At 39.8% G+C, this 144,179-nt stretch overlaps 1 protein-coding gene across 4 annotated transcripts; it reads left to right on the forward strand.

Moving 5' to 3' along the window:
- The first annotated feature begins 32,108 nt into the window (after positions 1 to 32,108).
- Positions 32,109 to 95,051, forward strand: kdr (kinase insert domain receptor (a type III receptor tyrosine kinase)). 4 transcript variants are annotated; one of them, XM_073064642.1, is made up of 30 exons: positions 32,109 to 32,429; positions 37,037 to 37,118; positions 39,757 to 39,962; positions 43,152 to 43,273; positions 43,629 to 43,797; positions 48,247 to 48,386; positions 50,513 to 50,684; positions 51,384 to 51,501; positions 52,147 to 52,316; positions 53,893 to 54,049; positions 57,980 to 58,112; positions 58,387 to 58,495; positions 64,176 to 64,526; positions 66,165 to 66,311; positions 68,214 to 68,345; positions 69,577 to 69,683; positions 70,137 to 70,272; positions 70,769 to 70,873; positions 75,319 to 75,432; positions 77,666 to 77,754; positions 81,344 to 81,500; positions 81,771 to 81,868; positions 82,516 to 82,638; positions 84,918 to 85,029; positions 85,154 to 85,253; positions 86,177 to 86,282; positions 86,378 to 86,523; positions 88,093 to 88,186; positions 89,727 to 89,812; positions 92,383 to 95,051. In XM_073064642.1, exons 1-30 carry the CDS (start codon positions 32,369 to 32,371, stop codon positions 92,579 to 92,581), a joined length of 4,041 nt encoding a protein of 1,346 aa, XP_072920743.1. In that variant the 5' UTR covers positions 32,109 to 32,368; the 3' UTR covers positions 92,582 to 95,051. The 4 variants fall into 4 exon arrangements, with proteins under 4 accessions (XP_072920743.1, XP_072920744.1, XP_072920745.1 ...); XM_073064643.1 differs by having other exon boundaries at positions 50,516 to 50,684; XM_073064644.1 differs by having other exon boundaries at positions 32,109 to 32,276.
- The last annotated feature ends 49,128 nt before the right edge of the window (positions 95,052 to 144,179 follow it).

A 144,179-nucleotide genomic window follows, 5' to 3' on the forward strand; every position in this document is an offset into this window, starting at 1 on the left:
GGAGAGGACAGAGGATAGACAGGGGTAGAGTCCCCTCGGAATAATCATCTTCGTCTATGCCTTCTCCCTTCCATTAATTGGTTATCGAGTCGTATTGCCAGTTCCTTAAGACTCTCTAGATCTTCAGCTGGTTCTTGGGCAGCAAGGACATCCTTTAGCCTGTCACTCCATCTCTTACGGAATAGAACGGTTAGTACTTCCATTTTCCAATTGCAAGGTACAAAATTCTATGAAATAATCAGCCACAGACCAATTCCCCGGCACAAGTTGAGGAACTTTATCACAGACCTGTGTCCTCTGGGGTGATAGAGCACCCTCCTCAAAGCCTCTGAAAAGAGATCAGCACAGGTTCAAATGGATGACTCCTCTCCCAGAGTATGGTGGCTCAGACAAGGACTCTTCCAGTATGGAGTAAGATGATTTACTGTGTTCTGATGGGAACATGGATGGCTGTAACTTTAAGGCCAAGGAGCACTGTATCAGAAATCCTTGGCGTGCTTCTGCATTACCATTGTACTACTTAGGAGCTGATAGATGTGGCGATCCCTCATGAGCATTGATGGATTCTCCTGCTTGAACATGCCCAAAAGTTACATCCATTCCGGCTGATCCTGGATCCTGCCTCCTGGAGTTGGAGAGCATCTGAAGAGTGGAGAGAATCTCCTGAAGCACGTTATCGTGTCTGCCTACAGTTGCTCCCTAGTAGGCCAATGCGGTTTGCATACATTCATACTCATGATGGCTCATTTGTGCTATGACTAGAGAGCTATGGATGGTGGTGAACCCAAGTGCAGAGTAAGGACACAGACACAGACACAAACACAGTACTAGTAATCAAAGTCATACAATTGACTACCGAGTGCTTCGGATGATGCTTTTAAGTACAGGCTTTCCATGAAGGAATGTGGCAGGCAGCAATTGGTAGTCTAAGTCTTAAAAGGAGAGTGGCAGCTAACCATACTCCAGGGAATTAAAGCACTGAAACTTGGATGCCTGTCACTGTTCAGTCAGGACCATGACAGCAGCAAAGTTATGTCAATTAAGTCCCACATTCATAAGAAATTTGGAATATATGAAGCTAGATTTATATGTAAAATATCCAAAAATTGTACACAACATGGGTAAACAAAGTTTTGAAGTATGCAAATAGATTAATGTCATGTAAGCATTCCTTAGATTACAAAGGCTGGTCAAACACTATACTAATAATCAGGAATAAACTTTTACATAATAATGATACAAAATCTGGCTCAGATAACATTCTCTTTTATGAACTGAAGCAACACTTTCAGATGATGATTTTGATGGCGCAAACAAAAGGAAGATCACACAGAATTGTGTATATGCTCTTGAGTCTGACTGAAAACTCTACTAAAAACAAAATGTCTGTCCTCCTGTTGAGGTCCAACTCAATTTCAAAATAAAAGTCAGTGGAGCTATAGTTAACAAATAAAAGTCTGAACGAGTGGAGTGGCCATTGTTGAAGTGGACCTATGTTAGAGTGAGGAATTGAGGCATTGGCTCTGAAGTCTTCGGCAAGAAGAAGTGGAGGAAATGCAAGAAGACACAGGTGAAGTCCTGATTCTTATCCTATTGCACATTTAGAGCAGTGGGAGTAGCATTCAGAACAGTGGTGTACTCCTCTTGCAGGAAATGGGTAGTCAGGGAGTTCTCCAGTGCACCTGATAGCTATATTCGCTGCAGCCCCTTACAGACTGTGTTAGAGAACTGATGCTAGAGCTGAATGACCTACAGATCATTTGAGAAACTGAATGGTTAATAAACAGGAGTTACAGGGAGACAATCATAACTAGATAACTGGGCAACTGTCAGGACAGGGAAAGGGTTTAACCCGTCAGTCCTGTGACAATTCTCCTTTGTATACTGCTTTGGATTTTGTTGGGTGGTGGGGGGGGGGGGGGAAGCAATCTACCAGTGGAAAGCCACAGGTGGCAGTCTCTGGCAATAAGACTGAATCTATGTCTCAGAAGGTTAGAGGGAAGTGGAAAATGTGGTAGTGACAAGAGATTTGTTGACTAGGGAAACATGCAGGCGATTCTGTGTGCAAGAATAAAACTCCCACATGGTAGGTTGACTTCCAAGTGCCAGTGTCTTACAAACGTTTGTAGATCAAGAGCACAGAGTTCTTCAGGGGAAGAATGAGAGGCCATAAGACATGGTCCACATCAGTACCAGGTAATGAGGTCCTACAAAGTGAGTTCAGGAGTTAGGTGCTAAGTTAAACGACAGGACATCCAGGGTGGTGATCTCAGGATTGCTACCTGTGCCATGTGCAACTGAGGCCAGAAATATAATTTACATGTGGCTAAGGAGATGGTGCAGTGGGGAGGGCTTCAGATTTTTGGATCATTGGGCTTTCTTCCAGGGCAGTTGAGATCTGTAGAAATGAATAATTTGCTTCTAAAGGGGGAGCATTATCCTTGCAGAAAGGTCAGTTCTCCTTGGGGGGGGAAGGGATGTCTGAACTACAGCTGCAGGGAGAGGGTGTAGTCAAAAGTGTGGCAGACTAGTAAGTTGGATGGCTGTGGGGAAAGTAGATGTTAAGCATATCAAGCAGTAGTAAATCAAGACAACTGGACTTGCCGTGTTGTCTAGATGTTTTGCCACTCATCTGAGAAGCTTATTCAGATCTGATCCATGGTGGGCAGTTTTCCACCATGGATCAGAACTGAAGAAGCCTCTCGGATGAGTGGCGAAACATCCTTTAGACAACACGGCAAGTCCAGTTGCCTTGATTTACTACTGCTTGATATACAATGATCTGGATGACTGAGAACCTTCATAGACATAGATGTTCAAAAGGCAGAAGCCGACTCTTTGATGAGCATTGTGGGGTTACTGGTCTGAGGGTCATCTATTTCTGTGCAAGGAGTTTTGTAGATAAGGCATATGGAATTATGATATTGTGGCCGTTATTGAGACTTGCTTTCAGGAGGGAAGGTCAGGAGGCTCACTCTCCTGAGGCTCTGATTTTTTAGACATGATAGAGAGGGAGATATTAAAGGGGGAGGGGTGCTATTACTTGTCAGGGAAAATGTCACAGCATTGTTCAAACAGGACAGACTGGAGGGCTTGTCTACTGAGAGAATATGGGTGGAATTGAATAAAAATTAGGGATAGCCATGTTAATGGGACTATATTATAGTCCTCCCAAAAGTTAATGGAGATTAGAGGAAAAGATTTAGAGAGGGATAGCAGACAGTTGCAAGAAATATAAGATTTTGACAGTAGGTGATTTTAACTTTCCACACATTGAGTGGGATTCCCACACTCCAAAGAGATTAGATGGGATAGAGTTTGTCAAATGTGTTCAGGAAAGTTTCCTTATTCATTATGTAGAGACCTCTTTAGAGAGAGTGCAGTACTAGTGGTAGTAGAGGGTTGCCTTTCTGAATAAAGGTCTATGGTTACTGGTGTGCCATACTAATCAGTGTGTTTTATGATCTACAGTATATTAATGATTTAGATGATAATGTGTTAAATTGGATCAGCAAATTTGCAGATTACATCAAGATTGGGGGTATAGTGGACAGCGCAGAAGGTTAGCAAAGCTTGCAGTGGGATTTGAACCAGCTGGAAAAATGAGCTGAAAAATGACAGTAGGATTTTAATGGAGACAAGTGTGTGGTATTGTACTTCGTGTGACAAACTGGCCTGAAGCTTATATAGTGACTGATTGTGGTCTGAAATGTGTGGTAGAACAAAGGGATCTCAGTACACAGATTCATAATTCCTTCAAAGTGGTATCACAGGTCAATAGGGCCATTAAATGAGCTTTTGGTACAACAACAGCCTTCACATCTTAATGTCTTTAAAAATTAAAATTTAATTTTAACTTGCCTATATTTTAAATGTATAGTCTTGTTACTTGTTACTTAAAGAAGCACATATATTACTAAATCACAAATTTGTTTATTTTAAAAATATTTTGATAACTGTATTTCAATATAATTAGTTTATTTTGTATATTTAAATGCATTATTCTGAGAAGGAGTTCAGATTTCTCTGGTTTGCCAAAGGGAACCATGGCATAAAAAAAGGTTAAGAACTCCCAGTCTGGAGGCTTACTTTTCATTATCTTATTTCTCTCCCTCTGTCAAATATTTTCCCAACAACCTGTATCTCATTTGACAGTAAATTTACCTCCCCTCCCCTTTTTTATTTACTCTTCTTCTCAATTATTCATCTCATTACCTGAAAGAAAATTCTTGGTTCAGGAGCTGATTTCTTTGCTCACTCAAGTCCTGAAGTCAAATGGCCCTTACAGTGCTGTTGTCAGCTTGCTCTTTCGTAAGCGTGAAGAGGAGAATGTATTGATACAGAATCAAATTTAACCGATCAGACATGCTGTGAGATACCCCACTGTAGCGAAGCCTGGCCAATTTTACACTGCAGCTCAGACCAATGCTTCCTACATTCTGATATTTCTACACTTCACAAAAGCTGTTTGTAGTCATAACTAATTAGACAGTTTAGTAATTACTACTTCCTTGATACATAGGATGTTATTACTTTCATGCTTAATGAGGAACTGTGCTTTTCCAGTGAATATTTGACTGTTAAAAGAGTCTGCTGGGGTAACCAGCAGGATGTCATAATATTAATGGGACTAACTTGCAGGTGGCAATTCCTCTCTTAGGAGGATTCCAAGGTCAGGAAACATGTGGAGAGGGGAACTGTGATTATGCCATTCTTCCTGAAATTAGGAGCAGCCAAAGGAAAACTAAAACTGTCTAAACTTATTTCCATCGAGTTTTGATCCTAGAACAAACCTGCACTATTTTATCTGCATTCTGCAGTGATGAAAACCACAATAATAGGGCATGAGTTCAGTGCGCAGTTTGATGTAGAATAAAAAGAACAAAGTACTAAATGGAATAGAAGTCGACTAAGTTAAGAAAAAGTAATTCTGTTCATGATCTAAGAGCATGTAATTCCTGAAATTGTAAACTAGATCTTACTTAACTCGTTTTTACTATGGTGAGATCAGTTGCAAAAGCAAAAAACATGTATGTTTCTTGTTTTCCAATATTAACCCCAGGAAGCGATTAAACATGGAATATATTACAGATTTTCAAAGATGTGTTCATCTGCGTGCTTAAGCACCAGGTAAGTGATTTGTCTGGATCATAACTGTTTCTGTCTTAGAAAAATGCTAAATCTCAATTTTTGTGAATTGAAAACTTGAAGAGAAATTAAAGAAAAGGCATCGATATGAATTAGATCACAGCTCATCTGTGATAGCAAATAATGGAATAACACTAAGGGTTTAAAAGGCTTCCACTTCTGTGAATGTAACAAGAAAATGTTGCAAGAAATCAGAGCAATAAGATACATCTTATTCCAAAGGTCTGCAATATTTTCTTGAATATATCCACCCAGTAAGCACAAGCATCATTAGAGCTTTCTGAATACTGATGAATTCAAAGTTTCTTCATACTTACAGCCAAGGCCAATGTGCTAAATGCCTTTTTCACCATCATATCCACTTGTGATGCCACTTTCAGCAACGACCATAAGACCAGAAGACACCAGAGCAGAATTAGTCCACCTGGCCCATCGAGACTGCTCCGCCACGGCTGATCCATTTTTAAAAATCTCCTCCTCAACCCCACTTCCTGACCTTCTCTGCGTAACCTTTGATGCCATGTCCAAACAAGAACCTATCAATCTCTGCCTTAAATACACCCAATGACCTGGACTCCACAGCTGCATGTGGCAACAAATTCCACAAATTCATCACCCTTTAGCTAAAGAAATTTCTCCGTATCTCTGTTTTGAAAGGGCACCCCTCTATCCTGAGGCTGTTCCCTCTTGTCCTAGACTCTCCCACCATGGGAAACATCCTTTCCACATCTACTCTGTCTAGGCCTTTCAGCATTCGAAAGGTTTCTATGAGATTCCCCCTCATCCTTCTGAATTCCAGTGAGTACAGATCCAGAGCCATCAAACGTTCCTCGTATGATAACCCTTTCATTCCTGGAATCATCCTTGTGAACCTCCTCTGGACCTTCTCCAATGCCAGCACATCTTTTCTAAGATGAGGGGCCCAAACCAGTTCACAATACTCAAGGTGAGGCCTCACCATTGCCTTATAAAGCCTCAGCATCACATCCTTGCTCTTGTATTCTAGACGTCTTGAAATGATGCTAACATGGCATTTGCCTTCCTCACCACCGACTCAACCTACAAGTTAAGCTTTAGGGTGTTCTGCACAAGGACTCCCAAGTCCCTCTGCATCTAAAATTCCTGGATTTTCTCCCCCATTTAGAAAATATTCTGCACATTTATTTCTACTGCCGAAGTGCATGACCATGCAAGAAATGAAAATCTCTTGCCCATTCTCCTAGCTTGTCTAAGTCCTTCTGCATCCTACCTGTTCCTCAACACTACCTGCCCCTCCACCAATCTTCGTATTAACTGCAAACTTCACAACAAAGCCACCTCTTCCATTATCTAAATCATTGATATACAGCATAAAAGAAATGGTCCCAACACCAACCCCTGTGAAACATCACTAGTCATGGGATCCAACCAGAAAAAGATCCTTTTATTCCTACTCGCTGCCTCCTACCAATCAGCCAATGCTCTAATCATATTGGTAACTTTCCTGTAATACCATGGGCTCTTAACTTGGTAGGCAGCCTCATGTGTGGCACCTTGTCAAAGGCCTTCTGAAAGTCCAAATATAAAACATCGACTGCATCCCCTTTATCTATCCTACTTGTAAGCTCCTCAAAGAATTCCAATATGTTTGTCAGGCAGGATTTTCCCAGAAAGAAACCATACTGACTTTGTATTATCTTGTCCTGTGACACCAAGTACTCCATCACCTCATCCTTAACAATTGACTCTAACAGCTTTCCAACCACTGAGGTCAGGCTAACTGGTCTATAATTTCCTTTCTGCTGCCTTCCTCCTTTCTTAAAGAGTGGAGTAAAATTTAGAATTTTCCAGTCCTCTGGCACCATGCCAGAGTCCAATGATTTTTGAAAGCTCATTTCTAATGCCACCACAATCTCTAATGCTGCCTCTTTCAGAACCCTAGGGTGCAGTTCCTCTGGCCTGGGTGACTTATGTACCTTTTTGAGCACCTTCTCTCTTGTAACAGTAACTGCACCCACTTCTTTTCCTTCTTTCTCTACAACATTGGGCATACTGATAGTGTCTTTCACAGTGAAAACTGACGCAAAATACTTATTGAGTTCATCAGCCATTACCTTGTCCCCCATTATTATTTCTCCTGCCTCATTTTTTAGTGGTCCTATAACCACACTTATTTCTCTTTTATTTTTAACATACTTGAAAAAACTTTACTATCCACTTTGATATTATTTGCTAGCTTGCTTTCATATTTCATCTTTTCCCTTCTAATGATTTTTTTTAGTTGCTCTCTGTTGGTTTTTAAAAACTTCCCAATCCTCTATCTTCCTGCTAATTTTTGCTTTGTTCTATGCCCTTTCTTTTATTTTTTATAATAGCTTTGACTTCCCTTGTCAGCCATGGTTGTACTATTTTACCATTTGAGTATTTCTTCATTTTGTAATACCCAACTACAACTGTCCTTCAGCACAATTCAGTGATGGCCACAACATCATACCTGGCAATCTGTAATATATACTTGCACTCCTAAGACCTTCTGTTCCATAAAATTCGCAGAGCACTAACATTCATTGTATAAGTCCAATGCTGGATGATCTTCCAAAATACAATTTCTCATTTATCTGGATTGAAAACCACTTGCTCACAAACCTAGCTGATCAAGAACCCCAGTAACTTTTCATAACCTTCTACAGTATCTACCACACTGGCTATTGTTTTAGAATGTAATCAATTAATATTCTAAATCTGGTTTAAGCTTTTGTTTTTATTCATTTTTAATGTGTTTACGTCTGGCATCCATTGTTCGGTTAGACCATAGCCTTTGGCACACAGTGTGTTAGGGTCAGCTAAAAGCTTTTTTCTCCAGAACCTTCTTCAAGGCAGAAAACAATCCTTAGTGTCAACATGCCAATGAAATGAAGCTGGATATGCTCACTGTTGCCTTGGTTCTTGACAATGTCAATATTTATTTATTTCTTAAGAGATACAGTGTGGAACAGTGTCTTTGGGTCAGCAACCCACATTGCTTAACCCTAGCCAAATCATGAGACAATTTAACCTACTAACAGGTACATATTTAGATTGTGAAAGAAAACCAGAGAAGCCAGAGGAAACCCATGTATTCCATGGGGTGGACCTGCAAACTCCTTACAGAGGATGCTGGGATTGAATTCTGAACTCTGACATGCTGAGCTGTAATAGTGCCACTCTAATTGCAATGTTACCATAGTGCCCATATTGGGGTCTAGCAGGGCCCACTTTGCACATTCATCTCCATAGTAGGCTTCCTTCTTGCTATGTATATTTGACCTTTGTTATATGCTGTGACTACTTCCATTGGGACATAAGCCAACTCTGCCCTAGAAATGTGCCAAAACTTGGTCTATCAACATAAATAAGTAGAACAGTTGCAGAACAAAACAAGACAATTTGTTTTCTGCATTGTATCATTTTGTAACAGGAACTCCTTTCAGTTCCATTCTCTGATTACTTCACTGTAACCCAACAATTTATTTCCCTTGACGAATTTATCTATCTCCTTTTTTAAAGCCATAATCAAATTTGTTTCCACCACCTTCTCAGGCAATGCATTATAATTATACTTTATTTCTGAGTAAAGAAATATTTGCTTCTGTCAACTTCAATTCTTTTTCCTATCATATTAGATCTGCTTCCAAACCTTCCTGCCCAAGGGATTAGCACCTCGTTGAGATTTGCTTTACCTAAGACCTTTATGGCCTTTAATCAAATCCCCTTTCAGGCTTTCTATTCTAATGAAAACCACCACCAGCTCTTTCAATTTATACACATGACTGAAGCGCCTCATCCTTGAAACCATTCTAGTTAATCTTTATTCCTCCATCTATGAGACCTTTGTATTCTTCCTAACATATGGTGCCCACAATTAGAAAAAACAATGCTATATAATGGGCAGCACAAGAGAGACTCCAGATGCTGGAAACCTGGATTAACGCATGCAGAATACTTGAGGAACGCAGCAGGTCAGGCCTCATCTATGGAAGGAAATGAACAGTCAGCCTTTTGGGTTGAAGTGGTTTATCAGGACTGGAAAGGAAGAGGGTAAAGCCAGAACAAAGGGAGAGGAGGAGTGGGAGGAGAACATGCTGGCAAGTGATATGTGAATCCAGATGTGGAATGAGGAGGCACTGCAGATACCCACCGGCATTTTGTGTGTCTTGGGCAAACCAGGTTCAACAAAACACCCTTGTGCTGCAATCTGTGTCTCTGTTTTGAAGCTGAAGATTACAAAGCTTTATTAGCTCAGCCTGCCAACCAAATCCAAAGATTTATGTACGTATACTTACATAAACAAATGAGTAAAAACAAAAACTTAAATCACATTTAGAACAATAATTCATTAAGTACTTAAATAATAGGTAGTGTTGTAGATACTGTAGAAGGTAATGGACAATTACAGGGTGTAATTCTGGCAAACACCCCTCAGATTATATTGTTTCTCCTCATTCTTCCCACCAATATGCATCATTTCTCATTCTCTACATTAAATATCATCATTGAATGTCTACCCATTCTACCGTACGATCTACATACCCTTAAAATCTTTCACCATCCACCTCTCTGCTTACCACACATCCAAGCATAGTGTCATTTACCAAGTTTGAAGTTATACCTTACAAGCTCTGGTCCATTAGTATACCTCTAACTGCAGAGAAACCAGAACATGAGCAGTGCATCACAGTACAAGCCCTTCAGCTCACAGTGTTACGCTGACCTTTTAACCTACTCGAATATCAATCTAACCCTTTCCTTCCACATAGTCCTCCATTTTTCTTTTATCCACTGCATATCGAAGAGTCTCTTAAATGCCCCTAATGTATCCACCTCTACCACCATACATGGCAGAACATTCCACACGCCCACCACTCTGTGTATATTTTTTTTAAAAATTCCTCTCTCAGTCCTGACGAAGGGTCTTGGCCATGAAACGTCGACGGTGCTTCTCCCTATATATGCTGCCTGGCCTGCTGTGTTCCACCAGCATTTTGTGTGTGTTGTCTGATATCCTGGCTTTTCTTTCCTCTAATCACATTAAAACTATGTCTTCTCCCATCAGCCATTTCTGCTCTGGGAGAAAAATGCTGGCTGTCCACTCTGTCTATGTCTCTTATCATCTTACGCACTTCCATCAAGTCACCTCTGATCCTCCTTTGCTCCAAAGAGAAAAGACGTAGCTCAGTCAACCTTTCCTCATAAGACATGCTCTCTAATCTAGACAATGTTTAGTAAATCCCCTCTGCACCCTCTCTAAAGCTTCCACATACTTCCTATAATGAAGTGACCAGAAATGAACACAATACTCCAAGTGTGATTTGACCAGAGTTTTAGAGAGCTGCAATCTTACCTCACAGCCTTTGAGCTTAATCTCCAAACTAATGAATCCTAACACACCATACACCCTCTTAACAATCAACTTGCATGGCAACTTTGGCAGATCTATGGATGTGGACCCCAAGATCCCTCTGTTCCTCCACACTAAGAATCCTGTCATTAACCTTGCACTCTGCCTTCAAGTTCATCATTCCGATGTGTATCACTTTTCCAGTCACACTTGAACTCGATCTGCCACCTCCCAGCCAGCTCTGTATCCTATTCATGTCCTGTTATAATCTTCTACAACTTTCAACACAGTCCACAATACCACCAACCTTTGTGTCATCTGCAAACTTGCGAACCCTCCCCTTCACTTCCTCATCCAAATCATTAATAAAAATTACAAAGAACTGGATTCTCTGCAAAACAGCATTTGTCACCAACCTCCAGACAGAATATGCTCCATCTACAACCATTCTCTGCCTTCCGTGGGTAAGCCAATCCTGAATCCATGCACAAACAAGGGAAAATCTGCAGATCCTGGAAATCCAAGCAATACACACTAAATGCTGGAGGAACTCAGCAGGCAAGGCAACATCTATGGAAAAAAGTACAGTCAACTGTACATTTTTCTAGAGATACTGCCTAGCCTGCTGAGTTCCTTCAGCATTTTGTGTATGCTGCCTGAATCCATGCAGCCAAAGTTTCTTTGCATGCGATGCCCCCTGACTTTCTGTATGAGCCCACCATGGAGAACCTTGTCGAATTCCTTACTAATATCCATATAGAGCACATTTACTGCTCTACCTCCATCAATTTGATCTGTCACATCCTTGAAGAATCCAATCAGGCTTGTGAGACATGACCCGCCCCTCAAAAAGCCATGTTGACGAATCTTAGACTATACTTTCTTCCGTCTTGGAAAGTAGGCATTCAACAACACTTCCTGTTAAAATAAGGGTCACAAAAATTTACATCACAGGGAATGGAAAGAGGCCAGTGCTTTTTGAGATTTTGTCTTAAAATCACAGCTGTGAGAAACAAAACAGAAAATGCCAGAAAGATTTAGCCAGTCAACCAACATCCGTGGAAGAGAAATCGAGTTAATACTTCAGGTGTGATAGATAGATAGATAGATAGATAGATAGATAGATACTTTATTCATGTGTTTACTTCATCTGCAGTTTTTGATTTTCACACGCTGCGAGAATGAACATGAGCTCACACAGAGGCCGTGAATAAGCTCCAGATATACTCATAGATTGTGGATTAATGAACTCTGTGCCCAAAAATCACAAAGATCTCGGGTCTTCGGGCCCACGGCGAATGACCACTGGAGGCATTCTCTGTCAAAGCTATAGGACATGAAAAATGAAATAATAACATTGGTAGCAGTGAGGACTCTTCCCAAAAGCACACATTAAGGAATACCTTTGCCGGCAGTATAAAAAAAAGAAAACTTCTTCAGTCGCTGCAAATGTCAAATATATCATGAAAATTCTCAACAAGAGAAAATCTGCAGATGCTGAAAATCCAAGCAACGCACACAAAATACTACAGGAACTCAGCAGGCCAGGCAGGGTCTATGAAAAAGAGTAAACAGCTGACATTGAGGGCCGAGATGCTTCATTGGGGCAGGAGAAAAAGGGTGAGAAGTCAGAATAAGAATGTGGGGGGAAGAGATGAAGAAATACAAAGAAACGGGAATGGGGAATGCTGAGGAGGGAGTGGACAAAGGAATTGAGAGAAGGGGATGGCATTTTTACAAGTAACAGGGTGGGAAGAGATATAGTCCAGGTAGCTGTGAGAATCAGTAGGTTTATAAAAGATGTCAGTAGATCAGCTATCTCCAGAGATAGAGACAGAGATCAAGAAAGGGTTCAAAAAGGTTCAAAGGTTCAATTTAATGTCAGACAAATGTATACAATATAAATCCTGAAATGCTTTTTTTTTGCATAAAACATCCACGAAAACAGAGATTTGCCTCAAAGAATGAACGACAGTTAAACGTGAGAACCCCAAAGTCCCCCCTCAGCTCCCCCCTCCCGTGCGTAACTGGCAGCGAGCAGCAAACCCCTCCTCCCCCCACTGGCAAAACAAAAAGTGCACCCGCTACTGAGCACAAGTGTGGGCTAAGTGATAGCAAAGACACAGACCTTCCAAAGACTATCGCAATTCATCCGGCATTCAGCAACCCACAAGTTCTCCCTCTCCCTAGTAAGGAAGAGGAAGCTGTCCCCCATTTTCACAGTGAGCGGGAGACATAACAACAACCCGCTGGTTTACAATGTTAAAAAAGTCCGTTTCGTCACTTTTAATGAGCTCTGTGCCCAAAGATCGCAAAGATCTCGGGTCTTCAGGCCCACAGTGAAAGATTTTCTGGCCTCCCCCGACACAGGAGTCTCCTGTTGTGACACCGACCCTCAATCCGTCCACCTCCAGAGCCCCGAGATCTCAGGCTTCCAAACACTAGGATGCCTCTCAGGCTGGCCCCTTCACGTGCCAAACATCGGCTGGTCCTGAAACCCCTAGAACGGGTCCCATTCCTGCAAAGAACCAAAGGCAGCGTGTAACTCCATGTCAGGGTCTTCAAAAGAACCCTGAAAGGGAAAAATAAAGATATTGAAGATGGAGATAGAGCTGTTTCCAAAGATGCAAGCAAAGGAATCTCCGTTTAGCACCATTTTAACTCTGCCTCCGTCTCTGGGAGGGGGGGGGGTGGTTTGTTGGAAATGGACCAGGTAAATTTGAGGGCATGGTGGAAGCTGGAGGCAAAGTGGATAAAGCGGTCACAAAGGTAGCATAGGAAAAGTTGGGGAGTGATATCAGTGTTGGCTTGGAACATAGACTGTTGCACATAGCTGACAAAAAGGTAGGCATAGCTGGAACCCATGTGAGAGTGCATGTCTACATCTTTTGTTCGAAAGAAGTGGGAGGAGCTGAAGGAGAAATTATTGAGAGTGAGAACCAGTTCCACCAGAGGGAGAAGTGTGGTGGTCGAGGAAACTTGTTGGTTCTGGTGTCCAGAAAGAAACGGAGAGCTTTGAGGCCTTCCTGGTGGGGGATGGAGGTGTATAGGGACTGGTCATCTATTGTGAAAGTAAGTTGGAAACTTTAAATCATTGAAAAGATCAAGAGCGTGTGAAGTGTCATGAATGTTGTAGGTAGAAGGAGACAGCTTTTTTACTGATATCTTTTATAAACCCACTGATTTTCACAGCTACCTGGATTATACCTCTTCCCACCCTGTTACTTGTAAAAATGCCATCCCCTTCTCTCAATTCCTCTGTCTCCACTGCCTCTGCCTTCAGGATGAGGCTTTTCATTTCAGAACTAAGGAGATGTCCTCCTTCTTCAAAGAAAGGGCTTCCCTTTCTCCACCATTAACACTGCCCCAAACAATCCTTCCAGGTGAGGTGACTTCACCTGTGAGTCTGTTGGGGTCATCTATTGTATCCGATACTCCAGGTGTGGCCTCCTGTATATCGGTGAGAACAAAGGTAGATGGAGAAACCGCTTCACTGAGCACCTACACTCCACCAGAAAAAGACAGAATCTCTCAGTGGCCACTCATTTTAATTCTTCTTCCCATTCCCATTCCAACATGTCAATACTGCTGCAATGAGATCACACTCAGTCTGAAGGAGCAACACCTTATATTCCATTTGTGTAGCCACCAACCTGATGACATGAACATCAATTTCTGAAACTTCATGTATTGCCCTGCCCTCCTCTCCCTCACCATCCCCCATTCCCATTTCCCTCTCTCACCTTATCTCCTTACCTGCCCATCACCTCCCTCTGGTGTTCCTCCCCCATCCCTTTTTTCCATGGCCTACTGTCCTCTCCTATCAGATTCTTCCTTCTCCAGCCATTTATCTCTTTCACCAATAGACTTCCCAGCTCTTTACTTCACCCCTCCCCCTCTCCTGGCTTCACCTATCACCTGCCACCTTGTGCTTCTTCCTTCCCCCCCCCCCCCCCCACCTTCTGACTTCTCATCTTTTTTCTCCAGTCCTGATGAAGGGAACATGGACTGTTTACTCTTTTCCATTGATGCTGCCTGGCCTACTGAGTTCCTCCAGAATTTTGAGTGTGTTGGTAAAAATTCTCAGTAGGTATTAGGGATCACCAATGAAGACAGAAACTGTTAATGTTTTGGTTGATGACTGTTCAAGTTAAGCTAGAGGAAAGCAAATAGGGAATGGAGAAGAAAACAAATCAGAAGGCCTGTGTAAAGTGGAAAGCAATAGAGATTAAATAACAACAAAGGTTAATGGTGAAAGGCAATTGAGTTGTTATTGACAAGTCTGGATTCCTTTATATTCATTCTTGATCATCACATGGAAATAGCAGGACACGTGTAATGGGTCCAGTGAGATAACATCACCAACATCTCTTCATTTTCTCTGCGTCAGGCCTTTCTGCAGCATCTCCAGAGCTTGATGAATTGCTTCTCCCAGGCCTGCAAGGAATTTAGTCTATCAGCCTGAAAAAGACAAATGTCTAGGGACAAGATATGGAGGCATCTCCATTCATTAAAATTAATAACTACAAACTTGATGTTGTTAATCAGTTCACATATCTTGGATTCATCATCAGTGACAACCTCTTCTTTCCTGCAGAAATTGACAAGCGCATTGGGAAGTCTGCAACAACTCTAGCCAGCCTCACCACATGAGTCCGGGAGAACTCCAAACTCGCAGTCAAAACAAAGATGGCAGTGTACAAGCTTGTTTCACCAGTACACTGCTGTACAGCAGCGAGACCTGTACAACGTACCATAACCTGGAGAGAAGGCTCAACACCTTCCACTTAAGGTGCCTTCACACACCTTGGGCATCTCCTGGAGAGACAGATGCTGAGGTTCCCTTTCAAGCCACCCTCCTTAGCATTTAGACCCTGCTCAGGCTGCGTAGGCCAGGCTCACTGGACTATGCCTGCCACATGCAGGATGGCCACATCCCAAAAGGCATCCATGGTGAGGTGGCTTTGGGCAAGAGAAGCAATGGCTACCAGCAACTGTGCTACAAGGATGTTGGCAAGCAGGACATGAAGGCACGGTGGACATTAACATTGAGTCCTGAGAGGAACCTGTAGCCGACCACACCAGATGGAGAAGCACCCTGAAAGAGCACCTTCTGTCAGTCAAGGAAATATTCCTGAGAGCAGCAGAAGACAAAAAGGCCCCATAAAAAGGCATGCTGAATCTCCAGCAGAGCTGAGGCCACTTAAAGATGCGACTTTTGCAATAGAAAATGCCACTCTCATTGATCTCATCCCCCACGGACAGCATTGCAGCAACAACATAGATAGCTAGGATGCAACGTCCATGTCGACCTCAATCAACAGGGTGACACACAGGGCCTGTGTCCTTCACAACTCATATGAGGGCAGTTTTGTTCTTACTCTAAGGGTTCTGTCTGAGTGAGCTCCGGATCTTTTGAATATAGCCTTCTTCAGCTAGTCCTGTTTTAACCTGTACGCTTTCCCTAAGAAATGCTTTTTTTTCCTTAAGCCCATCAGCAACTCCCTGGTACTAAATGCCATTCCTTCCCTAACACAAGCACAGTGCATACCCTCCCAACATCAATAATGAGCTTGAGTCTTGCACCCACCCTTGCCGTTTCCTTTGTATTTCCTGCAGTATTACGGCATGCACAGAGAAACTTTTCAGTGCAGTGCACAGGGGAAAATGTTTCTTTTGCTGAGACAGCTCTCGGATTTCGAAACTCTGATGCAGTACTTTGAACCACTGGAAGGGTGAAAATGAGATCTGACTAGGAGTGGAACAGAAAAGCCATGCAACTGAGAGCTCAGAGATATACTGGAGACGGGAAGTTTGTCTTCTAACCAATCTGCACTGAGAACTATATTGAAATGAAGACTGCATTATCAGCGGAAAGACTGTCTCCAGAAACAGTCCAATCAATCTGTCCCAAAAAGCATGATAAACAGACCTTGTCCCAATACAACAAGTCCATCCCTATATTCAGTGTAAATGCACATTCACTAGTGGCAGCAATGTTATTAATTTTTTGGAAGATCAATCCATTTGTAAATCTGCAATTTGCTAAGCTGAAGGGCCTGTGACTCCCACATTGTTCCTATCAACCACCACAGAGCAACAAAATTGGAAGAGAAACAAGTCATTCTCATTCCCAAGAGACAGCTTCAGAATGTAGGAATTTCATATTTCTGTGAAGAGTGATCTTTCTGCAGAATGGCTATCCACACAAACTTAGCAATATTTTCAATGCTCAGAACATTGTCCCCGGACTAAGAATGGTCTAATGATTGTATTACAGCTTTGCTAATCCAGAAGCGTGGATAAGACTTCAGTTTGTAGTCTGTAAATTTTCCTATAAAAATAGCCAAGGCAGTGAGAACACCCAAGAGCAGACTGCAGCATTTTAAAGAGGCAACTCATCTTTTCCAAGACAATTAGGGATATACAATAAATCTGACACTGCTGATAATGCTGGAACATTCAGCTAAACCAAAGTTATTGGCAAACAAATTACCAGTAAAATACTGAATATTTTCAAAACAGTATAAAACATTTGGCTGGGATCTTTTAGGAACTTAATTCAACAAAATATAATTAGGACTGGGGACACAATGGTGTTACAGTTGGAGTTGTGCTGTTGTCTTTCAGCTCCAAGGATCCAGGCTCAGTCCTGATAAGGACTGCTGAATACGTGGAGGTTTTATGTGAACATCTGGGCTTCCCCATGTGCTCTAGTTTCCTCCCACACCCCAAAGGCATGCTGGAAAGTGGTTATATTGGCTATTGTAGATACCAGTATAAAGATTTGTATCAGAGCATCAATGTAAAGGAGATGTAAGGGAGAATAAGTTACAGGGACATTGGGGGAAATTGTATGGAGAACAGCATAGGCTTGATGGGCCAAGCAACCTCCATTGTCATGATTAAGTGTTAAGCATTCTCTGTTATTGAAAACAAATTTGACTTCTCTTGAAACATCAACAGTTTACTCTTTTCCATAGATGCTGCCTGGCCTACTGAGTTCCACCAACATTTTGTGTGTTTGCCTTGACTTCTCTTTCTCATTTCTGACAAAGGATCTCAGACATGAATGAGCCATTAACCATTTCTGTTCCCACCAACGCTAACTAACCCGATGTGTCCTTCCAGCATTTTCTCCTCTTATTTTAGATTTCCAGCATCTGCAGATTTTTATTACTCTCTCTTTGTGAAGTTAAGAAATTGTATAACTTTTCATGAAAAGTCAGTATTGTAGCTACTGAATTAAGGTTAATTAGGGTGAACAATCTTTCATCTATTGATTTCCTTGGAGACACAGCACACTGCAGATGCTGAAGTCAAGAGCACACAACATGCTGGATCTATGGATGGCAGTGGTCAGCCAACATTCCTGTCCAGACAAAGGGTCCTAGACTAATGAGTTGAATAAAATTTTACAGATTTGAACTAAAAATGTATACTTCCCCAGTATGAAATATGCTAATTTTTTTGTTTCCAGATTTGATATTCAGAGTATTTCTATTTACAAGATAACTGGCAGGATACACAAAACAAGTAAAACTTTCAGAAGGTGGTCCTATCAGTGAATTCCACCATTGCAGAGAACCATTAAGGCTAGAGTTTTGTATTTGAATTGGAGTTTTGTATTTGAAAGAGAAATGTTAAGTTTGTGTGTATGAAGTAACATGGCAGCAAAACACTGAATTAATCTTGGTGAGATAACAACTTATATATTCCACAGCAGATTTCAGGATTTACTAATTTTATCTCTTCATTAGTCCTTTAGGATTTTCCTATTTGAAATTATATTTTCAAATTACAGTGCAGGATGAAAGAAACTAAACAATATTAACACTTATCATTGTAATATTAGGAGTAGTGCTAAATTCAATTTCCTCCGTTGCATTGCACAGTGTTTTTAACAAATGATTAGAACTTTGCATAACCACGAATTAAGAATTTAATTCCAGCAATTTTCAAGATATCTATTCATAAATTCATCCCCTGTCAATGCTATTTCCATCACCTGACATAATGGAGAGAGTGCTTTGAAAGGAAGGTGAGAGAAAAGTTGACAGTGCAAGGAAGAGAAAAGTTATTCAAAGAGGAAGGGATAAAGTGGAGTGGTGAGTAGAGAAAACCTGGTAGGATAAGGGTAAGGAACCATGGCATCAGTGGGAAGGACAGTAAGGATAGAATGTGAGAGGGAATGAACAGGGATTGTGATGTATTGGACTAACAATATCAAAGGCTGATGTACCAGATTGACATTAATTGCAAAGGTTGAAAAATGATTGATTGACATCAGGGAGGAGAGGGTCAAAGCCTGTTTGTTGTGATTGGGAAGGCTCTGAGACCAAATGTTTGTGCATTCCAAGGAGCTAGCTGAAAAGTGGAGAAAGTAGAGAGAAAGTTGCTGAGAAGACTCTATAGTTTTGGCCAGACAGTATTTTTTTTGGTTAAAGTTGTAAATCTGCCCGTTATTTTTCTCCAGTGTTTGTTTGTTTGTTGAGATCTATTCCTTCCAGCAAAAGTCAGCAAATTTTTCATCCATCCTGGATTTTGTCTTGTTCATTCTAAATTATTAAATACTGGAAATGTACAAACCAAAATGTGTAAACTTTGGTGCACTTCATGTTTGAAACCAATATTTTGCTTTAATGTACGCTTTTGGTTATATAACAAATAAAGGGAAATTTATTTTCTGTTCTGGCATGAAGTTTTCTTCACTGAAGTCATCAGGCAGATGTATTTCCTAAAGTCCATGCTTCTATTGTGATCCAAAACTTCCTGAGAACACCTCCAGGAAAAACTGCGGTCGCAATAGGGTGGTGATGGGGGTAGGTGCGAAGACAAACTAATAGTGGTCTAATGACTTGATCCAATGTGATCAAATCAGGCCAGGTTATTTCAGAATGTGTGCAAGCTTCAGCGACGGATTCTGAAAGAGTAAGTTTACCTAGTTCTGCTTCCCTGAGTATCATCTCTAAAGGAAGCAAGTACTGAAACAGGAACACATTGCCACAGTGGTTGACAAAGGAAGTCAGAGATTGCATAGCATTAAAAAAAAAGGAAGTATGACAGAGCTAAGGTGAGTGGGAAGACAGATGATTGGGAAGTTTTTAAGGAACAACAGAACTTAACTAAAAAGGCAATACGGGGAGAAAAAAATGAGGTACGAACGCAAGCTAGCCAGGAATATAAAGCAAGATAGCAAAAGCTTTTTTTAGGTATGTGAAGAGAAAGAAGATAGTTAAGATTACTGTTGGGCCCTTGAAGAAAGAATTGGGTGAAATTGTTATGGGAAACAGAGAAATGGCAGAAGAATTTAATGAGTACTTTAGATCTGTTTTCACTAAGGAAGACACAAGCAATCTCCCAGATGTATGGATGGGCCAAGGACATACGGTAACAGAGGAAATGAAACAGATTGACATTAGGAAGGAAATGGTGATGAGTAGACTGATGGGACTGAAGGCTGACAAATCCCCAGGTCTTGATGGTCTGCATCCTAGGGTACTAAAGGAGGTGGCCCTGGAAATTGCGGATGCATTGGTAATCATTTTCCAATGTCCTTAGATTCAGGATCAGTCCCAGAGGATTGGAGAATGACTAATGTTATCCCACTTTTTAAGAAAGGAGGGAGGGAGAAAACAGAGAGCTATCGACCTGTCAGCCTGACATCGGTGGTGGGGAAGATGCTAGAGTCCATTATTAAGGATGAAATAGTGGCATATCTAGATAGCAGTGATATGATTGGGCTGAGCCAGCATGGATTTACCAAGGGTAAATCATGCTTGACTAATCTGTTGGAGTTTTTCGAGGATGTAACCAGGAAGTTAGATGGGGGAGATCCAGTGGATGTAGTACCTTGATTTTCAGAAGGCATTTGATAAGGTCCCACATAGGAGATTGGTGGGTAAAATCAAAGCTCAGGGCATTGGGGGGAAGACATTCACATGGATAGAAAACTGGTTGGCAGATAGAAAGCAAAGGATAGCAGTGAATGGGTGTTTCTCGGAATGGCAGGTGGTGACTAGTGGGGTGCCACAGGGCTCGGTATTGGGACCACAGCTGTTCCCAATTTATGTCAACGATTTAGATGAAGGCATTGAGAATAACAACAGCAAATTTGCTGATGATACTAAGCTGGGTGGCAGTGTGACATGTGATGAGGATGTTAGGAGAATTCAGGGTGACTTGGATAGTCTGGGTGAGTGGGCAGATACTTAGCAGATTACGTTTAATGTGAATAAGTGTGAGGTTATCCACTTTGGGAGTAAGAACAGGAAGGCAGATTATTATCTGAATGGTGTAGAGTTGGGTAAGGGAGAAATACAAAGAGATCTAGGAGTCCTTGTTCATCAGTCACTGAAGGTGAATGAGCAAGTGCAGCAGGCAGTGAAGAAGGCTAATGGAATGTTAGCCTTTATTACAAAGGGAATTGAGTACAAGAGCAAGGAAATCCTCTTGCATTTGTACAGAGCCCTGGTGAGACCACACCTGGAGTATTGTGTACAGTTTTGGTCTCCAGGGTTAAGGAAGGACATCCTGGCTGTAGAGGAAGTGCAGGTTCACGAGGTTAATTCCTGGGATGTCTGGACTGTCTTACGCAGAGAGGTTAGAGAGACTGGGCTTGTACATGCTGGAATTAAGGAGATTGAGAGGGGATCTGATTGAAACATATAAGATTATTAAGGGATTGGACAAGATAGAGGCAGGAAATATGTTCCAGATGCTGGGAGAGTCCAGTACCAGAGGGCATGGTTTGAGGATAAGGGGTAGGTCATTTAGGACAGAGTTAAGGAAAAACTTCTTCTCCCAGAGAGTTGTGGGGGTCTGGAATGCACTGCCTCGGAAGGTAGTGGAGGCCAATTCTCTGGATGCTTTCAAGAAGGAGCTAGATAGGTATCTTATGGATAGGGGAATCAAGGGATATGGGGACAAGGCAGGAACCGGGTATTGATAGTAGATGATCAGCCATGATCTCAAAATGGTGGTGCAGGTTCGAAGGGCCAAATGGTCTACTTCTGCACCTATTGTCTATTGTCTATTGTCACGTATTCCACAGTTTACCACAGAGCCCACCATTGGCTTCAGAGTCCCATCTCCATGACTGCTATTTCAATAACACTATTTCAGTGCATCATTGTTATTTGCTGTTTGCCACATTGTTGAGCAAACAGCCAACTCAGGAATACGAGAAAATCTGCAGATGCTGGAAATCCAAAGCAACACGCACAAAATACTGGAGGAACTCACTTAGCAGGTCAGGCAGCATCTATGGAAAAGAGTAAACAGTCAATGTTTTGGTCTGGGACCCTTCATCAGGACTGGGGAAAGGATGAGAAGTCCTAATCAAGACTAGCAGGTGTCTATCCTTTGGTTCAGCCAGGGAACCGGAGGCTGCTCACTCAGCCAGGGTTCTAAACCAGCCATTTGCAAACAGAGCCAACAGGAAAACTCAGGACACCCAGACATCTGATATGAATTTTAACTCTTCAGCCTTTCAGCTGATACTACTGTACATGTGATTTTTCAAATCGTTTAAGTGAATGGTCAATTAAAATAAAATGAGATCTGTTCTGCTTTCCAAGATAACTTCCACTGGGGACTGGACAAGGCCATTCACCGTCGAAGGCAGAACATCATCCCCTGTGAGAGTTTGGGCAAACACTTGACGGAGCTGACCGAGTGCCTACACCGTTGCAATACTGCCACCTTGGCCTTCAAGTGAACTAGAAGTTTATTTTCTTTAGGCTGACATAAGACAGGCAAAAAGCGCGAAGGGTGCCCAGACGAAACGCAGCACCCTTCGTGTTATCTACTGGAGAGCCAGAAACCCAAAGGCTTTGTTTCTAAACTGGAAATCGTGACAGCGACTCGGCAGGCGTGACTGCAGGAGATCGTCTGTAAGGAAAACAAAACATTCCATCCAGCAGGAAATCTTGGTCCATTGTGGAAAGAAAGCACTTTAAGAGAAGGGAGCTTTTCCGATGTGCTGCAGCAGCTTGTTTTATCAATTGGCATGAAGCAGGATCTGTGTAAATCGGTGAGGCATATGCTTCTCGCGGTTACATAAAGATCTGCTATTTTTACTGTAGTTCTTAAATGCTGTTGCTGAATCTAAAAAGCTAATTCGCAAACCAGCAATGCGTGACTGACAAACATCAATGGGGAAATTGGTGACTGATCTTGTTTTTTGATATTTTATAATAAGAGTATTAATCGGAGAAACGTTTCGTAACAGTATTTATATCTTTTGGGGGAAATCCTAAGTATTTCAAATCGTCCAAAATGCCCGCCAATTTGAGTTCAGCTTGCTTTACGTCTTCAGAATGAAGAGGCAAAGAACACATTTGTTTTTGGAATTAATCCTTCGTGTTTGCCCATATCAACCGGGAACGACTTCCGCTGCTTTAGTTGTTGATTGCCGATACTGGTGTGTTGCATAGATAAGGGCCGCACAAATACTGTCTCAACCCATGACTTCGCCGATTTACCAGATAATGTATAAAGAAGGTTCGATAATTTCCGTCATCAAGGTCTGTAAAAAAGCATGGTTACTGCTGCCACTTCAAACAGATTTCACTACGTGCATAAACCATCACAGAATCTAGATACATACAAAACAGAAACCGGTCCTTCGGCCCATCAAGTCCAGGCCAACCTGATCTTCTGTCTAGTCATGTTACCTAAACCCCTCCCATCCATGTATCTATCTAAATTTCTCTTTAATATTACAATTGAACGCCCATCTACCAGTTTCCCTGGCGGCTAATTCCACTCTTTTCTCACCCACTGGTCTCCCTTCAGATTCTCTGAAATATTCCACTTTTCACCATAAACTTCTGACCTTGAGTTCTAGTCCCATCCAACCTGAGGGGGGAAAGACTGCATGTGTTCACTTCCTCTATACCACTCATAACTTTGTAGACTTCACTCGCCTGCACTCCAGGGAATAAAGTCCTAACCTATTCAAACTTTCTGTATAACTCAGACATTAAGGTCCCAGTAAAGTCCTTGCAGTTTTCTCTGCACTCTTTCAATCTTGATACCTTTCTTGTAGATAGGTGACTAGAAATGCACACAATATTCTAATATCGGCCTCACCTATATCTTGTATAACTTCAACATAACATCCCAACTCCTGTACTCAATACCCTAATATATGAAGGCCACTGTTTTAAAAGCTCTCTTTAGAACATAGAACATAGAAATCTACAGCACATTACAGGCCCTTCAGCCCACAATGTTGTGCCGACCATGTAACCTACTCTAGAAACTGCCTAGAATACAATCCTATTTACTTGTAATGACACTTTCAAGGAATTAATGATCTGTATTCCTAGATCATTTTATTCTACAGTACGCCTTAGAGCCCTACCATTCATTGTATGCCTTAAGCTGGCTTGTCCTCCCAAAGTGTAACACCTCACTATCTGCATTAAATTCCATTTGCAATTTTACAGGTCATTTTCCCAGGTGGTCAAGATCAGAATGTGGTAGCCTTCCTCATTGTCCACAACACCCCACTCATGTTATCATCATCTACAAATGTATTGATCCACTTACTGCATAAATCATATGAATATTACTATATATATATAGCAGCAATGGACTCAGCACTAATCCTTGCCGCATACCACTAGCCACAGGACTCTACTCAGAGAGATAACCATCTATTACCACTCTCTGGCTTCTCCTACTAAGCCAATGTTGAATCCAATGAGCTACTTTAACTAAGTCTTCTGGACCAGCCTCCTATGTGAGACATTGTCAAAGACCTTCCTTAAAGTCCATGTAGATAACATCAACTACATTTCCTTCATCAACCTTCTTAATGACCTCCATGAGAAACTCTAATACTGGTTACACATGGCCTACCATGCCCTAGTCAAAGTTCAAAATAAATTTATAACCAAAGTACATATATATCATCATATGCAACCCTGAGATTCATGTTTCTGTGAGCATGTGCAATAAATCTAGGGAGTAATAACCACAACTGAATCAATGAAAGACTACACCAACTTGGGCATTCAACCAGTGTGCAAAAGACAGCAAGATGTCCAAATTCAAAAATAAATAGATAATAATAATAAATAAGCAAGCAATAAATATCAAGAACATAAGATGAAGAGTCCTTCAACATGAGTCTACTAGTTGTGGAAACATTTCAATGATGGGGCAAATGAAGTTGAGTGAAATTATTTTCATTGGTTCAAGAGTCTGATGATTGAGGAATTGTAACTGTTCCTGAGCCTGGTGGTGTGAGCTCTGAGGCCTCTGTACCTTCTTCCTGATGGTAGCAGTGAGAAGGGAACATGTTGTGGGTGGTGAGGGTCCTTGATGATGCGTGCTGCTTTCCAAGAACAGCAATTCTTGTAAATGTGTTCAATGGTGCAGTGGGCTTTAACCATGGTGGACTAAGCTGTATTTACTACTTTTTGTAGGACTTTTCATGCAAGGACAGTGATGTTTCCATACCAGGCTCTGATGCAGCCACAAAAAATATTCTTTCCACTACACATTTATACAAGTTTGTCAATGTTTTAGATGTCATGACGAAAGAAGTAAAGGTGCTGCCGTGCTTTCTCCATAATTACACTTTCATGCTAGGCCCAGGACAGGTTGTCTAAATAATAACACTGAGGAATTTAAAATTGCTGACACTCTCCACCACCGATCCTCCATTGAGGTCTGGCTCATTGTCCTCTGGTTTCCTTCTTCTGAAGTGTATAATTAGCTCCTTGGTCTTGCTGATATTGAGTAAGAGGTTGTTGTTATGGCACCAGTCAGCCAGATTTTCATTTTCATCCTGTATGCTGATTCAACACCACCTTTGATTTAGCCTATGACACCATCAGCAAACTTGAGTTTGGTATTGGAGCTATGTATGCTTAGCCGTACAGTCATATGTGTAAACTGAGTAGAACAGGGGGCTAAGTACACAGCCTTGTGATGTACTATGCTGATGGATATTGTGGAGGAGATATTGTTGCCAATCTGAACTGACTGGGGTCTGCAAGTGAGGAAATCAAGGATCCAATTGCACAATGAGGTACTGATGCCAATACTACTGATTAGTAACTACTGACCCTACTGATTAGTCTTGAGGGGATGATAGTGTTGAATGTTGAGCTGTAGTTGATGTATGCATCTTTGCTGTCTAGATGTTCCAGGGTTGAGTGAAGAGCGAATGAGATGGCATCTATTATGGACCTGTTGCTCTGTTAGGCAAATTAAAGAAGCTCTGAGTCACTTCTCAGGCAGTAGTTGATAGGTTTCATCACCAACTTCTCAAAACACTTCATCACTGTGGATGTAAGTACTACTGGTTTCAGGTCCTGTCTATCCAATTACTCATATGTCCTGACCCATAGAATGCCTTTCAATAACTTGTGCATGACTGACATTAGGCTCACTGGCTGATAATTTTCCAACTTTTTCTTACAGCTTTTCTTGAACAATGGAACAACATTTGTCATTCTCCAGCTAAGGACATTTTAATTATCTCGGTCAGGGCCCCTGCAATTTTTGTACTAGCCGCTCACAAGGTCTGAGGAGACACATTATTAGGCCCTGTTGATTAATCCACCCTCATTTGCCTTAAGACATCCAGCATCTCCTTTTCCATAATCTGGATATAGTCCATAACTTCACTACACTTTTGCCTCAGTTCTATAGTCTGTTTATATCTCCTGAGGAAATGTGGATGCAAAAAATTCACATAAGATCTTCCCCATCCCATTCGGCTCCATGCATGGATGACCGTGCTGATCTTTAAGAAGGACCAAATTTGTCCCTTGCTGTCTTTCTTCTCTTAATTAAGCGATGACAACTCCTATGATTCTCTTTTACCTTGTCTGCCAGAGCAATTTTGGCTTATTTTTGGCCCTTCTGATTTCTCACAAGAGTTTTCATGCAATTCTTATACACCTCAAGTGCTTCCTGTCTGCCTATACCTGATATGCACCACTTTTCTCTTTAGCAGGGTCTCAATACTCTCCGATAGCTAAGGTTCCCTAATCCTGTTAGCATTTTTTTTATTACAGGAACATTCAGATTTCACTTTTGAAGGCTTCCCTCCTACCAAGCATCTCTCTGCCAGAGAACAGTCTATCCCAATCCACATCTGCCTGATCCCTTCTGATGCCATCAGAATTGGCTATATTCTAGTTTAGAATCTCAAACTGAGGACCAATCCTATCTTTCTCAATAATTATCTTGAAAATAATGGAATCATGATCACTAGGTCCAAAGTGTTCCACTATAGACACTAATCACCTACCCTGTCTCATTCCTTAAGAGGAGGTACATTTGACAAACTCTATCCCATTCAATCCATATATGGTATGGGAAACCCAGTCAATATTTGGAAAGCTGAAATCAGCTACTATCACATCTTTATATTTCTTACACAAACACGAGGAAATCTGCAGATGCTGGAAATTCAAGCAACACACACAAAATGCCGGTGGAATGCAGCAGGCCAGGCAGCATCTATAGGAAGAAGTAGAGTCGACATGATCCTCTCCCTTCTTTGTGTCCCTTTTGCCAATCAACTTTCCATCTCTTAGCTTCATCCCTCCCCCTCCTCTCTTCTCCTATCATTTCAGATCTCCCCTTCCCCTCCCCCTTTCAAATCTTTTACTATCTCTTCTTTCAGTTAGTCCTGACAAAGGGTCTCAGCCCAAAACGTCAACTGTACTTCTTCCTATAGATGCTGCCTGGCCTGCTGCGTTCCACCAGCATTTTGTGTGTTGCTTTATATTTCTTACAACTGCCTGCTGTCTCTCTAAATCCCACTATTGGGAGATCTAGAATAAAGTCCCATTAACATGGCCATAATTTTTTATTACTCAATTCTACTGATACTGCTTCACTAGAGAAGCCCTCCAATGTCCTCTGAGCATTGCCATGAGATTTTCTGTGATGAGTATTTCCACCCCTCTCCTATTAATACCTTTCTCTCTATCATGCTACCAGTCCTGCCTCTTCTGTAACCAAGGCTTGCTAATGATAACAACATCTGATCCATGCTGCAAGTTCATCTGCCTTACCTACATCTTGCCGTGAAATAGACTGATTTTAGAACATTAACCACAACATGCTCATACACCAGTCAATTTCTGCCTTTGCTTGTAGGCTGAACATTTACTTTCCCCACAGCCATTCCACTTGCTGCCCTCCCACTTAAGTTCGCACACCCCAGCCACACTAGTTTAGAACACCTCCCACCAATAAGCAGCACTGGCAAAATTTCCCACATGGATATTGGTCCTTCATCCAGATCTGGTGCAAACTATCTTGTTTGTACAAGTCCGGTGGCCTGAGAGAGAGCCAAATAATCCAAGAATATGAAGCCCTACCTCATGTACCTCATGTACCTTAGCCAAGTGTTAAACTGCACTGTCTTCCTACTCCTTGCCTCACTAGCACAAGGCAGGGGTAGCAGTCCTGGGATCACTACCCTGGAGGTCCTGTCTTAACTGCCCGAATTCACTCTGTAGTCCTCCAAGCCTATTCCATTGGGATCAATGCTGTCAATGAAATCTGTATGAGGTATTCGTTTGGCCACTTCAAAAACAACTTAAAAATATGAATGGAAATCAACCATAAAATGACAGGTGCAAGAAATCTGCAATTAAAACAGAAAATACTGGAGGGGGTGTGGTGATGATTCAACAAATCAAAGATAATCCATGGAAAAAGAAACGGTTAGTATTTTGAATCTGCAATCTTTTTTAATGGTTTCTATTTCCATGGATGCTGCCTGATGCTTCAGCATTTCTGTTTTGGTTAAAAAATAAATAATTCAAAGGCCTTTATTCATTTTGGAGCAACAAACAGCAGATGCTAAAAATCCAAATGAAATACAGAACTCAGTAGGTCAGGCAGTATCTGTGGAGTGAGAAAATAAGTCAGTGTTTCAGACCATTCATCTCAAAATGCTTTCCAGGCAATATAATGGGTATTAAATTAATCATTTCAAGGTGGGATAGGAAACACCCATAAACGGCAAAGTAATTTTAGTAATAGTAATTTTTTTCCGTATTGTTGAATGGCGAATACATTCTGCCCACTACTAGGGAATAATTTGGCCAAAAAAAGCCATAAAATATTTCACTGCTATCCTCCCCCCCCAAAAGAAAGAGGATCTCATCCAAAGCAAAGCATGACAAGTAGTACTGCAGCCTCTCGATGTTGCACTACAACGTTAGCAAAGACTTAGCAATGTTGACTGAAACTGGTAGCTTCTGAAAGAAGGATGTTATTCACTGGGGCATAGCTGTCATAACCAAAGCCCAAACAAATGTTATATTTCGCAATGTCCAAGCAAATTAAGAAAAATATTCAGATATAAGAAAGTGCTGATGTTGGAATCTGAAGCAACAGACAATCTGCTGGATGAACTGTTGAGCAGCATCTGTGGGATGAAGGGAATTGTTGACATTACCGTCCAAACCCTGTATCAGGTCTGGCCTGGTGCGGGGTTTCAAACTGCAACATCGATAATTCCTTTCCTCACACACATGCTGATCAACAAACCCAGTTCATCCAGATTTTTGCTGTTAAAGAAAATCTAAATAACTGGGTTGAAAAGCCCATTTTTGTTGGGAATAAGTTAGGGCTTTCTGATTTTGCAGTGGAAAGTTGTAGGAATGCTTTCAAAGTCCAAAGTAAACTTATTATCAAAGTTAGCACATACAACCCTGAGATTCAATTTCTTGCAGGCATATTCAATAAATCCATAATACAATAATAACCACAATAGAATCAATGCAAGACTGCACCAGCCTGGGTGTTCAACCAGTATGCTAAAGACAACTCTCTGCATATACACAGAAAGAAGAAATAATAATAGTAAATAAATAAGCCATAAATATTGAGAACATGAAGAGTCTGTGAAAGTGAGTCCATGGATTGTGGGAACATTTCAATGATGGGGCAAGTGAAGTTGAATGAAAATATCCCATTTGGTTCAGGAGCTAAATGGTTGAGGGGTACTAACGGTTCCTGAACCTGGTGGTGTGAGTCCTGAGGCTCCTGTACCTTCCACCTGATGGCATCAGCGAGAAGAGATAATGACCTGGGTGGTGAGTTCCGTGATGATTGATGCTGCTTTCCTGTGACAGCACTTTGTGTATTAGTGCTGAATGGTAGGGAGGGCTTTACCCATGATGGATTGGTCCATTTTTTGTAGGATCTTTCATTCAAGGGCATTGATGTTTCTATACCAGGCAGTGATGCAGCCAGTGAATATACTCTCCACTACACATTTATGGAAGTTTGTCAAAGATTTGGATGTCATACTGAATCTTTGGAAATTCCTAAGGAAGTAGATGTGCTTCCATACTTTCTTTGTATTGTCCTTATGTGTGGGGCTAGGGTGGATCCTCTGAAATAATAACACCAAGGAATTTGAAGTTGCTGACCCTCTCTACCTCTGATCCTCTGATGAGGACTGGTTTCCTCCTCCTTAAGTCAATAATCAGTTGATTAGTTGGTGAGGCATTGATTTGTTGATGTGGAATGGATCAAGGGCAAATTTAAGGCACTCAGTATCAGCATTAATGCCCCATGTTAGGTAAACAGCACAATTTTTCTGTCTTGCCACTCCACACCAATATTCTTCTCCTATTTTGTTTTCCTCTGGCTAGAATGAATGTGTTCACCAATTAGTGTTAAAGCTTACTTGAGGTAAGCTCTTTGTCAACACAGAAGACCTTGCCCTACTCACGTGACATCTTAGCAGTCAGTGGCATTTGATTCAGCAGTGAAATATTGAAAATAATAAGTTTCTCATAATCTTAGCCATAATCATCAAATATAACTTGAAAGTACAATAGATTCAGATGAATTCAATGTTATTCACAATGGGAAGTCAGAATGGAGGAAACAAGTCATCAACGTGGGGAAAAATATGAAATATAAATACAAAAGATTCTGCAAAAGCTGGAAATCTTGAACAACACCCACAATACAGGAGAAACTCAGCATTTAGGGAGAGAAATAAACAGTTGATGTTTCAGGAGACTCTTATCCTCTCTGTGCTTCTTACTTCATGCCCCCACCCCACCTAAGCATCCACCCTTACCTGCTCTCACCTATCACCTGCCACCTTTTACTCTGTCTCCTCCTCCCATCATTTTATTCTGGTCTCTGATCTCTTCCTTTCCAGTTTCAGTGAAGGATCTCCACCCAAGACTTTGACTGTTTATTCCCCTCCATAGATCATGCTTGACTTGCTGAACTCCTCCTACATTTTGTGTGTATTTTTCTCAAAAACTGCAAAATGTTGATGAACCATGCACACTCATCAATATTTCTGAACTGAAGACACGGAGCAACTAATATTTAACACTGAAAAGATAACTTTTGTTGAAAGCAGATGGATATAATGTTTGTAGCAGAATTTGTCTTATTTGTTTGATGGCTCCTTTGCTAGTAAATACCAAACTGTTTCTGCCAATGATTAAAGAATGGAAGGACATATTTAAATTACATCTTTTGCACCCTCAAGTTGTCCTGATTCATTTCACAGGCAAGGATGTTCTTTTGAAATGTAATAATTTTCTAATGAGGAAACACTGCAGCCACTTTGTGTTAGCAAGCTCCACCGTTCACCAATGCGTTAAGGACAGGGTAGTCTATTTTTGTCATGTCACTTCAGGGATCAGCTTTGGAGAAGGTACCAGGGATAACCCCGATGTACTTCATAAAGAATACTCCAGGTACTCCCGCGTCTGTAACTGGTGAATCTACCAGCACGGGAAATGCGAAGCGAGCGCCTTTCCTCAGCAAAGCTGAACCTAAATGACACCCAACTGCAGTCATAACAATGCCGTTCTGTGGACTTTGAGAAATCCATCATAATGCCAATTTATTGTCGCTTACTACTGTCGATTAACATCCACGTGGAAACAGGCTGTGACTAAGACTGGGCAGATTTATATCCAACTGGCCATTGGAAACTGCTTGGCAGAGAGCCAAATAAATCGTCAACCCACTTTATGAAGAAACTCAACAACCAGATTTAATATCACACTGTTATTGATAAAGAAAAGACTCACAATAAAGGCTCACTGTGACACCAGACTGAAATCCTTTGATAGCATTTCTTTTGTAGCAAACATTAAGTAATTTCTAGATATCGGCACTTTCAGATAAAAAGTAAAATATGCTGTTCGATATTTAATTTATGTTTATGCTGTACTTGTACTATTGTTTCAGATAACCAAACTCGTAAAAAGATAGTAAGATTAAACAGATGCCTTCCCGTATATTTACATCTCTTAGAAAGTTTGACTTTCGTGTCTTATAATGGTTGTGTTTATATGTGAAACTGTGTTTATATCTGGAACTATTGAGAGTACTGATCTTGTTTCTGTAATTTTTTTCAATAAGCAATTTCTATGATATTTTGTAGACACGGTCAGTATAGATTTATTCCACTTTTTGTGGTTAAACTCGTAACAAAGTTCTTTCTAGTTTCAATTATTGTTGATGGAATTAGCAGCATCCTCATGGCACGTGACGCATAGTTAAATTTTCGAGGCTTGGGACCTCCTCCCGCATATAACCAGCAAATTGCTATGTCCATTCAAACCAAAGTTGATCTTCGTCCAGCCAAGCCTAATCTTCTCCTACAGGACGATCTAGAAAAAAAAACGATACAAGATTATAATCCCTGGATTGTTTTGAAGACTTCATTCAACCTTTAATGAATCAAATGTGACTTTAATGTTGTTCGATTGTATTGGGAACAAGGGAAAGTGGTAGGGTGAGGCTGTGAATCATTCGACATTTATCGAGAAAACTGCTGGATTAGACCAGAGATCGCGTTGTTCTGGGTTCGGGGATACCCACTGTGACATGTCGGAGAATCCGGTTTTCGCGCTGCTGTGGCTATGGTTTGGGATTTCTGATTCAGCCGGTGAGGGTATCTCCAAGTAAATGTTCTTGTTATGCAGTATTTAAGAAGGCTCCACTATAAATTATAGCAATTAAGCGCGCGAATCCAACAGAATTGCAGAAAGGTCACATGCATAGTTTAAAACATTAATTCATAGTGAAAATTTAAGTTTGTTCTAAACGAGTGAACATGGTTTGCAATTGATTTTTATTTAATTTCTGCTTTGTAATATAATGTAAATCCATCCCGTGTTTACTTTTATTTGATGCCGTACATTGACCGTGCGCTTTGTAAAACCTGAAACCGATTTTTGATTATATAAACCGATTGTGGAAATTGTTTCATTTCGTACAGTTGAAGAGAATTCGACCTCTTCGAAATCGCGCTGAACAGTGCAGCACTTGCTTAGCCGAGTAGTCCATCTTCTGGCTGCCCGAGGCAGGCTGAAAGCCGACCTGTTGTCGCTTCTGAAAGTGATTTGTAATGATCTGATTAGTTCGGTTTAATGAAGCATTGCCACGTTCTTTGAAATCATACGAAAACAAGCATCATAGTTAAAACGTGGGGTCTTAGAAAGAAATCAAGTCTTTTATCTGTGATGGCGGAAACTGTAATAGTTCGATTACATTCACAGGGAATCCCTAACATTAATATATTGTTTATGGAGAACTGACGTTTACAACCGAGAGTTTAAAATGCTACTTTGCAACTTTGCATGTCTCCCTCCTGGTTCCGCTGTTCACTCTCCAGTGCAATAGGGAAGTCTGAATAGGACCAGATAACGCTGGAAACATTCAGCAGGTCAGAGAACATCTGCCTGATGCTGAGCACTTCCACCCTTCTCTGCTTCAGATTTCCAGCATCTGCATTTCTTTTCTTTACGTTCCTCTAATACGGTAAATCGACCAAGAAAGCGGTTTCACGCTGTGGATTTTCTAGACCGAATTGATAGCCGTTCCCCGCAGAAATTAATTGGGAGAACGTTCAGAGGGGCAATGAAGGTAACTCAGGGGGTGTGAATCCGGACTGAGTGGCTGGCGTTCACTGCTGCGGGGTACATGCCCGAGGGGAGGGCGCACTGACGGGGGAGAGAGAGGATGCTGGCCATTCCAGATCACCGCGGTTCGGAACTGGAAGTGAAGTCCTTTCTCCATCATCTGTTCACACCTGCCATATTTTCAGAAGCGGAACTGAGACACTCATCAGGTCCTGAAGAGATGATAGAGCTTTTGCACTTAATTGTACTTTATTTAATCGTTGTACTTTACCCTATGATATCTCAACACAGCCTATCCGGGAATCAAGGTTCAATGTTTCGAGCTAAAGCAATCAATGGAAAGGAGGTGGGGTGGGAGTTATCAATACTAAGGGACTCACATTCCTTCAAAACACAAATTACGCCATCCTGCATCACTGGACTGACATTGTGCCATGTGTATGCTAGAAGCACAACTGTTTTCTGAATGTCGCTCCTACATTTCGATTCTGTCAGGTCATTCGGCTTCTCTCGTGTTTTAGACTCACACAACACCAAAACGGATAACCCCCATCCTGCTCGACCCGCCGAGTGCCCCAGCAGATTGTTTGTTACTCGCAATCTTCCCCGTTGCCGGAGGGGAATAGGGCAAAACAAAATAACTTAATAAAATCACTGGTCTGCTCTCAAAAAACTTAAAAGTAAAACCTGTCGTGCGCCAAAAGGCGTTGGAGCAGTCTGCGGAATCATTCACTTTAACGCACTGCTGTTATCCAGTAGCTGATTAAAGGCGAGCGGATAATCATTTGGGGGCAATGAAGTTGTTGAAGTCTGCTGTCAACGCGGATTGTCTGGCTGAAGGAGCTCCTGACGGACAGACAGGAGGCGTGAGACCTGCTGATCAGAGGAAACCTGCGGCACAATTAGCGCCAGTAACCCGAAATCAGTCAGACTGCAACAGAAAAATAAGTGAAAGATTTCACTCTGTGTCCGTGTGTTACCAGCGTAATGAAGGCTCGTTACCAGGCGATGCTGTGAAAGTAAGCAAATATTAAGCGTGCTTACTCGGGCAGTCTTTAAGGGAGCAACAAGCTGCCTCTTCACTTACACTCAGCATCCCGTTTAATAGCTGTTCTTGCTTTGTGATGCTTCCAATGTGTCAGCTCCCTGCATCTTCCAGAGAACGTGCAGTGTTCACAAAGAAAAGAATTGCCCATCTTCCTATCATCACAGCAGTAGGCTTCACCCACCCATTCTCAATGTGTGGTATTCAGAATCTTCAACCTCATTTAGGGTATCCCTTTGTTTAGCGGGGTATGATTTAGATAAGGATCTGACCACCATATTACCTCATAAGGGCACCACTGCTCAATACAAGAGGACATGGCTTTAAGGTAAGGGGTGGAAAGTTCAAGGGGGATATTAGAGGAAGGTTTTCTTTTACTCAGAGAGTGGTTGGTGTGTGGAATGCACTGCCTGAGTCAGTGGTGGAGGCAGATACACTAGTGAAATTTAAGAGACTTCTAGACAGGTATATGGAGGAATTTAAGGTGAGGGGGGGTTATATGGGAGGCAGGGTTAAGGGTCAGTGCAACATTGTGGGCTGAAGGGCCTGTGCTGTGTTGTATTGTTCTATGTTCTATGTCCTATAAGCTTACCACATAGAATTCAAAGTGCTGGCAATGTTAGTTGAATGTAAGTCCCACTGACAGTGCTATCTGCAATTATGTCAATGAAGAATTCATGAATATTTTGATATACATATGACAAATAAAGCTAATCTTTAAATGAAATATAGTCAATTTATGAATGCAGTAACTAATTACAGTGAATATAGCCATATTCAGCAAGCCCAATTCGTCATGAAATGAGAAGCATTTTCTGAAAATATTCTTTCTGTTAGCATTCCAATAGTTCATTCAATAAGTATGTTGCTAAAATATGTTAAAATCCTTTCAGCACTAGTAATGCTCAAAATGAGTCACCATGGTTTTCTGTAATTAAATTGACAAATTGCTTTACCTTCTTATTACTTTTAACTTGTGTATAGTCAGATTTTTATTGAGCCTAAAGTTAAAACTTCAAAATATTACAGCAGACAAAATAAACAAATATATATATTCTAAAGTACAAGGTTACAGTCATTAGAAGAAACTGTCCTTGGACCCACCCAAACAGAATTTCCTTCCTATCTCTGTAAAAGTGTTGCTGTACTTTTTCTAGAACTAGCTACGCCCATATGTATTACATATAAATTGATGTAGATAGTTATACACAATCTATGCCTAAGAATTTGGGCCGGTCTGATGAGGTGAATCGGTATGCATGATTGAACTCAGCTTTTGACTCTAAATTACATTGAGGAATAGCTTCTTCCATACCTTTCCAAAACACTGCGAGATGATATGAATAGAATATTTATATTATGTTCTATTGTATTATGTTGTCAATATTTTCATGCTTATTGATGAAACAGTCATTAAGAAATGGCTTAATATGCTTGTGTAAGCAGTTAGAAACGGATTGCAAACTAAACTATAAGGAATCAAGTAAAGACAATCTCTTAAATTGCATTAGGTTGCAAGTCACTTTCTAATGGACTTAGTTATCCCAAAGATTGTTGACATTTTTAATGTTCTATGTTGTAATTTAAGAGAAATAGAGGAAAGAAACATGAAATTCTCCAAAGGATGAGATGGTTTGCTGATTGTTCTAATATTCCAATCCTTATGGAAATCATGAGGAAATCAGAATCATTCCCAGAGTTTGGGAGGTCCTAACCAGCTATCTCATGCTGAGCAATCTGCCCTTCATCCTGTAGCAACAGAGTGCTGAACAAACCACTGCCTTTTCATGAGGCAACATTCCTTTATTTTGTTTGGGGAATTATTTCAAAGTGACAGCATAACAAAATAAAAACAAATTCTGCATGTCCATTGGTACTTGAACATTGACAAACCCATCTTCCTGTTATTCAAGCATTTGAATGCAGTGTTCCTGTGGAGTGGATGAAGAACATACACACTTTGTTGTATGTTCTTGAGAAAGCTGAGTACAGAACTGGTGAATTTTGTACATTTTTTTCTGATACATGCATTTGAAATAGTTGTGGAGCAGAAAAGATACTTGATATACATTAATTCATTTTTACAGAAAAACCTGCCATAACCTATGTCTGAATATTTCTTTACTGGAGCTTAATGTTCTAAAAATAAATTATACCAGTTCTTGAATGGTGCCTAAAGTCAGAACCAGTCTGAATATGGTACTTCATAAGATTTCAGAAGAAACTGTCCTGGCACCCACCCAAACAAAATTTCCTTCCTATCTCTGTAAACCAGTTGCTATACTTTTTCTAGACCTAACTACACCCATGTATGTTACACATAAACTGATGTAGATTGTTATACCCAAGCTATTCTTGAGAATCTTGTTTTAGTTACACAAATAAAACTGTGAGGTGGCAAACATGGATTACAAATCAACTACAATGTATTTTTCAAAAACCTATTGTATCATTTCCTTGTAATTTTGAATCTTTCAGTGCTGACATTCAATATGACAAATCTATAATTATTAAATGACTAGACACAGATATATTCAATCTATCAATGATTTTTCCTTACTATTTATTTCATGTTTTCATTTATAGGTTTCTTCTCTTTGCCACACCTTAGCATCCAGAATAAAGAGCATGTAATTAATGCTAATGACACTTTAATAATTAATTGCAGGTAAGAGATTGCAAGAATTATTACCTTTAAATGCATTAAACATCAGTTAACCTTGACCTTGCTTTACAGGTTTGAAAATATATATGGTTTAATGAATTTTCCTTTGTAAATCTGTTTATAGTAAATATATTTCTATTAGCTTTTGACAGTATTATCCAGATGATGTGATTAATGAGATTGTATGGTATTCCATTTTGTTGTTGAAGCTCATGCCATAAACATAAATTTAAACTGGAATCTAATCCTGGTATCCCAAATGAGGGAAAGATGGTCAGCATGAATGGGAATGTTGAGGGACAAAGGGAAGTTGATGTATAAGTCCAAAGATACTTGAAGAGAGCAGCACAAGTAAATAGAGTGATGCTGAAGCCTTCTTTCATTAGCTGAGGCAGAGAAAATAAGAGCAGGGAGGCCCTGATACAAGTTTATAAAATGTTCAAGTCAAGTCAAGTCACTTTTTATTGTCATTTCGATCATAACTGCTGGTACAGTACACAATAAAAACGAGACAACATTTTTCAGGACCATGGTGCTACATGAAACAGTACAAAAACTATACTGAACTACATAAAACAACAACATAGAAAGATCAACTACGCTAGACTACAGACCTACCCAGGAATGCATAAAGTGCCCAAAACAGTGCAGGCATTACAATAAATAATAAACAAGACAATAGGGCAGTAAGGTGTCAGTCCAGGCTCTGGGTATTGAGGAGTCTGATAGCTTGGGGGAAGAAACTGTTACATAGTCTGGTCGGGAGAGCTCGAATGCTTTGGTGCCTTTTCCCAGAGAGCAGGAGGGATAAGAGTTTGTATGAGGGGTGCGTGGGGTCCTTCATAACGCTGTTTGTTTTGCAGATGCAGCGTGTAGTGTAAATGTCCGTGATGGCGGGAAGAGAGACCCTGATGATCTTCTCATATTGGTTTGGCCACAGCTGGATAATTGTGTACAGTTCTGGTGATTAAACTGGAAAGGTTGCAGGCAAGATTTGCCAGGGTGTTGCCTGGTATGGAGATTTCAGTTATGAGTTCAAAGTTCAAAGGAGAGATGGGATGAACTCTGTGCTGGTGGAGGCAGGTGCCTCCATAAAATTTAAGAAGCATCTAAAAGAGCATTTGATTCTGCTGACATAGAGGACTCTGGGTTGTGCTGGTAAATGGTATCAGTAGAAATAGATATTTGATGGACCAAAGAGCCTGATTCTGCACTATTTGACTCTATGAATTTAAATTAACACATATTAAGTGTACACCTGCAAAAATGGTGACAACTTTTATACATCTGAGAAATTCCCAGGGTTATGTATCTATGCAGTATTTACATCCACAATTATCCATAAGTCTGTTGAAGTCCATATTTATCCATAATCTAAAGTTGTATTAAAATCAATTGATCAGCTACAATATTTAAAACATAGAATTCAACAAACGCAAAGTTACAATTTATAATAACTAGTCATCTTTCACTTTAATGAAATAAAAATACGTAATTTCAAATGCATGGATTTTTGGTAACAGAGGTGACATCACATTTTATGCATACATATTATTTCTGCTTAAATTGTCACCAGGACCTTTTGCAAACAATCTCAAAATTCACTCTTAATGTAGTGATAGAATTTTACTTCCATTTCGCCTTCATACTAGCTTCAAAAAATTTACCTCACATAAATGAATATCCTAGTATCATCATTATGTCCTGAGTTGTATTGACATGGGTGATCATGCTGTTACCTATGACCTTGTATATATTAGTATATCCTGATGTATATTAACATTTATCTAGCAAAGATAGATCACATGCAATAAACATCCTGAAGTACCAGATGAACACATACTTCCTTGATATAGGAAACCTCCTAAACAACTTGTTTTAATCCGTACCTCATTCTCAGCTCTTAGCCATCATGTATTGGAATCTCCCTGAAGAAGAGCAAGGATGGTAGGTGCCTGAAGCAGATACTAAAGAGGTGTTCAAGTTGCTTTTAGATAGACACATGAATCTGCAGCGAATGGAGAGAAATGGATCATGTGCAGTCAAAAGGGGTATATTCTTGGCCATCAAAGCCCTGGGCTCTGCAGTTCTCTCCCATAATCCCTGTCTCTCTTCTTAAAATCTACTCTGTGCAATGGTGTAACGTTTTGAATACTTACTTCTGCGAAGGATTAAGGTAACCGAAGCATATAAATACAAAGTGTTGACTTTTAGTTTTCTCACTGAGAGTAAATACCAACTTCAATGTTTCACAAATTCAAATCAGCCATATAAAACAATATGTTTTAGGCCCTCTTTATTGGAATGCATGTTTTTAAAAGGAGTGTAAATGTGATTGCATAAATGATGCCTCTTTTACATTAAACACTTAGAGCTCAAAATATATTCTATTCATTTTTTATTTATAATTTAAATGATCATTACCTTCCAGAGGAGAAGAATATCTGTCAATGCTTAATAACTCTGATTAAATAATGTTTGAATTTTGTTTTCATTGCTTTTAGGAAATGTAATTATAAAAATAATGCTCTTTACATTTAAAAATATTTTATTGTTATTTCTGGTTGTGGCTTTTTAAAAAAATAGATTGTTTTAACTAGTTCTACATTTCTAACATGTTACTTTTGAATATTTGCTATAGTGGACATGGACCGGTGGAATGGTCATGGCCCAGAAACCACAGCAGCATGGAACACAGGATATCACTGACTAACTGCAGCAAAGGGAACTGGTTTTGCAAAACTCTCATTCTGACAAAGACCAATGCAAATGATACTGGAATGTACCGGTGTTACCACACACAATCACCAATCCACGTAGCTGCAAGCATCTATGTTTTCGTTCAGGGTAAGAAAACCTTTTTAAAGTTGTTTGATATCTGGTCTTTAGGATGATTTCTAATGATATTTAGAACAGCGCCAAATATTTTGATTGCACTACTGTTTGTCAATATTTCCCTTGTGGCTCATTCTTCTCTGTCTGTTCAGTGCATTTTAAATATGTCAACGGAAGTATTTGAAAGAATTAAAGAAATGAAGAAAAAATTTCGCCATTGACATTTTTTATCTGAACATACTTGATTTTTATCATATTCAGAAAAGAACAACCAGAGCTCGATTTTAACTTGTTATATTTCATGGAGTGAACAAGATTTCAATTTAAGCCTGTATTTCCTGCATGGTGTGTCTCAATCTCTTTTAGTCTTTGATCTAACAGCAATGCCTGTTTTGTGGTAGTAGATACTGATTCTTATCAGAGACCATACAAATGATCACCTTGGCTTCAGCAGCAGTAGTAGTGTAGCACATTAAAGTCCACCACATGCTGAGGTTAACCTCCATAGGGTTCCTGTTTACTGACTTCCATAGCAATGCGGTTAAATGCAGATTGCCTGCAGCACTTCCTTCTGTCTTACTGATCAGAAGGGATTATAATAAGACAACAAACCAATTTCCTGATTGGCATTCATGACTCCATGCATTTAGTGTGTTTTTTCTCTCTGCAATTACACTTGGGAGAAATGCAAATCAACATGAAAAACATAACATTCTTAATCAATGATTATGAGTCACCTAGAATTGTATTATTTAACAAATTTACATGCCCACAAGGAATTTATCAGAAAATAGCTGTGCATGTCGTTTGCAGCCAGCTACATAGAGGTTCATATTCATTCCTGCTGCAACTGTCATTGCAATTTTTTTGCCAGTTCACTTATTTTAAAAACATATAGGTAACAAACATTGATGAAAACCTTTGTGCACTCTAATAGTCATTAAATATAGAGAGTCGGAAAGAATGCTTTAACAATGATCTTCAGCTTGAATTGATAGGCTTTTAGTTTATACCTTTGGTTTGTGGCCATTTGCTCTAATGCAACTGATAAGTTGGCAAAGATACTGATGGGAGAATGGCCCACATTTTGCCATTTCGGAATAGCCCATGCCTCATGAATTATTTTCCAAGAATAGCAATAAAATGGGGTTGTTGGTGTTCGGTTGACACTGACATATGCCAGATATTTTTCACAAATTTGCCTTGCCACTGAATCACTTCAGGCTTTTAAGATCCAGTGGCTTGCAGAACTTTGAGAATGCTTACTCCACTGTATGTGTGCAATGTATATTAAATCTTTTTCAATATTGGAACAAGACAAGAAAACATTCATCAAACAAAAGGAAAAACATACTGAGCTCAGAGTTCAAATAGCCTCATTACTACCCCAGGTTTATGTGGAAATTGTTCTGTAACAGAAAAATGCAACCAATCAAAAAATTGTCCATCGTCCCTCCTCACTGATCTCCCTCCTGGTACTTATCCTTGCAAGTGGAACATTGGGCCCTGCACCTCCTCCTTTACTACCATTTAGGGCCTCAAACAATCCTTCCAGATGAGGTGACACTTCACCTGCGATTTTGTTGAGGTCATCTACTGTACCTGATGATCCCGGCGTGGCCTCCTGTATATCAGTGAGACCCGACGTAGATTGGGAGACCGCTTCGCTGAGCACCTGTGCTCTGTCTACCAGAAAAAGCAGGGTCTCCCAGTTTCCACCCATCCCAATTCTACTTCCCATTCCCATTCTGACATGTCAGTCTTTGGCCTTCTCTATTGTTGCAATGAGGCCACACTTAGTCTGAAAGAGGAACACCTTACATTCAATCTGGGTAGCCTCCAATCTGATGGCATGAACATCGATTTCTCAAACTTCCAGTAATTACCCCCCCCCCCCCCATTTCACCATTCCCTATTCCCATTTCCCTCTCTCACCTTCTCTCCTTAACTGCTCATCATCTCCCTTTGGTGCTGTTCCCCCTTCCCTTTCTTCCATGACCTTCCGTACTCTCCTCTCAGATACCCCCTTCTCCAGACCTTTATCTCTTTCTTCAATTCACTTCCCAGCTCTTCACTTCACCCTTCCCACCTCCCAGTTGCATCTATCACCTTCTTCCTTGCATATCTTCCTCCCCTCCCCCACTTTTTTATTCTGACTTCTTATCTCTCTTTTTCCAGTCCCAGTGAAGGATCTCAGCCCGAAACATCAAATATTTACTTCTTTCCAAAGATGTTGCCCGGCCTGCTGTGTTCCTCCAGCATTTTGTGTGTATTACTTTGATTTCCAGCGTCTGCAGTATCTCTTGTTTTTTTTTTAATAAGCCTTTAATTTCCATAGGGATCTTCATGCAGCCCATCAGAACCTCTGAAGAAATTTATCAAGTCACTTTTCTCTGTTCGCTCCCTATCTTCCCATGATTTTCCTCATGACCTTGTAAAGTGTGCAACAGTATGCCATTGTTGGCAAAAGTTGTCCTGCGTGGGAGCTTCCTCAGCTTGATTCTGTGCTGAGCTGAGACTTGAAATAGGACTAGAAGCCAATATGCAAAAAAGCAAGGGGCATTTTGGCTTCCAGATATGCTAATGTGGACCTCAGAAGATGATCCCTTGTTAGAAAAGGAAGGAATGGGATGTAAAAATGTAACAAATCTTATGGATCTTCCTCAGATGGGGCTGAGATGTTACAGAGTGGGGTTTTGGAAGATTGAGCTAATCCAAACATTACCAATGTTAGAGCAAAACAAAATTTGCAGGGTGAAAGAATTGGGGAGGCACCTACATTGTTTTTGGAACAGGCATTTTCTGATGTGAATTTTCATCAGTTCCGAGTGGGTGTGTAATTCCCAGCATAATTTCAAATTCACAGACCCTTTGCATTTTTTTAATCTCCATTTTGCACATTTATGATACTCTCCTTCAAAAATGAGAACAAAGTTATTTCCACTTACCCAACCCACATCTGCTAGAACAGGCAAGAACTATTGACACCCTGAAGTGAAATCAGGTACCCTTAATTTTAACTTCACGTGAAATAATTTCTAAAGCGTAATCCAATGAAATCAAGATTTTAAAAGGTCTGTTCAAGAATATTGTTGCAAGAATGTAATCCAACTCACCAGCTGCCGTTGATATCCCGATATGTTTAAAAAGAATGTGGAAATGTAACTAATCACTTTACATTAATATCTTATTTCACTTTAGATGATCAAATGCCTTTTGTGAATCCCTCCGACAAGCCAGAAGCACTGTTCATAACTGAAAGTAAGAAGCTTGTCATTCCATGCAAGGTTTCCATTCCAAATCTTAATGTCACCTTACATACGGTAAATATAATTGCTTTTTCTAGTTACCAGAACATCTACAATGTCTAATTAATGTACAGTTTACTTCAATATAATTATATTGTTAAAATTATAAATGCACATAAATGCCAAATATGTAAATAGGCTGTTTATCTTTAATATTTGCTCAAAAACTTTGTGTATGTCTGCAAACATATTACAATTTTGTACAGTTTTAATGTCATGTTAAATCTAATTGAACATATTGTAGAAAATGCATCATAAAACATAATTTATAATATACTTAACTATTGCATGTAGCTTTATTACAAGTTATAAATTCTATTTTAGCATTACTTTTTTATTTGAAAATTAATTCTCTTTAATATGTGAACAGAAATATCCAGAGAATTATATAGTCCCTGACGGAACAACAATATTGTGGGATAATAAGAATGGCTTCATTGTCTTGAGTCAGAGAATCAGAGATGCAGGATTGGTCCAGTGTGAGACAACAGTGAATGGAAAAGCCTATCATTCTAACATCTATGTGCTGGTAGTTGTTGGTAAGAACATTTTTTACATTTACAATGAAGTGACTAAATCTGAAATATATAAATATTATTTGGTTTAAAGGATGACAAAAGTATTGATGAGATAGTGTTTATACCGTGTCCATATGAAGTTGAAGTTGAGAGGCTTGTGTCATATTAATTCTGGCTTTTGCCTCATTTACTTTACGTTATGGTATCTGTGTGAAATGAGTGCTTTCTACATTCAGTTTGTTAAAATGCTGGTGGGATATTTTGTTTTCAAATAATAGTAACAGCTTGCTTAGAGAAATGTCGAAAAATATCAGGAATGTCATGAGGAATTCATCATTGAGGAGTGGTCCTATCTGCAGGTTATGCAGATTTGTTACATCTGTCATGTGGTTTATAGGCATGACAGTTTAAACTCATGGGGCTAAAGGCAAACAGATCACTGGGTTGTAACAGAATGGTTCCAAAGAAAGTGGAGTTGAAGGACTGACAAACAGCCACCATGACTCCCTTGTTGGAAGGAAAAGGAAGATGCATGGAGGAATTCTATAGCCCGTTTAGTTTAATATCTACTTTTGGCAAGATGTTGAAGTCAATAATTAATGAGGAAATAACTAATCATTAAAGAAAGATGAATGTAATCAAAACAGGTGAACATGGTTTTATGAGAAGTAAATTGAGTTATTGAGGATGTGACCATGAAAATTGATAAAGGGGATCCTGTAGATGTAATATTTTTAGATTTCCAAAAGGCAAGGTGCCTCAGGAGAGACTGGTGAATAAATTAAGGGCTCAGGGTATTGAAGAAAGTTTGTTAGCGTGGGTTGAAAGTTACCTGTCCCTTGGAAACCAAAGAGTTGAAATAAATGGGTTATTTTCAAACTGGAGGGATATGACAAGTGGAGTACTCCAGGAAAGGATCTTCGCTCTCGATTGCTTTTATGACCTGGAGAAAGGGATGAAATGTAAGGTTTGTGAATTTGTCAACAATATGGAAATAGGTGGAAGTTATTATGATGATATTGTGATTTTGCAGTGGCGTATACTGTAGGTAGATTCAGTAGTTGAGTGATATCCTGACAGGAGATTAATATAAGGAAGTGTGAGGTTGTACACTTTGCAAGAATCAAAATGTGGATTAACATTTAATTAGAGAGAGACTTAAAATGAGTAAACTTCAGGAGGATGCAGATGTTCAAAATGAATCACAAAAAAGTTAGGAAGCATATCCAACAGGTAGTTCCTATGGCAAAAACCACATTGACCTTCAAGTGAAAGGTTATGGGGATGTTATTCGAGTTATACAGGGTGTTGGTAAAACCACATCTGGAATACTATGCATAGCTATAATGTTCTTACCTATAGGCAGCCCAGAGGAGATCCATCAGACTAATTCTGGGGATGACAGGTTGTTCCATCAAAAGAAGCTAGACAGATTTGTTCTGTATAGAATGGAGGTGTGATCTTATTTAAATATGTAAGATCCTAAGGGCACTTGACAGGGTAGATGGTGAAATGTTTTCACAAGTGGGACAGCCATGAGCAAGGCAGCATAGCTGCAGAATAAGGAGCTGGTCATTCGAAACCAAGATGTGTACAAGTTTGTTTTCTCAGTAGGCACTAACTTTATGGAATTTTCTACTCCAGGGGATGCTGGAGAATAGATCATTAAGTATATTTAAAATGGAGATAGATAAATATTTCAAAGAAAAGGAATTATGGGTTACCAGGAACTGACAGAGAGGAGATGAGGCCAGCTTAGATAAACCATGATTATATTGAACAGTGAGACAGGCTTGAGAGGTGGGGTAACCTATTCCTGCTTCTATCTTCTTATGTACACTAGTACTGAAATTACTAAAAACTGAGAACTCACAGGCATGAGGGCATAAAAGAAAACTTGGTAAGCTAGATTCTTATTCCTTTAACATTCTCTTTAATATGTATTTAAATATCATTTATGTGTGCACTCAGATCCTGCTCTGATAATTCCTACTGCCTATACTCGATGGGTAAAATCAAAAATCAGTGATAATTCAAGAAGGTAGAGGCATGTCATGAGGATATAATTTATAAAGGCCCAATCCTAAACTGTTTCTGTAAGATTACAGCCTCAAGCTCATTGTCCTGTGCAATACCCACCCTGTTTTTGCATATGATTCATCCCGCTTTCCGAATGAAACATCAGCTTTTAGATTTAGATATATCTGAAGATCGGAGCAGCCAGGAAGAAATTTAAAGAGTGATGTTGATTTTGTACTGTAAATGCTGTGTTTTGAGCATGAGAGCCAAGCAAAATAATTCCATTCTAGAAGCTAAAGTGTCAGCATGATTACAGGGAGAATGCAGTTTTCTGAACTGGGGTCAGGCATAGTTCCCTTTAGAAAATAGTATGGATGCCTTTCCATCCGAAAAATGAATTGCCTCTCTTGTGGCTCGTTTGTATCTCCGTTTAAAAGAACTACAGTGCAATGTGTGTCCTGAGATTATAGCTAATCAGAACTGCACAGTTTATACTGCTTCTCACAGTAGGACTACGCTTCTGACTGATTAAGTTGAGTGCAACTAGACCCTTCTTGCTCCTCGCCTGCTGAGAGCGAGGTGTGAGTTGGTGATGTTTCCTTTATTGTATCCCTGGTTTTCCCAACAGGGAACCTAGTTTTCCTCCAATGAATACTTTAATAGTTTTTCTTTATATAATCAATTCATTATAGAAATTAATCCATATTAATTTCACTCAACATGAGGCTGATACTTTAATTAGTTGAATCTATACTCAAGGTGTTTGTAACTTTTCTATGGTGTTTAATTTGGCTGCAGTCGGGTAGCAGCCTGTTTGCCAAAATTGGAATGTCCACATCACCTGCAATTCCTTGACAGGATGTGCATGAACTCGGCTCATTCTTTGCTTTCTCTTCATTTTCTCTTTGTGCTGCTTCTAAAGATGATAACATGTCAGGAAAGGGACTTTGCCATCTGAGGAGTTGCAATGACTTCTTCTTCCCTGAACTCCTTCAGTATGTATGCCACTGAACTTTTCTATCCTACATCACAAGCTACAGTGACGGTCTTAGGAAGAGAATTGGAGCAACATCATTGAAAACACGGGGCTTTAGCTGTAATTTAAATCGATAGAAATAAATAATGGCCATTACTTAAAATATGTATCCAAATGTTTTAGACTCATGTGAACCACATGTTTACATTCAACCATGTAAGATCAGTAATTGAAGGAAAGTGGGGGGGGGGATAAAAGAATGTTGGAACTGATTGGACATGTATTCATTTGGGAGAGTATTTCTTAATGTGGAGCAGTTGGACCAAACAACCAGCCTTTAATTTCTGCATAATTTTGAATCAGTACTTTAATGGAATCCTTGATTATTACATATTTGTTTCATGTGTTTAATGTTCATGAATAACAATTAGTTGTAAAAATATCTACACAGTTATTGACATCAATTACTGTTTTTAAGTTCTAAGTTAAGTTGCCATACCAAGAAATTTAAGGCATCCTCAGGGAGATATATTTGTAAATGCATGCAATAGTGTGGGGGTGGGTACACCTCAATGAAATAATTGACTTAACTTACTTTTAGAAAGACTATATTTTTTTACTAGATTATTCTAGACTGGTCTCAAAAAGCAACTAACAAGTTATTGGAATTTAATAGACACATTACTTAAAATGTTCTATAAAATGCTAACTCAGAAAGACAATAACCTAGGATTTGTGGTCAGTGGTTAAGTGACTCTCATCTCCAATGTCTTTGTGGAAAGCTTCACCCCAGTTCCTCATCGTATCCCTCTGCACCTCTATCACATCCTATTCAAGATTTCTAAAACCAAGACCCTTCTTATTTTCTTTGTCCACTTGCCCATCCCACCATTTTCCTGGGTAGCATATTTTTATAACAGCCTTTATTGGCAGCAGCTGGCCCAGAGCTGGAACAGTTATTGCTACACTGCTCCTGCAGCCATTAAGAGCAGTTGTTAAACTTTCCCGTTAACGCAATTCTAGGTCAACACCGTGGCAGAAAGAGATTGCAATGGCATCTGATAATATGGGGAGATGTCTTTCTCATATCTGTACCTCATGTAACAGTATTACAGGGGTCCAAAACTAAAATACTGCAGATGTTGGAAATCTGAGATAAAAATGGAAAATTCTGAAAGCGCTTAGCAGTGTTGAAGGATGGTTGTAGATCTAAAACATTAACTCTGTTTCTCTTTCCTCAAATTGCCCACCTGTTAACTGTTTCCAGTGTTTTCTGTTTTGACTGAAAAGGTAAATATTTTCCTATTACACATAATGTAAGGACAAGTTCTCATCTTCACTGCAACCCCTTTGTCAATCTGTAACATTGTTTTATTATGGATGATCTTTGACTTTTCCCATTAGTCTGGAAATATTAGGTTCAAAAAGCCAGCCAAGCTACATCATTAGCCTTTACTTATTATCTTTTTCTGCAGGATTCATGATTTATAACCTCACACTGAATAAACCATCTCCAGTGGAATTGTCAGTGGGAGAGCGCTTGATGCTAAATTGTACTGCCAGAACCGAGCTGAATGTACGGCTGAACTTTGATTGGGACTATCCCGGAGAGAAGGTACAGCATATGAAAATTTTACCTTTTTTTTTGGTTAAAGAAGGTAAAAGATGTTTCTATTGGACAAATCCAAGTGAACCAGAAAGATTCTTTGTTCAGTCTCTGTGTCTTCATGCTTGGGTTTATTGACTTTAGAATGAAAGAGATAGAATGGAGGAAAATTGCATTGGACTAAGTGATCTTATGATGGTCACAAATATATAAATTTTGTATGTTTACCTGGAAGTACAGTGGATTCTAGTTAATTGGGCCATCAGTTAATCAGGATAGCTACTTACCTAGGTCATCTCTTTAAGAACAAAACCTAATGAGATAAAAGCTGGGCTTCCCTTTGTTTATTTGGAACATTATGCTGCTTAACTGGGGCAGGAGTCTGTTACCGAACAATTTCTGACTAGTGTCAGTTGCATGCACTAGTGTGGCTATTCGAGTGAACAGTTTTAAAATATCATCAGTTGTGTGTGCTTGTGTTCAAAAAGCAGCAAATTTTGAGACAAGAAATAAGCATTAAGACAGTTCAGAACTGTTCTTCTCACGTGTTTACAAGCATTCAGTCTTGGAGATTCCAAAAAGAGCCAAGAATGTGAATGTAACAATTTTACTCCTTCAACAAGTTAAGAACTTTAAGTTAACAATGAGGAATTTGAAAGTATTGACAATCATCTTGAATGTTACAACGAAAATGAAGATTTGGAGAATGCAATCGTCGACAGCATTGTGTGAAGGGTGTCCATTATCTACACTAGGAGTCTGTGTTGATTTTATTCACTTACAGTGAAAAAAATGCAATGTGGATGAATTCTTCCATCAATGCGTATCCCAAGTGTCCCAATTAACCAGAATCCACTGTACTTTTTTGCTATGTGTTGAACAGCAGAAAAATAAAATAGCAAACCACGTATAACTATTGAAATAAGTAATAATGTTAGTGAAGGATTTTTTAATACAAAGCAACATATAGACAGTCCCTTAGTTTAATACCAAGACAATATAGTAGAGCACTTTCTCAACATCATCATAAATAAATACAGGTTGAGAGCCCCTTATCCGAAATGCTTGGGGCTGGAAGTATTTCGGATTTTGGAAAATATAATGAGATGGATTGGGATCACGATCATTTCTGACTCTGAATGTATATGTTACTGGTAAGCAGTCTTTGTCTTACCCTTGTTCAACACACATATGTACTTAACAGCAAGAGTGATTACATACCATTAATATGATGAAAATATAATGTGTACAGGGTAACAAAATCGGCACAACAGCATCAGGTGAACATCTGAATCAACTGTTGAAGAAGAACAACAGCAACAGGCTTTCATCTGCGATGCTGTATTTTGATTAATTAGTTACAATGGACTGCATTTGTATTTTACTTTTAGGTTTTATGAAAGGTATAAAAACATTGCAGACTTGTTCTGATGTTAGATTTTCATCAGCAGTGATCTTCACTAACTCATCAATATTTTGTGATCAGCAGATGCTTTATCTTTAAAATTTAAAAAATCTACAAATTTAAGCTGCACCTTTTCATATGTTTCTGTAACCAGCCTGCTGAATATTCACAATTACAATTACCTTCAATTTTCGGTTTGGTGTATAGATCTTTACTTGTTTCATGATCAGCATACAATTACGCGGCATATGTTCATTCCAGCGCTGACGAATCCATTCTTTCAATGCGTGATTGAGATTGTTTTTCGCTTTATGCAGCATTTTTCTATTTTTCATTAACTTCAATTCATCACATATGTGAGGTTATTTCTCAGAACTGTCTCTGATTCACGGAGACCTGTGCATCGTCTAGGAACTTTCCCAGTGCCTTGTGGGAATTTCCTTTGTGAAGTCAGGTCATCGCTTGAAAAAATTTGGACTTCAGAGGTTTTTGGATTATGGAATTTCGCATAAGGGGGTACTTAACCTGTACTAGTTATGCAAATTAAGCCTGGAGATGACACTAAAATTCAAACTTTTGGGTATAAGACTGCTGTCAAGTGAACCAACCTAGCATGATACTGGTGTTACTGCAATAGGAGAATCTACATCTATGTAAACCAGAATTTATTCAGCAAATTTGAACTTAATTATATTGGACCTTTCATAAACATGACTTCTGTTTATTATAGCAGAATCCCCAATTATTCTTCAAAAATCAGAAGCAAGAATTACCGCAAGGCCTGGAACTCTCAAGCATTCTGATTATAGATAACGTGAAAAAAAGAGATGAAGGCAGATATATATGCCATGCTTCCAGTGGAATGATGTCAATGGAGCACAGCATTGATGTTATTATCCATGGTAAGATATATTCTGTATCATATGCTTTGAAATACATCCACTATGTGGAAATACTTTTAAAATATTTTTAAAGTAAAGCACTATTAACAATTAAAAAACAAGTCATTGGGTATACTTAAAGTGGAGGGTGATAGCTCGTTGACTATTAAGGGCGTCAAGGCAGGCGAATGGGGTTGAGAGGGGTAATAAATCAGCCATGCCGATAAATGGTGCAGCAGACTTGATGAACTAAATAGACCAATTCTGCTCCTGCGCTTTATCTTCTTATGGTCTTATGACTGACAAAAGTTAGGCTGAATCAAGAGTTTCTACAAAGCACCACAATTCAGAACTTCATTTGACAATGTAAAGAATGAGCTGACAGTGCTCTAATGTTAGCTGAAAAATGTGCTTTTGGGTCATCAAGTAAGGCATCTGTAGTTTGTTTGGAGAATAGCATTCCTACAAAAATAAATGTGCGTTTTCTTGACAACTGAGCAATCTTCACATCATTTTTACAGGGCGAGAAGCCCAGCCTTCAAAAACTCTCACTACACGTTAGCATTTGTTTTCCCAACGCGCTCACACAAATATAATGAAGAATGCTGTCTTACATAAACAGTGTCATGTCTTCTGCAGCTCAAAAATTCCCTAGCCCAATGTTTTCAATAAGAACATTACCATTGTGGATCTGACTTTGTTTTCATTTTGTGCTTTCAGAGAAACCCTTCATCTTCATAGATCACAGAGCCAGGTCAATAATTGAGACAGTGTTGAAAGAAAGGAATGTCAAAATTCCTGTGAAGGTCACAGGCTATCCCCAACCAGAAGTGAAATGGTAATTGCTAAATAAATGACACAAGTAATTAATGACAGTTAATTTTCAGAGATGTATACTAAAGCATTCCATATATATATATTTATGACTAAATGAAGTTATCAGTTTTATGATTCATTTTGACATGTTTACATGAAATGATGAATGCCTTTGAACAAATGGAATGTATTGAACTTTATGGTGAATATTTTGTTTCTAAGACTTAAGACAATTTTGTTATAATGCATCAAAATGGATAAACCGATCAAACCATGCTTTGTAAGAATTTCATATGTTTAATATCAAATATATTAGTATCTTCTTGATATAATATAAACATGCAGTTTTTCTTTGTTAGGTAATTTGAATGAATCAGGTGACCTGATCTGCTGAAGTCATGCTAAAAAAAAATGCTTTAAAAAGAAAGCTATAAAACCTTCTGCATTTTCTATTAGAAGTTAATTTAATCAACAGCTCTTTGTTCCATATCAAACATCCTTCAATGTATATTTCTAATATTTTGCTATACACATATCAGGCATTTTCTTAGGGTTGCTCTGTAAAGGAAAATACACAAAAGGACCAACTTTTTATGTTGGTTTGAACACAGTCTAACAAACTCCCTGAAGTGTTTCAGAAGAATTACCAATAGATTCTTTTTTAAAGGACCAAGAATGGAAGACCAATAAGCAAGGATCACTACAAAATAAAGCAGCTCGGATATACATTGATGATCAGCGGTGTGACAGAGAAGGATGCTGGGAATTACACAATTATACTTAGAAATCCAATGTCAAATGAAGAGCAACAACACACAGTTCAACTCATAGTAAATGGTAAGCACTTCTGTAATCACACGCTCTTTCTTTGCAGAAGTATCTCAGGTGAATGGTGAAGATCATTCAATGAAAGAGAATATGGTTGGCAAAAATCATAAACTGTACGTAAAGTAGCCAACAATTGAGATTGACTAAAGAAGATATGCTGAACTATTTCTCAGCATGATTTAATTGCATTTAGTTCATTATATAAAGAACTCATTACAAATCAATATGGCACAGTCATTTCATTGTACGTATAATCAAGTCTTTCTTTGGCATAGATAAATTCAAATATGCATTACAGAAGAGCTGTAATAGAAAACAATTTAACAAGTGTACTGACTTTATTACTAAAAGAGGGCAATGAAATAATTTACAGCAAAATCAGTGAGAAGATGAGCTGGAATGTTTTTTCCTTTGGTAAGGGCTTGGAACTTGCAATTTGAAAGGGCAGTAGAGGCAAAAGTATTTAAATGTGTCCTTGAAGACATGTGATATGCAAAATTATGGACCAAATGTTGGAATATTGGATTAGGTTGGGCTGATCTTTTCAATCACCAAAGACACGATGGTGCATTAATAGGAAAGGTTCAGGGATATGGGCCAAATAGGATGAGCTTATCAACACATACAAACAAACTGGATGAACTCAGCAGGTTGGGCAGCATCCGTTGAAAGGAGCTGTCAACGTTTCAGACTGGACTATATATATAGGGCCCCTGCCCCCTCCTCCTTCTTCAGTCCTGACGAAGGGTCTCGGCCCGAAACGTTGACTGCTCCTTTCAACAGATGCTGCCCGACCTGCTGAGTTCATCCAGCTCGTTTGTACGTGTTGATTTGACCTCAGCATCTGCAGTGTACTTTGTGGTTAGGATGAGCTTAGATGGACATCTTGACTGGCATGGACAAATGGGCCAATCTTTTTGTTTCCATGCTCTATTGCTCTCTAACTCTATGACTGTACTGTATATCAGCAAAGTTCTCTGGTATTCTAATAATAGCAATTGTATAATTCAATTTAAATTGATTAACCTGCTTGACTTACTGATTGTAAACTATTTTCTCCTACAAAGTATCAGGTTTGAAATTTTAGTGGGACCAATAATTGCGTTAACTGGGCAATCTGCTTCTATCCATTTTTAAGTTCATTCAGAAATAATTTTGAGCGCATCTCTCAGTGCATTAAAATACTATACCTATTTTGTCCATAATTTTAAATAAGCTACAAATGTATGATTTGAATTGCATTTAATTTTGACAACAGAAGATAAGAGTGCTTGGATTTTTTGGGTTATCTATCCAGCCTCATGTCAGTCTGCATCTCAATAGGTTACCTTGTTGAGCAACACACGCATCAGATGCCGGAGGAACTAAAGAGGAGAATGAACAGACTATGTTTTGGGCTGAGATCCCTCTTGGCCTAAAACATTGACTATTCATTTTCCTCAATAGATGCTGCCTGACCTGCTGTATTCCTCCTGCATTTTGTGTGTACCGCTCAAGATTTCTAGCATCTGCAGAATCTCCTGTGACCCTGTTGATATTATTCACAAACATTCTGTTTCTAAAAGTGTGCTTCAATATTTCACAGTTCCTCCAGAGATTCATGAGAAAGAAGTGGCGACTCATACTGACTTTCACAGCTACGGAAGTAGGCAGCCATTGACCTGCACGGCATATGGCATTCCTGCTCCTAGCAGCATTATTTGGGAATGGCAGCCCGTAGAGAACTGTAGCTTCTCCTACAAGTAAGAACTAAATAAGATTATGAAATTTGTAATGAAAAACCAGTTGATTAACTTTAAGAAATGCGTATTTGATTCTATTTGCATTTTTATACAACAATAGCATTATTGCATTCGGTTCTGGCATCCCCATTATAGGAAGAAAGTTGAAGCTTTAGAGAGGATGCAGAAGTGATTTATCAGGATGCTCAGATGGTCTAATGAGCAGCTGGACAAACTCGGGTTGTTTTCTTTGAAGCAGCAGATGCTGAGGGAAGATCTGTTAGAGATTTATAAGATTATGAGAGGCATAGATAGAATAGACAGCCAGCATCTTTTCCCCTGGGTTGAAATGTCTAATACCAAAGTACATGCATTTAAGATGAGAGGGGGTAAATTAAAAGGACATGTGTGGGCAAGCTTTTTTTGCACAGAGAATGGTGGGTGCCTGGAATGTGGTGCCAGGGATTGTGGTGTTGTGGTGGTGGAAAAGTTAACGGAGGTGTTCAGGAGGCTCTTAGATAGGCACATAAATGAGCAGCAAGAAGAAGGGTATGGACTTTGCATATGCAGAAAAAACTAGATTAGTTGTGCCATTGATTATATTTTTAATTAGTTCAGCACAATATTGTGGGCCAAAGGACCTCCACCAGTGCTGTACTGTTCTATGATCTTTTTTTTTACTTAATTCATTATGGTTCTAATAGAGATTATTTATTTTTCATTTGTTTCAGAAATTATGGATCACAGCTGATTTTTACATAGTGAGAGCTTGAGAGGTCTTGGCTTTTAGAGAGTTACAGGCGTCCTTGTACATGAATCATAGAAAATTAATGTGCCATACCACAAGCAATTAGGAGAGCAAATGTTATGTTCCAATAGAATTTGAGCACAGGGTAGAGATACTGCCTCCATTTATTTTGTGCTACAGAGAGACTGTGCATTGAATACTATTGTACAAGATCTGGTCTTGCAGTCTCAGGAAAGATAGAGAGTTCTCAGGACTGATTCCAGGGATGTAAGGTTTGTTTTTTGGAAGAGTTAAATAAACAGAGCATATATTCTTTTGCATTTAGAACAGGGGGGTGACTTGATTGAAACCCAAAATTCTTACTGGTGTTTATGAGGTAGATTGAGGTTTGATTTTTTTTGCCCTTGAAATGATGTTCAGTCTCAAAATCAGGTTCAGTCATCTAGGGCAGATTTGAGAAGGAATTTCCATGAGTCTGTGAAATTCTTTACCCACGAGGGCTCAGTCATTCAATGCATTTTAGACAGAGGTCAATAGATTTTTTTTAATATTAAGGTTCAGGATATGGGGTTAGTTCAGGAAAGTGTCATTGACGTAAATGATCAGTGAGGTGTTCACTAGCAGAGCAGACACCAGGGCTGGGTGACTTACTCCTGCTTCTAGATCTTATGAACCTCAACTGTTATTCTTTCTTATGAAAGGGAACAATTTCTGATGTGAAATATTGTTATTTTTGTGTATGGGATATTTATTTTATTTAGTAGATGCAACATGCAAGCTGAGTTACAAAATTAATAACAGCTCTAAAGGGATCTGAGAACTACTGGTATCTCAGTAGGCATACGGCAAGCATACCAATTTGTAAAAGAGTCAGCTGTGTTTTGGAGACAAAAAAACTTGACTTTGTGTGTCTGCAAGATGTATTCATTGTAGAGGAAGTGAAGTGATTGATGTTTAGAATGAGTGACAACCTCCCACACTGGCTCTTATCTTGGCCTAGCAGAAGGTCCGGTAGACTTCCTGTATGACAATCCTGGGCAATCTGCTTTCCTGTTGTTTGTTTGACCACTCACTTCCAGTAGGTCCTTCCTCCACCTCCCCTATTGTTTTCCCTTTCCAATCACGGAAGCAAGAACCTTATTGAGAACTACAGTAGTTTCTCTGTCTCCTCATCTTCCTTAGAACTTGAATTATCTCTGGCAACAAAACTCATTTATCAAAGCCGTGCTTCCAAAAATAGGTACTTCCTTTGATGCATCCTAATTTGAAGTCACCTAAGGAGCTTGACTAATATTTTGAATTTTGTTTTATTTTCTTGCGGCTGTATACTAATTGACCGATTGTGCTATATATTGAATGGTATGTACACCATTAATAACTCACTCCAAACATGTAAAACATAACAGGAGATAGACAGAGAACATTTATATATATATATATACACACACACATACATATGTACAGATTGATTCATTGACTTTATGGCAAAAAGATGTGCAAATTGTTTGATTTTCATCTAGAAAACTAATTTCACTTTTATTGCAATAATTGATCCACAATGCAGTCTGCCTCAAATTACATTACTGTATCATTCCCTAGTAAATCAATTTTGATGAAATGTTGCCTTTCAACAGTAAGATTAATGTTCTGTCCTAATTACCTCAGTGTGAGGGAAGTACAAAATTCTAAATAGTAAAACTAAAGTATATACAGTCATCGATTCAATACTGAAATCTTCCTCATTTTTGTTAAAGAAATATTAATTTTAAAAAAGAAATGTAATAACACACACACAAAATGCTGGAGGAACTCAGCAGGTCAGGCAGCATCTATGGAGAGGAATAAAAGCAAGGTCCTGATAAAGGGTCTGGGCCCAAAATATCGACTCTTTATTCATTTCCATAGATGCTGCCTGACCTGCTGAATTCCTCCAGCATTTTGTGTGAGTTATTCTGGGTTTCCAGTATCCACAGAATCTCTTCTGTTTTTGAAATTTAATAATTTTTAAATAATACTTAATCAAGGAGGCAAGTAGGAAAAAGAAAATTCTTAACAAGTGTTGAAAAAAATTAATTCGATTCTTGCAACACACATTTTAGCTATCGTTACATTTAATTGCACACAAAAAACAAATATATTTATTTTACTTTCTTATATCTGCAATCTGTTTGAAATGCAATTCCATATGTTCTATAATTTCCATGGGGGAAATATTATTCCTTGGTAGTTAGTGCTAAACATGAAGTAAAGTGATTGTTGCTCATTGTTCTCCTGGTTCTGAAATCTGGGTCCATTGATGTTAATGTCCATATTTTAGAATGGTAATGATCATAGAACTATTGGCTTTCACCACTGTTGGTGTCTGAATTTGACAGCAAACCAAGTTCTTGTGTATCTCCAGAAATTCTGAAGTTGTCAATGTGAATTCTCTGTACTTCTTCAGGTAGCTCACTTTGTAGTTTCTTTTTCACCGCAACCGAAGTTTATTTCAGGTAATTATAAACTAGGCCCAAAGCAAGTATAAACTAGGCCTATGCTCTGACTGAGGTCTGGGTAAGTTTTTACTACTTACTCTTACTTACTACTGGGTAAGTTTTTACTACAGAATTCACTACTTAATGAACCATTTGGCTCTAAAGGACTAATTTATGTATCTACTGAGTTGTTATTTTGTAGTTGCAGAGATCATAAGGCAGACAATTCTCGCAACAGAAATTGGTAGATCCTTATGGAGCATTTACCTCAGTGTCAGCAATGAGACTTCTTTTTTAGCACTGATTCCAAATATGCCAATGTAATTCAGCTTCAGAAAGAGAGTACAGTGCACAGCTTCTGCCATTTAATGCAAATGACTAAGGATGAATTTCCATCTTTTGGGTTTGTTATTTGGGATTAATGAACCGTGCATCTGTGAAAACTAAGGAGTTAACTCCCAGCTCAATCTAATCTTTTTTGACTGCAATTTCTGCATGACTATTAGGAAAATAATTCCAGTTATTTGGTGTCCAAGCTGGCCTCAAAATGAGCTTTCTATCCCTTTAGCAGATACGCTAATATCACAAGTACATCAGTGAATTGTATTACTTAGAATTTATTCCCATTGAGATGGAGGAACACAATTATTGTACAAGTCATTAGACGTACTGACATTTTTATTTTGGGGATGTCATTTGAAAATAATGATGTCAAATTCTTTCCAACAGTTATCAGAGAGAATTGGGAGCCCCCAATAAATGGAATGAAAATGAAAACTGGAGGAATATCACAGACAATCATGGCAGCAACAAGATAGAAAGTTCAGAACCTCGAACCATGTTCCTTGAAGGGAAGCATAAGGTGAATTAACAGTTTTAAAAACCTTTAGCTAAACAAACATTTAAGAATGTTAACTCCAATGATTACAACATATTAATAAGTATATAAATCAAGTTGAACAGTAGTTGCCTAGCAATAATTGTAGGTAAGAATTAACATCTTGAATGTGACGTTTCGATTTCATTGCTTTACAACTGTTCATTTCTAACGATACTCCTTTTGTCAATGGAGATACTGATATCCAAGCTTATTTTGAATTCATTACGTGTAAGGCTCTATTGTTCTGATCTTGTAGGTGGTCAGTACTCTTGTGATACAAGTAGCAAAAGTCTGTGCCATGTACAGATGTCGGGCTGTTAACAAAGTGGGAGAGGATCAGAGGGTTATCTTCTTTCCTGTAACCAGTAAGTATGTCATATCTGCAACAGCATCTCATTGAAACAAATCCCATCTGAAAGGTCTGTGCAGACTTGCATTTGGAGACTTGAAAGCAATATAAACAGTGCACAATGACAGAAACCCTGCACAGTCCATTTCAAAGTTGTTTTTTGCAAGTAAAACATAAGACCATAAGATGAATTCCACAGATTCACCACCCTCTGGCTAAAGAAATTCCTCCTAATCTATGTTCTAAAGGGATTTCCCTGTATTCTGAGGCTGTGCACCCTGGTCTTGGGTTCACCATTCTAGGAAGCATTCTCTCCACATCCACTCTGTCCAGGCCTTTCAGTATTCAACAGATTTCAATGATACACCCCCCACCTTTCTTCTAAACTGCAGCGAGTATAGGTCCAGAGCCATCAAACTCTCCTCAAATATTAACCCTATCATACCCAGAATTATTCTTGTGAACCTCCTCTGGACCCTCCTCAATGGCAGCATATGTTTTCTTAGATAAGGGGCCAAAAGTGCTCATGAAACCAAGTGTGGTCTGACCAATGTCTTCTGTGAATCAGAAGAGAAGGGGGGAGAAGAGGCACACTGCAGAGAAAGGGGGACAGGGGAGAAAGGGAGATAAGGGAACAGACAGGAGATTCTGTTGGCAAGAACGAGATTCCTGAATGGTATGTTGCCTCCCGGGTGCCAGGGTCCAGGACATCTTAGATTGAATCCTGAAAAAGGTTAACAACCAGAAGCCATGGTCCATGGAAGTACCAATGAAAGGGGTAAGATGAGTGACTAGGTTTTGCAAAGGGAGTTCAGGGAGTTAGGTGCTAAGTTACAAGGCAGGAGCTCTGGGGTTGTGATCTCAGGATTGCTACTGTGCCATGTGCTAGTGAGGCCAGAACTAGGAAGATTATACAGTTTAATACATGACTAAGGAGTTGGTGTGAGAGATAGGGCTTAAGATTTTTGGATCATTGGGCTCTCTTTCAGGGAAGGTGGGACCTGTACAGAAGGGACAGTTTGCATCTAAACTAGAGGGATACTAATATTCTAGTGGGAAGATTTGTTAATGGTGGAATTTAAACTAGAGTTGCAGGAGGATGGAAACCTAAGTGCCAGAACAGTTAGTGGAGAGATTGTGGAGGTAGATGTTGTTAAGACCTCAGACAAAGTTTGCAGTCAAAAGGTTGAATGTGGAGTGACTGGTTCCCTGTGCTGCTTATATTTCACTGCAAGAAGTATCATCAAAAAGGTGGATGATAATGCTGAAGATGAGGTAGCGGCTTTACGAAGAGGCACAGTGCAGTGAGGAGAGGCTGTTGACAGAGTAAAATTGCTGTTCACCAGATGAGTTGCAACATAAAAGGCAGACAAAATTGTGAAGGGTGAACGGAGGACTGAAGATGTTATATTTGAATGTTTACAGTATATGAAATAAGGTAATGAACTTGCAGCACAGTTGCAGATTGGTATGTGTGATGTTGTAGGCATCATGGAATCATGGCTGAAGGAAGAATATAGCTAGGAACTCAATGTTCAAGGATACACATTGTATCAGAAGGACAGGCAGGAAGGCAGAGGGCGAAATTGCTCTGTTAGTAAAAAATGAAATCTAATCTTCAGAAAAAGTTGACGTAAGGTGCAAGGTGTTGAATCATTGTGGATCGAGCTAAGGAACTGCAGGGGTAAAAAGACCCTGATGGGAGTTGTATACAGACTCCAAAACAATAGTCTACAAATTACAATGGGAGACAGAAAATGCATGCAAAAAGGGCAATGTTACAATAGTCATAGAGGTTTTCAATACGCAGGTAGATTGGGAAAATCAGGTTGGTGCTGGATTAAAAGAGGGGGAATTTCTAGAATGACTATAAGATGGCTTTTTAGAGCAGTTCATGGTTTAGTCCAGAAGGAATTCAGATATTCTGGATTGGGTGGTGTGCAATAAACCATAATTGACTCGAGAGCTTAAGGTAAAAGAAACCTGAAGAGAAACTGATCATAATATGATCAAATTCACCCTTAAATTTGAGAAGGAGATGCTTAAGTCAGATGTATCAGTATTACAGTGGAGTAAAGGGACTTACAAAAATAAGAGAGGATCAAAGAGGGGAGCTGGCCAGAATTGACTGGAAAACGACATTGGGAGGGATGACGGCAGAGCAGCAATGGCTGGAATTTCTGGAAGCAATTTAGAAGGTACTGGATAGAAACATCCCAAAGAGGAAGTAAGTCTTCTAAAAGCAAGATGACCCAAAAGTAGCTAACAGGAAAAGTCATAGCCAACATAAAAGCCAAAGAATGGATAGAAAGCAGAGCAAAAATTAGTCGGAAGTTAAAAGATCGTGATCCTTTGAAAAACCAACAGAGGACAACTAAAAATGTCATGAATAAGGTAAAGGTGGAATACAAAAGTAAGCTTGCCAATAATATTAAAAAGAATACCAAAAGATTTTTAAGACATATAAAGTGTAAAAGAGAGGCAAGACTGGATATCGCATGGCTGGAAAACAATGCTGGAGAGGTAATGGGGGACAAGGAAATGCAGACAAACTGAGTAAATATTTTGCATCAGTTCTTCACTGTGGAAGGCAGTATGGCGCAAGTTCCAGGTGTCAGGAGTCACGAAGTGTGTGAAGTTACCATTTCTAGAGAGAAAGTTCTTGGGAAGCTGAAAGGTCTGAAGGTAGATATGTCACTTGTACCAGAGAGTGTACACACCAGGGCTTTGAAGGAGGTGGCAGAAGAGATTGTGGAGGCATTAGTAATGATCTTTCAAGAAACAGTAGATTCTGGAAAGGTTCCAGAAGACTGGTAAATTGCAAACGTCACTCCACTCTGCAAGAAGGGAGAGAGGCAGAAGAAAGGAAATTAGAGCCCAGTTAGTCTGACGTTAAGGGCTGGGAAGACGCTGGAGTGGATTATTAAGGATCAGGTCTCAGGTACCTGGAGGCACATGATAAAATGGGCATAGTCAGCATGGTTTCCTCAAGGGAAAGTCTTGCCTGACAGATCTGTTGGAATTATTTGAAGAAATAACAAGCAGGATAGACAAAAGAGAGTCAGTTGATGTTGTGTACTTGGATTTTCAGAAGACCCCTGGCAAGGTGCCATACATGAGCCTGCTTATCAGCTACAAGCCTATGGTATTACAAGAAAGATAACAGTGGTCTGATTGGCAGGTGGCAAGAGTGGGAATAAAGTGAGCCTTTTTTGGTTGGCTGCCAGTGACTAGTGGTGTTCCACAGGGTCTCTGTTAGGATCGATTCTTTTTACATTATAAGTTCATCATTTGGATGATGGAATTGATGACTTTGTTGCAAAGATAGCAGACAATATGAAGATAGGTGGAGGGGCAGGCAATTTTGAGGAAGTAGAGAGGCTACAGAAGGATTTAGATTAAGAGAAGGGGCAAAGAAGTGGCAGATGCAATACAGTATCGGGAAGTGTATGATCATGCTCTTTGGTGGTAGAAGTGAAAGGATTGATTATTTTCTAAATGGAGAGAAAATACAAAAAAAACAGCAGCACAAGGGGACTTGGGAGTCCTTGTGCAGGATTCCCTAAAGGTTAATTTACAGGTTGAGTTTGTGGTGAGGAAGGTAAATACGATGTTAGCATTTATTTCAAGAGGACTAGAATATAAAAGCAAGGATGTAATGTTGAGACTTTATAAGGCACCTGTGAGGTCTCTCTAGGGGTATAGTGAGTAGATTTGGTCCCCTTTTCTTTGAAAGGATGTGCTGAACCTGGAGAGGGTTCAAAGGAGTTTCACAAAAATGATTCCAGGATTGAATGGCTTGTCCTATGAAATGGGTTTGATGGCTCTGGATCTGTATTCACCAAAATTCAGAAGAATGAGGAGTGATCTCATTGAAAGCCATCTCATTGAATGATGAAAGGTATTGATAGAGTGGATGTCGATTGGATGTTTCCTAAGACCAGAGGACACAGCCTCAGAATAGAGGGGCATCTTTTAAGAATGGAGATGAGGAGGAATTTCTTTAGACAGAGAGTGGTGTATCTGTGGAATACTTTGCCACAAGCAACTGTGGAGGTCAGGTGCTAATGTATATTTAAGGCAGACGTAGATAGATACTTCATTGGTCAGGGCATTGGGGAATACAGGAGAAGGCAAGAAATTGGGGCTGAGAGGAAAATTGGATCAGCTGCGATGAAATGGCAGAGCAGACTATGGGGCAAATGGCCTAATTCTGCTCCTATATCTTTTGATCTTATGGTCTTATAAAGCCTCAGCATTACACCTTTGCTTTTATATTCTAGTCCTCTTGAAATATATGCTGTCATTCATTGCCACAGATGGCTATGGAAGCTATGTCATTGGGTATGTTTAAAGTGGAGGTTGATAGGTTCTTGATCAGTCGGGGCATCAAATGTTACAAGGAGAAGGCGGGAGATTAGGGTTGAGAGTGATGGTAAATCAGCCAAGATGGAATGGCGGAGTAGATTCAGTGGGCCAAATGGCGTAATTCTGCTCCTGTGTCTTATGGTCTTATGGTAAAACATTGCATTTGCCTTCCTTATCACCAACTCAACTTGCAAGTTAACCTTTCGAGAATCCTGCATGAGGACCCCCAAATTCCTTTCTGACTTTGGACTTCTCTGAGTTTGGACCAATGATTGTTGACCAAGTAAACACTGTCAAAGTAGGTTAGGGCAGCATCCAATGATTCCAGAGAAATTTAGTTAGCAAAACCTTGTGCAATGATTTCTCTAAAACCAAAAGATGCAAATGTACATACCTTAGTAATGCAGCCATGTAAATAATGGCTCATTGCGTTTCATGAACCTTGTTTCTGTTTCATAAAATCAGTTTACTAATGAATTAATTTTATTTAAGTCTAATTGGAGTTAATTCTGCCAAAATTCAGAGAGTGAGTAATTTAGACATCTTATTACTTCCTGCAATGAAAATAATTTTATGTGACCTCATTAGATTACAGGAACTAGTTTTGGTGAAAGCCAATTCTGCTTTATTAAAGTTTAGTCTGAAGATATTTTCTCAGTCATTTAAGTAAAATATGTATTAATGAGGAGCACTCCATACAAAGCAACTTTCTGACCTTTTTCTAATTTAAGAATACTCTACAAGCCTTATGCTCTCAAAATGCTTCACAGGAATAGATACGTATAATTCTGTGAATTGTAAGGGAGAAGTTTCCTTTTTGGAGATTATTGAGATTATTTGGAGAGTTTATTGAATATATTAATTAAAGCAACTGTGTGGAGGCCTCTTTAAAAATAGAATATCCTCTCCTTCGTCTCCAATTCTTTTTCCAGCTTCAGATATTATATCTTGTTCTCTTCCAATTGTTGGAGCTCTCTGTATTTACTACGTTACTGATTACAACGTTTGACCCATGGATAACTTAACTGAATTCACTACATTTAAAATAAAATGACTGAATATAAATAAGGAAAAATAGATTTATAATTAAAAGCTACTTTAATCCTGCAGCTTTAGAATGCTTCAGAAAGGTCTTCAGTCCTTCAGCATTATATAATGTGCTTTCCAAAAGATAACTATCTACTCATGTATCTATTAGTAAACAGCAAAAAGTTTGTGTGTAGGTCTTTACTGATCTTTGAAAATGATTGCATCATACATCTAGAGTCACTTTGAATCACTGGTTCATAACAGAGCACAAATAATTGTTGCATGTCTGTTTTTCTCAGAGGGCCTTGAAATGAACTTGCACCCTACTGATCATCCTATAGAAAAGGACAATGTATCTCTTCAGTGCAGAGCTGACCGATTTATATATGAGAACTTAAAGTGGTATAAGCTCCATCCAACAACCCTCCAAAGCTACCGTGGCACTCCGGCCATCTTCTCTTGTGAGCACCTCAAACGCAACGCTCAGGAGGTGGCCTGGAAGATGAGTTCTGAACACAAGACTGAAAATATCACCATTGGGCTGAGCTTCATTAATGTATCTCTTCAAGACCAAGGAGTTTATCTTTGTGAAGCCCAGAATAAAAAGACAGGTGCAAAACACTGTGTCATGAAGACTCTCTCAGTAGAAGGTGAATAAAAAGTTGTTGTATCAGAAGCAACTTTTGGAACTCTATCATTTTTGTCTGTCATGTTGAAGAATGTAGACATTGCCAATGGATCTTCTATTTTTTATTTTGGGCATCCACTTTTAACATCTTTACAATATGATAATAACAGTGGCCTTGCTCAGATACATATTTACTTATTGAGCCAATGAGCTATAGAGCACAGAAACAGGCTTTTCAGCCCAACGCAACCATGACAACCACGTTGCCTACTTGAGCTAGTCCCATTTGCCTCAGATTGGTCCATATCCCTCTAAACCTTTCCAATCCAAGTACCTGTTCACATGTCTATTAACCTACTTTGGCGGTGCTTTCCACATGCCCACCAACCCCTGAGTGAAAATGTTGCACCTTAGGTCTGTGGATGCCATATAGCTTTTCAATCACACTACCTACCCATGTCTGCACTTTCAGGGAACTATGTATTTGTATGCCTCAGTCTCTTTGTTCTACAACACTCTCCAGCGTATATAAGTACCAAAATGTAACACTTGCTCTTGTCTGAGTTAAGTTCTATCTGCCATTCCTTGGATCATTGACACAGTTGAACTAGATCTCGTTGTTGTAATCTTAGATAGCCTTCCTCACTGTCAGCTACATCATCAATTGTGCTGTCATCTGCAAACTTACTGAAACAAAAAATATTCTGAAATATGTTTTGTGTTCTTTCCTGATTTAGCATGAGGCATTTACAAACAAAGGAGACACTGTAAAACCACAGGAAGTTGCTTTATTAGAGTTATGTAAAACATGCAATGCAGAAAGAAAAACAAATTGTTAATGAGTTAAAAGTACAGAAAACAAACTAATATGTATCATCCACTAAATGAACTGATCTGCAGAATACTGACAAACTTTCATAAAGCCTTTTGTCTCTCTCCCTTTTGATGTATTCTTACCTTCTAGACGTACTCTTACCCTCACAACATATTTGTCCCTATCTTCTCCAACTTTAGCACTAACACTAGTCCTAAGAGAGGATTTTCTTTCTCTCTCTCTCTTTCTCACTCTACTATTCACTCTCCCAAAGGTATTGCCCCTTTTTATACCCTTCAAAACCCCTTCTGCTAGAACTTTTCCATTCATTTAGTACTGTCCCTGAACATTGATCTCACCTTCCCGGGACAAACATACTTTTAACCGTTATCCACTATTACTGCTGTAGACTTGACTTTCTCAAAACGTTGCTGTGGGCTGGTTCCCTTGTACTTTCTCCAAACAATCCCACTCCAAGCTAACACTGTTATATTTCAACATATACCAAGGAAGAATCACCTTTAACTCTTTCCTTATACTTACTAACCATGTGATCTACATTCTCATGCAAATCAATAATGTGCATGTAGATAAGACAAATAGTGGACCCATCACCGATCCATGCACCGTGCCACTGAGCTCGTGCAGATATCCAATCTGTAATACAACCCTTCAATGCCACTGTCCTTCCACCATTTCAGACAGGGCATATCATTATAATTAATTTACCTCCATTCAACATTCAATTAGGGTTATCAGATCCTATCACTGAACATTTCTAAAAATTATTTCTGACAAGTATCAAAATCATTGGTTGATTGAAGTTTCTTCTGGCTTTGACTGCAGCTCAACAGGCTCCCTTGGTGCTTCAGAACCTAACAGACCAAACCGTGAACATGAGCTCGTCTATTGAGATGAAATGTGATGTAGCTGGTGCCCCAAGGCCACACATTATATGGTACAAGAATGAGAAGCAGATTCTGGAGGCATCAGGTAGGGTGCTCATAGTTGTTCAATGTTATATGCAAAAATTACTGTCAATTTTTCTGTGATAATCTTTTTTTCAAGACTTATAAGAAGTAGCACCATTAATTCACACTCCTCTTGCCTAATAAGAGATTATTTCTGTTTTTGATTACTGTTTGTGAAATGTGTACAACATTAGCTAAAGATAGTACTTGACTCTTCAGATGAGACCCATGCAACCAAATAATGTGGCTCGCTATCTCACACTGGCGATGTCCCATGGAGATGCCCTCCAAATTATATTAAGAAACGATGACTGAGATTAAAATTCAAGTATAGGAGAAACATTTAAAAGTCAAAGGATTAAGATGAAACTTTACAACAAATAAAGGCAAATACTGCCAGGAACACTCATCAGGTCAGGAAAAAATTGAGGGAAGGGAAGCAGAATTAATGTTCCAGGTTGGAGACTCTTTCTCAATGCCAGAAGGTGAGACAATGAGTTGATTTTATGTGTAGGGATGATGAAGGAATGATGGATATGACAAAGGGTGTATTTCCAATAACATCAGGCAATAGTTTCTCAGGTGATAAGCTGTTGGTGAAGACATGCTGTTGTAAGGCAGCCCAAAAGAGAGAATGCTTATGAAGGTATTGTAATGTGTAAGCAGTGAACTTGTATCCGCATACCTCTACTCCATTCTATCCCCTTTGGTTCAGTCCTTTCCCACCCATACTTCACATGCTCTCAATCTCCTCAACAACTTTCAATTCCCTGGCTCCAACCACCTCGTTTTCACCATGAATGACCAGTCCCAATACACTTCTAACCCCCCCCCCCCCCCCATCAAGAAGGTAATAAAACTCACCTGCTCCTCCCACATTCTCCAAACTCAAGGGGTAGTCCTGGGAAAATGCTATTCCCTTTTTCTCATTTCCTTCATCTCCACTGCACCTGCTCCCAGGATGAGGCTTTCCTTTCCAGGACATCAGAGATGTCCCCCTTCTTCAAAGAATGAGATTTCTCTTCCTCCACCAATGAAGCTGCCTCATCTGCATCTCCTCGTTTCCTGGATGTCCACGCTTACCCTATCTTCCTGTCACTTTAACAGGGATAGAATTCCTCTTGTCCTCACCTACCACCCCATGAGCCACCACATCCAACGCATCATTCTCCGCAACTTCTGCCATCTTTAACGGGATCCTACTGCCACACACACCTTTATTCCCTCCACCCCCCTCCACTTTCCATAGGAATTGCACCCTCCGTGATTCCCTTGTCCATTAATCTCTCCCCCCTTATATCCCTGAGAGTGATATAAATGCTATACCTGCCCTTTCACTTCCTCCCTTACCTTCATTCAGGGCTCCAAACAATCTTTCCAGGTGAGACAACACTTCACCTGTGAATCTACTGGGGTTGTCTGTTGTATCCAGTGCCCCTGATGTGGTGTCTTCTACAAATGAAGGCACATAGTGGATGTTGACCACTAAGCTATCCCTTGAGATCTGTAAAGGAATGAGCTACACTGTGTGAAGATGATTATAGGGCAATTGGCAGGAAAAGAAATGAAATTTTCAGGTTCTGTATCATTACAGGAAGCAACACCATTGCTATGGTTGACCTATCAGAAAAAAACGTTTGTTCTGCTGAGTGTCTCCAGCATTGTTATTTGGGATGACTAACATCTGTGGTTTGTTTTTGATTTCCTTTAACAAGGATTTGTTCATGATTTATACATGATTCAGTATAAGTTTTCAAATAGTGTACGGTAAGTATCAGTAGAAAGAGCACCACTTGGCAATGTGGCTGTACGATTGTTTTACTCAGAAAATCCTTTCAGCTTTGCCAACACTGCATTGAAACTTTGTGAGTTGTGCAGGAAATGGAGTTTTATTGATTAACACCTTGTGTCTCTGTGCTACCAGGCATTGTTCTTGGCAAGCTGAACAGGACCTTGACTATCCAGAGACTGAAGAAGGAAGATGAAGGGATGTACAAGTGTGAGGCTTGTAATATGCAGGGCTGTGCAGAAACATATGCAGCAATTGCTGTTGAAGGTTAGAAGAAGTGAAGCAATCTTCCTTGTATCTACATGGCATACTGCAAATATCTATATATCCTGTAGCACACAGCAATGAATGGTATTTTATATAAAAGAGCAACTGTCACGCCATACTATCAGGAAGATGCAAATCCATTTGCCCTTATAATTCAAAATGTAATAATTTTTGATTTGCAATAACATTAAAATAGTGTTTAATGAATCAATTGCTGAGTCATTTCAGTAACTGAAGTGAATTAACTATTCACTGAATTTTGTCTCCTCCAAGGGGACCACAACTTTGTCATAGGAGCTGGAGGCTTGTGTGCCTCAATGACCTGGAGAGCTATGTTGGCTGGAGTCAGGGCCTTGTGCTCTTGGTAGGGTCACTCATGCCAAACAGGTCAAAGGGTAGAGGCCAGACTAAGAGTGGCCCACTTGTCCTCCAGATTCGCAGACTCAGCTCAGGGCTAACAACTGTCTGGTCAAAAAACAACTGTTATGGAAACAGTGATGAAGAATCCTTCTATACAGACAGCGATGGAGGATCTTCATTGCTGCCCTAAATGCCAGCGGCATAATGGGCAGTAAGTAGAAATTTAGTATGTTTTACTATTAATTTATTTATTGGCAATTTTCCAAAATTATAAGTGTTATATAGGTTATAAAAAGAAACACAGTATAGTATTTTAAAAATAGCCATTTCAGGCTCCAGGACTTATGCCAAATGTTTTAAATATATATACGAGGATTTTCTGATCACCTACCACCAGGCATTGATCTGCTAACTATAACTCCCTCAAAATGCTCATGCAAGGTTACAATCTCCAACTTCTCTGATGTCCTCCTTACAACCCTTCCTCCCCTCAACCACTTGCCCAACTCCTACCCAGGCTATTCATACTTCTCTACCTCTGAGAAATACTTGGGAAATATTTTTAAGTATTATTTTTAAATCAAATGACTGTCATGTATTACTTGTTTAATATATTATAAAAGTCTGTGTCCTGTACTTTCTTACAATATTAGTGCATTCATATACTATGTTGTATTGTGGCAGTCAAAATATCCTCTAATATCATCGAGTAATATCCAATCTGTTTCTTAGATTTCAAGCTCACTTTGTTTCATCTACTTTGAGGTGTTTCAATCCTAATGCAGGATCAATCTGTGTACTTTATCCGTTTCTCAATAAACTCCCACCTGCACCAGTACAAAACTGAAAAGATGTTTTTCTTCTGTGCCAGGAGTTGATGAGAAGACAAGCGTTGAGCTGATTATCTTGATTGGCACTGGAGTAATTGCCACGTTCTTTTGGCTGCTTCTAATAATCGTCATTCGAAAAATAAAGCGGGTAATGAAACAATCCCACCATTGTCCTGGGGGAGCTTGCACTGCATGACAAATGAAAACTGACCATTGCTTTTTCATATTGCTGTTTTCTTTGTGTTTACAACAACGTGCACATGCTTTTATTTCTTTCCATTAATGCTGCTGCATAATTTAACAAAGGAATGACTAAATGTGTGTTAATTAGAATTGTCATTCCGGATAGAAAGACCCTTGTTGCCCACCCTACATGCTCAGGCCCGCCAAACTGCATTACAAAGAAATCTGAAGTAATTGCGAGTGAGGCGGGCATGTTCAGTTTAGCTCATGCGCTGCCTGCTTTTGTTTGTTTGGCAACATTTAATTCTGGATCATTGACTGTTCTGTGTCATTTCTCAAAAATCACTAAAAGGAGCACGGTTATTCTGTTCACACAATGAGAGCAGTTAAGTAACTTTGAGTTGTGGTTCTTATCCAGCCCAGTGATGCAGAACTGAAAACAGGCTACTTGTCAATCATCATGGACCCCGATGAAGTACCCATGGATAAACAGTATGAACAGCTGTCATATGATGCCTGTAAATGGGAGTTTCCTCGGGACAGGCTTAAATTGGGTGAGATTCCCCACCTTGATGATGCTGTCATGTTTTAGCCCCTCTTTAGAATAAAATTGTATTCAAACTTTTGAACATAGTCAATGCATGGAGAACTTAACATTATGGAGCAATAAAATTTACGACTTCTTTGTGAGTGCTCAAATTTCTAGTAGAGAAAGCCACAAAGTACATGGTTGAAATAGGAAAAAGCACTTTTACACCCTGCATCTTTTCTTACTTATCAAATTTCAGGGGCAGTAATAATACTTCACTCAATTCAAATTTGTTTAGACTTGCTCTTTTGTAGAAGATTTATTACTGCAGTTGTGCTAAAATTCTATAATTATTTACTGAATGATAACCATTAAAAAAGCAACAACTGAGCTGTCGTCATCAAATCTTCTCTTAATCCTATGTGCCATTATATGAATAAATCGTATTACTTGCAGCATTTATCAAGAACATTCAAAACACCTAATTAATTGTTTCATATTATTTTAATATTTTAAATCAGGAAAACCATTAGGTTGTGGAGCTTTTGGCAAAGTGATTGAAGCAGCTGCGTTTAATATCGAAAAGTACTCTACATGCACAACTGTTGCTGTCAAGATGTTGAAAGGTAAATTAAAATGAGAAATATTTCTTCCCAAAGTATGTAATTTTAAGGTCATTCTACCTCCAGTGACTGTTTCTGCAGCATGATTAAGATTTTATTATGTTTAAGATTTTAATCTACTTAAATTTTATTAGAGTAACTAATGTATGAAGGTAAATTATAGAACAATCAAAGCACAGAACAGCCTTGCAGCCTATAATACTCTTCCAATCTTGATGCCAATTTATACTAAATGTTTTCCTCCTCTGTGTCACCCGTATCCCCCTATTCCCTTCATCTTCAAATGTTTATCTAAAGCCTTTTAAACTCCAGTAAACTGCCTGCTTCCAATAATACCCCAGGTACCCACCCTTCTCCTCACATAAAACTTGCCTTTCGTGTTACTTTGTATTTATTTTCTCTAAAAGCATGTTCTCGGGTATTTGACAATTTTTAGCCTGGGGAAAAGATTTTGACTGTCTACGCTATCAATGCTTCTCATAATTTTAAAAAATCTCTATCATCTGTCCCCTCAAGCTCCACTGCTCTGGAGAGAGAACAACACAATTTTGTCCAACATTTCCTTATAGGTCATGCCTTCTAATCCAGGCACCCTCTTCTGCACCCTTTCCACAGTCTCCACATCCCTCTGATAATGGAGGCAGACAATAATCCAAGTGTTGTGTCAATACAGATTTATAAATTCTATAAAACTAAGTAAATTCCTTCATAATGTTCTGTCCTTGCATATGTGCAACATTAGGGGAGAATTCATCAGACACTTGAAGACTTCCTACTCATTAAAATCTCATAATTTCTGCTGGACCTTTGTATTTGAATCCTTAATATATATTCTGTATTCCTAAAGTTTACTATTGAGTGTGTGAATTCATAACAATTGTTCCATAATGTGAAAAAAACATAGAAATTCAACAATAACACAATAATGAATGTTGCCTTACGTTGACTAGGATTTTATGGGAAATTGTCAGTGAAATCCATGCTTCACAAGAAAAAAAAATTAAACCAAAATTAAGAACAATCATTATAAGAATGAATACAAATTGAGCGGAACATCTGTTTTATTACAAATTGATCCAAGTGGTCAAGGTGATGCTAAACTCTCATGATTTTGAATTATGCTAGTTGATTCCAAAACCAAATAGTTGAATGATATTAGCTGTTCTTGTAACTGGGGGTGGGAGACTATAACCTTCTGTACCTCCCACCCAAGGGTAGCTGTGAGAGGATGGCATAACGCGGGTGGTGCAGATTTTTATTCACATTCTTAGATGCCACATAGAATTTCTCTATGTTGAGGACTGCACTTCACTACCGGAGTGTTTTTGGATGAACACTGGAGCACAAATTTCCAGATACTGATCACCACTTACTGTGGGAAATGAGCATAGAACAATACAGACCCTTTGTTTTGTCCATCTTTTAATCTACTCGGATCAATTTAACCCTTTCCTCCCACATAGACCTCCATTTTTCTTTCATCCGAGGTCCTATATGAGAGTTTATTAAATGTCCCTAATGCATTTGCCTCTACCAGCATGCACCACATACCCATCTCTGTGTAAAACAACTACCTCTGACATCCTTCCTATACTTCCCCCAAACACCATAAACTTATGCCCCTTTGTATTAGTCATTTCTGCCTTGGGCAATAGTCTCTAGCTGTCCACTCTCTCTATCCCTCTTATCATCTTGCACACCTCTATCAAGTCATCTCTCATCCTCCTTTGCTCCAAAGAGAATCTCCACTGCACCCTCTCTAAAGCTTCCATATCCTTCCTATAATGAGGCAACCGGAAGTGAACACAATATCTCAAGTGTAATTTATAGAGCTGCAACATTACCTCCTGGTTCTTGAACTTGATACCCTGACTAATGAAACATAACACACCATACACCTTCTTAGTCCACCCTATCGACTTGTGCTGCAACTGTGATGTATCAATGGATGTGGACCGCAACATCCCTTTGATCCTTTAAACTGTACAGAGTCCTGCCATTAACCCTGTACTCTGCCTGCAAGTTCAACCTTCCAAAGTTAATCACCTTGCCCTTTTCCAGATTCAGCTCTATCTGCCATTCCCAGTCCAGCTCTGCGTGCTATCATTGTCCTGTTGGAACCTACGACACTCTTCTACACCATCCACAACACCACCAACCATTGTGTCATCTACAAAACTTACTCATCCAAGTCATTAATAAAAATCACAAAAGAGCAGGTGTCCGAGAACAGATCCCTGGTCACGGGCCACCAGGCTGACTGTGCTCCGTCTGCTACCGCCCTCTGCCTTCTGTGGGCTGGCCAGTTCTGAATCCAAATGAGCACAAGCATGATAGAGTTTAAGCTACTATTGATATATAAATCGAAGTTTTAGCAAAGTTCAAGATCCTGCCAGTTAAAGTTTTAAAAACAGAAAAAAGTCTCAAAATGGATGTTGCATTCGAGGTATTTGTGTTGATTGTACATCAACACCGACTAACTCACTGTATGTTGTGTAGCGCATTTTTTTCCATCTGCAGTACATGGCCTGTAGTCTGAAAACAAGGTTGAGATCAGATTATGATTTGTTGGATGCAATGTATGCTGACAGTAAGTCAATCGAGTATGTCCAGCAGGCCTGACTACACAAATAAGAAAAAAAATAACCGTGCCAAAATGATGACAGACAGAAATAATAAATGAGAAGTTATGGAATTCAGTACAAAGTACTGAAGGCTTCAGTGTGACTATTTGATCAATGAGGTGTTGTTTAGCCTTGTTGTAATAGTATTGGAAGCCACAGATGGAAAAGTAAGAAGGATGAATCAGAATCAGATTTACTGTCACTGATATATGATGTCAAATTTATTGTTTTGCGTCTACAGTACAGTGTAAAGACATAAACCTATAAATTATAACAATAAATAAATAGTGCAAAAATAAATAATGTTGAGGAGGCTGCATTATAACATCAATCTGTATTAGATTAGAAGAAATACAAATGAGTGTTTGTTTTACCTGATGGCAGGAAAGGAAGAGGAGAAAAGTCAAAGCCTGCAGCTCCTGCGGTTGCAGGAGAAAGTGCAACAAAGCAAAGAATGGTGGAGAATAGATTAATGAATTACGAAGGGGTAATCCTTCAACATGCTGCGGGGGGGGGGGGTTAGTAGGTGTCTGGTGGTAAAATATTATTGAGCTGGTGGAAATTGCTAAGGCTGATCTGTTGAATATGTGGAGGCTGTCAGGGTAGAAGGTCAGGACAAAGGAGTCCTTTTCTTGTTCAGGAGGAGAGGGTTGAGAGCAATGGCCAAAGGACTAGATGAGATGTGGTGACATCCTCTGTCCACTATACTAATGTGGAAAGCAATGACTTAGGGAGAAGAAAAACACTTCAGTGTGAAATTGGAGCAAATGTAGGGATGGAAAGAAGTGGAAAAATAGAATGGAATCCTTACAGGAAGCAGGATTCACAGGATGTTTGGAACTAGCCTAGTAATGAGATGAAGATAGAGCATGTACGATGTGAAGGTAGAAAGTGATAGAAAAAGTGATAAAAACATTAGTTCTATGTGAGTGTGGGAAGCAGCCCCGTACAGCCATTGAGATACTGGAGAAAGAATTAATGGACTGAGTCTGTGAAGGGCTGAAAAACACTGTTCCACTGAAAAGCAGGTGAGGTCTAGGTCCATATGAGTGCCCCAAGCAATAGTTTGATCTGGAGAAAGTGAGTGCAGTCGAAGAAGTTTTTGATTGAGAGAACAAAGTTCAACCAGGGAAATGAATGTGTTCATAAAGGGGAACAGCCTAGACCTCAACAGTTAAATTTTAATTGACACACTTTCCACAGAAGCTGCCCAATTTGCTGTATTTGTGGTATTTTCTGATTTTATTTCAAATTCACAGTTCTTAAGACTTTAAGATAATGATTTTGGTGTGCAGATAACAAGGCTAGAGTTTATAACTGCAGGACAGTCACAGCAAAGTATCAAATAGTGACTTCTGAGTAATCTGTCATGTACTTGATCGCTAACTTTCTTTGAATCTTCAACAATGTTGTTTGCCTGCACTATAATTCTTTATAATCAACCAGTCCAAGACTGGCTGGTATATAGTGTGTTTAAACAATTGAGCACACATCTAGATGCTTACCATAATTGCTTCAAAGATATATAATGAATCTTCATAATAAAATTAAAAATGACATGTAGTTTACTTGGGAATCTCAAAAGGGGGAACAATTATCATGAGTAAAATTCAGTAGATTGCACACAGAGTTAACAATCTACAGCTTTGTAACTATCAAAGATTATGGCATTGTTCTTAAACTTCTACTCATGTTAATTGCTCAAGTTTGTAGCGGTATATCATTACCTGTAAAAGCCAGTGCATACATATCTCTGATGAAGGATGCATATCATCTGCAATGCATCAGAGATGGAAATATTCATTTATCTGACTACTGTTTTAGAAGGGGCAACATTCGGTGAACAAAGGGCATTGATGTCTGAACTGAAGATTCTTATTCACATTGGCCATCACCTCAACGTAGTGAATCTGCTGGGAGCCTGCACAAAAGTGGGAGGTGAGTCAGTGCTCTGTCACCATGGACAAATCTCTTCTGGCATTGCAAGTTGTTTATGGTTCTTTCTTATGAAGCATAAATAAATAACTCATAGCAGTTAATCTATCTTAATAATATCTACAGTATTTTCTATGTAGTGTTGGATCACCTTGCATATCCACCCGTGGAAGTTAAAAGTAAATTTATTAATAAAGTACATATATGTGACCATATACAACCCTGAGATTAATTTTCTTGTGGGTATACTCAATAAATCTATAGAATAATAACCATAACAGAATCAATAAAAGATCACCCAACTTGGGTGTTCAACTAGAGTACAAAAGACAAACAACTGTGCAAATACAAAGAGAAATAATAATAATAATAATAATAAGTAAATAAGCAATAAATATCGAGAACAGGAGATGAAGAGCCCTTGAAAGTGAGTCAATTGGTAATGGAACCATTTCAATGAAGGGGCAAGTGAAATTGAGTGAAGTTATCCCCTTTGGTTCAAGAACTTAACGGTAGAAGGGTAGTAAGTGTTTCCAAACCTGTTGGTATGAGCCCTGAGGCCCTTGTACCTTCTTCCTGATAGCAGCAGAAAGAAAGGAGCATGGGTGGTGGAGGTGGGAGAGTCCATGATGGTGGATGCTGAATGCCTGCAACAGTGTTTCATGTAGATGTTCTCAATGGTGGGGAAGTTTTTACCTGTGATGGTCTGGGCCGTATCCACTACTTTTTGTAGGATTTTCTGTTCAAGCATGTTGGTGTTTTTATACCAGGCTGTGAGGTAACCAACCAGTCAATATACTCTCCACTACACATCTGTAGAAGTTTGTCAAAGTCTTAGATGATGCTCTGATCTCCGTACACTCTGAAGGAAGTAGAGGTGCTTCCGTGCTTTCTTTGTAATTGCACTTATGTGCTGTGCCCAGGACGGGTCCTCTGAAATGATAACACCAAAGAATTTAAAGTTGCTGTCCTTCTCTACCTTTGATTCTCCATCAAGGACTGGCTGATGGAAGGGTTAGATTGATATTAGAGGAGCTTAAGATGCTGGCACAGCCTCATGGACCCAAGTGCCTGTACTGTGCTGTAATATCTTATGTTCTATGTTCAAAGGGTTCTTTGGTCTATCATGCCTATAGTAGCTCTTAAAAACAAACGCTTAGTCCCACTGCCCCAGCCATTCCCCACAACATTGCAGATAGTTTCTTTTCTTTAAAGTACAGATTGTTAACCTTCAGAAATGGGGCATACATTTTTCAAACCACCACATGCTACTTACATCATGAATATGTGTGATGAAATTATTGATATTTAAATATTACAAATAAATCACGCTAATCTTTTTTGAAAATAATCATTGAATGTGCTTCCAGCATAAATTCAGCCAGAATGTTTCTGATTGTGCAGCTTACTGAGTACAAAAAACTCTTGTCATCTCCCCTGTAGATTTTATTCCAATTGTTTTGAATCTAAGCCAACTGGTTGTTTAATTGCCTGCCAGTTGGAACAATTTCTATTATAACAAACCCTTCATAACTTTCAGCCCATCATTAAATCTCTGCTTAACTTCCCCTGTTCATTGGAGAAGAGAATTATCTTTATCATAGGTTTACAGCATTAAAATCGGCCCCTCAGCCCAACTCATCAATACTGACGGTGTTGTTCAGAGAGCTAGTCCACTTTTGGCCTATGGCCCTCCAAACCTCTCATAACTAGTACTTATCCAGATGGCTTTTAAATATTGCTTATGTTCAACCACTATTTCTGACAGCTCATTCCAAATAGGCACCAGCCTTTGTGTTAAGAAGCTGCCTTTGATGTCCTTTATAAGTCTCTCGCCTCTGATCTTGTCTATACCCCCTTGTCTTTAGCACCTCCTTCCTAAGAAAGAAGATGAGATACTTTCGTCTTGCCTGTGCCCCTTATGATACCTCTGTGTCAGATAATACTTACCTTGACAGCGTTCAATATTCCAGGTTAGATAGCATCAGCAAACAAAAAGTAAACAAGTTGAAACTTCATTTTAATAAAGTGTTAGTCAATGACAACCAGCAATAAATTAATAATTTCATATGAATTGTTGCTTCATTTAATATTCTTTCATAGACTTTAAACTGGACTTGGAATATTACAGTTTGGCTGGATTTGTGTTGTGTTGCATGGTGGAATAGAATGTCTATTGTTATTGTGCAATTCTATCCTGTATTTCATATTGTTACTGCTACTCTCCTCTCTACAGGTCCACTGATGGTGATTGTTGAATATTGCAAGTATGGTAACCTGTCAAATTACTTGAGAAGCAAGAGGAATGACTATGTTCCTTACAAGGTAGATTTATACTCCTTTTTATATTTGCTGTTCTAGGAAGTTTTCTATGAGAAATCAATTCACTCATTCACAAAAATTTGAGATTAATTGAACGAACGTACATGTACTTGGTTTCTCGTGGTCTCAGAATGCCTCATGGCCAATCAATCACACTTACAGAATATCCATTGGGGTAATGTGGGAAAACCTGCTAGAAAATGCCCACATTAGATAACCAGTCACCTATTTCCAGTGCTGTAATCATAATATCTATTACACTTATCGAAGGCATCTCATCCAAATGACAGGATGGAATGCAGTACCCTCTCTGTTCCATTGAATTATGTATTGGCTCTGAAAAGTTACTCAAGACTCTACATTGCAAACCCACATCTTTTTGTTCAGGGACGGGATTGTCACTGAGTGAACCAGACCTTTATGTTGATATTTAAATCCTCACTGACTGGCTTAAGCACTAGGCAACCAGATTCAGATGTGAAATATAGGTTTTTACTGGTGCAGTAAGAACCGATTATTGAGTAAATGGCATTCACCTCTTGAATTTATGGTTCATGTAATGACTGGAGAAAATATTTTTCATATGGTTTTCATATTCTGTAATTTTATTCTCCATATGTACCCTAGATTTTATTTTCCATTACATCTACCATAAAACAAAAGTGGCCCTGTGATAATTTTTCTCTCTCATACCAGAGCCCTACTTAACTCTTAATCTCTTCCATATTGTAATTAAGTTGAATTGGACAGTTCTTTGTCTTCACCAGTCTGAGTTGACCAAGGGACTGTTGCACAGAGAAGGAAATCGCATAGGAGACTTGTCCTTAAATCTTCTTTAAGATTGCTGGTGGGAAAGTAAATCAGTGATTATCGATCGCAGTTTCAAAACTGTTTTGTCCTGCTTAACCATACTCCTTAGAACTTTATGTAAGATTATTTAAGGGAAAACTGAATTTGATATCCTTTTGCCTCACACAAACAGCATTGTTCAGTAGAAGAAAGAAAGAAGTCATTTGAAACATAAGACCATAAGACATAGGAGCAAGATTAGGCCATTCAGCCCATCAAGTCTACTGATCCTGGATCCCACTCAATTGTGTGTATAGCACATAGACCACCAGTACTCTACAAGTCTACTAGGTAACCATGAGGCTGTAGATGTGTTTGAAATCCTTTAAAAGGCTCAAACTTCAAAGTGAATTTATTATCAAAGCACATATTTGTACCCATAAACAACACTGATTCATTTGCTTGCAGGCATTCACAATAAATATTAAGAAACACAATAGAATCAGTGGAAGACCGCTCACAACAAAATGGACAAGTAATTAGTGTGCAAAAGACAACAAACTGTAGAAATGGAAAAAGAATAATAATTAATAAATCATCAATAAATATCGAGAACGCAATGAAGAGTCCTTAAACGTGAGTCCATAGCTTGTGCTCAGTTCAGTGTTGGGCTGAGTGAAGTTATCCCCTCTTGGTCAAGAGCCTGATGGTTGAGGGGCAGTAACTGTGCCTGAACCTGGTGCTCCTGCGGCTCCTGTACCTTCTACTTGATGGCATCCAAGAGAAGCGAGCATGGCCTGGATGGTGGCTCCCTTGAAGATGGATGCTGCTTTCCTGTGACAGTGCTCTGTGCAGATGTGCTCAATGGTGGGGAGGGCTTTACCCATGATGGACTGGGGCTGTATCACTAATTTTTGTAGGCTTTTTCATTCAAGAGCATTGGTATTTTCTTAGCAAGCTGTGCTGCAACCGGTCAATATACTCTCCACTGCATATCTATAGAAGTTTGTCTAAGTTTTAGATGACATGCCAAATTTATGCAAACTTCTTAGAAAATAGAGGCGCTCTCATGCTTTCTTTATAATGGAACTTATGTGCTGGACCCAGGACAGGTTGTCTGAGATGATAACACAAGGAATGTGAAGTTGCTGACCATTTGCACCTCTGATTCCCCAATGAGGACTGGCTCATGGATCTCTGGTTTCCTCCTCTTGAAGTCAATAATCAGCTCCTTGATCTTGCTGACATTGAGTGAGAGGTTGTTGCTGTGAAACCACTCAGCCAGATTTTCAATCTCCCTCCTATATGCTGATTCATCACCACCTTTGATTCGGACAATGACAGTGGTGTCATCGGCAAGCTTAACTATGGCTTTGGAGCTGTGCTTAGCCTCACAGTCATGAGTATACAGTGAGTAGAGCTGGGGGCTGAGCACTCAGCCTGGTGATGCATCTGTGCTGATGGTGAATGTGGAGGAGATGTTGTTGCCAATTTGAACTGACTGCGGTCTGCAAATGAAGAAATGAAGTGTCCAGTGCACCAGGAAGTATTAAGGCATGGTCTTGGAGAATAAAAAGTATCTTAAGTAACAATAACTAATAATTGGAGAGTGAGCTTGTTTTGAATAAACATTCTCTGTGGTAATCATACTTGCCTCTTCCTCTTGACCTGTATAAATGATCTAGAATTGACTAAAACAGTCTAAGTTGATAAGATTTGCTGATGATATTCAACAATGGGGTGGATGTTGAAGCATCTGTCAAGTAATGATCCAAATAAAAGATATACTTACTCAATCTATAATTATATTAGACTTTTCATTTTACTGAATATTGAAAGTGAAATTCTCATTCTCATATTCCAGTGCTGTACCGTCTCCTCTAAGATTTCTGTGCACTTCCTTTTCTTGAATTCTTGTGAACCCATAATTGACATCGCTGGGTCAGGTGCCAAGGCCCTACATCCAGAGGCTTAAACTTCTTTTGTTTGCCTTTTTTTACTGCTTTAAGGTGACTTAGGTCTTCAAAATGAAAAAGAAAATTTTGGCAATACGCAATAGATACAGGCAATGACCACAGAGAGAGAGGAAGAGGGTTAATTTTTCAGTTTCAAAGACCTTCTTTCAGAACTTCGGCCACTTTGACCTGCTTTCCAAGGTGCAATATAAATGCAAGCTAATTATACACTGGTCTCATTGTCTGATTTAACAATAAGAATGGGCAATGGGGTGTGCAAAGTTTGAAGAGAGAAGCCTATTATATAAATCTAACAAGCTATTAATTTAGAGTAAAACAATCCATTTGGCAGTGTCCCATTGAAAACAGTAAGAGAAGAATACAAGAGGAAGGTGTTTCCACACAAGTCTGTCTTTCAGACCCTCATCTGAACCTATTGCGTTAATAAAATGAAAACTCTGCCAAAAGAAATCCTGTGTGGATGAGTCATCTTAAACAATGAAATTGAAATTATTATTCTATGGACACAAAAACAATTATGACAAGTTTCTAACACCACCATAAAAGTTGATTTCAGCTGCTGAACTTTACAGAAAGTATTATCAGTAATGTCTCTGTGTGATGTTCCGGGACAGCAGAACAAATAGCTTGTGCAGAATCCGTTTCAATTTCCCCATAAAATTCCCTGTTCATTATATGAACAGGTTCATCAGAGCTCATCAACTCTGCTGGGAACTCACCTAAATTGATGATGTAATCACATGTCTGATATATTGTACAACTCTACTGTTCATAATATTTTCATATAATTAAATGTTACTTGTGGTTTTGTTTTTCTATTACTGTAGAATAAAGCAATGAGGTTAAAACAGATTAAAGAGAAGGACCCTGGTGAGGTGGACAGTGAGTTTAAACGGCGCTTGGACAGCATTGCAAGTAGTGAGAGCTCTACCAGTTCTGGCTTTGCAGAAGACAAATCGCTGAGTGATGTGGAAGAGGAGGAAGGTAATGTGATGACAAATGTCACTGACTTTCCACAGCTATCATTGGTGGATAATTGAGCAATATAGTAAAGAATGAAAATGTTTTAATTCCACATTTAACTGTTTCTTTCCATGATTTTGGATAGATCAGTTGTCCAGTAGGGACTAATGTTGGGGTTAAAAACAAAGGAAGATTTGCAATATGTAATAAAAGATGCAAGTAAATGTACTCTGAAATGTGACCGATGCCTTTGGCTGAGTTCTGTATTTCCACACGTTTTGCTTTTCACAGCTGCAGATGACTTCTACAAGAACTGTTTGACACTGGAGGACCTTATCTCCTACAGCTTCCAGACAGCCAGGGGGATGGAGTTCCTGGCCTCACGCAAGGTGAGGGACCGGACCTTTAACTTAAGCAGAGACCTTTATCTTAAACATATCACTAAATAATGCGACATCATAAATTATGCAGTCATTTTGAAAATATATTCTTTTTGAAACATACCCACGTCAGCTTCTCTTAAATACACTGGAATACATTCTAACTTGGACAATGGGTGAGAGTGAATAGGCATTCTATTTTGCATTTATGGGAAATGAAAATGCAGGGAGAATTAAGGCAGTTACTACCTTAGATTTACTACAGCCAGTTGCACACACTTTTCCTTTTCTACCTATTAGAGTTACAGAGTTATACAGCTTAGAAACAGGTCCTTCAACCCAATTGGTCTACACCGACCAAGATTCTTATCTAAACTAATCCCAGTTACCTGTGTTTGATCCAAATTCCTCTAAACCTTTCCTATCTATGTACCTGTTACCTATTATCAGGTACATTGTCTTCAATTCAAGGATCTATGACTCCTGCCTAAAATACTGTACATCTGTGATAATCTATGGGTATTTTCATATCACATGTAAATCACAATGTGTTGCCAGTGTATCATGTGAGGATGTGTTCTATCCAGTAATGCATTTTGAAAGAAAAAGATAAAATAAAGTAACTGCAATAATAATTTTCTGTTTTCTCTTTTCAGTGCATCCATAGGGATCTGGCTGCACGTAATGTACTCTTGTCAGAAAACAATGTGGTGAAGATATGTGACTTTGGTTTGGCTCGAGACGTTTATAAGGACCCGGATTATGTCAGGAAAGGAGATGTGAGTACATGCAGATCAATTTGCTTTGAATCTCCTAATCAATAACCTGCAGAAAGTGAATCATGGGCTGAGATGTTGAAATTAAGGTATTGAATGATAATGGAGCTGGGCTGATTTAAGTTCCATTGAAATAAATGGAGGAAAATCTGAAATGGGAAAGATCCCTCCATTGCCTTCTATGTGCTGAGAAATATGCCAATGACTTGAATGATGGAATTGAGTGCTTTGTTGCAAAGTTTTCAGACAAAATGAAGATAGGTGGAGGGGCAGGCAGTGAGAAAGTTGGGAGGCTACAGAAGGACTTAGACAGACTCGGAGTACGAACAAAGAAGTGACAGATGGAACACAGTATCAAGAAGGGTCATCCACTTTGGAAGACATTTAGAAAATATTCTAAATGGAGAGAAAATTCAAAAAGATCTGGTGCAAAGGGACTTGGGAGTTCTTGTAAAGTTTCGTTTGCAGGTTGAGTCTATGGTGAGGAAGGTAAATGTGATGTTAGCACTAACTTCAAGAGGGCTAGAATGTAAAAGCAAGTATGTAATGTTGAGACTTTATGAAGCACCACTGAGGCCTCACTTGGAATATTCTAAATGGTTTTAGGCTTCTTAACTAAGAAATGATGTTCTGACATTGGAGAGGCTCAAAGTAGGTTCAAGAAAATGATTCCGGGATTGAAAGGCTTATCACATGAAGAGTGTTTTACGTCTTTGGGCCTGTACTCACTAAAATTCAGAAGAATGAGGGGTGACCCTAATGAAAGCTATCGAATGTTGAAAGGCCTCAATGGGGTAGATGTGGAGAGGATGTTTCCTATGGCGGGGGAGTCTAAGACCAGAGGACACAGCCTCAGAATAGAGGGGTGTCCTGTCAAAATGGAGATGAAGAGGAATTTCTTTAGCCAGAGAGTGGTAAATTTGTGGAATTCATTGCCACAGGCCGCTATGGATGCCAAGTCTTTATGTGTATTTAAGGCAGAGGTTGATAGATTAGTCAAGGCATGAAGGGATACAGGGAGAAGACAGGAGTTTGGGGCTGAGGTGGAAAATTGCATCAGTCATGGTAAAATGGCAGAGCAGACTTGATGGGTCGAATGGCCTAATTCTGCTCCCATGTCTTGTGGTCTTATGGTCTAACTAAATTCTATCCCATTGACTACAACGACGGTAACCAGCATTGCAAAATCCAAGAGAATACTTAAAGAAAACTCAAGCTTTGTAATGGTTTATGAAATTTTAGTTCTAAATTTGGCACAAGGACATTTGCCCATGAATGTACCATGTATTCTCCCTTTGGCAGAGTATTTTATTGTGATTGCCCTTGGAAATGCTAATGAAGAACCTCTGACCCATACACAGCAGGTCAAAAGAAAGAACAAATAAATTATTTGTATTTATTGATTATCTTTGTGTATGTTATATATTTGTGTCTAAATCTTGTGGCCTTTCATTTATGAAGTAAGAGAATACAGTGGATTCCAGTTAATTGGGAGATGTTGGTATCAGTACATTTTAGCCAATTAAGTGGCGCCCCCAGCCAGCTGAAGTTTTGTGGAAATAGTTAAAAAGGTATTAAAAGCTGAAAATACTGAACAAATTAGAACACTACCAACACTATCACGGTAGTATAAAACTGTGTAGTAGTTCTTAATAGTTATCAATGGAGGAATTCGTCCAGTGTTCATTGCCATGTTCTTTTGATGGACTGTAAATGAACAAACTCAGTGTAGACACCTAGTGCAGATAATGCACTGCCTTCAATGCTTTCAATGAATACATCCTCCAAATCTTTATTTTCATGGTAACATTCAAGATGATTGTTGATACCTTCAAATTCTTAACTTGTTGTAACAATGACATTACTTCATTTTCACTCCCGGCTGTTTCTGGTATCTCCAAGCCTGAATGCTCAAACCTGTAGTAAGCAAAACAGTTCTGAATTGTCTTACTGGTTTTTTTTCAACTATTAGTGACAAAAATCCTTATTTTTTTAAACACAAATAGATGTAACTGATGCTATATAAAAACTGTTTGCTCTAAGAACGGTGTAGTGTCTAACATAAGTGCATGTGACTGACACTAGTTAAAACCTGTTCAGTAACAGTCTCCTGCCCCAATTAAGCGACAGTGTCCCAAATTCTTTAAGTGTTATCCCAAAGAAGTGGCTGCTCCAATTAACCGATGTCCCAGTTAGCTGGAATCCAGTGTACATCTTTGAGTCACACAATTAAATATAAATCTAAATGCTTGTATTGTATATTAAAATGTATTTTTTTCTAGGCACTGCTTCCGCTTAAATGGATGGCGCCAGAGACCATCTTTGACAAAATTTATACAACACAAAGTGATGTCTGGTCTTTTGGAATTCTACTTTGGGAAATATTTTCATTAGGTACGTATCTTCAGTTACCTTGATAATGAATAGCCAGAAAATTGTTTGGTGGGTGATTTGATAAAAGGTGAAGTGAAGCTCCCAGATAACTGCAATGTTTTTACCCTTTTCTAATCACTTCCAGGTGCCTCTCCATATCCTGGTGTTCAGATAGATGAAGAGTTTTGTCAGCGACTCAAGGAAGGGACTCGAATGCGATGTCCTCAATATGCAACAACAGAAATGTAATTCAGTTTCCATGCCACATAAAATACCTTTCATAGAATGTAATGCTTGGAAAATACAAAGTACTTTTATATTTAAACTATGTATATGGTATACAACTTTGAGATTCATCTCCTTACAGGCAGGCAAACAATTCATTCAGTCAAACAATTCAGAAATTTGTATACATAAGAAAACTGCAAGACCATTTATTCTCCCATGACTATTTTCTTCATAAAATTGGGTGAAAACAGAAGGAAATATTTTTTTCTATTTTTGCTTGTGCCTGCTTTTGATTCTGGCCTTGCAGACGCTTCCTTTTTAAGTACATATGTAATACCCTTCTAAAAGTTATTACTGAATCTGTCTCCCCCACATTTACAGTCAAATACCTCCAAATTGCAACTGCCTTTATGTTAGAGGAAATCCATATATTATTCTTTGGGTTGTTAACTATAATTTATAAAATATGTCATTACTAAGCAATTAACAATTTTAACACAGCATGTTGCTGTCCTAGTGGGTGCTACGGTCAGACAATATGAACTGTATGATCTTGCTCATGAGATTATTGGAACCAATGGGTGTTTGAGGAAATCCTTGGTGTTAAACACTAAATACTAGTGGACCATGTTAGCAAATTCTTTAGTGTCACATTTAAATTTTGAAACTTTTCATCTGAGAAGTTTAAACCTAAACTGGCACTCCCTCAGTATTAATATAGGTCACACAAACCCACATGCTTTTAACTAAAGTACGAAATCCAGGCTGACACCTCAAACAGCTTCTATTATTTTTCAGTTTCTTGTCTTTTTCTACCTGCAGACATGTGCGTTTGCATATGCGTATCCAAAACATATAAAGTGAAAATTCTGCTTCAAATTAATTGCTTCAAGTTTTATTTATTTAATCTTTGAACGTGACAATCATTCTCTCTTGTCAGTTATCATACAATGTTGGATTGTTGGCACGGAGACTACAAAATGAGACCAATCTTTTCTGAATTAGTAGAACACTTGGGGAACTTACTCCAGACGAATGCTCAACAGGTAAGCTTGGGCTTTGTCAAAATGTAAATGTGTTTCAAAGTATTTTTCTTGAAGCAGTATATGTAATAATTAGATAAATATTTTGCATTTTTCAGGATGGCAAGGATTATATTCCACTTAACATGTCACTGACTATAGAAGATGATTCTGGACTTTCTCTGCCAACTTCACCTACTTCCTGTACAGAGGAAGAGGAAGGGAGTGATTCAAAGTTTCATTATGACAACACGGCCAGAATACGGTAATTACCTTAATGGACATCCTACCAATCCTCAGGGTAGTGCAGAGGAATAAGAGGTGAATGAACAGAGGGAAATAAAAGGAAATATTGCTCAGCTGCTTCTTCTGGCCTTCAGCTAGAGCAGACAATTAAACTTCAAACTTGCAGGGGTGTGACAATGAATTGGAAGCTTGTCAGAAAAATCTAGCAGAGGATAAAATTTAAACTTGAAAGTGTCAGAGAAATAAAGCCATGCACCAGATGACAGTTTTGTCACTATAGCTGGCAATAAATAATAAAATATTTTACTGGTATAGCTAATAAAAAAATTTACAAAATGAATACTCAAAAAATTTCAGAAGTATGAAATGACTACTCAAATGTCATGGGAGCATGATTAGGCCATTCAGTCTATCAGGACTGCTCAGCGATTCAGTCACGGCTGATCAGTTTTCCCTCTAAACTCCATTCTCTTGCCTTCTCTCCATAACCTTTAACACCCTTACTAATCAACAACCTATGAACATACACTTTAAATATATCAAATGACTTGGTCACCATAGCTGTATGTGGCAATGACTTCCACAAATCCACCACCCTCTGCCTAGAGAAATTCCTCCTCATCTCCATTCTAAGGGGACGTCCTTCTATTCTGAGGTTGTTCCCTCTGGTTCTGAACTCCCACACTCCACGCCAACTCTACGTAGGCATTTCAACATTTGGCACAGATATCATAAAGTGTCAAGGTGTGGAAAATCTTCAGCCACCTTTCACCAGTGAAAGAGACATTTGCCCCGACTCAGAGGAGCATTCAAGATCAGGTGGGGCTGTTGGTTTTGAATGCAACTAGTGGATGCCTGTGATGCTTTGTGCAAAAATTAGACGAAGGCAGCAGAAACTGGATCCAGCCACAGAGGGAGGCTAGTAATAGGGCTGTAGGCGCGAATCAGTCACCATTATAGAAGAATTCCAATAGTTTTCCACCCCTGATGGACCCTACTTTCAACACTTGCCAAGCCAGCGGGCCAGCTTTAGTGTGCCTCTCAGGTGTTTTATAATCTGGAGGCTGGGCCTAAGGAAGTTCCCTCTAAGGAATTCCTGGTTCTAAACAACTGGACTTCCTGTAGTTAACTCACTCCATTCCATGGAACGTTGTAACAGATAGGTTTTGTAGATAAGTAACATTTTCTTTTTTTTTCCAAGTATTAGCCACATAGATTGGTGAAATCATTTTGCTTTGGTTTCTTCTATGAGCATTCCACTAATTACTAATACCTACAATCATACAAATATAATGACATGAAACTTTTATGATTCATAAAGTGATTTGGTATTCCAGTGGATACCAAATGACAGAAACTTAAGAAATTTGAGGCCCATGTGTTTGTATATTGAGAGTCGTATCCATTTTCTTTAAAAATTATTTTGAATTCCATATCTTGCCATAGAACAAGATTCTAAAATCATTCCTTACTTGAGTAAATTTATGGAGGAATATTGCCTAAGCAATCACTTTGATATGATTCATTCTTTACAGCCTTTTGGAGCTCGTTATTTAATGCTGCATGGCATGACTGCTTTTTTCTTTAGATACATTAATGGAAGCAAAAATCGAGGCAGACCGGAAGGTGTTAAGACATTTGATGAAGAAACAGTACAAAAAGCAACTATCAATGTGCAAGAGGTGTGTATAGATGAAGTGTTACTTTTCCAGGCAGAATACAGTCAGCCATAACTGAGTCCTATTTTAAGGGAGCTACCAGCAGTCTCCAATGTGACTGTAGGTAATTTCTTACAGAAATATCAGGAAGTTTAGTACATCCATGTATAATTGTGCAAATATAAATGCCCCAACATACCTCATAAATGTCAGAGCAGGAGCATTTGGCTATAAATATTATACACACTTAGGGAAATTTGCTCAAACGAACTTTGCTGGGTCAGATAGCAAAGACAGATTTTTTTTAGATAGATAGATAGATACTTTATTCATCCCCATGGGGAAATTCAACTTTTTTTCCAATGTCCCATACACTTGTTGTAGCAAAACTAATTACATACAATACTTAACTCAGTAAAAAATATGATATGCATCTAAATCACTATCTCAAAAAGCATTAATAATAGCTTTTAAAGAGTTCTTAAGTCCTGGCGGTAGAATTGTAAAGCCTAATGGCATTGGGGAGTATTGACCTCTTCATCCTGTCTGAGGAGCATTGCATCGATAGTAACCTGTCGCTGAAACTGCTTCTCTGTTTAATCCTTTCATTACAATAAAAGAGATAATTTATGCAAGATGAAGGATCACACATTTTGAGTTAGTTTGAATGTTTTAAAGATTTCAAGTAGTTTTAATGCTTTAATCTTTTCTTAATTTTTGAAATGGTTCTTTCAATATTTCCATAGTTTGATTAATCTTTCACAGCTGACCACATTTTCTGCATTTTTTTTTGGATCATCAGAAATACTTAGAAACTTTTGAAGTAATTAGACTGCTTTTGGCATTTGCCAACTGTCTTAGCTGCTTTGTGAGCGGAGCTTAATTTGGCCTGCCTGGCGTGACCATCTTACTCACAAAGACCTTTGCTACTCAGGGATGTGCATCTGAGAGTTCTGAATTTCATTCATAGATCATCAGCACACTGTGTGCAAAATCAAGGCCATCATTTGATTGTTGAAGTGGCTTAAGATAAAACAGTTCATTCCAAACTAAGCAGACACGTTGAAACTAAATTTTGAACATTGAAATAAGAGGCAGTTTCAAAATGAACAAACTTAACACCATTCATTCAGTGTTGTCAACACAGTGACTCCAATATATCAAGGAGAATGTGCATCATCTTATCTGAACAACTTGTATTAAACAGGGTGTGGAACAAGCCGCCTAGATTGATGCTTGAAATGTCAAAGCAATATAAACTGTGGAGAACTGATATTCAAGGGAATTAATAGGAAATTATAATGATATCAAGTTAGAATTTTGTACTAGAGATGTTAATACATTGCAATATGTGGTTTTTCTTAACTCCCTTTGTAAATCAAGATACATTTAGTGGTAGTTAATTAGTGAAATAGAGTTAATGACCATTATGGTGTTCTCCAATCTATGATAACAGTGGGCTTGACAAATGGTTTGGTTGTTCCTTATTATACAGTATGCTATTATAGGAAAGAGTTCAAAAGAACATATTACTTGCCTTCATTGAGTTCTTCTCTTTAACTAGTATAACCAGACTGACAGTGGCATGATACTTGCATCAGAGGAACTTAAGACATTGGATTCCAGACAGAGTCAGTCAATGGCATTTAGGTAAGCTTAAGATAAGTAAAGGTGATAGCTATTTTAAGAAAATATTTTCTTTAGCTGGAGAGAAGATACTTCAAAGAGACTTAATTGATTTTGCCACTAGATACACTTGAAAATGAGATTTTTTTTTACAGACTGCACACACTAAAGAATATTGGTCCTCACTGATCCCAAAATGTATCTTGATCTTGCCCTTGGGTGGTATTACTGACTCTGGGGATGGAGCTTGCCTGTGCCATGTTTACTTTCGATTACAACTGGTGATTTTCACTTGAGGGTCAAACTGATAGACAAAGCATTGAGTACCCCGTAATTTCATTTTTAAAATTTCATTTCAGTTCTACCCCCAGTAAAATTAACTTCAGCATTTTTCAACAGGAAAAAGATCAAGTGAAAGCAAATCATCAGCCCATTATGAGCTGCCAGCAATTTTTAAAAAAGGTTTATCTGGTAATATCACTGACTAACTTCTACCCTTAATGAACTAAACATAAGAAACATCGCTATCTTCTAGTACTTTGAGAATACTTCTCTATCTTAGACCAGCTTTTTGTTAGAAACAGTACAACTGTGATATTTTTGTACAAACAAGCTTCTATATATTTCATAGACTTGACCTGTTAAGTGTGTTACTTAAAATCCTGCAAAACATCTCCCTTCTTATTAGATTCTACCTATTGGCTACCCACCACTGTTTTCATAATTTTACTGTCTACCAACATCTCCTCCACCTGGCTCCACATGCCCATCATCTCTCTCCTCACTTGGTTTCATCTGTTATCTCTTGAACACTTAACAAACTTATTTTAGAAACATCTTTGATCATTAAGTCCTTCTTGCTATTCTGTCAGATTTTGTTCACCAGGACTAAATGGTCAACATAAGTTTTGTGGAATTCATTGCCAAATCTCCCTAGATGCACCAATGCTCCTAGTACACAACTATCTCTCAGATATCTTATCTTTGCTTCGCTGAGTTGCAGTGAGGTTGCAAAGCATAATTTCCATCAGCCAAACTTACCATCTTCTCCTTGCACCTTGAGTCATGATGCCTACTTAGCTTCCATTTTGATTTCATCTCTACCACTCCTTGCTCCCCACACCAAAGTTCACTTGATAAGGCTCAGCAAGAATATACCCTGCGTGGAGTGAGATATGATTTAACAGCTCAGAGAAATACTACAGGCCAAGATTTATTGTCATGCTTAATTGAAATTCCATACCCTCCTTTACCACGCGTGTTTATAATCCGTAACCAATTGTTACAACTAGCCTCTTCCTTGCAAGGTCATTCTGTTAACATAATCAGCCACCACAATTGGTGAACCTGCCTTCTGCCTATTATAAAGATCCACATATTTCATTCGCTCAAATGCTGCATGCTCTCAGCAACGTATGCTTGTAACTTTGAAGTACTTTTCACTAGTGGCACTTGTTATATCTTCATTTCCTCTGACATACTATATCCATGTCTCAATTATTGATCCTTGATTTAGTTTTGATATCAACAGTCTTGTCAACATTAATGGTATACTTACTATAGAAACTGCTCTGCTCATTCATCACAATGTTGAATAAACTTCCCTTCTATAACTTCTACCATAATTGTTTTCCTTCCCTTGAAATTTTGTTTGAATGTAACTATTTTGGCTTGCTATATCCTGTCTAGACTTACCAAAAGCAATGCATTCAACCCCCAGAATAATTCCTAAACTCTGCTGTCAGACATTTTGGAGTAGTTTAATAGCTATGATTTTGAACCTTTTATCGACTTCTATTGCAGTTTTGGTTCCATACTTTCTTTTCACTGGATCTTTAACTTATCTTTCTTGGGTTGTTTGAATTTAAGTTTCACTTTGTAGACATCTAAGGCAATCTGTAGAGAGCAGGTGAACAGTTTGCCCTTGTGGGAATCAAGGTGTGGAAACCAGAGGTAGATGCTGCTGGATTGTAGGATGGCCCAGTGATCTTTTAGATTGTCCAGTTTTATTTAATAAGCTGCAGAAACCATATCCATTCACCTACCCAGACAATACAAATTCACTTCATCAAGGATAGTACACGTGCTTGTAAGCCCTTTGGTATCATCATCTTTGTTGTGAACACCAAGGATCTTCGATTAAAAGAAGATGTTTTCTACAGTCCTAAGGGACTAGCAAATATCTTATCAATAACACAATGCATCATTTAAGCATACCTAGACAATTTGCAGCCAATAAGAATTAAGGTGCGCACTGTATATTTGTTTAAATGCACAAACAGCAAATATATGAATGTAAATCTTTGGATGACTTATTTGCATTACAGCAAAGAAACTAGCATCACTGATATGAATTTTCTTAATAGTTTAATTAACAAAGATAGCTTCACACTTAGCAACATAAGATTAGGCAGATCCTTGATATTCACTAAACCCATTACTCACATAGCTCTTATGACCATTAGATAGATGACTCTTTTATCCCATCAGGTTGGTCTGCATGCAAAGTGACTTGCCACAGAAAAATTAAATGCAATTTCCTATCTACAATATTTCCAGAAGAATTTAAACATTTGCTCTATTGTCATCAACAGTGCCTTAATTCCAAGCAAGAGCAAAGAATCTGTGACATCTGAAGTCTCTAACCAGACGAGTGGCTACCAGTCGGGTTACCATTCTGACGACACAGACACAGCTCCTTACAGCAATGAGGAAGCACAGCCAAAGGAAAACTACTGCAACTCACCAGCTGATTACAACCATGTGAGTCGATACAGTGCGCCACCTGTTTAGGAATCCAAACCGAACGCAGTGGATGCCACCCTGTAGCAGCTTCATCTAAGCCATAATTGTATAAAGTTACCACATATATTTTGTAAAGTATTGTCAAAAATGAACTTTAACTGTTCTAGATAATAGAACCATTATGAACATTGACAATATATATATATCTTCATATGGCTGAAGATGGCCCTGGAATAATTCACAGTGAATCCGTTATCTGCTCTTTAACCTATTGATGATGAATTTGTCAGGGTTGAACTGATTTCTGTCTTCTACATTCTGAGTTCAGATCCAGTGGCCTTGATTGTCCAACGTATAAGCTCTATCATGCAGCATACAAAGAAGAAACAAGGAAGTCAGAACACTGTCTGGAAAAATAGTGGCTAGCATCAATTGTTGTGTAGGTGGCCAACATTTCTTCACAATCAGGCATTCCATCAAGTTGCCTATTTCAAGCATCTCTAGGCAGAAGTAATGTTGACTGAAATACTGTACAATGAAAATTACTTGACATCTAAGACTGGGATCCAAACACAGGACAAAGCCATCTGCATGTATATATCGCATATTGCAAAGTACATTTCAACCTCTCCGATGGATACCTTTCCAGATTCTAGACATCAGAGTGTGTGCAGAGGGAGTGTGAGAAAGGACGTATAGGTAGGCATCTATTTATAGCAGCTGAATGTTGAATGTCTGCAGATTCACTAATACATCTAATATATTGAACACAGGTATAAACATTTTCATTGAATGAGAATACTGTAAACAGAGCAGTTTTCACTGCCATGGTTAAAGGAATCTTGGATTGACCAGCTCATCAGCTGGTACATACTCTTTCTATTCAGCAACAATAAAATCACTCACTTCCACACAAATGTATGTAAGCATCTAACTGGAAGTTTATAAAGATTGTAATGTGCTGTACATAATATATGTTGATCAAATTCATCTCTTTATTATTTTTGAATGTGAGTCTACAGAGTTTTAGTTATGAGCTGTACAATCAAATAGAAAAGACCTCAAAGAGATCAATGTAATATTTCATAAATGAACAATACAACACTTTATTACGAAGTTACATTGTTTAGTGAGAATGTTTGAGCTGTTCAGTTTAACTCTCTGATTCTGCCTTTTGTCTTTCAAAAGGTGAATTATTTTAAAAGACATATGATGTTATAAGTTAATAAACAGTTTTGCAAGGTAGCTCATGCTGTATATATAATTTATATATATATAGCTTTTGTTGTGTTGGCGCGTGGCCTAGTGGGCAAGGCATCAGACTAGTAACCTGAAGGTCACTGGTTCGAGCCTCAGCTGAGGCAGCGTGTTTGTGTCCTTGAGCAAGGCACTTAACAACACATTGCTCTGTGACGTCACCGGTGCCAAGCTGCATGGGTCCTAGTGACCTTCCCTTGGACAACATCGGTGGCTTGGAGAGGGGAAGGCCTGCAGCTTGGGCAACTGCTGGTCTCCCATACAACCCTGCCCAGACCTGCGCCCTGGAAACTCCAGGTGCAGATCCATAGTCTCTCGAGACTGACGGATGCCACCACTAATATAGCATTTGTACTTTGTTAGCTTTGTATCCAGTTTGTCAAGAATAATTTTATAGAAAATCAATATATGGTCATGAAGAAATTAGTCACTATTAAAGAAAATTTGCTTGCTGGCCAGGCCCTTAAATTCAGAGAACTAAGCAAATCAGATTGTTATCTGCACCCTTCATCCAGGCAGACTGTTAGGACAGTGTTTCCACCATCAAATGGATGAGATAGTGAAGGATATATATCTTTTTAGGGTGCTACTGCACATCCATCAGTAGCTGAAATTGTATGCTCATGGGTTCATTTTTTTCCATCTAACCCATTTTGTAATATATGTCTACTTGTCTTCAATGAGGGTATCCCAAAAAGAAATCGATTAAGCTAAACAGTATTGAGGAAAGCAACTGTAGTTTGGAGGCCTCATATCCTTGAGTATTTTTGCTTGAACACAAATCTAAATTTAACATTAAGGTGTCACTGCCTAGGAAACAAATCTAATAATGAACACTTCCATAAAAATACTGACATCAAATCATCTGACATTTAATGAATAATTATTTCAGTTGTTTAGTTGAAGTAATGTGTCTCTTGACCCCCTGTTAGACACTGCACAATGACCTCCGTGGAAAGGGAATTCTGGAAGGTGCACAATGAGCAGCTGACCATTCTCACCAACTTTTGGTCTAGCATTGAAATTTTTGGGGCTAATGGCCACATTTTTTTAAATCTATGTCCATGATAATTTACTGAACTCATCCTTGAAGGATGACAGTATCATGGCTGATGAATATTTTCACACTAAATGCAACTCAAATCTCAAATATGAATGTACGTTGAATGTAAGATAAATCTATATCTAATTCATTTTAGAGTTCTTAGAAATTACTATGTATTAAAGATTTAATTCATTTTTAATAAATGTTTTTCATGTATCTTTTTGTGGTTATGGACTTATTCCTGCATTTTTAGTTTTGGGTTTACATTTAAAAAATTGAATCCCAGTACACATATTAAATACTCTCAGAGATATGACAGTCAAACAGCCCAAACTGCTTGAATGGAAATGGTATATGTCCTTTCCTCCTGTGAATAGAATTCCAAATATTCATTCAATTGTTAATCAATTTAGTTCAGGTCCAGAAGTACAAACTAAAATACTTAGTTCACAACATGTAAGCAAAGAAAGCAAGAAAAAAAGAATGTAGAAAATAAAGTTAATTTTCAAAATTCTCCAATACACTTTCGGAGTAAATAATCAATGCCTAAGAAGGTGTTTGGCAGTACTAATTATAATCATGCAATTAAATTGACTTACACTTGAGTTTTGATGAACTTTCTATCTTGTTCACTAGGATCTAATGATTACTTACCACAAAGCTATGCATATGAGTAACGAATTTGAAAGAGCAAGATTTTTGGAACAGAATAATTTGAAACAAAGCTTCCTGGTTTCCATATTAACTGTTTGAATATGGACAACAGAAGCTGTGGTCCAATTTGCATATTTTACTTGGGTGTTTTCAAGAACATCCTCCAGTTTTCTTCCATAATATGTTAGGCCTTATTACCCTGGATGTGGCCTGCCTGGGCCTTGATGAGTGCAGCTGCAGGAGTGGTCAGGTGGAGTTGAGAGACAATGGTTGGTAGGAGACAGGTTGAGACAGGTAATAAGTGAGAGGAAACTACTTTGTTGTTACAATTGCTTCCACTTCACCTGTGAGTCGGTTGGTGTGATATACTGCGTCCAGTGCTCCCGGTGCAGCCTTCTATATATTGGTGAGACCTGATGCAGACTGGGAGACCGTTTCGCTGAACACCTACGCTCTGTCTGCCAGAGAAAGCAGGATCTCCCAGTGGCCACACATTTTAATTCCACGTCCCATTCCCATTCTGATATGTCTATCCATGGCCTCCTCTACTGTCAAGATGAATCCACAATCAGGATGGAGGAACAACACCTTATATATTGGCTGGGTAGCTTCCAACCTGATTGCAAGAACATTGAGTTCTCTAGCTTCCGTTAATGCCCCCCTCCCCTTCTTACCCCATCCTTTTATTTATTTATCTATCTATCTATATCTATCTAGTTATTTGTTTGTTTGTTTGTTTATTTATTATTTTCCTTTTCTTTTCTTTTCTCTCTCTGTCCCTCTCACAATCACCCCTTGCCTGCTCTCCATCTCCCTCTGGTGCTCCCCTCCCCCTTTCTTTCTCCCTAGGCCTCCTGTCCCATGATCCTTTCCCTTCTCCAGCTCTGTATCCCTTTTGCCAATCACCTGTCTGGCTCTCAGCTTCACCCCACCCCTTCCAGTCTTCTCCTATCATTTCGGATCTCCTCCTCCCTCTCCCTCTTTCAAATCTCTTACTATCTTTTCTCTCAGTTAGTCCTGACGAAGCGTCTCAACCCGAAACGTTGATTGTACTTCCTGTAGATGCTGCCTGGCCTGCTGTGTTCCAGCAGCATTTTCTGTGTGTTGCTTGAATTTCCAGCATCTGCAGATTTCCTCGCGTTTGCGTTCCAAGTGAAATGCCTGTTCATAATATGATGTTCACTGTGACTATGATCAAGTCATCATTCCTCTTTGTCCTACTTGATGTCTTGACAGCATTAAATCTTCCCACCAACATGACTTCCTACAGTTATTTTCTTCCAATCTTACTATTTTAAACATAGTAATGTGGCGACCCACTTTCTGCACAGGCGAACCGGCTCACAAATAGCCAGCGCGCGGGGGGAGACTTTGGTAATGCACCTCTGATGTCATTTCCGCCCGGAGAGGGCGGGTGCTAGGGATTAAATGCCAGCGCCGTGAAGTTTGAATAAACTAGTCTCAAAACGACTTACCGACTGCGTGTCGTTATTTCAGCGCTGTGTGTAGCACATCGCTACATTGGTGACCCCGACGGGCCAAATGGGATTTGGACCAAAGATGACCGACTCTTCATCTGTTCACGCAGTTTCGCTAAAACTGCCAACTTTCTGGACGCTGCGACCACGCGTGTGGTTTAGCCAAGCAGAAGCCCAGTTCCAGATTCGGCAGATATCCTCTGATTCCACGCGTTACTACCACGTGGTGAGCGCCCTTGACCAGGAGACGGCCGCCCAGGTTGCGGATTTCATACAGTCGCCCCCGGAAGAAGGCAAATATGAAGCATTCAAAGCGCTGCTCATTGGGACCTTTGGCCTCTCGCGGCGTGAGCGGGGTGCCCACCTGCTTCACCTGGATGGCTTGGGAGACAGGCTGTCGTCAGCATTGATGAACGAGATGCTGGCCCTGGCTGACGGATACAAGCCCTGCCTCATGTTCGAGCAAGCGTTCCTAGAGCAACTGCCCGAGGACATACATCTGCTGCTGGCCGACGCAGATTTCAGCGACCCCCGGAAGGTGGCGGCCTGGGCAGACATGCTGTGGAAAGCCAAGAGGGGGAGCGTGGCGTCTGTCGGTCAGATTACCAGACCAGGCCCGGCAGGGGGGCGCACACAATACAAAGGCAGGAGTGAGGAGGACAGTGAACAGTGGTGTTTCTACCACCAGCGGTGGGGCACAAAAGCCCACCGTTGTCGCCCGCCCTGCAAGGGCCAGGGCCAGCAGCCGCTAATGACTATGGTGGCTGGCCACCAGGACAGCCTCTTGTACGTCTGGGACAAACAATCGGGACGCCACTTCTTGGTCGACACCGGAGCGGAAATCAGTGTCTTGCCCCCGACAGGGTATGACACCTGCAACAGGAAGCCAGGTCCCACCCTGAGGGCCGCAGACGGCAGCACGATATGGACCTACGGCACCCGCACAGTGCAGCTGCAGTTCGGCACCAGCCGGTTCACGTGGGACTTCACACTGGCCGCCGTGGACCAACCACTCCTGGGGGCGGACTTCTTGCGAGCTCACAGCCTGCTGGTCGACTTGCAAGGGAAAAGACTGGTACATGATGAGACTTTCCAGACGTTCTCCCTGGGTGAAGCCAAGTTGCCGGTCCCAAACCTGGACTCCATCACGCTGTCGGACAACGAATTCACCAGAATCCTGGCAGACTTTCCATCGATTCTGGCACCGCAGTTCACGGCAGCCATGCCCAGACACGGGGTACAGCACCACATCCCGACCCAGGGACCACCCCTCCATGCCCGCGCACAAAGGCTCCCCCCGGAATAGCTCCGCCTGGCGAAGGAGGAGTTCAAGAGGATGGAGGAATTGGGGATCGTACGGAGGTCTGACAGCCCATGGGCCTCCCCCCTGCACATGGTGCCCAAAGCAGCGGGGGGTTGGAGACCATGCGGCGACTACCGCAAGCTGAATGAAGCTACAACTCCAGACCGCTAGCCCATGCCGCACATACAGGACTTTGCAGCAAACCTGCATGGGGCAAGATTCTTTTCCAAAATAGTCCTCGTCCGGGGATACCATCAAATCCCGATGCACCCTGAAGACATCCCCAAAACAGCACTCATCACCCCGTTCGGCCTGCTCAAGTTCCTCCGAATGCTGTTCGGCCTGAAGAATGTCGCACAGACGTTCCAGCGGCTAATGGATGTGGTGGGACGCGACCTGGACATTGCGTTCATCTATTTGGACGACATCCTTATAGCCAGCAGTTGTCGTCAGGAGCATCTGTCCCACCTCCACCAGCTCTACTCCCGCCTGAGTGATTTCGGCCTCACGATCAACCCAGTCAAATGCCAGTTCGGTCTCGATACCATCGACTTCCTGGGCCACAGGATTACCAAAGACGGGGCAACACCTCTGCCCGCCAAGGTAGACGCGATCCGCCACTTTGCCCGGCCCAACACGGTCAAAGGCCTGCAGGAGTTCGTTGGTATGGTGAACTTCTACCACCGTTTCCTCCCCTCAGCAGCCCGTATCATGTGCCCTTTGTACACCCTGATGTCGGGTAAAGGCAAGGACATTACTTGGGACGAGGAGGCCGCGGCCGCTTTTGTTAAAGTCAAGGAAGCCTTGGCAGATGCCACGATGCTGGTGCACCCCAGAACGGACGTTCCGACCGCCCTCACGGTGGACGCATCCGACACAGCAGTCAGTGGGGTGCTGGAGCAGCTCATCGAGGGGCGCTGGCAACCCCTGGCGTTCTTCAGCAAGCACCTACGACCACCCGAACTCAAGTACAGTGCTTTCGACCGGGAGCTGTTGGCACTGTATCTGGCAATCCGCCATTTCAGGTACTTCTTAGAAGGCAGGCCGTTCACCGCATTCACGGACCACAAACCGTTGACCTTCGCGTTCACGAAGGTGTCCGATCCCTGGTTGGCTTGCCAGCAGCGACATCTGTCCTACGTCTCCGAGTACACGACGCACATCCAGCACGTCTCGGGAAAGGACAACGTCGTGGCGGACGCACTCTCCAGACCAGCTGTCCAGGCCCTGTCCCTGGGGGTGGACTATGCAGCACTGGCGGAGGCGCAGCAGGCAGACGACGAGATGCCCAGCTACAGGACCGCAGTCTCGGGTTTGCAGCTGCAGGGTTTTCTCGTAGGCCCAGGTGAGAGGACCCTCCTGTGCGACATGGCTACCGGCCAACCTCACCCCATCGTCCCGGCAGCCTGGAGGCGGCGAGTTTTCAACTCCATACACGGTTTGGCGCACCCATCTATCAGGACAACCATCCGGATGGTCTCCAGCAAGTTGGTGTGGCACGGACTTCGCAAGCAGGTCAGCGAATGGGCCAAAACGTGCACGCAGTACCAAACAGCCAAGGTGCAGCGGCACACTAAAGCCCCGCCACAGCAGTTTGAACCCACCCACCGGAGGTTCGACCACATTCATGTGGATATTGTGGGCCCCCTACCAGTGTCCCGAGGAGCGCGGTACCTCCTAACTATGATAGACTGGTTCACGAGGTGGCCAGAGGCAGTCCCGCTCACCGACACATCTGCCGATTCCTGCGCCCGAGCACTGATTGCAACCTGGGTAGCACACTTCAGGGTTCTGGCCCACATTACCTCTGACAGAGGTGCCCAGTTCACCTCCAGCCTGTGGTCGGCTGTGGCCAGCCTGTTGGGAACGCAGCTACACCACACAACTGACTACCACCCACAGTCGAACGGACTGGTGGAACGCTTCCACCGTCACTTGAAGTTGGCTCTCATGGCCCGCCTGAGAGGACCTAACTGGGTGGACGAGCTTCCCTGGGTCCTGCTTGGAATTCGCACAGTGCCCAAAGAGGATCTGCACTCCTCGTCGGCCGAGTTGGTGTACGGCACACCCCTGGCCATCCCAGGAGAGTTCATACCAGCCCCAAGGGGGCAAGAGGAAGAACCCGCAGCAGTCTTGGACAGGCTACGCGAGAGGCTCAGCAACCTGGCCCCCGTACCAACTTCACAGCACGGACGGACCCCGACCCATGTACCCAAAGACCTGCAGAACTGTAAGTTTGTGTTTGTATGAAGGGGCGGACACAGGGCATCGCTACAGCGGCCGTACGAGGGGCCATTCAAGGTGATCAACAACAACGGGTCCACGTACGTTCTGGACATTGGGGGGAGAGAGGAGGTTTTCACAGTGGACCGACTCAAACCAGCCCAATATGGACTTGGCGCAGCCGGTCGAGGTTCAGGCACTGCGGCGCAGAGGCAGACCTCCCAAACAGAGGCTGATCCAGACTGTGGACATTGGGGGGGTTATGTGGTGACCCACTTTCTGCGCAGGCGAACCGGCTCACAAATAGCCAGCGCGCGGAGGGAGACTTTGATAATGCACCTCTGATATCATTTCCGCCTGGAGAGGGCGGGCGCTAGGGATTAAATGCCAGTGCCGCAAAGTTTGAATAAACTAGTCTCGAAACGACTTACCGACTGCGTGTCGTTATTTCAGCGCTGTGTGTAGCACATCGCTACAGTAAGACCATAACTGACAGAGGAAGATCCTTCTTCAGTGTAATCAGGAAATCCTTTTGTGTCCGTCTTATTCCTCATCTGCACTGTGCTCTTAGCAACAATGTGCAAACACATGCTGTATATATCGTGTCTCATGTACATAGAGGTCATTCAGGTAAGCAGGAATACATGAGTAATGCATGCCTGCCATCACATAGAACTTATGTCTTTGAGACAATGCAGATTGCAGCATTCCTTGGATATTGGTGTGAATAACATTGGGAATCCTTTACCCTATGAGCTACGGGGCCTTATATTTCAAGTTCCAGATGTAGTAGGGGAGAAATGAATTCCCCAGACAAGGGATCAATTGTCTGCACCTGGACTGTAAATTGGCTGATGCCATTGATATACCTCAGGGAGGTGAGGTGGAACCAGAGATTAAAAAGACCAGAGATCTAGTAATGAGCAATAAGCAGTCAATGCTTTAAGTCTGGCTTCAGTTCATCTTGCATGGTAGCAAGCATTTTCCAGTGAGGAACTTCCCAGGGGAACTGTAGGCATAGTCTTCTTGAATCATGCACTCCGTTCAGAATGTAACATCCTTCCCTGCTTTAAGGCTTTGCTTTTAAACTCATTCAAGAAGCAGAAGGTGGACACATTCCTCATATATATCTACCCTATGAGTTTAATTTAATGTAACAGCTTATGGTCGCAGTACAATCCAAGTTCTTTTGAAATGACAAAAAGCCATTTTCATTTGCAAAACAAAAATTCTTGATAGCTGTGTCCAGAATAGAAAAAGATGGTTAAACATGTGCTTATTCACCTAATATACTACTGTTGTAACCGCGTATTAGCAACAACCATAATGCCAGCTGTCAGTTGGAAAAGTAGATGTTATCCAATAAATCATTAGTGATTCATTATAGATTCCAGCTAAAAGTGTATCACATTTCAGAGGTTACTAATTAGACACAGAGAACATGGAGCTGGCTCACATTAAGTGATAATTATGTACATTAGTGCATTGAAAGTAATGCTATCAATGGAAGTCAACTTAGAAAGTAACAAGGCAGAGGTTCGCTTAGTCTTCAAGTTGAATAGCATAGAGACGGATTCTTTGGCCAACTGGGTATATGCAGATCATCATGCCACATCTATACTAATCCCACTTCCATATTCCATACTCTGACATTTTGTTAATGTTCCTGCCTCCACCACCTCCTCTGGGCTGCTCAATCCAGCTATTCTTTGTGTGAAAAAAATTACCCTTCAGATCCCTCTAAACTTCCTCTCTCCCATCTTAAATTCCGCTCTTCAGCTGGGAAACAAACTCTGGATGTCTGTGCCTTTAAAAAGTGTATACAACCTCGATCACATCACCCTTCAGCCTCCTATGCTCCAGGAGAAACAAGCCCAGTCTATCCTGCATCTCAGACCTCTAATCCAGACAACATGCTTTTGAATCTTCTCACACCCTCTCCAATTCAATCACATCTGGCACCTACCAGCCTTCTCATTCCTACCCTCCCCCCACCTTCTTTATAGGGCCCCTGCCCCCTCCCTCTTCAGTCCTGACGAAGGGTCTCGGCCTGAAACATTGACTGCTCGTTTCCACAGATGTTGCCCGACCTGCTGAGTTCCTCCAGCATGTTGTGTGTGACGTTTTGACATTGGTGGCTTGAGGAGAGGGTGTCTTCTATTCCCAGTGCATGTCCTGACTCTACATTCTGAGGGTCCCGAGTCTATATACCGAGATTTTCTAGTCTACATTGAGTTTCTCCGGTATCCATTCCAAGGTTTTCAAGTCACAAGTACACAGGTTCCCAGCATTGTGGTCCCGTGACTCAGGTCTGCATAACTAATGAGCACTTCAAGCAAGCTTATCAATTGATTCAACAAATCATCATTCAACAGTGTAAATTTTGGAATAGCCCTACTCCAAAAGCTGATTCCCTGGCTGGAGTGTGCAGGTGTATGGGTGGGGTGGCCCTATCAAGAGTATTTTTAACCTCTTGATGAAAGTCATGGTACAGACTGGGAAAATTGAACTTTCATGTAGCAAATTAAACAGATCCACAGAGAACCAACTGGTTTAGAGATGAAAGGAACATGTCTATGCTGCCTTGATCTGTAAAATCGAGAGTATCTCCTAATTGCCTCTGGAAAAGTTCTGAAAGATAAAACACTGAGCAAGATTTGAAAAGGTTCCTTCTCTGATTTTCAAGTTTCATGGTTTCAAGGTTCCCAAGGACTTTTCTCTGTTCCCAGGATTTTTTCCCCCAATCGTTTCCAAGGCTTATTAAATGTGTTTAGGGTTTTTCAATACCCTCGCCATCTTGAGGACTCCCAAGCTTCCCTCCCGGTCCCACCTGAGGTTTCTTGATCTCACTCAAGGTTCCCTGGTCTCTCAGTCTCTCTGGATCCCTGTCTACCTGCCTCTCGAGTTCCCCATACCTCTCGTTCAAGTCCCCTAGGTCTCTCAAGTCATCCCTGGATCTCGAATTTTCAGGTCTTCCTGGGCCATCAGATGCCAGCTATAGGGAGGGGCGGAGTGCTGTAGTAACTTCTTCAGGCCTGTGCGGGGCACCAGAGAGCATTGGGCTCTGAGGTTTTTAGAGCACCTGAATTGATTAATTGTTGATTAGCAAGTTATTAATGGTTAAGAGCTCCCTGTGTTTTTTTCAAGCGACTCACTCTTTGTAATGCAGTTTCCTGGTGCTTTCTGAGTTGGTGAAGTTTAGCTTGATAGGCTTAGGGATTCTGTGTTAGTTCTATTATTGAAGCAGATGCCTGATCAGCTCCAATCGGAGGGTCCTCATTTTTGAGAATGATTTGTCGCACGGTGTCACTTGGTCGAGCTACACTTGTTTCCGTCTCTACATGAAAGTCTTTGGCTCTGATATTGGCGGTGCACACCATGGCACTTATCTACCAGTTGGACACGGGTCTGTGGTGCCTCAGGGGCTGTGCCTAGAGAGGGGGGCCCTGTCACAACCACGGAGTCAGCAGCGTGGTAGATATGGCAATTGAACTTGTTCATATGCACGTGTCAGCTAATTATTTCATTGTGATAGTATTTAACTCCATTCATTCCGTTATAGTATTTGTCGAGACTTGAACACAGCAACGCTTCGCTGCCTGCTTGCATTTGGCCTGAGGAACTGGACTGTTGAGTCAACTGACTGAAGTCTAGCGGTATTCGCTTTATATTTAGTTGTTCTTTTCAGCCGCAGTGTAGGCTTCATTTTCCATTTGAGAGTTTTAGTTAATGGCCCCGTTTGGCTTAATGTTTATTGTGTTCTTTCCCCATAACACCGTTCACATTAAAATCTAAACTATCGACCAGTGTCAGTGTCTCTCACTTTGCACTTGGGCCATATCCAAACCTGGTGACAAAAATAACGTAAAAGCCAACATAAATGGCACATAGGCTTAAAATGGGCAGGAACTCTGAATGGTTAGCATCTGCATTTCTTATATATTTCTTAAAGCAATACTTTGTTGCAAAGACAATACCTCCACAGAAAAATATATACTCAGTGACCACTTTATTAGGTACATCTGTACATCTTGTAATGCAAATATCTAATCAGCCAATCATGTGGCAGCAACTCAATGCAAAAGCATGCAGACATGGTCAACAGGTTCAGTTGTTGGTCAAACCTAATATCAGAATGGGGCAGAAATGTAATCTAAGTGACTTTGACCATGGAATGATTGTTCATGCCAGGCAGGATGGTTTGAATGTCTCAGAAATTGCTGATCTCCTGGGATTTTCACGCACGTTCTCCAGAGTTTACAGAGAATGGTACATAAAACATCCAGTGAGTGGCAGTTCTGTGGATGAAAATGCTTTGTTAATGAGAGAGGTCAGAGGAGGATGGCCAGACTGGTTCAAGCTGACAGGGAAGTGACAGTAATTGAAACAGCCAGCCACTACAACAATAGTATGCAGAAGAACATCTCCGAATACACAACACATCGAACCTTGAAGTGGATGGGCTACAGCAGCAGAAGACCACGAACAAATGTGTATATGCATTTGTATACCCTTAATGCACTACATTTACACATTAAAAGTCTTACATAGAGTTGACTCATTTTATTTTAGAGGACACCACCTGAACTTTGGCTTCTCAGACATTATATATGTTTACATAGGAGCTTTGCTAAGGTGATATTCCAAACTAGTCTTCCCCTGGAAAACACGTACAGTATGCCTGGATGTTGAAAGTGTTGTTTAGAAACACTAAGTCATGGATATTTGTTTTTGCTGAAAATCACCAAGCGTTCACTAAAGACTGGTACTCCAGCATTGATTGAACCTGCCTCAGGATATAGTCTTTGTAAATGGCATATAAAGTACAATGCTATGTGTAATCAAACTACTGAGGTGAGTTCAAAGTAGGACAGTTACTGTGTGTCTCCATGTACCTTCCATGCAAAGGCAATTCCACCAGGAATGACATCAGCACAAGGATGTTGGAATTAGCCCGCATGATGTTCTTTTCGTCCAGCTCTTTATTTTAGAATGGCCATATCTTCTGCATCATCCAATCCTTGCTCTACAAAATGTTCCAAGAGTTTTATCTGTGTGAGGAGTAGACATACTAGATAGCTGGCTTTAGTGCATTATTGGGTCCTTGGGCTTTAAGAGACAAGTCAGCAAATGATTCAGCCGCATTTGCTGCTGCTGCGGTTAATGAGATAAGGCTGCTTTGTCAACAGGTCTGAAGCAGCTCTTCCATTTTGTAGGGGAAACCCTTGAGTGTGTCTACTCCAATTGTGTCCCCATTGCTGGACCTTGACTTGGCATAGGAGCAGATTTATTGACAACATCAAATTGGCTAAGTCAACATTAGTTTGATCAGGACAGCTAGTGTGCTGAAGCCAGAAAAAGACACTTCAAACAAATCTCAACCCAGAGCCAACTGAATTATTTGTGATTTAAGCTTCTTCTGTGATTAGGAGGCTTTGGTAAATAATACCATACCCTCATAAGATCTGACAATGCCAACAAAGTTAATTTTGCAGTTTTATAACAGAAACTTCAGTTTTCTTTTTCAGGTTGGCCTGAGTACTTCTTCAACACTACATTAACATCTATATCCACCTTCTTGAACTAGAGTCTGCAAGTTTAAAGTAAGTGGTTGCTTTCCTGATCAGTGATTAGAAGCAGTGCGAAATGGCTCCTAAATGGCTGAAAGGTATTAGTGGCTGGATAAGATATGGAGGTAGAATTCTTGTAGCTAATACGACCACCATTTACTAATTAAAATAAATTACTCTGCATTTATCAGTGGCACCCATATCTTATCTGTTAGAACTAAGGGAGATTTAAGCATTTATTGTACTGCGCCACCACAAAAACACCATTGTTCCTGTTCTTGGCTTTATTTCATCAGTAGGATTTTCAGATAAGGTGCTGCAAGCCACTAATTTTTAAAATATCATATTTATTCAAATTAATATCGATAGTACCATGATATGGTGCATTGATTATGAGTTATTGGTTTGTCATGGATAGTTTGAAACTGTGACAGAATTTTTTGACTTGTGGTTGTTAACACAGTTATAATCACACTTCAGAGTTTGACCCACTGCTTAAATATAAAAGAATAGTGAAGATGTACATACCCTTTCCCTACATGAAAATTTAAGATAGGTCAACAGTAAAATGCCAAGGTAATGGTGTATTGAAAAGAGTTAGTAATCCTAAAACAAATTGATTCAAAAATGGCCTTGTTTGAAGAGTGAATCTTAATCCCTAATTACTGTTCAAATTTTATTTGAACATCACTGACTGCAAAACAGTCTATTATATCTAAATATATGGTGTTTTAGAAGGTAACACTTAAAGAAAATGCTAAATAAAAGAAACTAGAAATGTTTGCAAGTGGTAACAGAATAATATTTGACTAAAATGACTGGAAATAGTTCTTAGCAGAAGAGATGAAATTTAAATCAGTGCTCATCTGCCATTTATTGGTGACCTAATTTAAAATTTTAAAAATACTTAAAATATGGACAAAATATTTCTAAATGAATTGGAGTGCAGAACATTTTTGTAAGAGTACTGAAAAGCTTTGGCCAGAAGTTCAACTTAATCTTTGTTACTTGCAGATCTATTTTGTCTGTCCATTGAAGTGATCATTGCAAACATATGTGCAAGCTTATAAGCCTTTTACCCAGCAGTGATGTGACTTCTGTGGTGGCATGGAACCTCATTTGTACCAGGAATTGCGGGTTTGCAATGAGATCCAAATCCTCATGGCAAAATTACCCCTGCAAACACACCTCCCCCAGCCACCTTTTTAATAGTAAACTTCAATCTAGTAATATCTCTGTTGGTCTTGAATATTAAAAATGGCACCTGGTGCGTATAATCTCATGACAAGGAATTGGTCACCTATGGCTAAGATAAGAAGGAATTTCTTCTTTCAGAGGACTTTTATTCAAGGCTGAGATACATTTTTGGACAACGTATGGGGGAAACAAGAATTATGGGGATGGGTAGGAGAATGGGATGGACACCTAGGTCATCCCAAAAGTGATTTTCTTGATTGGCAGAGAAGTTCAGGAGGCAATCAGAATGTTCTACTTTATATTGTTCTCTGCTTTGCACCTTAACACAAAAATTATGGCTTGGCCACTTTCCATTGTGTAGGAGTTATGTTTTGGAATGCTAAGAGGCCTGCTAATATATAAAACAATGAAACCAGATATTGATAATGAGCAATAGATGTTGGCTGTATAATTGGATGGTTCCACATTTGGTGATCACGCTTCATCTGCCAAAACTTATGGTCTGAAATTCCCTTTGTAAAGCTTTCCTCATTTCCAGCTCTACTTACTCCTTTATGTTATTGCTTAAAACCTAGTTCCTCAATTAAACTTGGCTATGAACCTAGCATGGCTTGATGGCAAATGCAGTTTGACAATAAAACCATAAAATGCTGGAATAATTCAGCAACTCGGCAGCATCTATGGGAAGGAATTCAGTAAATGTCTCAGTTAAATTATTTGTTTACTGATACAAGAACATACAGTGAGAAATAGAAGCAGGAGGCCACCAAACAGCCGCTGATATATCTTCAGTCACTTGATAAATCTGGCTAAGCCAGTTTCCCATCCAATGCCTGGCCAGTTATCAAAGCCCATAATTCCCTGAGCTTGATACAGAGATGAGGAGGAATTTCTTTAGCCAGAGCATGGCGAATCTGTGGAATTCATTGCCACAGGAGACAGTGGAGGCCGAGCCATTGGGTATATTTCAGGAAGAGGTTGATAGATTCTTGATTAGTCAGGGCATGAAGGGATATGGGGAGAAGGCAGGAGATTGGGGCTGAGAGGGAAATGGATCAGCCATTGATGAAATGGTGGAGCAGACTCGATCAGCCAAATGACCTAATTCTGTTCATATATCTTATGGTCTCTTATGGCCTTATTCACCTTCTTCATCAACCTGATTAACTTTGTCACTACTTTCAACTATGGACTTGTACTCCTCTCTTCTGTGTAGTATTCCTCAGAAGCCTGTCATCCACTGTATATGTCCTGCCCTGGTTTAACTTCACAAAGTGCATCACTTTGAACGTATCTGTTTTAACTTCCCTCTTCCATCCCTTAGTCTATTTTCCCAGTTGAAATATGGTAGATCCCATTGTAGCCTGAGACAAACTACTTCATTGTCCTGTTGCAGTAGTCCACAAACTTACTAATTATGCCACACGTTTCTATGCCAAACAAGGGATGCAGAACTGATCCCTGCAGGACACTATGACTTACAAGCTTCCAATCTGGAAAACTATCTTCCCCTTCCAGCCTTCACCAAGCACATGTCATCTTACCAACAGGATCAACCTATCATGTGGGACCTTGCCCATGCAAGCAACACCTAGCACCCTGACCTCATCAATCCTCTTGGTGATCTCTTCAAAGACTCAACCAACTTTGTGAATCATGATTTCCCATGCAATAAACTGTGATTTTCCTTCATCTGTCCTTGTCTTTCCAAATGTAGAAAGGACCTGTCTCTCAGAAGTCCATCCTGTAACATCACCCTCCATAAGCTGGCCTCTGCAAACCTTTGCAATATCATGTGCCTTCCGGTTTCAATCTAACACCATCCCTAATTTTCTTAGCTGGCTACGGGTGATGCAGACATTTTCTACTTTGAAGTATACTTCAGAGAATTATTTCTTTAAATGTCACCACTACTGATCTGCAATGTTACCCAACAACTATTTTCTGCCCTGTAGAGACTTCAGAAAATTTGGAAATATTCTGATATTTATAAGTTGAAGTTAGGTGAGAAGAGGATCATGTGGAGTATAAGAAACAACAATTTGATTTTGAGCAGGAATTAACAAAAGTTGCATTAATACAGTATATAATAGGTGCACTTCTGAATTTTCAAACATGTTCAATGAATTGATTCAATCTTTCTTAGATTGGCAAGATTAGCAATTTAGTTAGATATCCGTGTGAACAGTCAAGAATTTTATATAAATAACAGAGCTTCAGTATTTTTCGGCCCCAGTTTACCTTCCTTTTCCAGTCTGTGACTTCCTTTGGAATGATCTGTGCATAGTGAATCCAGTCACGAAGAAGCAAGAGGAAGTTTTTAATTAATGTCAGCTAAAAATAGTTTTTCTCAAGGAAAACTATTTCCTTTGCGATCTATAAAGCTGTTTGTTTGCTTTGAGGTATCAAGAAGGTTTGACTCTTGCTGGTCTACTGCAAAGCATACTACAGGAATGTTTCTACATTGCTTAGCACTTCATCAGTCCAACAATTTAGTACCAAGTTCTTATCTATGCCATCTTGTATGAAATTACCTAATTCATGGCAAAGCAAGGATTGAACTTAATACTTGGGATACTGAACCACAGTTAAAAAAAAAATCTATTCAACCTTACTAAATCTGAATCAATATTTGTTTTCCTGACTCTTCAAGTTTGATTGACTTCTCCAACTGACTCCCTATGTCCTTTATACCTTCCTCTTTTCATGTTTCTAAGCAACTTTCATAAGAAGTTACAGACTCGGAAGGGTGGACCAAAGTCAAGATGGCACTAAATGGCAATTCCTTTGCTTGCATCTTTGGAAACAGCTCTATTTCTATCTTTGATTTATCTTTCTTTCCTTTTCAAGGTTCTCTTGAAGACCCTCTTTGGAGTTATGCTCTGACTTCAGTTCTTTGTGAGAATAGGACCCGTTCTCAGGGCCTCACGACCGGCTGCTTTTTGATATCCCAAGAATGAGGCCTGGAAGATTAGTGCACCTTTAGGGTTCCAGATTTTCGTGGCTCTGGAGACATGCTGATTCTAGGCCGGTGCCCCTGACTAAGGCGTCACGAGAGAAACAGAACATCGGGAGCAGCGGGTTAGCTGCCGTTGGTTGTGTGTCCAGAGACCTGGGCCTTTCTGGGGCCGACTCTCTAGGCTCAGAAAAAGTGATTCAACAGACTTTTAACATCGTAAATCAGCAAATTGTTTGTTATGTCGCTGTGAAACAGGGACACTTCTTTTCCCTTTATTAGGGAGAGAGAACCTGTGGTATGCCGAATTACTGGGTGATTAAGTAGTCTTTGGGGTATTGCAAGTCTGTGTTTATATTGATGCTTGCTGCACGCTTGAGTGCTTGGTGGAGGGTACGGATGCTTTTTGCTGGTGGGGGTGGGGGTTGGGGTTTGTTACCTTGCTACTGCTTGTGCATAGGAGGGGGGAGATAGGGGGTCTTTTAACTGTCATTCATTCTTTGGGGTACTCTTTATGTTTTCATGGATGCTTGCAAAGAAAAAGAATTTCAAGATGTATATTGTACATATTTCTCTAACAGTAAATGTACCTATTGAAACCTATTAATCTGCAATAGATTAGATGCAAAAATTTCTAATCTTTTTCTGCATTTGGATCTTTTCTGAATCATGAATACTCTTTCCAATTATTTTAAACTTCTGCCTTGTACCAAATTCCCTACGTTACCACCTCATGCAAACAAACCTGATATGATGGGCAAGATAACAAATTAGTGCAGACCTGTGAAGTTCATGAATTTCACCAAGGAATATTTCAAAGCATAACCTTTCATTCATTGTCAGTAAGAACCAGCAATTGATTGTGGGCTTCAAGTTTCCTGGGTGTCAACATCTTTGAGATTTATCATGAGCCCAACATATTGATGCAATTATAAAGAAGGCACGACAGAGACTATATTTCTTGAGGTGTTTGAGCATATTTAGTATGTCGCTAAAGACGTTTCCAAATTTCCACAGATGTACCATGGAGAGCGTTCTAACTGGCTGCATCACCATCTATTACAGAGGGGCAGCTGCACAGGATTGGAAAAAGTTGTAGAATGTTGTAAACTCAGTCATTTTCATCGTGGGCACCAGCCTCCCCAGCTTGGACACCTTCAAAAAAAGATGACTCAAAATAGTGACATCCATCATTAAGGACCCCCGTCTCACAGCACAGGATCATGAATACACACACTCAATGTTCAAGGAACAGCTTCTTCCCCTCCACCATCAGATTTCTGAATGGACAATGAACCCATAAACACTTCCTCAGGACGTCCCCCCCCCCCCCACCCTTTTTGCACAAATTATTTAATTTACTTTTTATATATATTTATATATACTTATTATAATTTATGGCTTTTATTACTATGTATTGCAATTTACTGCTGCAGCAAAACAACAAATTTCACGATGTATGCCGGATTCTGTTTTGACTCAATGTGGAAGGAAGCCATTCATGAGATAGTGCAATTATCCGTGACAAACTAAGAAAGTTAGGGGTGGTGAAAGAACAAGCACACCGTACTGCTAACGTTAGTGGTAGGCCAAAGTGATGGGAATTTTTATGCATCAGTAAATAATGGCAAAAATATTATGAAGAGCAAGAAGGTAGAGTATGAGAATATACTAACCAATAATGAAATAACACACAGATATAACTTCTGCATAGGCAGGACTCCTCTCCACAGGCAACGAGTGGAACATGAGGGCAGATCTCGGCAGACAGCTACAGTTCCCCAAGGAAATCGCCACCACATCTCTCTCCCCAGATATAGTACTGTGGTACACGGCCACCAAGACAGTTCTCTTCATTGAGTTTACCATCCCATGGCAGGAAAGAGCAGAAGCTGCCAATGAGTGGAAGAGGCTGAAGTACTCAGACCTGGCATCTGAGTGTAATGAAGCTGGCGGAGGACCATCATCTGCCCTGTGGAGGTAGGATGACGGGGCTTCATTGGCACATTGACAACAGGGTTACTCTGTAATATGGCAGAGACTGGAGCGAGGTTCAGGAGGGCCGCCAGAGAGAGGCAGAAAAGGGCTGTGGCTGAGGAGGAAAGACAGAAATTGGGGGACCATCTAACCCCACTAGAAACTGCAGAGTGTGACACTGCCACCAGGAGATGTACCGGGGCTAAGGGAGCAAAGCATCAATGAGGAGTGGTCCCGGCTTATGACCCTGCAGCAGACCGAAGGGCGCTGCTGGAAGTGTGGCAAACAGCAATGCCAAGCAGGAAGCAACAACCAAGCAGGACACTGGCTCTTGAAGGAGTCCTCAATGGTGGGCAGAAAGGACATAAGTAAATCATAGGGCAATCACACACAGTATCAACATAGTTTTATGAAAAGCAAGTCATATTTGACAAATTCACTAGAATTTGAAGATGCAAAAAAAATTGGGTGGAAACAATAGTTGTAGTGTATTTGGATTTCCAGGCAGTGCTTGGTAAGATGCTACATAAAAGGTTATTACGCAAGATAAGAATAGGAGGCAAAATATTGACATGAGTAATAGAGCAGCTAATGAAGTGAGTTGGGATAAGTGGATCATTTCTGGAGTGGTAGTCAGTAACTAGTGAGCTGCAGAGGTCAGTGCAGGGGCTTCCTCTAGTTTGACTTTGTTGAAGGAATTAAATGCAAAGCAACAAAATCTGCTGATAATATGAACATAGTTGAGTTAGCAAATTGGAAAAGTACCCAAAGATAGGCTATATGAGTGCAAACAAAGGTGACAGATAAAGTGTAATGTGAAAAATGTTTGGTTATCTATTTTAGAAGAAAAATCAAAAAATGATAAAAGCAAACAATTACTTAAAGTGTGACTACAAAATACTTTTCTTTTTCAATATTTTTATTGATTTCTTACATAAAAGAATACAGAGTACAGTAGGATATATAATATATATCAATTACAATATATTGGAATCACAAATATAATCTCATTACCCCATATCCATATAAATTTAAACATAATAGTGAAAAAAGATAATTTTATTATACAAAAAAATCTAAACCCACTACCAGAAAAAAACAGCTGTTTGGTTAAAAAAAAGGAAAGGAAAACATCCTTAACATATAGTAAAGCGTATAATTAGCCAACATCTGTGCTTAAAATAATTCAAAAAAGGTCCCCACAATGTTAAAAAATCTTGTCTAGGTTCAGAAACTGAACAGTGAATCTTCTCTAAATTTAAGCAAGACATAACATCATGTAACCAATGAGTATGAGTAGGCGGAGTGGCATCCTTCCACCTAAGCAACAATGCCCTCCTGGCTATAAGAGAAATAAAAGCCAAAATGTGCAAATCAGGTGTCTCCAAGATGATATCTTTTCCTCCAACAATACCAAATAAGGCTGTCAAAGGATTCGGTTTAAAATTTACTTTAAAAAACACCAAAAAAGTTTGGAATACTTCCTTCCAATATTTTTCAAGGCTCAGACAAGTCCAAAACATACGGATTAGTGAAGCTTCTCCATTGTTACATCTATCACAATAGGGAGATATATCAGAATAAAAATGAGACAGCTTATCTGTAGTCATGTGGGCCCTATGAACCACTTTAAATTGTAGAAGGGAATGATGGGCACATAATTGAAGTGTTAACCAATTTAAAAGTTTCATTCCAAGTAACCTCAAAAATTGGAATCTGTAGATCTTGTTCCCAGAGATTATTAATTTTGTCTAAAGGAATATTTCTCATTCTTAACAACAAACCATAAATATTAGATATAGATCCATTATGGAAGGGTTTCAAATTAAAAACTGTATCAAGAAAATTCTTATCTGGACTTTTAGGAAATGCATGTCCTTGAGAATGCAAAAAGTCTCTAATTTGTAAATATCGAAAAAAAGTGGGTTTTGGGTAGGCTGGACTTAGCTGACAGTTGTTCAAATAAAGAGAGACTATCTCCAACAAACAAATCCTGAAAACATTTAATACCCTATCTATTCCACTCTTTAAAAACTACATAAGTCATAGAAGGTTTAAAAAATAATTAGAAAAAATGGGACTTGAAAGTGAAAAACTCAATAAACCAAAATATTTTCTGAATTGTACCCAAATCCTCAAAGTGTGTTTAGCTACAAAATTATCAGTTAAATTACTTAAAAATAAAGGAATTGAGGATCCAAGAAGAGAAATGATAGAAAATTTATTAACAGAATTAGCTTCTAAAGAAACCCAGTTCTCTCGATTAATATAATATAACCAAAATGTAAGATTCGGTATATTGACTGCCCAGTAATAGAATCTAAGTGACCACAGCAGGAGTGATTGATAAGTTCATAGCCTAAGGTAGAAGGAGATGAGTTATACAGCTCTCGTTACATGCACATGCAGTTGAACTCTTTGAGTGATTATGCAAAAAGTTTGAAGTTATTAACTCATCTACTACCTTAGGCCACAAACTTATCAATCACCCCATTGCGTTATTAACTGATGGGTTATTAACTTCAAATTTTCTGCATAATCACTCAAAGAGTTGAGCTGCATGTGCATGTAACAGGAGTTGTATAACTCATCTACTTCTACCTTAGGCCACAAACTTATCAAACACCCCTGTAGACACTTTCTGGAGGTCCAAGATCCGTTTGCTCCACGACCACTGGACTAAGTGTGTAAATGTAGTGGGGACTATGTTGAAATATAATGTGCTAGGTTTTCTAAAATTGACTCCTGCTACTTTAGGCCAGAAACTTGTCAATCACCTCTCGTAGAAATATAGAAAACCTACAGCGCAATACAGGCCCTTTGGCCCACAAAGCTATGCTGAACATGTCCTTACCTTAGAACTGCCTAGGCTTACCCATATCTCCTCTGTACCTACTTCCAAACACCTCAAAACTGTGCCCTCTCATGCTAGCCATTTCAGCCCTGGGAAAAAGCCTCTGACTATACACACGATCAATGGCTCTCATCATCTTGTACACCTCTATCAGGTCACCTCTCATCCTTTGTTGCTCCAAGGAGAAAAGGCCGAGTTCACTCAACCTTACATTGATTCTATTGTGTTTCCTGCATTTACTGTGTATGCCTGCAAGAAAACAAACCTCAGGGTTGTATGTGGTGACATATTTGTACTTTGATAATACATTTACTTTGAACTTTGATGTGCTCGCAGTATCAAACTTAGTTCAGCTGCATATAAAGTCATTAGAGGGTCCATTTGAAGAACCATCAGTGAAACTTCCCGGTGAGGAAGATAAAGAATGGTAGGGTGAAAGAACCATGGGTGACAAGTGAAGTGGAAAATCTAGTCAGGTGGAAGAAGACAGCATACATGAGGTTTTGGAAGCAAGGATCAGATGGGTCTATTGAGGAATATAGGGTAGCAAGAAAGGAGCTTAAGAAGGGGCTGAGAAGAGCAAGAAGGGGGCATGAGAAGGCCTTGGCGAGTAGGGTAAAGGAAAACCCCAAGGCATTCTTCAGTTATGTGAAGAACAAAAGGATGACAGGAGTGAAGGTAGGACCGATTAGAGATAAAAGTGGAAAAATGTGCCTGGAGGTTATGGAAGTGAGTGAGGTCCTCAATGAATACTTCTCTTCGGTATTCACCACTGAGAGGGAACTTAATGATGGTGAGGACAATGGGTGAGGTTGATGTTCTGGAGCATGTTGATATTAAGGGAGAGAAGGTGTTGGAGTTGTTAAAATACATTAGGACGGATAAGTCCCCGGGGCCTGACGGAATATTCCCCAGGCTGCTCCAAGAGGCAAGGGAAGAGATTGCTGAAACTCTGGCTAAGATCTTTATGTCCTCGTTGTCCACGGGAATGGTACCGGAGGACTGGAGGGAGGTGAATGTTGTCCCCTTGTTCTAAAAAGGTAGTAGGGATAGTCCAGTTAATTACAGACCAGTGAGCCTTACGTCTGTGGGGGGAAAGCTGTTGGAAAAGATTCTTAGAGATAGGATCTATGGGCATTTAGAGAATCATGGTCTGATCAGGGACAGTCAGCATGGCTTTGTGAAGGGCAGATCATGCCTAACAAGCCTGATAGAGTTCTTTGAGGAGGTGGCCAGGCATATAGATGAGGGTAGTGCAGTGGATGTGATCCACATGGATTTTAGTAAGGCATTTGACAAGGTTCCACATGGTAGGCTTATTCAGAAAGTCAGAAGGCATGGGATCCAGGGAAGTTTGGCCAGGTGGATTCAGAATTGGCTTGCCTGCAGAAGGCAGAGGGTCGTGGTGGAGGGAGTACATTCAGATTAGAGGGTTGTGACTAGTGGTGTCCCACAAGGATCTGTTCTGGGACCTCTACTTTTCCTGATTTTGATTAATGACCTGGATATGGGGGTAGAAGGGTGGGTTGGCAAGTTTGCAGATGACACAAAGGTTGGTGGTGTTGTAGATAGTGTAGAGGACTGTCGAAGATTGCAGAGAGACATTGATAGGATGCAGAAGTGGGCTGAGATGTGGTAGATGGAGTTCAACCTGGAGAAGTGTGAGGTGGTACACTTTGGAAGGACAAACTCCAAGGCAGAGTACAAAGTAAATGGCAGGATACTTGGTAGTGTGGAGGAGCAGAGAGATCTGTGGGTACATGTCCACAGATCCCTGAAAGTTGCCTCACAGGTAGATAGGGTAGTTAAGAAAGCTTATGGGGTGTTAGCTTTCTTAAGTCGAGGGATAGAGTTTAAGAGACGCGATGTAATGATGCAGCTCTATAAAACTCTAGTTAGGCCACACATGGAGTACTGTGTCCAGTTCTGGTCGCCTCTCTATAGGAAGGATGGGGAAGCATTGGAAAGAGTACAGAGGAGATTTACCAGGATGCTGCCTGGTTTAGAGAGTATGGATTATGATCAGAGATTAAGGGAGCTAGGGTTTTACTCTCTGGAGAGAAGAAGGATGAGAGGAGACATGATAGAGGTGTACAAGATATTAAGAGGAATAGACAGAGTGGACAGCCAGCGCCTCTTCCCCAGGGCACCACTGCTCAGTACAAGAAGACATGGCTTTAAGGTAAGGGGAGGGAAGTTCAAGGGGGATATTAGAGGAAGGTTTTTCACTCAGAGAGTGGTTGGTGCGTGGAATGCACTGCCTGAGTCAGTGGTGGAGGCAGATACACTAGTGAAATTTAAGAGACTACTAGACAGGTATATGGAGGAATTTAAGGTAGGGGGTTATATGGGAGGCAGGGTTTGAGGGTCAGCACAACATTGTTGGCCGAAGTGCCTGTAATGAGCTGTACTATATTCTATTCTATTCTTATTTACCCCATGTTTTTCAATCCATGACAGAAGTTTGATCTGGGAATAACAATCCATCTTGCTCTTATTTTTTCCTGTACATTGGAAATGCTATATTTTTCAAGGTTATACAAGTCTTTCAATAGGTCTCTATGGCTGATAGATGTTTATATGAAAATCAAGGCATTCTAACAGATAGTTAACATAATGTTCAGTGTCTTTGAAAATTCTTTGAGATTTTGTCATATGTCAGCATATGTCATATCCACATTGAAGTAAACATTTTCACCTGATCAAGAGATAGCTTTGGACAAATTTAGCATTCCACCACATCCTACACAACAGTTCAGATAACTTCCACCTTTAGAATTCAAATGGAGAACTTGAAAATGATTTATGTTATCACCCTGTTTGAGGCTAATTGCCAATTCTTTACACTTTTCTGTATCACTTCAATGTACGATAATCTGCCGAGTTGATTGTACCCATTGACACAGAACAGGAATATAAATTTTTCCTTCAGCTTTTCAGTGGGAACAATGTTAATGAGTTGTAAAGGCCACTAAGTACTTCTTGGCATGTTCGAGATAGGGTTGTGTAAACACCTTATCACTCTCATGAGGAGATTATTTTAAAATCTGTGCACAAAGGATGTCCATCGTACTGCACTCAGACACTGACAAACTCAGTATAAACTCCATGTGTTCCTTCAGTCAACAAGTCATATAACTCAGGCTACTAAAGCTAGGTGTGGAAAATAAAGATAAATTATTTGGGTCAGTGTGGGATCAAACTTACTGAAATATAACAAAGCTATTATTGAAATTTAAAATATATGATATGTTTACTGTGCAATTCATTTTAAATTTACTCCAGGTTTTTTAAATTATAACTAACAAATAGATAAAAACACCTTGCATTCATGTAACATCTTCCACATTCTAAAGCTACCATATTGTGAATATTCCCTTTACCTGAGCTTGTTACTTCGAAAAATGTAAGAGTATATGACAAACTTCCATTAACCTCAAATAAATGAACGCATAGATATTCAGTGAATTTTGTTGGGAGGGGAGTCTTGAAATAGTCATATTGGACTTTTACTTGAACAGGAAACAATGCCCTTGTGCGGCATTTCATCTAGAAGAAGATGGCAGGTGGAGAGGTGAATCACAATCTTACTTCTAACAGTACAGTACCTCAATGCTATACAATGACAGTATTGTACCCAACCAAACAGTTTCCCAATGTGACACAGTCTCAGACCTGAGCCTTACCTGTACGGGACTCCAATGTTATACAGCCACGGATCTGTACCCATCCCTACTATACTTGAATGTTATACTCTCACAGACCTTAACCCAGTATACTATTCCCCACCACTAAAGTGCCCCTTGGTCTAGAGCTTAATTTTCAGTAGCAGATTCTTGATTACTTATGATTCTTTACTGGTATATTATTAACTTTAGAAGAAAGAGTTTGGCTGAGTTTAAGAGATGTTTGACTAAACTCTAAAAAGGTGTATCAGTTCTAGTAAGCAAAAAGCTTCAGAACATAGCATTCGTACAATAACAATAAATAAGCTTGATGCTATTCAGTTTAAAACAGCCACCTTGGTAACAGCCACATTCTCCATTCTAAACATTCAACCGATTCATCAATAGTGCCCAGTTTTCCAAAATACGTGACAGCTTCGTCGATGGCATCTAGAAAACGTGAATCTTACCGACTAGTAGGACAAGGACAGCAAGTAACTTTGGCCACCGCCATATGCAGCCTCACCTCCTTCATATGGTTTCCAGACTGGAAATATATTTCTGTTCTTTCACTTTTGGAACACCCTACTTAAAAAAATTAATTTGGAAATAATTTCACAGCAGCAGTTTGTGAAAAGGTCTCAACTTGCCATGTCAGTTGTAGCACATCTCATAAATGGACATTCAGACTGGATGCAGACAGTTTGTCTTTTGTAGAGAGGACCTGTGAATATCATGCAACCCATTTAAACTGGGTTATAACTCTTTGGATTACTGGCAATGCATTTTTGGGTTAATTCATTTATCTTAATTTTGTATCTAAGGGGCTGTGGAAACTTCCGATTCTCTGTTAGCCTGGTCAACTGTACGTTTAATACAGGGTACACTGAATCTGGTTTTTGGAGGGAATGATATGTACAACCTCAGTCTCACATCTTCTTTAGAGGTCTGGGGTTTTGGGAGCATTATCCTTTCTGATATATCTTTTTTCTCAGATATCATTCTGTCACAGTTCTCTGAACTAGTGTTTCAAATTTCTATAAATCACCCAATATCAATTTTCTGCATTCAAGGTGATGCATAGCCTAGCTTTAATTTGTCATTAATCACACAACAGAAAGCACAGTTTATATTAAAATTAAAATTGTTGTGCCATCCTTTTAGAGTTAAGTCTACAGTACCTGCGATCATGCTGTGTTATATCACCCATGCTGCGCTTCGCTACTGACGACTACATTGGTGCTGCTTCCTGCACCCATGCTGAGCTTGTCAATTTCATTGACTTTGCCTCTAACTTTCACCCAGCCCTCAAATTCACTTGGTCCATCTTGGACACTTCTATCCCCTGTCTCGATCTCTCGGTCTCCATCTCTGGAGACAGACTGTCCACTGACATCATCTATAAACCCACTGACTCCCATAACTACCTCGACTATACCTCTTCCCACCCTGCCCAATGAAAAAATGCTATTCCCTATTCCCAGTTCCTCCATCTCCGCCACATCTGCTCCCAGGATGAGGCTTTCCATTCCAGGACATCTCAAACATCCTCTTTCTTTAAGGATTGTGGTTTCCCTTCTGCCATCATCAATGATGCCTTCATCCGCATCTCCTCCATTTCCCGCACTTCTGCCCTCACCCCATCCTCCCATCACCACAACAGGGACCGTGTTCCCCTTGTCCTCACCTACCACCCCACCAGCCTCCAGATCCAGCTTATTATCCTTCGCAACTTCCGCCACCTTCAACAGGACCCCACCACTAAGCAGATCTTTCCTTCTCTACCTCTCTCTGCTTTTCGCAGGGATCGTTCCCTCCATGACTGCCTGGTCCACACGTCCCTCCCCACAGATCTCCCACCTGGTACTTACCCCTGCATGCGTAAGTGCTACACCTGTCCCTACACCTCCTCTCTTACCACCATATAGGGCCCCAAACAGTCCTTCCAGGTGAGGCAACACTTCACTTGTGAGTCTGTTGGGGTAATCTATTGCATCCAGTGCTCCCGGTGCAGCCTCCTCTACATCGGTGAGACCCGACGCAGATTGGGGGACCGCTTCGTCGAGCACCTCACAACAGCCACAACAGACAGGATCTCCCGGTTGCCACCCACTTCAACTCTGCTTCACGTTCCCATTCGGATATGCCCATACATGGCCTCCTCTATTGCCACGATGAGGCCAAACTCAGGTTGGAGGAGCAACACCTCATATACCATCTGGGTAGTCTCCAGCCCCTTAGTATGAACATCGAATTTTCCAGCTTCCGGTAATTCCCTCCCTCTCCCTTCCCCCATCCCACTTTCACTCTGCCTTCTCTTCTAGCTGCCTATCATCTCCCTCATGGTTCTGCTTCCTTCTACTACCCATAGTGCTTTCCCCTTACATTCCTTCTTCACCTCTCCTGCCTATGCCCTCCCTGCTTCCCCTCCCCCACCTCTGGATCTTTCCTCTGATTGGTTTTTCACCTGGCATCTTCCATCCTCCCCCCAGCTTCTTTATAGGGCCCCTGCCCCCTCCTTCTTCAGTCCTGACGAAGGGTCTTGGCCCAAAACGTTGACTGTTCATTTCAACGGATGCTGCCTGACCTGCTGAGTTCATCCAGCTTGTTTTTATGTGTTATATTGTTTCAAGTATTTTATCTTGAAACATATTGCTGGTTTTGAAGTAGGCATTTACGCAATGTTTATCTTTTTGCAGATCAGCAGCATAGTTCTGTTTTTGTCTGTGCTAATGTTAACAAAGTGAGTAGAATCCAGACAACAAAATAGATCATTGGTTCTCTTCAATAGATTAACAAGTTAAAACTAAGTGCAGATGATAAGGTGATGATAATTTGCTGTGAACTTGTGTTTAGTGACTTACTGGTTGTTTTTAAGGTGCGGTGTTTTGTAATACTATCTGATATCCACTTTTTGTTTTGAAGTTTACTAATGCAATTAACAGCAACACCGGTTATTGCATTAATAAACAACAACACAAAATAACATGTCCTTTCTTGCAGGTAGTCAACATTTAACTAACAGCATTAATTGATTGAGCAATGCACCAAGAGTCACATTAAACATAGTTCTTAAAGATACACTCACATCAACATATACCACAGACTTAGTTTTTATGGTAAAAGAGGGTGGTTGATGAACCTTGATCTGTAACCAACCAATGTGATTAACTTAAAAAATAGAAATAAGAGCGCTATATCTTACCCTCGGCCATTAGGCTCTATAATAAGTCAGCCTGTAGCCGGGGAAGTGACAAACAAAGCAAACTTTGAGCCACTGCAAGTTTTACAAGAATGAACACAATTAAAACCAAAATAGAGCCATGTTAGTGTAAAGGTGGTCAAAGTGGATGTAACTTCACTAAACTGTGATGCTATGGTTGAAGGGAAATAGCTGTTCTTGAATCTGGTCGTGCGGGATTTCAAGCTTCTGCACCTCCTGTCCGATGGTAGCTGAGAAATGATGGCATGGCCTGGATGGTGGGGATTTTTGATGAAGGAAATTTCCTTCTTCAGGCAATGCTTCGAATAGGTACCACCAAAGCCAGGGAAGGACATGTCCATGATGTACTTAAGTGCATAGTCACATTGTGAGATTTTGGATCATATGTACTAAGTCATATATGTCAAACTCAAGGCCTGCGGGCCAAATTCGGCCCGCGGTGGAATTATCTTTGGCCCGCGAGATAATATCTAATTACTATTAAAGCTGGCCCCAGTAATCAAAGCGCCTATGGCGTATGATATGGCTAATGCTGAGTTTATTCAGATACCAGGTTTTCAGGGTTTTTAGTGTTTATTCGGCAGTCTTGCTCGGCAGTCTTCTTCATAAGAAACGGAATTTGTAAAGTGAAACACTTTGTAGTTATAGCAGAGACTGAGACACATGAGAGCAGGCTGAAAAAACGGAGGCAACGAAAGCTGCGTTCGCATGCGTCCGACTGATCCGGCCCGCATGAAGCTGCATTTTGCTCAATCCGGCCCGTGACCTAAAATGAGTTTGACACCCCTGTACTAAGTGGACAAATAACATAAAATACCATCCCATGGTCTTCCTCAAGCTGATGCCATAGGGTCTGTTGTGCCTGAAAAGATGGATGGCTCCTCCATGAATGTCTGTGCAATGTTTTTTCATATTTAAATTAAATATTCTGCTCAAACCGGTGACACCGAACTTGAATGAACAGGCTTCTGGTTCAGAGGTGAGAGTGACAACAACCGAGCCACTACTGACACCCGAGTGCAGTGGGATCAAACAGGAAGAATCCTGACGCAATCCTGAATTTCTGGAACAGAGAGCCAGTTTGAAGAACCCAGCAGCAGGAGTACCCAAAGCAAAATTTGTCTGAGAAAAAGGTTGTGATTTACCTCTGTTGTGGTGCAGGTTAATCCCATTGATGGCATGGGCATTTTAATCCTCAGAACAACAATCATCTCACCAGGACCCTGGACTCTGTGCTCTGTTTGTTTTGAAAGTAAAACTGTCAGAAGCCTGCAAACGACATCAATGTAATGTTTGAAGCAGTTATTCGATATATGAGGCAGCCAGGGTGCTAATGTCAGTGTTAATTGGGGGCATGAGGAAGGAACCTGCAAACATGTTTTATTACATCCAACTGGGACTTCTGCAACACACTTTACTGCTTATGTTACAGATTCAGTTACTCTTAAGGGCTCCTGACTATTGACACTGATACTTATGCTGCTATGTCTCTGTGTAGTTAGACACTATTTTCTGCCTGATTCAAGATAGACACGAGGACTGCAGTTTAACTACTTCAGTTTTAATTAATTTAGATCTCTTCAATGGTATAAGTCGAACTGGAACAATTATTCTCATGTTATTAAAAGTTCCATTTTAAACAGCAGCTCTCCTGTTCAATGTGCGTCAGGCAGAAACAGCATAGATGTAAAAGAAAATTTTAAACCTTTCTAGGTGGTCCAACTAATTGTTTCAATGTTTAAGCATTTTGCTGGCAGAATGTATATTTGGATTTTTTGCCTCAGAGGAAAAAGTGACCAGATTATACAGGACAAATGATTAATGTAGCTTGACACTGACTGCATAAATAGCTTTGGTATCAGCCCAGACAGCTAGTGTAAAAGAGTACAGTCAACATTTTGGACTGAGACCTACAGTCCTGCTGAAGGGTCTCAGCCCGAAACCTCGGCAGTACTCTTTTCCATAGATGCTGCCTGACCTGCTAAGTTTCTCCAGCATTTTGTGTGTGTTGCCTAAATACATGACCATATTTCTTCCATTCCCCATCACTGTGGTCTGAATATTCATTGGTTTTTCTAATGTGCTGATGGCATTTTCTACTGTCCCTTTCAACACCAGTAGCCAGGAAGTAAGATGAACACAACTGGAGTAACTATAATAGCATTGGGCAGATGAGTTGAGATGAGATGAAGCATTGAACATCTGCACAGGAAAGCAGCCGAGGAAACTGCTAAGAACTCTGGGAATAGCTGCAGCGTAGCCCAGCACTAACCCAGAGCTAGAATGTTTTGCAATTTAAAATTTCAACTGGAAGGCACAAAATTGGAGGTAATTTTCTCCTAATCTAAACACTCCTAAACCCTGTTTCTGATCGAGAGGCAGGGACAGCACGGCTCAATGTGTGGAATGCAACAAAACAATATACCTTACAGAAATGAAAGATTAAACTTGGGAAAGAAATTGAAGTAAAGACTTAAATCTGACTCCTAAAGAAAAGTTGAAGCTTTTTGTTGGTGCCGAGCCTGCTGGGTCGCAGTCTTCATTACCTACAGGAATTTGCAGAAAAATTCCTCCCAATTCTATGTGTAACATTGCCAAAATGTACCAAGAATATTGTAACTTGTGTGCATTAAGACTTCAAATTGAATCATGTTTCATTGCTGGGACTTCCAGCAGCTCCTGTTGTTGTTACTGTTGCTATTATATGTGTGTCCTAAAAGCAGGAGACCGTCATGAGGAGAATCACTTCCCGTCAGAGAAGGTACCATTATAGCAACATCTGTGATTTGACTTCTTATACTTCCTTTTACAGAGTTTGCTTAAGGTCGTTCAGAAGATCTGTCAGCTGTACCGTCAGAATAAATAGAATCCATCTTGCAGCAGCTGGAACACCTGTAGGTTACAACTGCTGTGCGGTGAATGCAGATACGATGGTTTCCCTTGCTGAGGTGTCTAGAGCCAAAGGACAGTCTTACAATAAGTGGTCAAGCATTCAGGGCAGGGTTGGGGTTTCTGCACATGGACGATGGTGAATCTCTGCAATTCTCTTGTTGGTGTTGCTGCTAGAAGCTCTAGTCCCCAGGAGAAACGTTGTAAAGTGTTTCAAGGGGTAAATGGTTAATGCAGGAAAAGGGTATGGACATGAAAGATCAGCCGTGATCTTATTGAATGACAGAGAGGGGTGAGTGGGCAAATGCTTTTTTCTCACTTCTGCTTCTTATATTCTAATGCCATGTGTGCAAAATGAGTGCACGAATGTCCAAAACACAGAATTATAATAATAAAAATATTGTAGTTCAGAAAGGGAATATTAAGGCCAGATCTTTAAGTACCTTGTTCAAATTAATTGAGTTGCACTTTTCCTTTTATATTATAAAACATTATTATATTATTATACTGATTAAGGGCTGCTTGACCAATCTCTCCTGATATGTCAGCTTTAACAGATTTGCTTCTGAATATCAATTCAAAGTTAATTTGTAAAATATTACTGTTGTTTAATTTCCATTTAGTCTACAGTGTTGTTACAAAGGCAGCAAAAACTGATTGATGACTCTGATTCTGATTCAAGAGGGTGTTGTGTGTGTGGACTTCTTTTGAAGAGACAACTAACCATTAGTAAGTTATCTCCCAGCAGGCTTTGTATCATCACATTGGATCCACCATCACTCCATCCTATTGTTCCATGGGATCTTTGACAGCCACAGTGGAAGTCACAGATAATACACAAAGTAGTGGAGGGGCAGTGTGACTTCTTTTTTGCAAGACCTAGAGGATGGGAGTGTTGTTTTAAGCCTTGCCAAATAATGTTTCTAGATATTCTGCCCCAATAACGTCAACTCTCAGAGTGGAATCAAATGCGGCTGAGCCTGTTCCCACTCACTATTAAAATTAATAACTCACCATGTCAGGATTTAGAACATAGGTTCATGTTTCACCTCTCTGCAGGACTGTAAGTTTTCCCATTGACAAAGTATATTGTAAGCAGATAATAATTCTTTATTCCCATTTACTTTATCTCTAAATCCATTTTCCATTCTAAGTCTGTCCTACTTCTATCTCCAAGTCTGCCACCTATTCTGCTAATTCCAATGTTCTCGGCACTTATTTCATAGCAATGCTAATATCTTTGACAAAATATGAGAAACTTCCGATGCTCTTGGATCATGTACTGCCTGTATTGATGGAAGTTTTACTGCTTAACATTAACAAAGCACCCTCACATCTCTATGACCCGTAGGAAATCTTGCATTGGCCTTCCGAATAGCTCCTGATGTCTCAGGCAAAATAGACAATTTCTCTGATCACCTACTGCTGCAGAAATAGCAGGGGGAGTGAGCTAGTCCAAAGGGACTAGATCAAATGGTGATTGGAATGGCCAGGTTGAAACTGGGGTGGGGGTTGATGGAGGAGTGCCGTGAGGGTGGGTGAGTTTGGGTGGGGGGGGATGTCGGTAGATAATGGGAAAGGTTGCACAGCTAATGTGATGTCAAGAGGATGATACAGTGGTTTGCAAAGAAGGGTCTTGATCAGTAATGATAGCAGATTAAAGAAAGTTATCTGGAAGAAGATAGGTATCTTGAACTCTTTTGATGCAAATTATGTAGTGTGGAGTCCTTTAATTATTACTGAGATATGGTGGAATTCTTTAGCTATCACTGAGGCTATGTCCACACTAGACCGGATAATTTTGAAAACGCCAGTTTCGCGTAAAAACGATAGGTGTCCACACTATGCATTTTAAAAAATATCTCTGTCCATATTGAAATGGATATTTCAGTGAATCTCCTTCTATTGCACATGGGCAGGACACATCTACCGAAAGCAAGCAACATGTTTGGTGTCGAATCTCACTGTGAAAGACAGTGCATGTTTGTTCAGTTAAAGACTAGAAAATCTTAAAACGATGGACAGCTGTTGGCTCTCGCGCAGGAGGACAAAAGTATATGAAAAAAACAAATACTGGAGTGTATGGAGGCAACCAACAGGGAGTTCATGGACAGTATGACCCAGCTGATGATGAACATTGAAAAACTGACAAACTTTGTAGCATTAATAAAGCCCCTTGTTAAATGTATAAAACATGTCTGCATCAGTATTACCTTGTGTTTCCATACAATGTTACATTAGGCTGTTACACGTCTATTGTCAGAGAAGTACTTGTATAAATAGGGAAACCACCTTCATACAGAGCAAGGACAGAAAACAGGGCAAAGTGAGTATACTTATTTATTCAGTAAGTTATGGGTCAAAGTATTCAGTGAGTACATTTCTAACTTTTCTGGCTTCAGTCTCGTTGCCGTCTGTTCTGTAATTGTTAGGTTGCAATCAAGGAAACAATGAAATGGCGCGCTGCCATCACAATCTGTTCCGGCAAGTCATGACAGCATTTTCAGATTTCTCAGGTTACCCCGTCCACACTGATCTGCCCATGCAGTGTTTTCAAAATTACACACCCTGGAGAGCTTTTCTGAAAAGTTCCGGTTTCGGGGGACGAAAACGCCATTTTAGTGTGGACGAAGGGTAAAAACGAAAAGAAAAAGCTTCGGTTATGGATTTATCTGGTGTAGTGTGGATGTAGCCTGAGATGGGCATTAAAACAAATAAAGAAGGCTTACACACACAAGCAGGCATGAAAAGCTAACGAGAAAATTCAAATTCAGAGCTCATCAGCAAAAATAGATAGATAAATAGATTTTAAAACCAATAAATTATAGGAGTAATAGAAGATAAAGAGGATCAGCATTTGCAAGATTTGAGAAAGAACAATGTATTTCTGTGTGTGTGTGTGAGTGTGTGTGTGTGTGTGTGTGTGTGTTCGTGCGTGCGTGCGTGACTAGGTTTATGATTAGCAGGACACAGGTTGTAGCTTCGACAAAAGCAAATGGTGAGAACATCTACCGAATTAGATGCATGCGGTTCTGCTAAACCATTCATGGATATAGAAGGCCAATCAGTGTTAGTCTTTGATATAAAGATGATTGTACAAACAGACCATGAAAATGAAGATGACCTCTGGAAACGCAATTGCTAAAATTTGACAAAATTGAATCACTTGTTCTAAAATATCACAAATTACAAAGACTGCGTTTTGGAAACTTATATTCAGTCAAATCCTACAATCATATTTAGTGCACCTTTACTCAATACACAAGTGGTATTGAAAACTAAAAACAAAATATCAGACTCTGAAACCTGAAATAACTCCAAAACTGGGCAGATTTGATTTAATTTGACACAAATTATGCATTTCACTGTATATTTCAATGCACATGTTGCAAATAAGGCAAACCTTTCTTCAGATCAAACAAATCAACTGTTTTTGTGATGAACTCTTTGGTCTGTAACAAGAATAGGCTCCTCGCGTAGAAATAGTTGTTCTAGGAACTTGCAAAACCTGCAAGGGATGTAAAGGGAGTTAATTTTAACAATTCCAGTCTGTTCAAGTCACCTTTGTCTCTTTTATGTTGACATCAATTCTACTTGTGGACCCACATCATCTCCATAATCCCCAACATGGTCCCCAAAATCATGTCCTTTGATTAACCTGCCTGCATATATCAATTTGTTGATCTGGAACCAGCCCCCATTTAGCACATATTGGGCCCACTCTCATATCTAATCTCTTACTCTTTGATCATCCAATCAAAATGCACTTGAGGACTGAATCGAGCTGATTCACTTTCATATAGTATTTATTCCCCAATATCGAGCAAAAGCTCTTCTGTTTTTCTCATCTCTGATAATCAATCCTCCATCACCTGACGCTAGACCCAGGCAGTTGCTCTCACCTTATATTTCTAGTCTCTGATCACTCTGCATTGTTGAACACTCCCAGCTGTATGGGTTCCTCTCCACTGTGACCCCTTCAAATCTTGACCAGGGCCTAGCTGACTTTCTTTGAATGTTTTACACTTTGGCCACCTTCGCTTTTGTTTTCCAGCAACTTCCCTTCAAGGAAGTGTTTTTATTAGCTCACCATAAACTGACTGAGCAAAGTCTTACAAGTGCTGAGCACAATATGCTTGTAATCTACTCCTACAAATTTAACTTCAATTCCTCTGAAATTTATCCAATATCTAGATCTTGACTAAAAACTTGTGTTTGAATGAGAGTCTGGGAAAACGCTAATCATTAAAGGAGATGAAAATGGCAATAATGTTTAAATGAATAGAAAATTGCAAACTTCTTTCCACACTGCCCAATTTAATTTTCAGCAGTGATAAAATCTGACAGAAATTAAACTAAAATGCAATTTCCTTACTGCACAACAGAGGCTTCCATAAACATCCAATGTCACCTCACAGTGCAGATAATAATGAAAGGTCGATAGTGGCTTTTTTAAAGCAATCAATAAATGGACATAGTTGTTTCCATTTCAGTGCAGGAGTGATTTTTCCAGCGTCACATTGTCATGCCATCCTCTCTTGAGAGGGAACATTCTTCCTTCAGCAGGCAAAAGAACCCAGTTAATCTGCATACAATGACACTTTGCCATTCTGTAAGATCAAACCATTCCCATTGCATGCTAAGATTTCCCAGTGTGGACATTATTAGATTTACCTTTTAAGTTCTGGTGTCATTGGATATTAATTTCTCAGATACATGTGTAGTATATTTAATATTTCAGTAATATGTGAATAACATTGTAAATATATTGCTTGATTAAGCATTCTTTGATAGATTACATTATTCATTATGGGTTATATGTTAGAAGCACATGAATGGCATATGTCATTGCACCACCATGTCATATGGAAGCAGCTCACTAAAAACCAATGAAGTAGATAAGTGTCCCAGCTCCTGCATGGGTTTTTTTCAATTAATTTCTGGAGTTACAAAACTTAACAGTAGCAATGATAAGGTTTTAATACGAACCCCCAAGTTGATTACCTACCTGTTGAAGTGCAGCATGCATTTCTTCAGAAGGGGAGAGAGAGGTCTGAGCTTAGAAAATGGCAGAATATGGACAAAATTACAAAGCAATGAGCACAGCCATGGATTCATAGACAGTGACTACCGGGAGATAATAATAAATTTTTTAAAAAGCAGAAATCAAGTCAAGTCAAGTCAAGTCACTTTTATTGTCATTTCGACCATAACTGCTATGTACAGTACATAGTAAATATGAGACAACGTTTTTCAGGACCATGGTGTTACATGACACAGTACAAAAACTAGACTGAACTATGTAAAAAAAAAACTACACCAGACTACAGACCTACCCAGGACTGCATAAAGTGCACAAAACAGTGCAGGCATTACAATAAATAATAAACAGGACAATAGGGCAGTAAGGTGTCAGTCCAGGCTCTGGGTATTGAGGAGTCTGATAGCTTGGGTGAAGAAACTGTTAGATAGTCTGGTTGTGAGAGCCTGAATGCTTCGGAGACTTTTCCCAGACGGCAGGAGGGAGAAGAGTTTGTATGAAGGGTGTGTGTGGTCCTTCATAATGTTGTTTGCTTTGCAGATGCAGCGTGTAGTGTAAATGTCTGTGATGGTGGGAAGAGAGACCCCGATGATCTTCTCAGCTGACCTCACTATCTGCTGCAGGGTCTTGCAATCTGAGATGGTGCAATTTCTGAACCAGGCAGTGACTGGCTACCTCAGAAAGATAGACATGTTCAGTTGTAAAACAGATAACTGGATGGATGATTTATACTGAACAAATTGAGCAATATTTTGAAGCAAATGAAATAGCCAATGAAAACAAATGCCAGAGATGCTGAGTGCAATAGGTAGAAAAGCATACAGTGTGCTAAGAAGTTTAACTGCTCCAATTAAAACTTTCAAAGTAAGCCTTGCTGATATCATGAACATAATGCTGGAACATTTAAAACCAAAAACATTGCTGATTGCAGAATGCTTTAGCTTTCATAAGCAGAACAAAAAAGAAGGAGAATCCATTTCACCTTACGTCGCTGAATTGAAGAAATTGTCTGAGTATTGTCAGTTCAGAAATGGGCTTAATGATGTGCTGAGAGATAATTTAGTTTGGGGATCTTGCAAGAAAGCATTCAAGAACAGCTCTGAACTGAAGCAGAATTCACATTTAAAAGAACAGTTGAAATTGCTGTGTCAATGGAAACAGCATCCAGAGATACAACTGAGTTGCGTTCTGGAATGAAAGTGACTTGAACAAAGTTGTGACACCTAAGCAAAAACTTGCCTGGCTGAGGAAATTATAGAATAATTCAGCACAGTACAGACCCCTCAGCCCACAATGTTATGCCGAACCTTAAACCCTGTCTCTCATATATCGCCCCACTTTAAATTCCTCCATATACCTGTCTAGTAGCCTCTTAAATTTCACTAGTGTATCTGCCTCCACCACAGACTCAGGCAGTGCATTCCACGCACCAACCACTCTTTGAGTAAAAAACCTTCCTCTAATATGGTAAATTATGTTATCATTGTGGCAGGGGCTCACATGCACCAGATCAATGCAGGTGTAAGACAGAAAATGAAACAAAGGACACATACTGCAACAAAGAACATGTCATGGAGACAAGTATGCATAGGACTGCACAGGGAAGAGAAAAAGCTAAAAAAAAATCAAGTTGCAGATTCAAAAAGACCATCAAAATGCATGCTATTAATGAAAAATCTGATAATGATGAGAGTGACACAGGACTAGGCAGCCTTGAGATTTACTGTATGAAAATTGACAAGCGACCAGCAATAAGGCTTACACCAAAAGTAATTAAAATGGAATTGGGCACTGGCTCGTCTGTTTCAGTCATTCCACAAAATGAGTTTGAATGGCATTTCAAAAATACTGAACTGAAGTGTGCAGTTATCCAACTAACAAATTATATTATAGAATGGCAAAATACAACAAACAACAAGCCACACTGGGCCTGTCTGGGGTCAAAATTGGAGGGCCAGCATTTTGGGGCCATGATTGGCTAAGAAAACTGCACTTGATTGGAGATCTATCCACCATATGAATGCCACATCCCTTGCAATAGAGAGAACTGAAAGTGAATTAATATAGGTACCGGTTGATGTCACAGTAATATTCAAGGATGGCATTAGAAACTCAAAAAACATCAAGGGTAAAATAGTGTTAAATGAAAATGCCACACCCAAGTTTTACAAAGTCTTTCCTGTTCCTGATACAATCCATGACAAAGTACCAGCGAGCTAGAACACATGGAGGCTGAAGGAATTATTTCCAACATTGAGTGGAGCCCATGGAGCCCAATAGCTAAGAAGGATGGGTCAATCAGATGATTTTAAGGTCCCATCAATCCTGTACTGAAAGTAGATCAATACCCTCTGCCCAGGGTAGAGGATATCTTTGCAAACCCTTCCGGAGGGAAATATTTCAACAAAGTGGACTTAGTTGAAGTCTACCTACAGATGAAGACAGAAGAAGATTCCCAAGTGCTTCTCATCATAAACACTCACAATCATCTGAATTACTTATAACAGGCTTGTGTTTGGAATAGTATCTGTAGTTGCATTCTAGCAGAAATGTACGGACCAAGTGCTGCAAAGCTAACCAGGCACACAGTGTTACCTGGATGATATCATTGTTACTGGTGATGAAGATAAGAAACATCTCCAAAATCTCAAGACTGTATTAAAAAGATTGGAAGATTATAGGTTCATAACACAATGTGACAAGTGTGAATTCTCTAAACCAGGCATCACTTACTGTGGTCACACCATCACAAGAATTACACAAGTGTGCTGAGAAAATTCAAGCCATGGCAGATGCTCCAAAGCCAAAGGACATGTCACAGTTGTGGTACTCTTTAGGATTTGTCAATTACTATAACAGATTCCTGTCAAACCTGGCTACTGTGCTCCACCGTTGAACTCATTACTACAGGGAAGAAATAGCAATGGACAAAACAGTGTGAGGTGGCTTTCCAAAAGGCAAAGGAAATAGTGATGTCAGACACTGTAGTCACACATTATGATCCACATCATCCATTGAAGCTTGACTGCGATATCTCACTTTATAGTACAGAAGCAGTCACGTCACATGTTATGAGTGATGGAATTGAAGAATTCAGTCTGTAGCCTTTGCATTACATTCCCTTGCTACTGCAGAGAAAATCTACACACAGATTGTCAGAGGCCTTGAGTCTGGTCTGTGTTGTAAAACATTTCAGCTAGCAGCTAGTACTTGTTTGGGGGTGGGGGGGAGTTTTCCCTCATTACTGATCATCAACTACTAGCATCCACTTTCAATCCACAGAAGAATGTTCCACTAACAACAGCAGCATGAATGCAGAGATGTGCTCTGTTTCTTGGAGGACACAATTACAAGATTGAATTTCGAGAGGACAACTGCTCATGGAAATGCTGATGGAATATCCTGTTTACCACTGGAAAAGGAAATACCTGAAAAATCTACTAAAGAGGGCACTCCTCTTGACATATTCTTCCAAATGCAAATCAAAAATCTCCCTATTATGACAAAGGTGATGCAAGGAGAAACCAGAAAAGACCCCACACTCTCTCAACTCAAATTACTCTCTCAACAGCAACTCAGAATGGCTGGAATGTGCAGCAGAAATTCAAGTTGCCAGTGCCGGGATGAACTTGCCCTTGACAGGAAGATTGAAAATTGTTTTACCATCCAAGCTGAGAGCTAACGTGTAGTAGGAACTACATACTTCATCTGGGCATAGATTTAAAAAAAAGCTTGGCTTGAAGCTTTGCTTGGAGGCCTGGGTTAGATCAGCAAATCAAGCAGCTAGCCATGTTTGTGATGCCAACACATTCAGAAGATGCCAAGAGCAGTGCATCTTCATCCCTGGCAGAGGATTCATGTGGACTTTGCTGGACCATTCCTGGGCACAAATTTCTTGGTGGTAGTGGATGCAGCTACCAAGTGGCCAGACATTGATGTGATGAGAAGCCTCTTCTCCAGGGATGGTGTTCCAGAACACTTAGTCAGTGATGATGGGCTGTTGTAGAATAATTTCAGTCATTCCTGAAAATGAATGGAATGACTTATTATGTCTGCAGCATACCACTGGCTCAGGGGAAAGGTTTGTCCAGAGTCTAAAAAACACTGCAAGCAATGACTGCAGAACACACTACACTGACACTGAATCATTAGCTTGCCAACTTCCTCTTTGCACTTTGCATTGCAGCACATTCCACAACCAACAATGTTCTTCCTGGATCATCCCTTGCTTGGATCTACACAAACCCAATCTCAGTAGCATGCAGGATAAATTGAGGGCTCCTCAAACAAGGAGGTTCGATGTTCCACTCCTGTACAAGGAGTCCTGGTGAGGAACTACAGAGATGATCAAATGTGGGTACTTGGAAAGATTAAGGAGAGAACTGGGCCACTCTCCTACACAGTGGAGGTTGCATATGATGTTATCTGGAGATGTCACGTCGATCAGCTGAGGAGAGCAGTCAATTGTTGGAGAAGAAAGGTGTCCAGAGTTGTCAGAACTACTTCCTACAGTCCCAGAGTCAAATCCTACAACCACCATGGAGGACGCTCCAGAACTTGAGATAGTTTCACTGCCACAAGTATATATGTAAGCTGACTAGAGAGTAGTATGTTACACATTTGATTTGAGATGCATTCTGTATTGAGCTGAAGTTTATAGTTAAGTAGGCAGTAATACTTAATATTTCAGTAATTTTTTAGCAATATTGTAAATATATATAGTTTGATCAAGAATTTTTTGTTTACATAATTCATTATGGTTTATATGTAAGAAGTACGTGAACGCCATCTGTCTTTGCACCACCACGTCATATCGGAGCACATCACTAAAAAAACGAAGTTGGCAGGCACCTCAGCCCTTTTGTTTTTCTTTCAATTAGTTTCTGGAGTTACAAAACAACAATATGGATTAGATTATATTTTCTTTTGAGCATTGTGAAAACTTGTTTTATAATTGAGTATTGCGATATCCAACTTTAACCATTGCTATGGAATAAAAGTTTTAGCAATATAATAGGAAGAACGATTCAGTAATTATATATTCATTGCTTTGTTTTCAGAAAGTAACTGTGAATTGTGTAACTGCTGTTAAAAGAGCGCTCTTCCTGTTACCCACAAAGAAAAATAGGATGCAGGAACAACAGATGACCAGAGCCTACCATTCAGCCCAAACATCCTCTGATAAAAGAAATAGCAAATAAAAATCAGTGGTGGTATTAATGAATTCTCATCAAATTCTCATTTATTTAAAACCCATTTCTGTTGGTTTGACATTGAGCTACGCGTTTTATGTGTAAAATTATCACCTTGAGTTTATTTGCGTAAAGATCCCTTCCAGAACAAATATTTCTGTTGCCTGCAGAATGCAGTGCTCTTGTTTATGGAAGTAACTTCAAGGATCCCCTTTCTCCAGGAAAACATGTCCATTCTATAAACTACTTCTAACAGTATTTATATAAAGACAGAGCGTGAAGTCAACATTAAGCATTTGCAAGTGTTTAATTTATCGGTGTACAAAGGTCAGTATTGGCAAAAGACACCGTGAATAAAATAAACCTTCTTCCACATGCTAAATTTGTGCCCTTGTTGAAATATCTCATCGCCTTAGCTGCAATATCAAACAAGTCTTCTAAGAGAACTCTAAGTCAAACACTTCAATGAAATTACTCAACATTATTAATAATATAGATTTTTCTTCTTAATTTATATAATTTTGTCTGCACAAAACACCATTACTTTCATAAAATAAATGTTGTTTTTCTCAATTTAGGTTTGCAAGTAATATTTCACATCCATCGTCTTGGCTGATCACAATTTCTGCATGATCTGTGACTATTATCCTACAGTTTCTCAGATAATTGCACAGAGATGCATGAAACTCAACCACAGGAGAACATTGTACAAAAATCTCAATAAAATTATTAAACTTAAAATTAAGGAATATGTAAACAGTGATTAAGAATCATACCATATACAGTATCCTATATCGACACATAAATCACTCCTAACAAATAGGCAGTCAGTCCACTCTCACAGAGCATAGAACATAGTACAGACAGGATAGACCTTTTGCCCAGCAATGTAGTGCGAAACTAATTAAACTAGTAAGTAAATGCCTAACTAATCCCTTTTGTTTACACAATGCCCATATTCCTCCATTCTTTGCACATTTATTATGAAGAGCCATTCGATCAGCTCTATTGTATTTGCCTCCATTATTACCTCCTGTAGCATATTCCAGGCACCAATTATTCTACATGTAAAAAAAATCTCCCCACAGATCTCCTTTGAACTTTGCTTAAATAAAACTGCCAATGAAAAAGATACCAACTGTATACTCTATCTATGCCTGTCATAAACTTATAAATTTCTATCGTCTCCCTTCATCATGTGCAATGTAGTCTCACTGAACACAATGTCTCACCACATACAATTTGTGCTATCAAACATTGTACAAGTTATCCAATTCCACAATTTATAAAAATACTATCTCACTAGCTACAATGTCTTCCCTCATTAATTGCAATGTCCTATCTCACCAATGTATAAAGACCTTACACACCGAGTATATTCCATGCAATTGTTTTTACACATAAATCTGTGAGAGTGAATTTTATTCCATACCTGCCAGGATACTGCAGTAGAACACCTGAGTTATAGGAGAGGTTAGGCAGGCTGGGACTTTATTTCTTAGAACATAAGAGATTGAGGAGTGACCTTATAATGTGTATAAAATCATGAGGGTCATACACAGTGACCACTTTATTAGTGACCACCTGTACACCTGCTCATTAATACAAACATCTAACCAGCCAATCGTGTGGCAGCAACCTAATGCATAAAAGCCTGCAGACATGTCAAGAGATTCAGTTGTCGTTCAGACAACAACATGAGTATGGGGAAGAAATGTGATCTAAGTGACTTTGACCGTGGAATGTATGTTGGCACCAAACAGGGTGGTTTGAGTGTCTCAGAAACTGCTGATCTCCTGGGATTTTCACACACAACAGTCTATGGAGTTTACAGAAAATGGTGAGAAAAGCAAAAAAAAAATCCAGTGAGAGGCAGCTCTGTAGGTGAAAGTGGCTTGTTAATGAGAGAGGTCAGAGGATAATGCTCAGACTGGTTCAAGGTGATGGAGGAAGGTAATAGTAACTCAAATAATGATGCCTGGAAACAGTGGTGTGCAGAAGAGCATCTCTGAATGCATTAAACCAGCAGCAGAAGACCATGAACATACACTCAGTAGCCACTTTATTTTGTACAGAAGGAGGAGGAGGTACCTAATAAAATGGCCATTGAGTGTAGATAAGGTGAAACGCATGCAATCATTTCCCCAGAAAACTGGAGATTAAAACTGGAGGTTGCAGACTTAGAGAGAGAGGTGAAAGATTTAAAAGGGACCTGAGAGGCAACTTCTTCATGCAGGGTGGTGCATATGTAGAATAAACTGCCAGAGGACAGGTATAATAACAGAGTGCAAAAGGCATTTTGATAAGTACATGAACAGGGGGGATATGGGCCAGGTGGGACTAGATTGGTGGGCACTATGGTCAGTATGAATGATTTGGGGGAAACAGCCTGTTCCCAACTTTATTACTCTATGAGTCTATGATCCCAAATTTTGGAGAGTGTTTTGTGTATTGTACAAAGGGTGAAATTCTGTAACCTGAGCAGCGAAAGTGCTGGGAGTAGCTTATAAAGATGGAAGAGCGGATCAATAAATAATTAAAGGTACAATTCCTTAGAAATGCTGAAAAGCAGGGAGGAGTGTTGCAACCTCATCAAAGGCAATGGAAATTGTGAAGGACGAGATGTTGAAAGCTGAGGCTAGTGGGGTAAAAAACTGAAGACCAGTGGAATGTATTGTTGTTCTGATCAGACAGAGATGAGAGCAAATGCACAAGAAGTACATGAGGCAGATTAGAGGGCTTTGTCCCCTATGAATAAGGAAGCCATTGCTGAGAAGGGAGACAACTCAGGATCTGTGGGTTTAGATTGAATGTTGGTCACTAATCTTTCTCCAAAAGCTGAGACAGAGAAATTCATATGCAGGAGAAAGCAGGATGGAAATTGGTACCAAAGTTAATGACAATTTTCAAGTGGAAGTCAATGTATCAAAAAACTGACTATAGAGGAGGCCTGAGTGGGACTTTGTCACACATATCTTACTAAAACACAGATATACTTCAGCCCCATAGACACAACTTTGTTGTGGAGCAACTGAGTAGAGTTGAGGAAAATGTTATTCAATCTGAGCGCAGTCATGGAAATGAGTGTGTTGTTGGAAGGGAACTGGTTGGGCCCCTGTTCAAGATGCAAGGGGCTCTTGTGGAATGGAGGTGTAGAGGGATTGTATGTAGTCACAGTAAGAATGAACCAATTGGAACCAGGAAACTGGAAACTGTCGAAGCAGCAGAACGCATCAAGTGTATCACAAAGAAGGTCAGTAGGGACAATATCAGGGGAGAGAGAATGGAATCAAGATAAAAAGAATAGGGATTGAAATTTGTTTATTATTGATACATGTAACAGGGTACAATGAGAACTTACAGATCATTTCAAAACGTAAGTGCAAAGGGAACAGCAGTAACAGAATGCAGAATATAATGTTACACATACAAAGAAAGAACAGTGCAGCCAGTCAATAAGGTGTAAGAGTCATGACAAGTTAGGCAGTGAGATCAGGAGTTCATCTTTATCTTACAAAAGGTTTCTTCAAGCCTCTTATAGCGGGATTGCAGCTGTCCTTAAGCTTGGTGGTGCATGTCTTCAAGCTTTTGTAACTTTGCCCAAAAGAAAGGGGATGGAAGAGAAAGTGTATGGGGTGTTTTTTTAATTATTATGTTGGTTTCTTTCCCAAGGCACTGGAAAGCATAAACAGAGTCCATGGAGTGGAAGATGGTTTCACATCTGCTCTAGCTGATGGCTTTGATGACAATATTGGGGCTGGTCCTTACCGAGTGCAGTGCTGTAAATGCAGAAGGGGTAGTCAAAGTGAGGAATAAATAAACTGAGGTGGTAAATATATTGTTAGCATTTACCAATGAATGGGAAGAGTAAGGAGTTAGATAGAGGGGTCCAGGTGAATTGCCAATACCAGAGACTAGAGAAAGATTCACCATGAGGGGTGAAGTACCCCAGCTATGAATATTTTGGTATAATTTACTTATCTGAATCAAAGATGAAGAGAAAACCCCAGAGGTGGAATCAGCACTTTACTCACATCATATGACCAGTCTTAAACTAGTCACCAAAGATAATTTTCCTAAAGAAACCCATTTCACGTTCATCTGTGACTGAATCAGTGGGATTCATGCTGCTCCATGGTGCCAAACACCCTGGTTCACTCCCAACCTCAGATGCTGTCGATGCGGAGTTTCCCATTTCTCCCTGTAAATACGTGGGTTTCTTCTGGATGTTCCTGTTTTCTCCCACATCCCAAGATGTGCGTCTGATAGATTTATTGGCTGTTGTAAATGTCCATAGAATCTGGGTTTGACATGATGTGAATAGAATAAAACAAAAGTGGGTTAGTGAGGGGCTACTGTAAATAGGTGGTTGATGGTCGGCATGGGTTAGGTGGGCTCAAAAGCCTGTTTTATTGATGTACCATTCTTTGACTCTCACCCTAATACTACTGGCTTCTGTGTAATTTAAATGCTTCATTCAGAAGCATGTAGTACAAGAGTCAAAGAGTCAATTCTTCTTATTAAATATGTCAGGTGAATGATTTTTGCAGGTGGAAGAAATTACATTTTAAATGACAGGCACATTTACATAAACCAGTCAGTGTATATCCATTTTCAGATTTATGCAGATTCCAGCACAAATACAGAATGCAAAAGCAGCTTCCCCATTCCGGCCTCACACTTGCAGAGCACATTTTGGCCAGCGCTTATCTTAAGACCAGTAACACCAAAAGCATGTTATGAGCACTAATTTCAGGATAAGTACATGTTACTTGAATCCCTCAAGGTGAAATCCTGCACACCACATTACACCTGCTTGAACGCTTGCAGCTAGAAAGGAGATTAAGAACCACAGTGCCTTTGTCTTCCCACACTATCTTGCCCAGTCTTATGCCAATTCTGAATGTTTGTAAGAGAGGTCCCTCTGCAGGGTTCTCTGTCAACGGAAGTGTTACTTGCTCTTAAATACTTTTTAACTGGCCACAGCTCAAGTCAGGCAGCTGTTGCATGACCTCCATTTTTCAAATTTATTTTTATTTTCAATAATTAGATCCCATCATTGTTGTTAAGGTTGCTCAAGTCTCAGCAGTGGAAGCTACATTGTTAATCCTTCATAGCAGATGTTTGTAGCAGCCTTTTCTCTTCTAGGAGTCAGTCTCAAGTGAAATATGACTTTGCTTGGTTCCAGATCTACGCTGAATGTATTGTGTCTGTTTAATATTTCCATCGCATTCTGCCCAGATTGACAATGTTGAAAGTTGAACAGAAGCCATTAAATAATTTTGTGAAGTTAACTTGAAACAAAATTCTTTAGGCTCTCATGTTAGTTATCGGCATGCTATTTATAAGTCACATTTTCTAGAACTATGATATTCTGAAATTTTAATTACTGAAATTATGTGTTCTTAATTACATAAAAATAATTCAATGAAGAGTATTCAATATCTGTCTTGCCTGAAGCTAAGTTCGCTAAATAAAAGCACAGCACAGTCAACATGTGTTCTGTGCATGTGCTTCCATACAAACCTGATTATTCTTGATTGATTCATTCAGCTTCCCTTGAAGTACATCCACATGAGCCTCAAGTCTATAAGTAAGTAAGTAAATAAATTTTACATCAGAAATATGATGAGAATTTATTGGAGCTCTAGGCGAACTCAAAATTGGGAGACCACCCATAAACCATTCAAAAACAGGAATAGTATTGGCATGCTGTAAAATGTTTTACTTAGTGAATCACTAAATAAAGCACAGCCCTCCAAATCTAAATTTACTAATCAGCTTTGCCACACAGAATGGAACGAACATGCTGCCTATGAATGTATTTTGAAATTCATGAGTTTTATTTAATTACACATTTTTCTACATCCTAGCAAACTGCTAGAAGAAAAAATACAAGCCACTCTGATAGTTTCAGTATGACTTTGGGAAAGCTGCTGAACTTATTTATAGTCTCCATATGAGACTACCAGTATTCTTCAGCCTATACTAAGCATGATTCTAGGAATATTACTGGTGACTCCTTCATTTAAAATAATGCAGTCAGATTATTTCCCAACAGCATTTTAAAATAGCTCGGGAACCATCAAACATGTGTTAACCTTCTTATACTATAGATTGCTTTTTCATATGCCCATTGCTTCCATCATGTTATTGTGAAATCAAAATGAGAAAAAGTACAAACATTATAAAGCCTCATTAGAATGTGGGCTTTGTGTTTTAACTGATCAGTTTCTTCTGAGTTTTGACAGTGGAAAACAATACCAAAGCCAATTTGTTGCATCTGTTCTGATTCAGAGTCAAGATATTTAGGTGTCTCTGATGTATCTTTCACCTCCGTTCATTTTTTATTCTTGCCATCATCTATAATGTATATAATCTGTAAATGACAGGGTCACAAGAAATTTAAAGATGATATACAGTTCTGTATTGTTGACTGGGAAGTAATGTGCATTGAAAGATGGAGATATTTATCTAACTTATCCTGTACAAAGAATCTGAAATGTATGGGTTTATTAGGCCCATTTAGTTCCACTTCATTTGTACTGAACTGAGTAAGTTCAGCAGCACGTTTCCAAACATCAGTTATATTAAAAAACCTGTGTTCAGACAATATTCCAAACCATTTGCTCAACACCTCCTTAGGAGCTGGGCGATATGAGGACACCTAACAATTGATCAAATACAGCAAGGACTGTGAGCTCTCGGTATCTCTGGTGTAAGGCATCAGCTTTTCCTGATTCATTTGCAAACTGGCGTGAGTCAAATCAATATGATAATTCAAATTTCAAAGAAAATTTACTATCCAAGTATGTATATATCACCATATACCACCCTGGGATTCATTTTCTTGCGGGTATTCACTGTAGATACTAAGAAACCCAATAGAATCAATGAAAGACTGCGCACAAAGACAGACAAACAGCCAATGTGCAAGAGCAAACAAGCAGTGCAAATGCAAAAAAAGGCAAGGAATAAATAAATAAATAATATTGAGAACATGAGTTGTGGACAGCTTGAAGGATCTGAGAACCAGCGATGCATGAGTTTTTCACACCATTTACAAAATCCTGGGATTGATCACCCTGGGAAGACGGCAACCAATTGCAGTGATTGAAAGCTGGATTCAGGGTATGGTCTCTTTACTGCAGCTGCTAACAGGACATTTTAAAGTACTGAAGAATTGTTGGTGCCGTTGTTCCTTTTCATGCCTTATGGCACATCTGCAGTTTCCGTAGCATTTGGTTGTTTTTTATGAAGCTGAGTTGCTAACTCGATTTTCAGCCCAGTGCGGATGGAAAGCTTGTCAGGAGCCGGCCGGATTCAAACTCAGGACCTTTCGCCTCAGAGTCTAGTGCTGATACCACCGGCTGGCTACTGACGAATAGTCTCAAAACTGTGCATTAAGCCAATTCTAATCGTTGCGTTTTTTTGTGAAAAAAGCAGTTTCCAGGTTAGATGCCTTGTTGCTTGTTTGGAATTGCTGACGGGTCTTCCAGAGCTTGCTAAATTGCATGTAGTTTCGAAGTAAGGCTGTTGTACAACCTGTGTAACTGCTCCATCTTGTGTACAACACCTTTTAGCTGTCAAGGATACCTGACGTTACAGGAAATCTGCTTCCAGCATTATGTGGACACAGAACAGAAAACAGTCAGCCTCCTGATATTAGCAGAAAAATTAAACAGCGTTTGACTGGCTACTGTTAATACTATAACTCCAATCCTATCACCTGCAGTGCAATTTAGAAATGTCCAGATCCAATTAGCTGATCAACACCTCTACCCAGTAACCCACCATCACTACTTTATCATTTATTGTCAGAGTCCCCTTATGTACAGACACTCCTGTGCCTAGCATCACTTTATGGAAATACAGTGCAGTCAATTTATGTATATAAGCTATGATATGTATTTATTCTGAATTTATTGTGTTTTTATTATTGCATTCTTTATCTTATTGTGATTTTTGTGCTGCATCAGATCTGGAGTAACAATTATTTCATTCTCCTTTACACTTGTGTACAGGAAGTAACATTAAACAATATTGAATCCTGAATCTTAAATCTTATGAAGCAGACTGATGCAAGCTGAACCTGCATGATATTGCATTCTTCTTAGGTGAAGAACTATTACCTGCAAAACAATGGAAATATTAATAAACATACAAACTATTCAATGCTGATACAGTTGATCATCCACAAAGCACTTTTAGAAATAGATGCTCACACACACATTGGGCAAATTAAAAAAATGCTGCGCTGTGAAGTCCTTTGTGATATAATAGCTACACCTATAAATCTTATAAATCACATATCAACCATATTTTCAGACAGTGTTCTTTCATTTAAGGAAGAGTAGGATTTCTTATAACATCTCAGGGTGCAGAAAAATTGATACATGCTTATGTTTCTAGCTGAATAGAGTACTGTAATGTCTTTTCAGCACCTTCTATGAAATATATTTGTAAATAGGCTGCAGCTTAGTCAAAATGCAGCAGCAAGACTCTTCACCAAAACATGAACATTTCACCAGTTATGGCTGCCTATGTCCTTTAGCGTCAATCTTAAAATGCTCTTAATTGTATATAAGTCCCTGAATAATATAGTTCCTGTGTAGATTTTGGAGAGTCTATTCCCTTATATCCCTAATTGTAATCTTAGACCTGCGAATACTGGTTTGCTTTGTGTTTCCAAAGCAAGCACATGAGAACCAGTAGAGTGGCCTTTTGCTCTTATGCAACTAAAATCTGGAATACTCTACCAACTGAGATATGCTGGGCTAGTTTCAAAACTCTTGTAAAAACCTACTTTTTAATTTGGCCTTTGCTTAATAGGATTACTTAATGCCTGTTGATGTTGATTACATTTGTATAATTCAGTATTTCAATTACATTGTATTCTACATAATGTTTGTCTTTACTTATGATTTGTAATTTTCTCTCTCATATTTTTATGACTATATTGTCTTAACTTTTCGATCTATGCAAAGCACTCTGAGCCTGCATCTTAATGTATGATAGGCGCTATATAAATACTAATTATTATTAAGTTAGTATTACTTTTTTCAGATGAGTCACCACAAATGAGGTCTTCAGATACATATAGAATGTATATCACATCAAGA

The sequence above is a fragment of the Hemitrygon akajei genome, chromosome 13 (genome assembly GCF_048418815.1).
Source record: "Hemitrygon akajei chromosome 13, sHemAka1.3, whole genome shotgun sequence".
Taxonomy (NCBI): Eukaryota; Metazoa; Chordata; class Chondrichthyes; order Myliobatiformes; family Dasyatidae; genus Hemitrygon; species Hemitrygon akajei.

Coding starts and splice junctions, on each gene's coding strand:
- kdr (XM_073064642.1), top strand. CDS start 32,369: ATGTCGGAGAATCCGGTTTTCGCGCTGCTGTGGCTATGGTTTGGGATT. Junction 54,050..57,979: donor AACTGTAGCTTCTCCTACAA/GTAAGAACTAAA, acceptor TCTTTCCAACAG/TTATCAGAGAGAATTGGGAG. Junction 81,501..81,770: donor TGATGTGGAAGAGGAGGAAG/GTAATGTGATGA, acceptor TGCTTTTCACAG/CTGCAGATGACTTCTACAAG.